General features: G+C 47.1%; 3 protein-coding genes across 6 annotated transcripts; all 3 read right to left on the bottom strand.

The window, feature by feature from the left end:
* Nucleotides 1-63238: 63238 nt before the first annotated feature.
* VGLL1 (vestigial like family member 1) lies at nt 63239-84647 on the bottom strand. Of its 2 annotated transcripts, none has more exons than XM_047844705.1 (4): nt 84414-84647; nt 79736-79958; nt 71612-72031; nt 63239-64447 (listed from the first exon to the last, which is right to left on the bottom strand). In XM_047844705.1, coding segments are annotated over exons 2-4 (624 nt in total). In that variant the 5' UTR covers nt 79938-79958; nt 84414-84647; the 3' UTR covers nt 63239-64445. The 2 variants fall into 2 exon arrangements, with proteins under 2 accessions (XP_047700661.1, XP_047700662.1); XM_047844706.1 differs by lacking the exon at nt 84414-84647 and adding an exon at nt 80977-81289.
* A 17282-nt stretch (nt 84648-101929) lies between these two features.
* On the bottom strand, nt 101930-117242 carry HTATSF1 (HIV-1 Tat specific factor 1). Of its 3 annotated transcripts, XM_047844346.1 has the most exons (10): nt 117039-117241; nt 116614-116859; nt 114676-114856; nt 113984-114031; nt 113106-113260; nt 110770-110933; nt 109075-109174; nt 105569-105658; nt 104660-104797; nt 101930-104159 (listed from the first exon to the last, which is right to left on the bottom strand). In XM_047844346.1, exons 2-10 carry the CDS (start codon nt 116797-116799, stop codon nt 102921-102923), a joined length of 2301 nt encoding a protein of 766 aa, XP_047700302.1. In that variant the 5' UTR covers nt 116800-116859; nt 117039-117241; the 3' UTR covers nt 101930-102920. The 3 variants fall into 3 exon arrangements, with proteins under 3 accessions (XP_047700302.1, XP_047700304.1, XP_047700303.1); XM_047844348.1 differs by lacking the exon at nt 113984-114031 and having other exon boundaries at nt 117039-117242; XM_047844347.1 differs by lacking the exon at nt 117039-117241 and having other exon boundaries at nt 116614-116931.
* A 4815-nt stretch (nt 117243-122057) lies between these two features.
* BRS3 (bombesin receptor subtype 3) lies at nt 122058-126184 on the bottom strand. Its single transcript, XM_047844728.1, has 3 exons — nt 125751-126184; nt 123864-124215; nt 122058-122471 (listed from the first exon to the last, which is right to left on the bottom strand). The coding sequence occupies exons 1-3, from the start codon at nt 126182-126184 to the stop codon at nt 122058-122060; spliced, it is 1200 nt and encodes a 399-aa protein (XP_047700684.1).
* Between the last annotated feature and the right edge of the window lie 17097 nt (nt 126185-143281).

Below are 143281 nucleotides of genomic sequence, written 5' to 3'. Positions count from 1 at the left end.
ACTGTCCAGAAATTTTTTTTAATGTTTATTTATTTTTCAGACAGAGAGAGACAGAGCATGAATGGAATGGGGGGAGCAGAGAGAGAGGGAGCCACAGCATCCGAAGCAGGCTCCAGGCTCCGAGCTGTCGGCCCAGAGCCCGACGCGGGGCTCGAACTCACGGACCGTGAGATCATGACCCGAGCCGAAGCCGGACGCTCAACCGACTGAGCCACCCAGGCGCCTCCAACTGAGGACTGTCTAAACAGATACCCCTCCATGAGCAATGGAGCACGAATGGGAGCAATCGGATGAGTCATTTTCAGCGGCTCAAGTTTACCACCCTCAAACTCAGATTCTGTATTGGCACCTGTCTCACCTACTGCTAGCTAATGTCATGTTTCAGTGGCCTTGATGTGGAGGCTGCACATGTGGAGGCCTCTCCCACACCCTTTTAATCTGGTTGGTTGGTTTGATGGAGAGTGTACCCTGATGGGTTTACACCTTACCTCCGTGGTAACCAAGTGAGAAGATTCTAGCATCTTGGAAGGCATCAGATGAAATCCTAAGGTAATAAGCAGAATCTTTCTGGTTCTAAGTGGCTCAGCTGACGGAGGTGTTACCCAGACTCTAGAGTCCGGATGGGGGTTCCTTGCATCTTGTCACACTGCTGAAAAGTTCTAACCCTGAGCTTTACGTAGGGCCCCGTGAATGTTTGGAAATGTTTACAATCCATAATTTGTCTTTGTTGATTTGCACAAGCATTATCAATCCAAATCGTTTGCACTGTGAGCTTCTTTTATAAGTATAGACTCTCTTTATTATCCCGGATTCCATTAGAAGAAAGCATGATCTTGATACAAGAAAATCTTCATCATTGACTGCCAATGCTCAGGAAATAAAGCTACCAGGGCCAGTGTATTCTCAAGTGAAAAGAGCCATTTGAACATTTGGTGGCTTTACCTATCCTGACTTCTATATAGGGTACCGCTCCTTTAGGCAATACTCAGCTTTTCTAAAAATGACTTTTCCAACCATTTCCACGGTACGTGTTTATGCTCAACCCAAGATCATGTGTGTCTGTGAACTTCCCATTGACTTTGATTAAAAGTACCTGGGACTAGTTGAAACAAGGCTTTCCTTGAGACACCAACCCAGATCATCTGGAAATAAAGGTGGAAGCCCTGAGTTACAGGAAGATTGTGAAAACAGATGTCAGAGAAAATCCCAGGAAGTCATCCTTCAATGCCATTCCCTACAGCCTGTGGGAGAGAGTCTCAAATATTCATATTGTCTCCTCTCTTTTCAAAAGTTTATTTATTTATTGAGAAAGAGAGAGAGCAGGGGAGGGGCAGAGAGAGAGAGAGAGAGAGAGAGAATCCTAAGCAGGCTCTGCACTGTCAGCACAGAGCCCCCACAGGGCTCATCCCACGAACTCTGAGATCATGACCTGAGCTGAAATCAAGAGTCGGACGCCTAACCAATGGAGCCACCCAGGCGCCCCTCTCCTCTTCTTGAAGAATATCTTCTGGGCATTTCTCTGCTAAGAGGTGGCAGGTTGTACCTCACCATTGTAAAAAGACATTTTCTCAATGTAATTACCTAGTTGGCTTCCCCAATAAAAGATTTCAGTAGTTTTGTCCACAGACATTAATCTTCCTCTAATGGCTCTGACTCAAATGCAGACCAACTTTGTGGTTGGAAATGTTGTGACATTACCAAGAAAGCTCAGCCAGTACCAGGACTCTTGTCAAACTCCTGTTTGCAAACCCAAGGAAAGACCTTTAGCAGGAAAGGCCAAAACAGTGATATGCAAAACCATTATGCTTTGTTTGGTAGAACTCAAGTGATTAGTGAACCCTTCTCTCCGCCGTTGTTTTTTTGTTGCTTGGTTGGTTGGTCAAAGGAACCAGTTCAAGGAAATTTTCAGCGAGGTTGCCCACTGAGTATTTGTGTCCATGAGAGACAAACAAGTTCTGGAGGATCAAAAGCAACTCAGCATCAAAAGTTTATATTAAACTAGTAGTTTCAAACTTAATTCCCACCAAACTGTTAGTTTTCCTTTTCTCCCCACTTAAAAGTACAAATAGGGCTTCTATAGCTGATAGCACTTGAGGACATCACCAGCTGCACTAAGGATCAAACCAGCAGCTAAGAGTAGCAAGGGGTCCAAGCAAGAAAGTGATCCTAGTTCTAAACAGATGCCAGGGAGAGGCAGAGTGGATAAAAGGTCATAGGCTCATGAGATGTTGAGTTGGAAGAGAGCTTGGAGCAACAAAGTTTCTTGAAATGCAGATTCCGAGGCCCCGAGGTAGGAGATTCTGATTTAGTGGGTCTGGGGTAGGGCCCAGGATTTCATGGGCGACAAGTATCCCAGATGATTGTGCTATAGGTGGTTCATGTTGATCCCACCTTGAGAACCTCTGTCTCAGCGGGAAGGGGGTGCAACTCATTCATTTTACAGGTGTAAAAAAGACCTTGAGAGGCTAAGTAACTTAGAATCCTTGAGACTCAGATCAAGAAGCCAGGTTTTGCAACCCAGGGCCTTTCCCCTTCTGCTATGGTTCAAGAGTGAGCTCTTTTTCCTTCTTCTGTGCTCACCACCTGAGCCTGTGCCAATGACCAAGGCAGTCAGCCCTATTGTTTCAAGTTGGGGCTGGTAGCTCTTTTCACGACAGGCCTCAGACTGCGTGGGCTGTGATCTTAGCGGAGGGGCATCCACAAAGTGGATCCGGCCCCCTTAGCTTGGTTGTTCCCCCATAAACAGAGCGAACTGTGACACAGGCTCTCCTGCTGCCAGAGTGCCAGACTGTAAGGACAAAGTGCTGAGGTCTATAGTCACTGTTGGTTAAGCCAGCCAGCTATTTCACATCGGTGACCCTGAGCTCTGGAATAGACCTGTCCTGTTGAAGACTTGCCCCAGGATACACGGCCCTTTGGCATATACAGGTTATTAAAGATTTGCATGCTTGATCACCTTAAGTGTACAGGAAGAGTAGTATTAATTGCCTGTGCAATACAGTGTATTCGTTTGCTAACACTGATGTAACAAAATACCACGTACTGGGTGGCTTAAACAATAGAAATTTAAGGTCTAACAGTTCTGAAGGTTAGAGGTCCAAGGGGTGGTTTCATCTGAGGCCTTTCTCCTTGGCTTATAGATGCCCGCTTTCTCCCTGTGTCTTCACTCCATCTTCCCTCTGTTTGTCTCTGTGTTCTGATCTCTTCTTGTAAGGACACCAGTCGTATTGGATTAAGACCCACCTCTATGACCTCTTCTAGCTTAATCACCTCTTTGAAGACTCAATCTCCAAATACAGTCATATTCTGAGGCACTGGGGGTTGGGGTTTCAACATTTGAATTTTTACTTTTTTATCATTATTTGTTTTAATCTTATCAATTCCTTAAACTGTGTAAACTCTACACCACACATGGGACTCGAACTCAGGACCCTGCGATCAAGAGTCGCATGCTCCAATGACCGAGCCAGCCAGGTGCCCCTCAACAGTTGGATTTTGAAGGACACAACTCAACCCGTAACATGTTGTCTTTGTTCATTTCTGTAATAAATAGAGATGGGGTGGGATGGGTAGGGAGGAAGGGGTGGAGAGGAGCAGAAAAGTGGAAAGAAACCTAAGCGCAGGCCTGCCGAATGAAGGGAAAAGTGTTTGTTCAGTAAGAGAAGTCAGATATCAGGGAGGCATTGCCATCAACTCATTACCAAAGTCATGTACCATATACTTCCATTTGCATAAAATCCAACATTTCATAAGGACGGATGAATGTTTCATGAAAACTCTCTGCATGCATGAATTGATCTTATATTTTACCGATAAAATGTGCTCTTCTGAATAAAAAAAAAAAGGGGCAATCATGCCTTTAATCTTTTGGAGATTTCTCTAAGTATAAAGTTTCCCAAATCGCTTAACTCTCAGAGGAAAATAGTTAATAGATGACCTCAGAAATTTTAAAAGAGATACAAAGTCATCCAACATTTCCCTACCGAGGACATAAGTAGAGATGCTATAGACCTATACTGATGCTCCCAAGATGTGGTTTGCTATGGCCGACTTTGAAAAAAGGAGAGGTCCTAGCTATCAAGGGTGGCCTGGCAAGGGGAGGGAGGACATCCTGAGGTGGATGGAAACACCAAGCCACCTTGGATCAGTCCTGCAGATCACTAATAAAGATTAGGGAGCTATTACGGATGGAGTGTATCTGTTTTGCGAATGCGGGCTTAGGCCATTCGAATCCAGCTAGCTACTCGGGTGTAGGTTGTACTCAATCGGAATCCCGTATGGGGAAGGACTGGAGCCCCAGGCCAATAACCTGTGGGATGTCTCTGCGAGGAGTCCTGCCCGGCCAGGGCTCCTACTAAAGGCCCAGAGTGCCTGGGAGATCGGAGGAGGGAGACTCCGAAGGAAGGAGCGAGAGGGGCCGCCCAATGTATACTGACAATATCATTGGCTGTTGTGGTTCGGGCTCGCCTCGGGCTTCAGTGCTAAGGGGGAATTAGAAAGTGAGCGCCGAGTCACCTACGCAGAATTGCTAGAAGACAGAGGTGGGCAATTCTGAGCGTCGGTGGTCACAGAGTGTGGCTTCTGGCGGGCCACGGTCTAACTACCCTGGAGCCCAACAACAAACAGCGGGAAGAGGACAGAAGTCCTTGGTGCACGGAAGTTTTACCTTCCAGGCTTCGCCTTCAACTGGCTGCTTGTACTTTGTCTATTTGGTGGCCTGTCCACGAGCCAGTTTGTCATCACGGGGTCATTTCTTACTTGAAGCAGCACGGCAGCTCATGCAGTGTTTACGCCGGGTTCCGTTTTAAGTGCCTTACAAATAATAACGCATTTAATGAGTGACAGGTGAGGAAATGGGGGCACAAAGACGAAGTGACTTGCCTGAGATCATAGTGCTAACAAGTGACGGAGCCAAGATTAGAACCCCAGCGGTCTGACTTCAGAGCCTGTGCTCCCAATCGCCGCAGCTGACTGCCGCGTCGTGGCTGCGTGGGAAGGGAGGACAGTGGGGGCAGGCAAGCCCAGCTACCCAGAACCGACGGGGGCAAGACTCTTCCAGAGAAGCCCATTTCCCATGTAACTGAGGGCCGGCCCTTGACGGGTGGGCGCTTACACCTTACAGTGTTGTCTTTCTAAAAGAAAGACTCTACACACGCGGTGCCCCTTCCTGAAAGACGCAATGGCTTCGTTACCAACATGACCGGTGCATTCGCTGCACCCTCGCTGAGAGCCTGTGCCGTTATGTCGCTCTAGATGCCAGTGGTGATTGCGTGGGGCTCTGGCTGCATGAGCTTTCTACTGTGTGTGGGATGACAGATCCCCAGTGCTCTGTTCCGGTGCTGGTGGGTACGTCTTCCGCTGGAAGGACAAATGCCTTGCGGTTGACCCCACGGCGAGGTGGACCCAGGTGACTCGTGTTCAAGTGGCTCTGCCGCTTCTTAGCTGCGTGACCTTGGGCAGGTCAGGGAGCTTCAGTTTCCTCATCTATAAAAGGGGGATAAAGAGACTTCCTACCTGGAGGGTTATGAGAACACAGTGAGATAACACAAAGGAAGCACAGTGCCTGGCCCCAGACTGAGCCTTGCGATCGCGAGCCAATCGGAAGGCCCCTTTCGTTCTCTACAGGAAACCCAGCACTCTTAAGCACTGTCACCACAGAGGCTCTGGTCCTCCCAGCCCAGTTCATTTGTGACTGTGTGCTCAGGGCCGGCCTCCAGGCCATCGGAGAAGACTCCCAGTCCCGAGCTAAGCAAAGCCGGGCCTACGTGAGTGACAAAACTAACGTGGGCTCTTGGTTGACACGGCTTGAAAACGAGGCCGATCGAGACCAGGCACTCGGTGAGTGGCGCCTTGAACGGAATACACAATAGGTCACGTCGTCGGTTCACCTCACCCACCTTTGCCGTGTCTCACTTTCTCCACCTGCACGGAGGCCTAATAATACTTGCCACCCACACACCTTCCTGCTGTTGTCGGGGAGCAAAGACTCCTATCCCCTTCAAGGGTCCTTCTAGCCGGACTAAGAAGCCATTGGCAGGAGACAGATGAACAGGAGAAAGCCGAATTTAATACCATACGTACAGGGACTCCAGGCGGACGTGGAAATTCCAAAGACAGGCAAAGGGAGACGTATGTGTCATCCCGAACTAAGGACAAGGGGGTAGGGGTCTGGGACTTCAGAGGGAAGAAGAGCAGATGTTGGTAGTTAGATGTGTGCCTGCCGTACAGATGGGTCACTCGGATAAAATGTATCTCTGCTAATACCCCTTGTTCTGAAAAGACCCTCCAATTTAGATTCTTCTACGCGGTTAAGGGAGGCGCAAGAGTTTCTCTTGAGCCCACAGGGTCTCGATTTGCCTTCAGCTCAAAAGAATCCGCACGCCAGAGTGGCACATCCTGGGGGCGCCGGGTGGGAGGGCCTGTCCCAGACCCCTTCGCTGTCGTGAGGGTTATCGTAGGCAAATGCCATGGAGAGCGAGGAGTCATTGGAAGATGTACATCTAACGAAGTAGAAACCTTTGAACTTTCGGGGCTGTGGGGTTATCGCCTGGAGACCTGTTCTCTTCGCCTTTCGATCTCCTCTTCGGCGCTTCGATTAAGATGAAGTGTTCCCATCTTGCCCCAGGCTGGTGTAAACATCCCGAGGAAAGCGTTCTGGCCTCTGGCAGCCTGAATTCCACCTTACCCCTTGCCCAACATCCTTTGAGGGACAACATGACCGATGCCTCCTAATACTGCCACAGCCCCGTGCTATCTCGTGCAAAAAAAAAAAAAAAAAAAAATCACTTCAGTTCATTACTCCTTCATTCACTTCACAAGTATTTATTGAGCACCTATTTATTATGTGACAGACACTGTGTTTGGCCCTAAAAGATACAGGAGTGAATGAACCAGACACAGCCCCGGTCCTAATGTACACTACATTCTCAGGAGGGTGGGCCGACAATCATCAGATAAATAGAGAAACTGACAAGACCATTCCAGATCGTGATAAGGCTTATAAAGAAAACCAAAGGGGGTCATTGGTGAGAGACTGACCAGTGGGGGAGAAGTGGTTTAGTTGGGATACTTGAGAAAAGTCTCATCCGGGCCAGTTCATCTTATTCTGGGGCTTGGGGCCTAGAAGTCACAGGGCTGGGATGTCCGCCACTTAGAGATCTGTTACCCTACCTGGGACTCCCTTCACAGTTGCACCTACTACCTAGAAATACTACCTAGAGGGGTCACACTCACGACTGCTAACACCTTGATGTGAATTCGGTGTCAAACCCTTTCCTCCCCATCCTGAGCGATGAAACACCTGTGGGCCGCGGGACGGAGTGGAGCATAGGATGAGGTGGGGTGGAGAGGGAGACCTTTGCACTTTCCGTGTCATCGTTTCCGCCTTCACATCAAGGTGCTTTACCCCTCAGGAAAAATCTTTAGATGACGAGTGACTAGAAATTGGTTTGCGAGGTTTCCAAAGCTGTAGCTTTTGTGATCGCTGTTGCCATATCTGCGTTCTGCCCTTCCTATCAACAAACACTGGAAAAGCTCTGATTCATGGCGTCGGGCTTGCCGTGCGGGCCTCTTGTTCTGAGTCAGAGTGGAAGGGCTCGGAGGCCTTCGGTTGGTAGGGCTTAGTAATGAGGAAGGAAACGGTTACTAGGAAATGAAGAGTTGCACTCATCAAAGTGCTGGGTAACCAAAGAACGGTGACTTGGTTCTTTGTTACATGGTGGAATAGAAAAGAGTAGGTGTGTGACAGAACCAGGCCCAGATGACCCCGCACGGCTCAAAGGGCCAATGCCAGCTTCCTATGAAGTCGCCTAGGAAGTAGGTGGGGACGGCCCCCATTGTATCTCCATAGTGTTTGCTTTTGCTTTTCCCGAAATAAGCAATTTCAATCTTTCGTGTCCATGTGGAAACGCTCCCACTTTCCCCTGCCCCCCCCCCCCCAAAGGTGGGTGTGTAAAAGGACTAGACTTTGCGGGAGGTAATCGATGACCTGAACTTGGAAGTTTTCCTCATAGCAGCTGTCCTCTCACCCACCTTTGAATTGCCCCGTCCTTAACGGCTGCTCGCCAAACTGGCATGGCAGCTGAGGTTGGTAGAACATTCTAGAAACATTTAGAACTCAGAAACGATAATATAGAGCACTTGGCATGTGCTCAGGCGTGCTGTTATAATTGTCTATTTAACAACACATATACTGTCGCACGAACCCCCTGAGGTAGCTATCCTGCTATTATCTCCTTTTTAGAGATTAGGAGACTGAGGCCCAAGGAGGTTAATTAACTCACCCAGCTATGGAATGGCATGGCAGGTTTAAGTCTAGGCAGCCCACTTCCTCTGTCTGTCTCTTGATCCTTATGCTATTCCTAGGGCACCTGGGTGGCTCAGTCGGTTAAGCGTCCGACTTCGGCTCGGGTCATGATCTCGAGGTTTGCGAGTTCGAGCCCCACGTCTCTTTGCTGACAGCTTGGGGACGGCTTCAGATTCTGGGTCTCCCTCTCTCTCTGCCCCTCCTCTGCTCATGCTCTTTCTCTCTCTGTCTCTCAAAAATAAAGAAACGTTAAAAAAAAAATCATTATGCTATTCCTGTTCTGTCCACTGTCTGTGACAAGTGGTACCCAGCTCTCAGCGTTTTCGGCTGCTCTGTGTGTTTCCTTAATCTCTGCCCCTGCTGTTCATTCCATGGATTATCTCCTCTCCACTGCTTCCAGAAAAGATGGGAGGTAGTGACGTAGCCCCTGAGGGTTCAACCCATAAGTGGGTTCTAAGGAACACTGGTTCACCGGGAGACTGGGTGGCTCAGTCGGATGAACTGATTTTGGACTCTTGATTTCGGCTCAGATCATGATCCCAGGGTCATGGGATCAAACCCTGTGTTGGGCTCCGTGTCGAGCGTGGATCCTCCTTGGGATTCTTTCTTTCTCTCTCTCTTTGCCTCTCCCCCCTGCTCACTCTGTCTCTAAAACAAATAAAAGAAAGAAAAAAAATCTTTAAAAGAAGGACAGTAGGTCACCAAACGTTCACCAGCTGGCTTATAACTAGTTACCCACACACATTTCCCCCAAGTGTTTTTCGTACCTGTGCCTTCCTCAGAGAATCAGGGCTGTGAACTTCTAAAGCCCAAATGAGCACCATGGTATTATCTGGAAACTATGAGTTGGGGGGCCCCATGCCCAGAGATGGCCCTGGCGGATATTCGACTTCAGAGATGACTGATTTCATTTTCAGACCCAGAGCCAGGCTGAATATCGGGATGGGGGACCAGAGTTTGGTTATTATATATGGCGAGAAATCCTGTCTGGGGCCCTTGTGGAGAGCGGTTGTGTTGATTGCTTACTTGGCTTAGTTGTGCCTAGTTGGCTGGTTGAAGCAGTGTGCTTATAGCAAGAGGAGTTTGCTGTGGTGGTTGGCTATGGTTTGCGTCTTGCCCCTCGGGACACATGCTGAGGGGGACAACCTGAAATCTTCAAACCGAAGATCCATGCACGTTCCCAGAGGAATGAGACAAAATGGCGTCAGGAAGCTAGGTGTCAGATTTGTACTTATGTCCCGTAATTCATGGCTCAGTTTCAAGATGGCTCCCATAAAAGACAACCGTGCAGCCTCGGATTCTTTTCCCCCTTCCTCCACAGAGATCTCTCACCACTCAGGTCATCCGACGGTTTTGTCTCCCCTCTCGACTACACTTTTCTTCTCAAACCCCTTCGTTTCTTACTTAAAAAAAAATTGTTTTAATGTTTATTTATTTTGAGAGAGAGAGCATGAGCAAGTGGGGGCAGGGGCAGAGAGAGGGGGAGAGAGAGAATCCCAACAGCACAGAGCCCGACCCCACGAACCGGGAGATCATGACCCGAGCTGAAACCAAGAGTCAGACGCTTAACCAACTGAGCCACCCAGGCGCCCCTTCTCAAGCCCCTTTTTAAAATTCACTGATCCCATGCTAATAACCCATTAAAAGGGTTGCTTTTGCCTAGGGGGGGGGATTAAAAGCTTGCTTTCTTTTCCACAGAGAGAACAAGAGGACATAAGCTGACAGTTAAGAAAAGGGGATTTGTTTGATTACCACAGATTCACTCCCAACATCCTCTCCGCTCGTTAATTAGGTCTCACTTTAGCACTGGAATCGTTAATTTCCAGCGTGCTCCTTGGCACATGGCCATTCACTGCTTCAAGATGGCAGTGCCTGACTTTTTAAAGTTTTTTTTTTTTAATTTATTTTGAGAGAGAGAGCATGTTCCTCCACCAGGAGGAGGGGCGGAGACAGAGGGAGAGAGAAAATCCCAAGCAGTCTACACGCTGGCAGCGTGCATTCCATTCGGAGGCAGGGCTCGATCTCACTAATCCATCCACTGTGAGATCATGACCTGAGGCAGAATCCAGAGTCAGCCTTCTAACCGACTGAGCCACCCAGGCGCCCGGCAGCATCTGATTTTTGTTTGCTTGAGTGTTTGCTTTTCCTAACGAAGTCTTTCCGGGCTTCCCGCAAACCCGGGTCAGGTTTGAGATATTCAAAAAAGTTGAGCGACGTGAAACAAAAACCTAGATGTGGTTTTCCAGTCTCAGTTAGCAAATGTTACCCATTCCCAGCTGCCACAAAGTTGTGCCCGGTTTGCGGTGGCCAGGGTTCTCCGGGCAAATGGCGGCCTTGCAGTGGGCCTTTAGGCCGCTGTGTGCTCTAAAGCACTGAGAAGAGTCTAGAAAGCTTGAGCCAGCTGAGGGCTGGCACCGTCCAAAGGTGCTAGTCTTCACTGCATAAGCGCCACCCCCTTCACTAACCGCCGAGGGGAAGGCCCTTCATCGGAGCACTCCCGGAAGTCAAACGAGAGATGAAAATGGTCTGGGGAGACTGAGATTGGACTGTGGGTACTGTTTCACCACCCGTTGGATTTCCTCGATTCTAAAATAGCACTGGGGATCTAAGGCACACCGTTGGCTTAGAGATAGCTTTGGGAGAGAACACTAACCCCAGGGTTCTGGCAAACTGGGTGCCAGGGTCATGGTTAGGGTCACGACTCGGCACGCCTCTGCCTCTTAATAGGTGCGCATATGTGACACCTTGCAAGACGTACTTCACCTTTTTTGTGCTTCGGTTTCCTCAGCTCTCAAAGAGGGGATCATCCCTGTACCTAATTCATAGGGTTATGAATAAGTTGTTACAGATAAGGGACTTAGAGGGACACCTGGCTAGCTCTATTATATTATATTGTTATTATTCTCCTCATCGCCTCCACCATAATTATACACCTTGATTTCAGCAATAATCAAGTGTGAAGAATGTTTTTTTTTAAGAAGTCTATTTATTTTGCGAGGGAGAGAGTGTGCACGCATGTGTGTGGGTGGGGAAGGAGCAGAAAGGAAAGGAGAGAATCACAAGCAGACTCCGTGCTGTCAGCACAGAGCCCGACGCGGGGCTCGATCTCACGAACCGTGAGACCATGACCTGAGCCGAGATCTAGAGTCACATGCCTAACTGACTGAGCCAACCGGGCGCCCCCCAACACGTGCCTTTTTTAAAGTGAAGAAACACAGTAAAGATAGCGATCCAATTCCATGACTGCTGGTATGGATTCTGTGGGTTGTTTTATAATTTCGTCATCCATGTGACCTAAGCATTAACATTGTTGATGTGACCTAAACGTTAGCCACTTCTGACACCCCAAGGGTCTTTCTAGGGTCTTTCTTTCTCTAAAATCCTGGGGAAAGGCGGTTTTGCCCCCTCGTATTTTACCTCTCGGTCAGGTGTTCCGGGGCAGCCACTTCTCTGGGTTGGATTCCCTCCAGGCCATTCTCTGAGATTCTTCCATACAGGCCCCCGCTCACGGCCGACCTTGTCACCACATGGAGCTCCTGCACAATGGTCCTTCCCAGGGTGCTGCTGCATCTCTGCGTGGGCATCAGCTCCAAGCTGGGCAGTCCTCTCAAACTCCAGCACGCAGAGTCTTATAGGAGTTTCAGACTTTATTGGAGGGGTGGGGTAAGGGTAACTGGAGAGAATTTCAATGAAGGACAGAGGATGCAAACCATACATTAAATGTGGCCCCGGGTGGCTCAGTCGGTGAAGCGTCCGACTTCAGCTCAGGTCATGATCTCCCGGTTCGTGGGTTCGAGCCCCGCGCCGGGCTCTGTGCTGGCAGCTCGGAGCCTGGAGCCTGCTTCGGATTCAGTGTCTCCCTCTCTCTCTCTGCCCTTCCCCCGCTCACACTCTGTCTCTCCCTCTCTCTCTCAAAAGTAAACATTAAAAAAAATTTTTTTTAAAAATAAATGTGGCTTTGCCTTTATGTTGTGCAACAAAAAAGCATGAAAGAATTAACTCCTACACAAGGGTCTTCTGTGGACACATCGGGTTCCTGGCCTTACTCTCTCCTATTGAAGGCTGTGGACTTCTGTTCTCAGTAAGGTCTCCATTTTCAAGGTGGGGACGACTACCTTCCTTTGGGGAAAGCCTACCTCAAAATAGCAAACTTTAAGCATTCACTATATGTCGTGCATTGCTCTAAGTGCCGTATCAATATTAACTACTGCATTTCATTGATTAGGAAATGTGCACATTTAGTATTTTAACATTTCTGAAGCCAGGATGTGTCAACATCAAGATGTATAGAGCTCAAGGGGTAACTTGTCTTTTCTTTTTGAGAGGTACATAAAATAATGGTCTCTCCTACAGTCGATGATGTCTTAGATCATCTTAGATTCAATGAGATATGGCAATTTAATCCTCACAACTCCGTCATCGAGAGACTTTTTTTTTTTTTTTTTTTTTTTTAGGATGTGATTTTGAAGTAATCTCTACACCCGATATGGGGCTCAAACTTACAATCCCAAGACCAAGAGTCACATGCTGGGTGCCTGGGTGGCTCAGTTGGTTAAGCGTCCAACTTTGTCTCGGGTCATGATCTTACGGTTCATGGGTTCGAGCCTGGCATCGGGCTCTGGGCTGACAGCTCAGAGCCTGGAGCCTGCTTCACATTCTGTGTCTCCCTCTCTCTCTGCCCCTCCCCGGCTTGTGCTTTGTCTCGCTCTGTCTCTCAGAAATAAATAAATTAAAAAAAAATTTTTTTTTCAACGTTTATTTATTTTTGGGACAGAGAGAGACAGAGCATGAACGGGGGAGGGGCAGAGAGAGAGGGAGACACAGAATCGGAAACAGGCTCCAGGCTCCGAGCCATCAGCCCAGAGCCCGACGCGGGGCTCGAACTCACGGACCGCGAGATCGTGACCTGGCTGAAGTCGGGCACTTAACCGACTGCGCCACCCAGGTGCCCCCAAAATTTTTTTTTAAAAAGAGTCACATGCTCCACCAACTGAGCCAGCCAGGTGCCCTTGGAGGGACTATTTTTATCAGTAGTTTTACAGATGATGTATTTGAGGTTCAGAGGGGTTACCCAGCTAGTGATGTTAAGGTTGCTCAAAGTCCCACAGATAGAAAATGGTAAATGTGAACCTAAGCAGGCTGACTCAGGGACCTATACCTTTAGGACATGATCTGATCCTCGGGGATCAACACGTCTCCCATGGGGACCCATTAATTATTAAGGACTGTCCGGTCCAATCCAACGCAAGGAATAGAAAGACTTCCCAAAGGGTCACAACACCTGCCAGGCTGGCCCTGCCAAGTTGTACTGTTATGGCAAAAACGAGTGACAGTGTTTTGTTTCTCCTGTTTTCCCACTGTGCTCCAGAGGCATACGAAGTAAACTGATCATAGAGCCTCCTGCCCCAGGAGCTCGCGGAAGCTTTGAAGTAGAAAATTTCTTGCTTTATTTTGGAGGGTAGGTCAACTTCTAGTGCAGGGCCACCCCCTGCAATCTCAGAAAAGGGAGACTGGGTAAGGATTTACTAATTCTGTGCTTAGCACCGTCTCTGGGGTGAAAAGGCGAGGAAATGGGCAACGGTTGTCTTTCTGGTTCCACAAAACTTGGGATTATTATTTATCGTATCTTGTCTATTTCTTGTGTATATTTCGTCCGCTCATTTCCTATGAGCTTGTGACAGAAAGGAAGAAGTTTGGCACCAGAAACACAGATTTAGGTCTTCAAACTGGGTCTGCGTCAAGCAAGCAAGAAGCCAGACTACTTCAAAGTGAAGATGGCCTAGCCCAACCCCATTTCTAGAAATCGGGGGAAGACAGCTGTAGAATATCAAATAATTCATGAGTTTTAGAGTCTCCAAACACTGCCGACCGTGCACTGTGTCTTTTTCCTTTTGTAACACAGACCCTTGTAAAACAGGATTTTCGTATCCCCAGGTAAGAAAAAGCAAGTTAAGAAATAAACTCTCCCTCTCTCCGCCCCCCCGACCCCCCACCTGTCCTGTGCACACACTCTTTCTCTCAAAATAAATAAATAAACTTTAAAAAAAAAGAAATTTTTAAAAAAGGAGATAAACTTAATACTACCTCTGGCATAGAGATCAGGAAACTTCATTCCTAATATAAAGTGAGTGTCATAGGGGAGCTATTTATTTCTTTATTTATTTTAATTTAAAAAAAGTTTTTACGTGTATTTATTTATTTTGATAGAGAGAGAGAGAGAACCAGCGGGGGAGGGGAAGAGAGAGGGGGACAGAAGATCTGAAGCGGGCTCTGTGCTGACAGCAGAGAGCCCGATGCAGGGCTCGAACTCACGAACCTTGAGATCATGACCTGAGCCAAAGTCGGACTCAACTATTTTATTTTTTATTTTTAGAGAGAGAGAGTGTAAGTGAGGGAGAGGGGCAGAGGGAGAGAGAGAGAGAGAGAGAGAGAGAGAGAGAGAATCTTAAGCAGGCTCCACACTCAGCAAGGAGCCCGATGCAGGGCTCAATCCCATGTCCCTGGGATCATGACCTGAGCCGAAATCAGGAGTCAGATGCTCAACTGACTGAGCCACCCAGGTGCCCCTAAGGGGAAGTTTTGTTTTGTTTTTTTTGTTTGTTTGTTTTTTAGAAAGAACACCTCACTGTTCTCATTCTTAAATGTTTTGTGATACATATCATATTTTATACAAAAATGTAAATATGAATTGCTTTACCTTGCTCTGTGTTGTACTTTTTAGTGTCAATTAAAGTGACTTAATTCCCTATTTTAAAATTCTGTAATGAAGGCTAAATAAGCAAATGAATCATAGCTTGGCCGTTTTTTGTTTTTTGTTTTTAGCACCACCTAATTGTGAAAACCACGTTTTGCTTTTTGCTATTTGAATGAGCTCTCGGTGAGCCCATGTCGGTGTGCTAGCAATCGGCTATAATTTCTTAAATACTTCGTGGTTAAACACATTTAAAAACGTCTAACAGGGACGCTGAACTTCTAAACTGAGAGCTAAGTAACATAAGTTAGCTTCTCTGAAGGTCAGACTTGAAAAAGTTTACTCCACGGTTGGTTCTTTCCTCCGTGACACACCCTGTCTGCCCTGGTCTATTCGCCTATATTTCTTTCCTGTTATTAGTTTTGGAAACACCAACTGCTCTGCTTACCTTTAAAACTACTTTGAGGGGCGCCTGGGTGGCGCAGTCGGTTAAGCGTCCGACTTCAGCCAGGTCAGGATCTCGCGGTCCGTGAGTTCGAACCCCGCGTCGGGCTCCGGGCCGATGGCTCGGAGCCTGGAGCCTGTTTCCGATTCTGTGTCTCCCTCTCTCTCTGCCCCTCCCCCGTTCATGCTCTCTCTCTCTCTGTCCCAAAAATAAATAAACGTTGAAAAAAAAAATTTTTTTAAACTACTTTGAGATGGGGACGCCTGGGTGGCTCAGTCCGGTACGTGTCCGACTTCAGCTCAGCTCACGATCTCGCACTCTGTGAGTTCGAGCCCCGCGTGGGGCTCGGTGCTGACCGCTCGGAGCCCGGAGCCTGCTTCGGATTCTGTGTCTCCCTCTCTCTCTGCCCCTTCCCTGCTCACGCTCTGTCTCTCTCTGTCTCTCAAAAATAAATAAAAACATAAAAAATTTTTTAAAAAATAAATGCAACACTTCCCACAAGTGGAAGCAATTGCTCTGTTAGCTGTTAACGACTCCTTGCAAAAGTCTAATACCATCACCCACACATGCAGCCCCTCATGCTGTTATCCTTAAAACGAGTGTGGGAGAATCGTGCGCCCTGGGTTGGAATTTCACTGCCACGCTTGACCACCTTTGTTGGGGTTTGTATCTCTGCGTGTGCCATGACTCATCTCACGATGAGGCAAAATTAATTGGAAGTTAGAGTGTCTCGTATTTTTCCTCCACTTGAACGGTTTTTCACTAGTCTGAGACAAGGATTTTTGCATTTCTGCCATTTTGAGTTTCTGAGAGACGTGAATTTTAGGATATTCGCAGATATATGCAACGATTGCCACAGGTTTCTTCATTCTTTTCTTCTTTTCTTTTCTTCTCTTTTCTTTTTTTTTTTTTTACCAGAGTTAGTTTTCGAAATTGAGAATTCTCATAACCTGAAAAAGAAACTCTGTACCCTTTAGTCATCACTTCCCTACCCCGTCCCCACCTCCAGTCTTAAGCAGCCACTGATCTTCTTTCTGTCTCTATAGATGTCTCTATTCTGGACATCCATATGAACGGAATCATATAGTGTGTGGTCTTTCATGACTGGCTTCTTCCCCTTAACATGTTTCCAAGGTTCCTCTGTGTTTAGCATGTTCGAGTACGTCATTCCTTTGCACGGCTGAGTGACATTCCATATTATGAATACACCACATTTCGTTTCAGTGAAGGGACTTAAATACAGGCAGTGGGGACCCGGGAGCAGGGACCAAGATGGGTGTTAGTAGGCTGAATGAACCTGAAGACCTGAAAATTCTGGGAGTCTCTGCGAATAGACGAGACACATGAATATCATGTAGGATTTGTAAGTCCTTATAGGTAGACAGAGCCCTTTGGTCTGGGTTTTTAATCAGACCACAGTTTCCGGGCCTGCCGTACCAGAGATGCTTATAATTTGCCTGTGCTTCCACAGGGATCTGCACGTGGCTTCCGTGATCCGAAACGTCCCTGAGACCCCAACCCTTCCCAGTGGTGTCTGATGGCAGCATTTGGCGTTTGACCAATGGTGGCTGTTTCATAGGGAGGTTCGCGCTCTTTGGAGAACTCCTGTGGCCTGGCTTCAGAAGGTAAACTTGAGCAGATTCCTCTCTTGGGAATATGGTATAAGGAAGCCGAGGGTCTGAGCCACAATTTAAGATGAGGGTGAAAGGCTATAAGACAGATTGGGGTTGGGTCAAGTATGAGGGACCGTCTATGAGCAAAAGTTAAGAGGAAACCAGCCAACAGAGAGAGGAGGATGGGGCAGATATGCAGAGCCGATCAGAGATACGGAGCGAGATCCCGGGCCTTTGGGGGGAGTGCCAGAAATTGTAGCTGCCACACTGCCCGTTCCGGGTCCCGCTGCTGTGGCTCTCCTGGGAACGCCATAAGACCTCCATCTCCTTACAACGGCCAGTGCCCCACTCTCCTGTCCCCTTACACACTTTGTTGTTGAACCAGCTTGAGCGGGTCTCTGTTCCTTGCATAATGGAGCTTTGACTGACATACACGCAGGGTCGGTAGAGAGTTGGGAGCCGGGAGTGAAAACGTAGGAGTGTTGGGGAAGCAGATGCCCAGCAGGATGGCGGACGTGGGCCAGGCCGCACCCGTCAATGGGTGGGGAGCAGCACGGGTGGGGTGAAGGAAGAGGCACCTGGTGACAGGGTGAAATACAGAGGGCCCAGAGGGGTCTCGTGAGCTTCCTGTCCGGAGCTGGATGTGTGTGCGTGTGCATGCATGCACGTGTACACACGCGTACGTTTGCGTGTGGCAGGTGCGGGCAGGGGCACTAACAGCAAAATCATAACCCAAAGGTGAGATACGCACATAGATCCTAGAGGCCAAGTGGCACAAGGGATGGTCACGCTCAGCTGGCTGCCCCTTCCGTCAGTCACTGGTTTATGTGGGCAAGGACAAAAGAATCCTGCTTCAAAATGCCCCTGGTGAGAGCAGCTGCTATAAAGCAGAAAAAAGCTTGGGGAGCTGGGGAAGGGAAAAGTGTCGGGTGAAAATTCTTTTTCTAGAATTTTCTTTGACTCTGTACCTATAGAGATGTCGTTTTATAGAGACGGCAGTTGTGAACCTTTTAAAGCCTCGACACAGGAACGCCAAACTCCTCCGCTGGGAAACTCTCGGTCACCTGAGGCAGAGGTGATTCCACAATCTACGGACGCTGGTAAGTTTGTCCAGTTTATTGTCCCACAGTTAGCGGGCGGCATTTCCTTGGGGCTCTCGCGGGCAGAGAAATGCTATAGAAGCCTTCTACAATCTAGAGCCGGGGCAGCCTCCTGCTTGGGGACGCAAGACTTGACACCTTTAAACATTTTCGTTTTAAAAGATGAAATGCTCCTCTTTCCCCCTATTCCACGAGTACTACGTGTTCATCATGGAAAAAAAAAATCAAACTATACACAAAAGTGCAAGGGAGATTAAAAAAAATATCTGCCGTAACCTCACTGCCAGATATAGTCACTGGTCACATCACGCTGTGTGTTAATTGCAGCCTTTTTTTTTTTTTTCCGTATTCACACCACTCTCCCTGGCGTTGTGCCAGCACCAGGCCACATGCCTGTGGGTTCTGATGTTCACCAGCCTGGCAGAGAGAAGTTGAAACAACCCTGCCACCTGCTGCCCAACCTGATCTCCTAAGCGGTTTTTTTTTTGGCTCTGTACAGCTCGTTTTCTTTTTAAAACCGCTATTGTTTCTATTTTTCTAATTACACGCGTAATGCGTGCTTGATTGCTATAAATATTCAAACAACAGGGAAGCTGATGTACAAAATGTAAGTCCCCTTTCCATAACCCCACTCCCCAGAGGTACCACTATGCCAGTTTAGTGTGTATCTATCCTCATTCATGCGTTTACATGCCTATATATGGTTCACTCATTCATTCATTTGTTCAAAAAAATGTTCCCTTAGAGCCTCCTGTGGGCCAGGCTAGACACCAGGGCTGGGGCTGTGAAGAAACAACAAAATCTCTTCCTTGTTGGAGCTTACATCTTAGTGCAGGGAGACAGGCAGGAAACAAACTAACAATGGATCTACAATATGCTAGGTGACAATAGGGAGAAAATAAGACAGGGTTAGAGAGCTGGGGAGTGCCTCGAAGGGTGTAGAGGGAGTCACTATTTTACACAGAAAGGACTCTTAGGGAAGGTGACATTTGGGTAGGGCCCTTAAAAAAGTGAGCAAGTAACCGATATGGTTATCTGGGTCAAAAATGAAGGGCGGAGGCAGAAACAGACCTGAGAAGCATCAAGGAGGCTTGCTGGCTGCAATAGAGCGATCCAAGGGGGGAGGGCGATAAGAGACAAGGTCACAGAGATCACAGAGATGAGGTAGTGGCAGGTGATTCCTAGGCCTGAAGCTACAGGGAAAGAAAGCAACATTACAGGAGCCCCACGCAAACTGGAGCTATGGAGGAGGGACCCTGTGACTCCAGCCATGAGAGAGTTTTGAGGAGAGGAGAAGAAGGCATGATCTAACTTAAAAGTGTTAAGGGATCGCTCTGGCTGCTGTGTTGAGAATAGAATAGTAGCAGGGAAATAAGTAAAGGTAGAAAGCAGAGGTTGAGGCTCGGGCACTCCAATGCAAAAAAAAAGACAAAGGGAATCAAAGGGGCCCAGAAGTCTGTAATTTTTAAAGAAATATCACGGGTAATTCTGATGCAGGTGCCATTCCTGCCACTTTTATTCAACATAGTACTGGAAGTCCTAGCCAGAGCAATAAGGCAAGAAAAAGAAATTGAAGGCATCCAAAGAAGTAGTAAGAAGTAAAATGAAAAGTAAAGAAGTAAAATTGTCTCTATTTGTAGAAGACGTGATATTATACATGGAAAACCCTAAAGATTACAGTCAAAAAAAAAACTGTTGGAACTAATAAAGACACTTAGTAAAGTAGCAGGATACAAAATCAATACACAAATACGTCAGTCAGAGATCGACAAGTATCATCTGATTTCACTCATATGTGGAATTTAAGAAACACAACAGATGAGCACAGGGAAAGGGAAGGAAAATTAAGATAAAAACAGAGAGGGAGGCAAACCATAAGAGACTCTTAAATACAGAGAACAAACTGAGGGGTGGTTGGTGGAGGGATGGGTTAAATGGGTGATGGGCATTAAGGAGGGCACCTTTCAAGGTGAGCACTGGGTGTTATAGGTAAGTGATGAATCACTAGATTCTACCCCTAAAACCAATACTACACTGTATGTTAACCAACTTGAATTTTAAAAAATAAATTTTTAAAAATCAATATTAAAAAATCAGTTGTGTTTCTATACACCAACAACAAACTGTCAGAAAATGAAATTAAGAAAACAATATCATTTATAATACCTTCAAAAAGATTAAAATACCTAGGAATAAATTTAGCCCAGGAGGTGAAAGATCTGTACACTGAAAACTATAAGACACCAATGAAAGAAATTGAGGAGGACACAAATAAATGGAAAGACATTTCATGCTCATGGACTGGGAGAATTAATATTGCAATAATGTCCGTCCTATCCAAAGCAATCTATAGAGTCAATGCAATTCCTGTCAAAATTCCAATGGTATTTTTCATAGAGCTAGAACAAATAATCCTCAAATTTGTATGAAACCACAAAAGACTCTGATTAGCTAACTCGACTTTTAGAAAAAAGAAGAAAGCTGGAGGCATTAGACATCCCGATTTCAAACTGTATTACAAAGCTGTCATAATCAAAGCCATACGATACTGGCATAAAAATAGACACATAGATCAATGGAACAGGAGACGAAGCCCAGAAATAGACCCACGCATCTTTGGTCAATTCATTTTTGACAAAGGAGTTAAGACGATACAATGGGGAAAAGACAGATTCCTCAGTAAATGGTGTTGGGAAAACTGGACAGCTACATGCAAAATGGATTAAAGACTTGAACCTAAGACCTGAAACATAGAACCCCTAGAAGAAAACATAGAATAAGCTCCTTGACATTGGTCTAGGGAATGATTTTTTTTTTATTTGACAGCAAAAACAAAAATAAACAAGTGAGACAACATCAAACTAAAAAGCTTTTGCACAGCAAAGGTAACAGTCAACAGAAAAGGCAACCTAGAGAATTGGAGATAATATTTGCACACCCCATGCCCGATCAAGGGTTAATATCCAAAATATACAGGGAACTCTGACCACCTAACGGCAAAAAAACCCAAATAACCCAATTTAAAAGTGGGCAAAGGACCCTTCCAAAGAAGACGTACAAATGGCCAACAAGGACACGCAAAGATACTCAACATCACTGCTCATCAGGAAAATGCAAGTCAAACCCACGATGAGATATAACCTCATACTTGTTAAGATGACTATTATCAAAGAGACAAAAAATAAATAAATACATAAATACATAAATAAATACATAAACAAACAAACAAACAACAAATGCCGGTGAGGCTCCTGGTGAGTACCCTTGCGCACTGTTGGTGAGAATGCAAATTGGTGTAACCACTATGGGAAACAGTATGGAGACCTTTCAAAAAATTAAAAATAGAATTACCAGGTGATCCAGCAACCCTACTTTTCAAGTATATGTCCCAAGGAAATGAATCCATTATCTAGAAGAATTATCTGCACACCCGTGTTCATTGTAGCATTATTTACAATAGCCAAGGTACGGAAACAACTTAAGTACCTGAATGGTACTTAATGGATGAACAGATAAAGAAAACATGGCATATATACAGATATAAGGGAATATTATTCACTCTTTAAAAAGAAGGAAATCCTGGGGCGCCTGGGTGGCTCAGCCAGCTAAGCATCCGACTCTTGATTTCAGTTCAGGTCATGATCTCACGGTCGTGAGATTGAGCCCCGCAATCTCTTGGTATTCTCTCTCTCTCTCTCTCTCTCTCTCTCTCCTTTTCTGCCCTTCCCCCTTGCATGCTCACACATGCTCTCGCGCTCTCTCTCTCTTTCTCTCTCTCTGAAAAATAAATAAACTTAAAAAAATAATAAAATAAAAAGAAGGAAACCCTGTAAATACTACTTGGTATCACTCATACGTGGAATCTAAACAGAAGAAAAAAAGAAAAAAAGCCAGACTCCTAGAAACAGAGATTAGAGTTGGTGGTTGCCAGGAGCTGGGAAGTGGGGGAAATTGGGAAGGGCTGGCAAGAGGGTACAAACTTTCAGTTATAAGATGAATAAGTTCTGAGGATGGTGACTATAGCTGATAACACTGCATTGAAATTTGCTAAGGGTAATACTTAAGTGTTCTTGCAAAAAAAAATCACTATGTGAGGTGATGAATGCGTTGATTGATTTGATGGTGAAACTCCTTTCACAATGTGTATCGAATCACCATGTCGTACACTTTAATCTTTTTTAATGTTTACTTATTTTTGAGAGAGGGAGAAAGAGAGCACGAGCAGGGGAGAGGCAGAGGGAGGGGAGGACAAAGGATTTGAAGCACACTCCACGTTGATAGCAGGGAGCCTGGTGCGGGGCTTGAACCCACGAACTTCGAGATCATGGCCTGAGCTGAAGCCGGATGCCTAACCGGCCGAGCCACCCAGGCGACCCTGTACACTTTAAATATGCTACAATGTAATTGTCCATTATGAAAAAAAAGCACGCAAGCAAACACACACACACACACACACACACACACACACATTAGACATTTGTGCTGTTTTGCAAGCTTACATTTTGTAGCCAAAAGGGCTGCATGAAGTTATATTCCGCACCCCCCCCACCCCCGACAGCAAATGACAGGGGAAAAAAATTGTCCCAAATGGAAGGGTAGTAAAAACATAAATGTTTATTTAAAGACCAACGAAAAGGGATGGAATGAGCCATATTCCCTCCCTTGACTTCATCAGCATGTTTATTATGTATATCTGAATTTGGGGGACATGGTAGGTCACTCTGAGTGGTGCTCGGGGCTTATTTTTGAGTTCTACTAGTTGTTTGAGGGGACACAGGCAAGGTAGGGTGATTCAGAGTGGGGATACTCAGATTAGTGTCACAGCAAAAAAATAAATCTTTTCAGTCAGTGAAATAAACAATCTCAAACCACCAAAAACAAATGATTTTCTGTTTTCTCGCCTGGTGTATTTTTGTACGAACCCTAATCTGTCTGGTGACAGGGAAGAAATAGGTTTGAAATAATTGTCGGTACAAAACTTTGCCCAGGAATTACTCGTAAGCTCGTTCCTTATTCAGTGAAGTGATTTATCTGATTGGTAAATTTGGGCAGAACAAACTGGATGTGCTTAGGTTTTGTTTTGTTTTTTAATTCCTGATAATAGAATTTTCCCTCCACACCAGAACTTGAGCAGACAGAAGCGTTTCAACACTTGCCTGAATGTCTCCCAGCCTTCTCCTTGGGATATGGTGACAGATTTTTTTTTGTTATCACGAGGCAAACGAAACAGATAATCCTGAACAGAAAGAAGTTCTCCAGATGAGCTAAGGGGCCCACGTTTTCATCATCAGAATATGATTTTAAACTCCCATCACCCCTACTTTACCCAAGATGGGGGCCTTTGGTATATTTCCCACCACAAACAGCTGTCTCTTTCTCGAGGTTTCCATGTCAGAGATGAAAGCAATGGTAAGAAGGCTTTGCTCGTTCGGTAGCAGAGCTGTGCAATCTTCACCTGGCCTCATGGACTTTCAAGGAGCCACAGGATGGGGCAGGCTTGGAATCGGTAGCCTATTCAGAGAACCCCACATCAGCTGGTCTCAGCCTGCAGGATTCATAACAGTGCTAACCAATGACCATGCAAATAAGATGGGCACTGGAATTGTGTCAATAATTGGTAATTACTATGATTGTTCGATTCATTGATTGAGTTGTGCCATGGTATTTGCTTCCCAGAGTCTTCTCCCCAGTTGATGAGATCAGCTACGTTTCCCTTGAAATGACGATGATTCCCAGGCTGACGTTGCCGGAAGCCGGCTGGTATGTTACTATGTGGTTTGGTAGAAAGGCAAAAGGTGGGGAGGGGGCAACCCCGAAATGTCTCGAGAATCGACTAGCTGACTCCAGGAAGAATCACTAACAAGATCTCCTAATGGGAAGCTGTCAACACATTCCCCACTTTGGTCAGGGTACGTGCAGAAGTAATTCGTTAAAATAAGATGAGGTCATTCTGGATTAGGGTGGGGCCCTGGATCTCAGGAGTGGCGTCCCCTGAGAAGAAGCTCATGTGAGGACACAGACGCACACAGGGAAGATGATGCGTGATGCAGGCACAAGCCAAGGAAGGCCAAGAGTTGCCAGCCAGCACCGGAAGCTGAGAGACAGGCACGGGCCTGATTTCTCCCTCAGCACCTCCAAAACAAGCCCCCCTGCTGGGACGCCTGGGTGGCTCATTCGGTTAAGCCCCCGACTCTTGATTTCAGCTCAGGTCATGATCCCAGGGTTCGGGAGGTTGTGCCCCACGTCAGGCTCTGTGCTGACAGTATGGAGCCTGCTTGGGATCCTCTCTCTCTCCCTCTCGCTGTCCCTCCCCCACTCACCCGGCCTCTAAAGAAACAAACAAACAAATAAAAACTTAACAACAACAACAACAACAACAAAAGAAGGCTCCCTGCTAACTGTGATAGCAGACTTTTGGCCTCTGGAACTGTAAGAGAATCCATTTCTGTTGTTTCGAGCCACCCATTTCCTGGTAATTTATTGTGAAAACCCTAGGAAACTAATGCATATGGTTGGGGGAGGTGTTGGGGGGGGAATACTAATGCCTGATGAACAAGCCACTTCAACCTTATCCTGATCTCATTTCTGCACTCATCTGATGTTCTGCTGGGTTTTTTTTAAGTGAGTACATCTTTATTCAATTTACAAATGAGGGCAAAGACCCAGGCAGCGTGCTTTGCATTGGGACTTATTTTTATATATATATATATATATATATATACAACTTATTGTCAAGTTAGCTAACATACAGTGTATACATTGTGCTCTTGGTTTGAGGGGTAGATTCCTGTGATTGATCGCTTACATATGACACCCAGTGCTCATCCCAACAAGTCCCTTCCTTGGGGCCCCTGGGTGGCTCAGTCTGTTAAGAGTCCGACTTCGGCTCAGGTCATGATCTCGTGGTCCGTGGGTTTGAGCCCCGCGTCAGGCTCTGTGCTGACAGCTCAGAGCCTGAAGCCTGCTTCGGATTCTGTGTCTCCCTCTCTCTCTGCCCTTCCTCTGCTCGCGCTCTGTCTCGCTCTGTCTCTCAAAAATAAATAAATGTTAAAAAAATTTTTTAATAAAAAATAAACAAGTCCCCTCCTCAGTGCCCATCCCCCGTTTCCCCCCTCCCCATCAACCTTCAGTTTGTTCTCTGTATTTAAGAGTCTCTTATGGTTTGCCTTCCTCCCTCTCTGTTTGAAACTATCTTTCCCTTTCCCCTCCCCAATGGTCTTCTGTTCAGTTTCTCAGGATCCACATAAGAGTGAAAACATATGGTTTCTGTCTTTCTCTGACTGACTTATTTCACTCAGCATCACACTCTCCAGTTCCATCCACGTTGCTGCAAATGGCAGGATTTCATTCTTTCTCATTGCCAAGTAGTATTCCATTGTGTATATAACCCACATCTTCTTTATCCAATCATCAGTGGATGCACATTTGGGCTCTTTCCATAATATGGCTATTGTTGAAAGCGCCGCTATCAACATTGGGGTACAAGTGCCCCTATGCATCAGCACTCCAAGATCCCTTGGGTCAACTCCTAGCAGTGCTATTGCTGGGTCATAGGGTGCCTCCCATTTAGGCAACTCGATTTTTGAATTTCTATTGAGCTTAGAGTTGTTCAGGGTTTCACGGGGATTCTGCTGTCAAGGATTCCGAGGGGAGGGCCACACTCCCTTGATGTTTGTGATCATCCCACAGACACAGGACAAACACGTGGAATAATGTCAGGAAGCCCCCCGCATTCCTGTGGTGCATGAATCTGGGTGAACAAACACATGTGTGCCACGGGACCTTCAGTGTCACCTTCCACTCTGTGTTCACCCTGCCGGGATTGGAGCCACCCCTCACACAATTCACCATGTGCCTCCGCCAAAAATAAAGCAAAACTACAGGCTTTCTGCAGGAGGAGGGCTACTCAATCGCTGTTGTGTTTTTCTTCCACTCGATTACATTTTGAAAAAGACATGAGGAAAACTTGCACTCAAGCAAAAAAAAAAAAAAAAAAAATGACGGGGGCTAAACTTAAGAAGTAGCAATGGGGTGGCACCTGGGTGGCTCAGTTAAGTGTCCAACTTCAGCTCAGGTCATGATCTCATGGTTCGTGGGTTCGAGTCCCGCGTCCGGCTCCATGCTGACGGCTCGGAGCCTGGTGCCGGCTTCGGATTCTGTGTCTCCCTCTCTTTCTGTCTCTAAATAAATAAATAAATAAATTTAAAAATTAAAAAATAAGGAAGTAACCATAGGGGGTGTGATGTTGGATGTCAGAGATGCACTTGTAGCACTATGAGGCTTTGTTGATTAATCGCTTCGTGGATATTATCAAAAGGAGAAGGGGGAAGAGTTTAAAAAAGAAAAGACTTTGAGGTTCCTTAGCCAGGGGGACCTGAGAATATCGTGATATATCATCAGACATAAGCTGTATAAGAGGGACATCAAGTTGTAGGGAGGGAGCAGGGATGTGATTAGAATATCCTGCTGTTTTAAATTTTTAAAAAAAATGTTGAAATGTTTAAATCTCTAAACCATTTTGGGGAGGTGCTTTAAGTCACTAAGCCGTTACAAGATTAAACCTGACAGGTGCTTTTAAAGAAAATATGACAACAACTGTTGACTTTTTTAAAGCACAATATAAAATGTGGTGGAAAGTTTTCCGATTGAGAAATAGATTTCACTAAGAAATCGAACAGAAAACTGATCTGTTCTGGATCTAGTATGCGACCCAATGGACTATTCCACTGTATTTTTTCTTTTTCTCTTTCTTTCTTTCTTTCTTTCTTTCTTTCTTTCTTTTTCTTTCTCTCTTGGGACAGGACAAGTTCCTAAACCCACATTGATGGTGATCAGATGTTAGGATGATAGGGTGGAGGGAGGAGGGAGGCCAAGGAAGGACAAGGCCCTATCCATCCCCTCCCACCCCTAGGACAACCATCTGTACAAACTGGTTTAAAAAGAATGTCAAGGGGCACCTGGGTGGCTCAGTCAGTGAAGCGTCCAACTCCGGATTTGGGCTCAGGTCATGACCTCACGGTTTGTGAAATCAGGCTCTGTGCTGACAGCGTGGAGCCTGCTTGGAATTCTGTCTCTGCCTTTCTCTCTGCCCCTTCCCTGCTCGTGCTCTCTTCCTCTCTCTCAAAAATACATTTAAAAAAAACATTTAAAAAGAAAGAAAGAAAAAGAATGTCAAGGTCAGTTTCGATGGGGAGAAGACCTCACAAAAGACCAGCATAGTCTGAGGGATGGAGAAAGGGCGGTGTCCAAGGCCTTGAGTGCACAGTGCATATGTTGATTTGGTGTATTTACATGTCTCAGGTTTTTGTCTTATTTTGTTGTTTAACTGTAGCTAGAGCCTTCTTCTCCATCCCACTGAGAAGTGGCTCGGGATAACTTGCCCATTGGTTGAGCCAAGAGCTCTTGATCTCAGGGAACGTGTCCCTAACCACCGTCATTACGGAGCCAAGCGCGGCAACCCCCTTTCTTTTGCGACATTTACAGGTGACAACGTGGCCTAGTTTGGTGAATGCGACAAAGGAGAAGTCCGATGGTGGGGGGACCTTCGGGGGAGGGTTTTCCTCTCTGATCGAAGAGAGAGGCTTATGTTGAGAGAAAGTCTCCTCCCTGCACCCACTTCCTGCTTCTGGAAGTTGTCGGGTGATGACGTGATGCCAGGAGCTGGTGAGAACGCTGCTGAGCGGGAGACTTTGCTTACCCACTTGCCCACTGAAGGTGGCGGGGTGGAAAGAGAGAGCGAACTGGGGGCTTGAGCTGCCGTCCCTTTTCTCCAACTATCTATCTCCAAAGTTTTTATTATGTGGGAAAATGAAATTTGTTGTTTAAACTGACGTTAGTTACGCTACTGCATGAAGCCAAAAGCAGCTTAAGCAACAAGACGCAGATAAACCAAAATGACACGGGTCACAGGGGGCAACGCAAAGGGTCCGATCTGGAACAAACATGGGGTTGGGAAGTAAACAGACCCAGGTTTGGGTCACTGATTCGTTGTGTGCTCTAGAACAAGGCACTTCGTGTTGCGGGGCCTGTCTTCTCCTCTCTAAAATGGGGGTAAATAACATAAGCGTCCACCTCATGGGGCTGTTGTAGGATTAAGTGAGATCATGTGATGTGGCCGATAGTCCATGAATGTTTTCTCTCTTCGGCTTCCTGCCTGACGCTGCAGCCCGTGCAATCTTCGTTTTTTGACTTAATTAATTAATTGACTTTTTACATTTACCTCCAAATGAGTTAGCCTATAGTGCCACAATGATTTCAGGAGTAGATTCCTTCGTGGCCCTGACCCATTTAGCCCATCCCCCCTCCCACCACCCCTCCAGCGACCCTCTGTTTGTTCTCCATATTTCAGAGTCTCTTCTGTTTTGTCCAGTGCAATCTTTTTGCTTTGTTTTAAAAAATGCGTTTCCTTTAGAAAATCAACTCTAAGAGTTTTAATGCAGTAAAAACGTTTAACTTGGTTTTTTTGTTTTTACAAAATGCATTTGAAACGGCACAACCTGTTGACTGTCTTATCTTTCCTGTAGAACTATTTTAGCGGCTGGATTTGCATGATATTCGTTATACGCAATGGCAGAGTACCTAAAAGATTAATTTTACTTCATTGTAAACATTTTTGTACACTTACAGTGTGCCTCTTCTCTGCAAGCACCCCGAACAGGAGATGACTTAATTACATTAGTATCTAGAAAAGTTTCTGCTGAAGATCTGTTATCTCTCACTCTGAAAAATAATAGACTTCTGGAACTCTGATGTGTCATCTTGAAATCTTTAAGTGCTTTTTAAAAGTAATCCTTAAGTCTCTAGGGGCACCTGGGTGGCGCAGTCGGTTAAGCGTCCGACTTCAGCCAGGTCACGATCTCGCGGTCCGTGAGTTCCAGCCCCGCGTCGGGCTCTGGGCCAATGGCTCGGAGCCTGGAGCCTGTTTCCGATTCTGTGTCTCCCTCTCTCTCTGCCCCTCCCCCGTTCATGCTCTGTCTCTCTCTGTCCCAAAAATAAATAAACGTTGAAAAAAAAAATTAAAAAAAAATTTTTTTAAGTAATCCTTAAGTCTCTGTATGTCGATGTTATTTTCAGCCCTTATGACAAAAGCAGAGGAAAATGAAGAGTGGGGTCAGTTGTTCCTGTGAAAGAAAATGTCATCTAAATAACAGTGATTTAAAAAGCGGTCACAGTGTCTCTACAGCACAGATGTGGACAACCTCACCGATGAGCGAACGCACTGTGCTAAATTCGTCCCAGCTGGTATCACCTTAAATTGTCCCCCAAACCCTACCTGGTAGATATAATGGCTATAATAATAATAATAATATTTCTTTGTTATAACAAATATCAATATCAATTAGTGCTACTTATTGTTAGTATTAATTATTAACAATATTGATTAGTAATATTCACATTAATTAATGATGCTGATGTTGAGTACTAACTGACAGTGTGAATTTTAACTCTCACTTAAAATGCTGGTGTTATTTATTAATTAATAGTGTTATTAATACAGGTATGGCTGATTAAAAATTTTTTTTACATCTATTCATTTTTGAGAGACAGAGACAGAGTGTGAGCAGGGGAGGGCAGAGAGAGAGGGAGATACAGAATCCAAAGCAGGCTCCGGGCTCCGAGCCGTCAGCACAGAGCCCGACACTGGGCTCGAACCGCGAGATCATGACCTGAGCCGAAGTCGGACGTTTAACCGACTGAGCCACCAAGGTGCCCCTTCCATGTATGGTTTATTATAACTTTACAGATGAATAGAGTGAGGGGCAGCGGTCGGCTGTAACGTCTCCAGGTTTGCACAAGTAGTAAAGCTCATTTAATTCCACTACTGCCTGATTCCGGAGGCCAGGCTCTTTCCAGCCTTCATGTGGCTTCCTAGTGTCAGGAGAGCAAACCGCCATGGGAAAGCTGCTGAGCATTTCAGATGGAAAATGCATCTGGAGCAATATATTTTAAGTGTCTCAAGGGCCTTACTTGTTTTGTTCCCCAACTAGAGCGGTGCTAGGTACCTCCTAGACACCAAATGATTGATTGGTCAATCAACCAAGTGATCTATAGCCAGCAATATCTTACTTGTGCACATTTCCCTCCGAAGGAATATTTAAGGGCCTGACAATGATGTGAATCTCATCATCATTTCCAAAATAGCTATTATGTTTTCTCCGTGGCTGCGGGATCATTTCACGGCAATGACAGTGCCATCAGTTTGTGAAAGTCTTGAGGACACAATTACCAAAACGAGAGCTGGTTCCATCATTTTTTTAAAAGGCCAAATATAGCAAGTAGTTTTATACGAGGAAAAATAAAAAGACCAAGGACCTGATCCCTTCATTAGGCTTTCACGCCCAAGTTGAGAATTGGACATTAACCAACATAGTTTGTAGAACTAACATTGCGAGCGTCGTGGCCGTAACTTTCGAGCAGATACAGAGCTTGAAATTCTTGACATTTTACGTAGTCGTTAACTTGAAGGAATGACGTTGGGAGCATCATCTGTCTTCCCCTCTCCGGAGCCCCATTTCCCCAACTGTATGAGGAAGGTTTGACCACGTGATCTGCAAAGCCCCTTTCGTGTGCCAGTCAGCTCCTTCTCTTTCCTCTTATCCCCCAGGTTATTGCCATAGGAGGAGGAGTGGATGTTCTTGAGAAAAGTCTCTGTGATAGTAAATACAGCGTCTCATGAACCTGGAGGACATTATGTAAAGTGAAATAAGCCAGACACACAGAAGGACAAATGATCCCACTTGAGTGACGAATGTAAAATAGTCAAACTCATAGAAGCAGAGAGTAGCATGTTGGTTGCCGGGGGGCGGAGGGGGGGGTGGTGAAACAGGGAGATATTAGTCAAAGGCACTAAGTTTCAGTTGCAAGATGAATAAGTCCTAGAGATCTATGGTTCAGCACAGCGCCTGTAGCTAACAATACCATATTGTAGACTGGAATTTTTGCTAAGAGGGTGATCTTATGTTTAAGTGTCCTTACCACAAAATATAATGATAATGACAATAATCATAAAGAAGGTAGGAGGAAACTTTGAAGGTGATGGATATGTTTATGGCAAAGATTGGGGGGGGGGGGCGCCCGGCTGGCTCAGTTGGAGAAGCATGTGACTCTTGATCTTGGAGTCACGAACTGGAGCCCCACAGTGGGTGTAGGGATTACTTAAATAAATAAGCTTTTAAAAAGCAAGATTATGATGATCGTTTCACGGGGGTGTACTTATGTCCAAACTCATCAAGTTTTATATGGTGATATTTAATGGACAGCTCTTCATATGTGAATCATATCTCAATAAAGTGGTTTGAAAAAGAAAAAAAAAAGTACCTCATCTTGGGCTGAAAGTCCTTGGCGACTGTGAGGTTCCTCACTCATTTCCAGAGCCGCTAGCCCATCCATGTGGATATGACTCAGGATTCTTATGGTGATCGGTGACTCAACCCCAGCTGCCATTTTGCTTCTGGGAAAAAGAGAGACTTACTGGCTCGTGTCACCGAGCCATGGGAAGGGCAGGGACAACTGGAACAAAGGACTCGCAAAACTGACAGGATTCTCTGTTTCCCTTCTCCTCTCCCTTTCTTCTTCCGACTCCCATCTCTGCCTCTCCGGCAGCTTCGTTCTCTCAGACATTTCTTCCGCACGGCTGGATGCATGGCGGCTGGTCAGTTCTGTGCTCACACCTCCCAGAGTTCCTGCCACAGAGGAATTTCTACTTACTCTTTCTAATGCCGAGTATTAAGAGATCCCAGGAAGGCTTGGCCCCCCCTTAGATCCCATGCCCAGGTAACAGAGTTCTCTAAGAACATAGCTGTGGTCCTTCAAATGGGTGGTTGGAGTGGAGAAGGGAGCATTTCCCAGAAGGGGGAGTGCTGCTCTGAGTAGACAGAACACTGGACAACCACGGCAGTGAGGCTCCATGGCCTTTGGTGGAGGTCTGCTGAGCACGACCCACCATGACACCAAAAGGTTCTATGGCATTTTTATAATCAGGAGATGCTATGGACTGAATGTTTGTGTCCCCCTCAAAATTCTTATCTTGAAATCCCACGCTTGATGTGATGGTATTGGAAGGTGGGGCCTTTGGGAGGGGTTTAGGTCATAAGCATGTAGCCCTCATGAATGGGATCAGTGCTCTCATCAGAGACCCCAGAGAGATCTCCCACCCTTTAGCCATGGGAGGACACAGCAAGAAGACGGCCATTTACGAACCAGGAAGTGGGCTCTCACCAGATTCCAAATCTTCCAGGGCCTTAATTTTGGACTTCCCAGTCCCTGGAACTGTGGGAAATAAGTTTCTATTGGTTATAAGTCACCCAGTCTATGGTAATTTGTTAGAGCACATGGAATGGACTAAGACAGGAGACTCTTAGAAAAGAAAATACATTGCTACATTGAATTCAAAGGGCTGAAGGATTGAATATGCTTTACCAGCCTCTTTTCTCCAATGCAGATAATGACCTGTAATTTTGAAAGAGACATCCATTTTTTTTTTTATAGTGCCACTCAGGGAGTAAGCAATAGAAACTTCATCCATTTTTTATTATTCATAACACGACTTGATACTTACATAGTATGGCATTTTCATCAAAGGATTTCAGAACATACAATTAGCAAGTATTAGTCAGTTTTCAGATGGGAAGTCAGAGGTGCTGAGAAGGCAAAGCCCGGCACTGTGGGTCTGCCTGGGATGGTGAACTTCTGGAAAGTACCTTTTCTAACCCTAGCCTAGTAAGTCAGTTCAAAGGTGCATGCCATCCAGTTCAGCAGCCCCATTCCAGCCAAGAAGGAAACTAAAGATGAAAGTCAAGCTTTCATAGAATCAGAAACTCTTCAGATTTGGAAGAGGACTCTGTGGCCAGATGCAGGCCAGCCTCCCACCTGTGCATATCCTCTTTCTAGAATATCACTCATAATGAGTGGCCGTGCAGCATCTAGAGACTAAACACTATTTAGTTCACTAGGCAACCCATTTTATTGTTGGACTGAGCAACTCATCCTTTAAGTTGGAACCTGTCTTCCTCAGGTCAGCCATTTTTTTTTTTTAGCTCACCCTTGAGGGCCTGGTCTGTGAATGCCAGTCATCTAGCATAGGGGGATTCAGAGGTAAGACACGGTCCTCATTCTCCAGGACATCAGCGTCCAATGGAAGGCACAGACATATCTGTCTATGGTGTGTTCTGTAGTGAAGGTGTGAACAAGGGAGCCCCAAAGTAGAAATGCTTACCTCTCTCCAGAGAGGTCAAACAAGTTGTCCTAGAGGAGCTAACCCTAGAACTGATTTTTTTTTTAATTTTTTTTTCAACGTTTATTTATTTTTGGGACAGAGAGAGACAGAGCATGAACGGAGGAGGGGCAGAGAGAGAGGGAGACACAGAATGGGAAACAGGCTCCAGGCTCTGAGCCATCAGCCCAGAGCCTGACTCGGGGCTCGAACTCACGGACCGCGAGATCGTGACCTGGCTGAAGTCGGACGCTTAACCGACTGCGCCATCCAGGCGCCCCTAGAACTGATTTTTAAAAAGATGATTAAGAATCTGCCAGATGAACTATGCATATACAAAGGCTCAGCAAGAGAATGGCTCCTGAAGGGAAGCACAGATCGTTTAGCGCGACCGGAGACTGCGTGTTGGAGGTTTAAAAGCTCAGGCTGCAGAGCTAGGTAGCGTCATAGGATGAAGGGCTGCTGTATCGTAGCAAAGGAACAGCGTTTACGCTATAAACTAGTGAGTCTTAGCACTTGTAGGGCCACAAACTACTGAGAATCTGATGGAAGGCTAGGAGCCCACTCTCCAGAGAAACGTAGGGACGCAGATGCACATGTGCACATGCACGCGTGCGCGCGCACACACACACACACACACACACACCATATTTCTTACCATTGTGCAGATGCTTTAAAATCCATCCACGGATTCATTCATTTGTTCATTCAGTATTCATAGGGGGAGTTGGAGACCCAGAGCCAAGGACTGTGCAGGGTGTTAGAGACAGAGCTGTGTTGTGCGTTGAACCGTGTCCCCCTTACGGAGGATACACTGAGCAATGCTCCTGCTACCCCTACTATTTCAGAATGTGGCCTTAATTGGAAGTAGGGTCTTCAAAGAGATGACTGTTAAGATTAAGTCATTAGGATGGGTCCTAATCTAACATGACAAGTGCTCTTATAAAAAGGGGAATTGGGACACAGAGATACGCTCACAAGGAGAACACCATGTGAGCATGGAGGCAGAGATCTGTACGATGCATGGACAAGCCAAGGAATGCCAAAGATTGCCCGCAAGCTTCCAGAAGCTGGGGAGAGACCTGGAGCAGATTCTTCCTCCCAGCCCTCAGAAGGATCAACACTGCCCACACCTTGATCTGAGACTTCTAGTCGCCAGAACTGTGAGACAATGACCTTCGGCTGTTTCAGTCACCCAGCGTGTGGTACCTAGTAACAGTAGCCTTAGCAAAGTAATACAAGTAATGAACAAAGAAAATCTAGATTCTGCCTCATGGAGCTTATACTTTAGTGAGGGAGAGAGATAATCGGACAGATACAAAAATGTACGCCATACATTGTGAGAGCAAGAGCCCAGGGGTTTATGGCAATACATAGGGAGGGGCCTAATTTAATATAGGTGGGCAGAGAAGGCCACCTAGAAAAAATGTCCTAAGGAATGAGCGGAAGTGAGGCATGTCACTAGGGGGATGAGGTGAGAAGTGAATTGGGAGAAGAGAGAATATCCATGTGCAAAGGTGCAGAGGTGAGAAAGAGCGTGACGATGAATTCCAGGAACAGAAAGAAAGTCACTATGACTGCAATCTACTGTGTAAGGGTCAGGGATGAGGATATAAACTTAGGACCAGATCTTGGAGAGTCTTATAGGCCAAGTTAAGGAGTGCAGACTACATTGTAAGAGCAATGGGGAATCACTGAATGGCTTTCAGGAGGGGCATGAAGATCAGATTAACCGTTTAGGAAGATCACTCTGGCTTCAGGCTAAGGAATGGATTTGAGAACACCGAGAGTGGCCGCAGAGAGACCAGATTACGAGGTTTTTACAAGAGTCTAGGGAGCGATGCTGATGCCTTGGGCCAAGGTGGTAGCGTGGAGGTGGAGAGAACTGAATGCTTGTGGGATAAAATTTTGAGTTACAGCCAGTAGGACCTCCAGGTGGAGCTATCCTGCAGGTAGTTGGAAATATCTATGGAGATTCCTTCTTCAATGCATCACCAGTCTCTCCCTTTCTACTGCATCAAGGCCTTGAACATACAAACATACTCTAATAGTTCCTGTCTTTAAACAATTCTCTTTTGATCCTATAGGTCCCACTTGCGGTTCCCCCTCAAAGCAAAACTTTTGCAAAGAATGTTTGCAAACAATTGTCTATACTCTCTTTCATTTTCCATTCACTCTTTTTTTTTTTTAATATTTTATTATTTTTGAGAGAGTGTGTGAGCATGGGAGGGGCCGAGAGAGAGAGAGAGAGAGAGAGGATCCAAAGTGGGCTCTGCGCTGACATCAGTGAACCCATTGTGGGGCTTGAACTCACAAACCATGAGATCATGACCTGAGCCAAAATCAGACATTCACCAACTGAGCCACCCAGGCGCCCCTCAGTCTTTAAAAAAAAAAAAAAAACAGCTTTATTAAAGGTATAATTCACATATCGTACAACTTACCCATTTTAAATGTACAGTACAATGGTTTTTAGTATAGTCTTGGAGTTGGAACATTTCAGCTTCAGGAAGAATTCTATACCCTTTCCTATCACACTCTAAACCCCTCTCATCTTACCAAGCCCTAAGTAACCTCTCATCTGCTTTCTGTCTCTGTAGAATTGCCTATTCGGGACACTTCACATAAATGGAATCATATAATATGGGGTCTCTTGTGCCTGGTTACTTTCATTTAGCATCATGTTTCGAGATTCATCCATGTTGTAGCATGGATTAGTATTTCATGGCTGAATAACTCTCCATTTTACAGATATTCCACATTTTGCTTATCCATTCATCAACTGACCCATCTATTCTTCAATATTGTCTACCTGGGCTTTCATTTCCGCCACTTCTCTGAAAATACATTTGTCAAAGTCATTAACGACTTCTACGTTACTTAATTCAACAGTCACTTTGCTATTCTCGTATTATTCAAACTCTTAAGCATTCAACATGATTGAACACTCCTTCTTTTTTGAAATAACTGCTTCTCCTGATTTCAGTGACACCATATTTTCCAACCTAAAATGCTTGTTTCCTTCAATTTTGTTGCCGGGCTTTCCCTTTAATCCCATCTATGAGTGTTGGAGTGTTCTAGAGTTTGACCTTGAACTCTTTCATCTACCTATGATTTCTAAATGATTTCATCCAGTCCCATGGCTTTATATATTATCTACGTATGTTGATGACTCCAGAGTTTTTATCTTCAGTCCAGACCTCCTCTCTGAGCTCCACATTCATATACACTACCTCCTGCTTAACCAGTTCTTTTAGATGTATAACAGACATCTCAAATTTAACATGGTCAAAAGACACCTGATTCGCTATCTTCCCCCCCCCCCCATCCTCACAAACATGATCCTCTCACATCCTTCCCTATCTCAGTTAATGGCACAATAGTCCAATAGTCATTCAAGCAAAAACCCAAGAGTCATTCTTGATTCTTCAGTTTCTCTTCATCCCTTACATTCAAACCCTCAAAAATTCCAATAGACTGTATCTAATAAAAAGTATATCAAAATTTGACCACTCTTCATCATCTCCACCATTACCCACCCCCCTAGTTCAAGTGTGGTCCAGAGAAACTAGTCATCCTCGTTTGGGCCACTGTAATAGCATCCTCATTGCTCTCCCTGACTCAGTTCTTGGCTACATTCCAATTCATTCTGTACATCACATCCAGAATGGTCATTCTAAAATGTAAATCAGATCATGTCTTTCAAAATCTCTTTGAAGTTCTCCAATGCCTTGCTACCTAGCTGCGTGGACTCCCTTATAATGAAACCCAAAGTCCCAATTATGGCCTGTAGGGACTCTAGTACCATCTCCTTGTATTCTCTTGGATCTCATCTCTTATTACTTGTCTCCTTGTTCATGCGGCTGCAGACACTGATTTCTTTGTTGTTCCTCAAACACCCTTATCTTGTTCCCATCTCAGAGCCTTGGCACTTCTGTTTTCTTTGCCTTAGAGGCTATTCTCCCAGGTGTTTACATAGCTCTCTTCTCATCGTATGGTCTCAGTTCAAAATGTTACCTTCTTTAGAGGTGGCCTTCCTTGACTGTCCTGTGTAAAATTGCACCCACCATTTTGCTTATGATGGAGAACAAAGTAATTTTTAAAAATGAGAGTATGGAAAAGTTATATAGTATTGCTCCTCTTACTCCATCAGAAAGATGATCCTTGAAAATTTTTGAGGTTAAGATGTATTTGTTTACAATAAATATTCAAGATGAACTACCATCATTTCATGAAGTCGACAGAGGGATAACTGTTTTGGAGCAAATTCTGCAAGAAAATCTCTTAGTAGGGAAAAAGTATACACATGACATGTAGGAAGGTATACTTTTCAGCATAGACCAACTTTAAGTAGAATGGGCAAAAATATCACAATTAATGTGAGAAAATCCTCTTTTGTTAACATTATTTACTGAAATATTGGCAGCTATAGCATCAGAAAAGTGGGTTTTGAGCTATATCTCTATGGTCTTAGAAAATTCTAGTTGAATAGAAACCCCTTGGACTTCATAGAAGCTTGGAAGACTAATCAGTTTTCTTCAGGAGTTTCTATTTTTTTTTTTAATTTTTTTAACGTTTATTTATTTTTGAGACAGAGAGAGACAGACCATGAATGGGGGAGGGTCAGAGAGAGGGAGACACAGAATCTGAAACAGGCTCCAGGCTCTGAGCTGTCAGCACAGAGCCCGACGTGGGGCTCAAACCCACAGACCGCGAGATCATGACCTGAGCCGAAGTCGGCCGCTTAACCAACTGAGCCACCCAGGTGCCCCACTTCAGGAGTTTCTAAAATCTTGAGAGATGGCCTAAACCCAGAACAGATGCCTACAGGATGATGGCTTCCAAAGGTTTAGGAAACTTACTTTTTATTGGCACTGGAGCCCACATATGTAAGCCAGAACCTACACGTAAACTAAGCAGGGTAATACATGATAAAATAGAAGACTTAAATAAAATTAAGAGTGTCCTAGCATAATAGTCAAAATGTACAGGATGCAATAAAAAAATCACCTGTCATACCAAATCCAAGAAAACTAAAATCTGAGTGAAAAAAAAAAAACTCTACAGTCAACCGATACCAATACTGAGATGGATTGTACGTTGGAATTATCTGATAAGAATTTTAAAGCAGATGTCATAAAAATGCTTCAACAATCTATTAAAAATTCTCTTGAATGTACAAATTATCTTGAAACACATAAAAAACATTCATATTGTATGAGTCCCAGAAAGAGAAGACAGAGAGAGTGGGACTGAAAAACCATTCAAAGTAATAATAGATGAAAACTCCTCCAAACTGACAAAAGACATAAACCTACAGATTCAGGAAGTAGAGAAAACTTTAGTTAGGATACCAACCCCGTCCCCCCCCGCCCCCCCCTACCCCCCACAAATTCACACCAGGACACGGCATCAGGAAAACTTCTGAAAAGTGAAGACAAAGAAAAAGTCTTGAAAGCAGCCAAAGAGAACCACAAAATTGTAGGTAATTCTATAGGGAACATTCTATAGGGAACATCCTATTTGAATTATGGTGGGTTTCTCAGATGACATCATGGAGGCCAAAAGGAAGTGTCATAACAGCTTTCAAGTACTGAAAGAAAAGACCTGGGAGCCACAAATCCTCTATCCATTGAAACTATCCTTGAGGAATGAAGGGGAAATCAAGACAGTCTCAGATAATGGAGAACTAAGAGAACTTGACACTTGTACACTTACCCTGATAGTATAGCTGAAGAAAGTTCTCTAAAGAGAAAAAAATGATAACAGAAGAAGGCTGGAAACTTCAGAAAGGAAAGCAGAACATGGAATGGGTAAAAATAGAAGTAAACATTATAGACTATCCTTCACTTCATGAGTTTCTTTAATAATATTTTATTGCTGAAAAAGGATACAACACCATCTGATATGGAGCTCGATGCATGTAGAGAAAGTATTTAAGACAATGATATTTGAGGGGCGCCTGGGTGGCGCAGTCGGTTAAGCGTCCGACTTCAGCCAGGTCACGATCTCGCGGACCGCGAGTTCGAGCCCCGCGTCGGGCTCTGGGCTGATGGCTCGGAGCCTGGAGCCTGTTTCCGATTCTGTGTCTCCCTCTCTCTCTGCCCCTCCCCCGTTCATGCTCTGTCTCTCTCTGTCCCGAAAATAAATAAACGTTGAAAAAAAAAAAAAAAATTTAAAAAAAAAAAAAAAAAAAAAAAAGACAATGATATTTGAAAATCAGGGAGGGTAAGAGGATCCAAATGGAATTAAGGTTTCCATACTTCACTCAAAGTAGTAAAATATCAACATTAGTAATCTGTGATAATGTGTATATGTGTGTGGTAATGCTCAGAGCAACTACTAAGAAAACTATACAAAGCAAATTACTCAAAAGCATTGTAAATAAATAATATGAAACTCTAAAAATGCTAAGCAACTCACATGAAAGAAAGAAGAAAAGAAAAAGGGGAGCAAGAAATAGGGAAAAACATAAAACAAATATTAAAACGACGGACTTAAACCCTAACAATTTAATAATTACTTTAAATGTAAATTGTCTAAATTCACCAATTAAAAGAGATTGGGTGGGGGGTGCCTGGGTGGCTCAGTCGGTAGAGCATGCACCTCTTGATTTTGGGGTTGTGAGTCAGAGCACCTTGTGGGGTGTAGAGATTATTTAAAAGCAAACAAATAAACAAAAATTAAAAAATAAATTAGGGGTGTCCGGCTGTCGCACTCGGTAGAGTGTACAACTCTTGACCTCAGGGTCATGAGTTCAAACCCCACACTGGGCGTGGAGCCTACTTTAAAAAAAAAAAAAAAGCAGAACAGCGATAACATCAGATAAAGTAAACTTCAGACAAAGTAAATTGCTAGAGACAAAGAGGGATATTATATAATGATAAAAGGGTCAACCCATTGAGAAGACCACCAAACAACACAGCTGCAAAATATGTGAGTAAAACCCATAGATATGAAGAAGAAAGAGACAAATCCACAATAAAAGTTGGAGACATCAATACCCCACTCTTAACAACTGATAGAACTGTGAGATAATCAGCAAGGATATTGAAGGTTTTATTTATTTATTTATTTATTTATTTATTTATTGAGAGAGCAAGCAGGGCGGGGGGGGGGGAGAGAGAGAGAGAGAGAGAGAGAGAGAGAATCTTAAGCAGGCTCCATGCTGAGCATGGCACTAGACACAGGGCTCAATCTCATGACCATGACATCATGACATGAACTGAAATCAAGAGTCAGACGCTCAACTGACTGACCCACCAAGGTGCCCCAGGTATCAAAGATTTTAACACAATCAACAAGATCTAAATGACATATATAAAACATCACAACTATCTACAACAGAATACACATTCTTTTTCAAGCACTCGTGGGCCATACACCAAGATAACTATATCTGGCATCATTAAAAAAACCTTAACAAATTTAAAAGAATTTAAATCATGTAGAGTTTGTTCTTTGACCAAAGTCAAACTAGAAAGCAAATAACAGAAAGATAAAAAGGAAATCTCCAAACACTTGGAAACTAAGCAACATACTTAACAATCCATGAGTCAAAGAGGCGGTCTCAAAAGAAATTTAAAAGTACACAGAACTGAATAAACATATCAACATGTATGAGGTGCATCTAAAGCAGTGCTGAAAGGGAAATTCATAGCATTAAATGTTTATAATTTAAAAAGGACAAAAGTCTCAGGGGCTCCTGGGTCGCTCAGTCAGTTAAGCGCCCAACTTGGGCTTTGGTCATAATCTCGCGATCTGTGAGTTCTAGCCCCATGTTGGGCTCTGTGCTGACAGGTCAGAGCCTGGAGTCTGCTTTGGATTCTGTGTCTCCCTCTCTGTCTCTCCCTCCCCCACTCATGGTCTGTTTCTCTCTGTCTCTGTCTCTGTCTCTCTCTCTCGAAAATAAATAAACATTAAAAAATTTTTAAAGAAAAGGACAAAACTCTCAAATCAATAATCTAATCTTCTCAAGAACCTAGAAAAAGAAGAGCAAGATAAACCCAAAGAGAGCAGAAGGAAGGAAATAATGGTGACAGGAACAGAAATCTATGACATTGAAAATAGGGAATCAGTAGAGAAAATTAATGAAACAAAGAGCTGATTCTTCAAAAAAAAAAACTCAATAAAATTGATAAACCACTAGCAAGTTTGAAAAGGTAAAAAGAGAAGGGATACAAATCATCAACATCAGTGGGACACCAGGGTGGCTCAGTTGGTTAAGCCTCCAGCTCTTGGTTTCAGCTCCGTTATATGATCTCAAGGTTCGTGAGTTTGAGCCCCACATTGGGCTCCATGCAGACAGTACAGAGCCTGCTTGCAATTCTCTCTCTCCCTCTCTCTCTCTGCCCCTCCTCCACTCATGCTCTCTCTCAAAGTAAAGAAAAAGAAAAACAATAAAACACACAAATCACCAATATCAGGAATGATAAGGATATCACAGCAGATGCTGCAAAGGATAATAAAGAAATACTACAGACAACTTTATGGTTCTAAATCCTTATGTAAGACTTGTACACAAATGTTGGTAACGTCTTTATTCATAATAGCCCAAACTGAAAACCACCCAAACGTCCTTCAGTAGGTGACTGGTTATGCAGACTGTGATACATCCGCCCTATGGAAGAGTACTCAACAATACAAAGGTAATGCACCAAGTTGTAAATGCGACAACTTGGGTGAGTCTCTAGGGAATTATGCTGAGGGAGAAAAAGCCAATGTCAAAAGAGTACCTAGGAGCACCTGGGTGGCTCAGTTGGTTAAACATCCGACTCTCGGTTTTGGCTCAGGTCATGATCTCATGGTTTCGTGATCTTGATCCCTGCATCAGGCTCTGCACTAAGTGTGCAGAGCCTGCTTGGGATTCTCTCTCCATCCCTCTCTCTCTGTTCCTTCCCTGCTTGCACTGTCTCTGTCTCTCTCGAAATAGATAAACTTGAAAAAATTCAAAAGAGTAGCTACTGTGTGAGTCCATTTACATAACATTCCCAGCATGGCAAAATTGTAATGAGGGAGAACAGACTAGTGCTTGCCAGGGACGAGGGAGGGGAAAGGCTGTGGCTACGGTGTAAAACAGGAGAGCTTTGTGAGGCTAGTATAGTTGAGTGTCTTGTCGTGGTGGTTGTATAAATCTTGACGTGTGATAAAATTGCATAGAGCTACACACACACACACACACACACACACACTCGAATGCGTGTGTACAACCAGCAGAATTGGAATAAGCTCTGTGGACTTTACAAATGCCAATTTCTTGACTCTGATGTTTTTCTAGAGTTGTATCAGACACCAACATTAAGGGAAGCTAGGAGAAGGCTGCTCAAGATTTTCTTGGGCATTTCTTTGCAACCTTCCGGGAATTTATAATTATTTCAAGATAAGATGTTACAAAAAACATTTGGAGACCAAATGAGAGACTCCGTATATGAAGTCCATCAACTGAGAAGGTGGGTAACATATGATCTTTACTAGTGCTATTGTTACCTACCTTCCTGACCCAGACTTGTCCCCATGTATAACAGCCCCAAGTAATATTGCCAAAGTGAGCGGCTTTGCCCGTTGTGGTCAACCCAAGGAAAATCAAAATTATTTTTTCAACCTAGCTAAATCATGGGGTCCTCTATCAGGCTGCCTCCCCCTCGTCCTTCCTTGCTACCAAGAAGGGCAAGAAAACACATTTTTATGAACACAGTAAGAAGCACTTGCCTAAGGGTGGACTTCATGTCTAGTCGGAACTAGAGTTAACAAGAGTGCCGGCATCCTAAACGTTAGAGAGTATATATGTATATATAATTTGTATATATAAGAGGTATGATACTTGGCATTAATTTACAGGAATCCAGACATGATGACCCCTCTGCTCCTTTGCTTTGGAAATGAGCTTATCACGAGTTCAAATATTTCCCACTCTAGGGGCGCCTGGGTGGCTCAGTCGGTTAGGCGTCCGACTTCGGCTCAGGTCACGATCTCGCGGTCCGCGAGCTCGAGCCCCGCGTCGGGCTCTGGGCTGATGGCTCGGAGCCTGGAGCCTGCTTCCGATTCTGTGTCTCCCTCTCTCTCTGCCCCTCCCCCGTTCATGCTGTGTCTCTCTCTGTCTCAAAAATAAATAAATGTTAAAAAAAAAAAAAAAAGAATCAAATATTTCCCACTCTAGCTGACCCCGGTCGAGAGCACAGGCATTGCCAAGGTAAATGTGCGTCCAAATCCCAGCTCTGACACTCACGGGCTGTGAGAATGTGAGCCATTTGTGCTGACTTCTCTAAGCCTCGTCTCCTCACCTGTAAAGTGGGGTCCTGATCACAACTACCCCAGACGGTTGCTTGCACGAGCCAACGAGATAATAAAAATGCTTAGCATGACATCTCCTGGGCGAATAGTAAAAGCCCAATTCGCAGTGGTGCTGCCAGGAGTCCATTAATAATGGAGCACCGTTATCACTCTTTCAACACCCACCCCTAGTGGTAGCCAAGGCCTGAGAACCTATGGTTTTAGATTTCACTCCTTATTGTAAATCTGAGTAAGGCTGGTCCTTTCTAACTGCGCCCCCTCAAAAACTTTTGAGAAAACCTTCAGGTTTCAAGTAAACCTTTTCTTCTTTGGGGTCTACACTGTGGTTTTGGCTGAGTTTCACTCTGCTATTTGGGTTCAGCCAAAGGCGGAATTCAAAGTGAAATGTAAAGAGGAAAAGGCCCTCTTTATGCAAATGTAACTGAACAACAGTTTCTGCAAAATGGAAAGTGCTGAGTTTTGCACAAAGCGGAGGTCAGTTGGCTTTCTTAGGTTAGACCACTCTGTTGTCTCTGGGAGAGAACTAGCTGAGGGGAGAGAAGGGGCCTCCTCCTCTACCCAGGTGTGGTCCCGGGGGGGTGACAGAGAGATGGCTGTAAGAAAGGGAAAACTGGGATCCTGCTCAGCGGCTCGGCGTCTGCTGAGGTATCGAATCACCCTCAGGAGGTTGCTCTTAGTCGCTCTTAGAGGCAAGGTGGATGGTGTGGGTGGGGCTCAACGCAAATAAATGCCTTCCCTCCAATTTCTGAGATGGCAAGTAACTCCAGAAACATGGTAGCACTCTCAAAAGCACACGATCCCTGCCACGTGAAGTATGAAACCCAAGACAATGGCGATATCAGTTTTACAGCCCTGGGAAAATAAACGGTTGTTGCAAATGGACTGCATGTGTGGTCCCCACTCCCCAAATGTACATGTTGAACCCTGAGCCCCAAATAGGATGATAGTGGGAAATGGAGCCTTCGCGAGGTCACGAAGTCCTGAGGTGGGGCCCTCACGAACGGGGTTAGTGCCTTTATGAAAGGGACCCCTCACCCCTCCCACCGCGTGAGGACACGGCAACACGCGCTCTCACCGGGAAAGGGGCTCTCACCAGACACCGCATCGGCTACTAACTTGATTTTGGACTTCGCAGTCTCCAGAGCAGCCTGAGTGGACCAAGACCGTTGTTTGTGAAGACAGAGGATTGAGTTTTAAATCCCATAACGTCCTGTGTAAATAATTAGCACTCCCGGGGCCCCCGGGTGGCTCGGTCGGTTCAGCGTCTGACTCCCGCTCAGGTCATGGTCTCCCGGTTTGCAGGTTCGAGCCCCGCGCTGTCGAGCTCTGCGCTGACAGCTCAGGGCCTGAGGCTTGTTTCAGATTCCGTCTCCTTCTCCCTCGGCCCCTCCCCCACTTGCGCTCTTTCTGTCTCTCTCTCAAAAATAAACATCACCCCAAAATAAAAATGAAAAAAAAATAATAATTAGCCCTCCCACAACCGTTGGGTCCTATCATTCCCATGACTAAGGCCATCCATTCACCAACGACAATTCCTTTCTGGGTTGCGGGCTGGGCACAGTGCTGTTCCTGCACACATTTGAGATGCCCTGCTAAACAGCGTTCTGTCAGGAGTATCCAAGGAATAACCCCCTGGGGAAATGGAAGATCCGGGAACATAACTGAGCATTCTTGTTGAAGGATCCGGCAAGTGCAAAATAGATTTGGAGGATTATTTTTCGACACCGTTTCTGAGTTTGAATTTTTCAATTTTCATGCTGAGTTTGGACCAGACGTGCCTCCTTCATCGCAATTGAAAGCAAACTCCTAAGTGTTTCCAAATATCACTTTTTTTTTTATTGAAGTGTAGTTGACATGCGCTATTATGTTGGCTTCAGGTGTACGATAGCGTGATTCAACATTGACATGCGTTATGAAGTGATAAATATCACTTCCTTAGGGGAGTTTTCTTTGACCCCTTCCTCCAGTCCCACTAGGTTGGGCCCTATGGGATCTCACAGTCTCTCCGGTCCTTTCCTTCAGAGGGCAGTTCACACTTAACGGTTCCATAACAAGGTGTGTGATTGTGAGTTTAGTGCTTGCTTTTTCTGCTAGACGATATCGTCTCTGAGGACGGGGGCCGTGTCCCATCCTAGTCACTGCTTATCAGGGACTCCTCGCTCAGAACCTGGCATACAGCCGATGCCAGGATGAATTCAATTTCCCCACCCGTCCTTTATCCGAGCCAGCCTGATGGGTTTCTGTTCCCTGCAAACAAGAAACCGGAGTAGAATGCAAAGGAGTAAATGACAACTCAAAGCCTCGGCAAGAGCTGAGCCCAGGTTTCCCTCCAAGAGTTCATTTGCAGAGGGATTAATCCTGTTTGTAACACGGAAGGGCGGACATTTTTCGGGTGCTAATCTGACCTTTAGTTTTTTTTTAAGGCACCAAATGCAAAGAGACAGTAGGTATTTTCCCCAAGTGACATTTATTACCAAAGTGACACCACATCATTTCTTAGAGTCTCTGTAGTTGGGACCCGTTCACAATTCAAGGTGCCTGACCCTCGCACATATGCCGGAATATTCTCCATCCTTATCCCTGGGCCAATTTTGCTTGTTAAAGTTAGGTTGCGGTGTTTATAAGAATGTATATTATTGAGAAGAGAATGGCGTGGCTTATGCTTTGTCCGTGAAATCCAAGGGCTTAGCAAACACCAGAGCTTTGAATATGGGATTTAGTATATACTCCCCTAAACAAGGGAATCGGTCCCATTTAGGTCAGAATTCCACAGACACACCCAATTCCCCCAGCTCCGCCCTCTGCCCACATTCAGGCAGAAGCTGGAAGCCTTCGGTCAGACCTGACATAAAGCAAAGCCCTACCTCCGTTTCCAAGAGAGATGGCTACTCCTAATTATCTTTTGATCTCAGATATCACGTCATGGAGGCACGTGACTGGCTCACTCGGAGGAGCTTGTGACATTTTTTTTTTTTTTTTTTTTTTTTTTTTTTTACCCTGTGACCCCGCAATAGCACTGCTAGGAATTTGCCCAAGGGATACCAGAGTGCTGATGCATAGGGGCACTTGTATCCCAACGTTTATAGCGGGGTTTTCAACAATAGCCATATTATGGAAAGAGCCTAAACGTCCATCAACTGATGAATGGATAAAGAAGATGTGGTTTATATAGACAGTGGAATGCTACTTGGCAATGAGGAAGAATGAAATCTGGCAACATCTGCAGCAACGTGGATGGAACTGGAGAGTGTGATGCTGAGTGAAATAAGTCAGGCAGAGAAAGACAGATACCATATGTTTTCACTCATTTGTGGATCTTGAGAAACTTAACAGAGGACCATGGGGGAGGGGAAGGGGAAGAGAGAGTTACAAACAGAGAGGGAGGGAGGCAAACCATAAGAGACTCTCCAATACAGAGAACAAACTGAGGGTTGTTGGGGGTGGGGGAGAGGCGAAAGTGGGTGATGGGTGTTGAGGAGGGCACTCGTCGGGATGAGCACCGGGTGTTGTATGGAAACCAATGTGACCGTAAATTATATTAAAACGAGATTTTATTTATTTTTAAGCTTATCTATTTATTTATTTACAGAGAGAAATAGAGAGAGCATGAGTGGGGGAGGAGCAGAGAGAGATTGGGAGAGAGAACCCCAAGAAGGCTCCGTGATGTCAGCTCACAGCCCGACGCGGGGCTCTATCTCACAAACCATGAGATCATGATCAGAGCTGCAATCAAGAGTTGGATGCTAAATCAACTGAGTCACCCAGACGCCCCTTATTTTATTTTATGTTTGGAGAGAGAGAGAGAGAGAGAGAGAGAGAAAGCACGGGAGAAGAGCAGAAGGAGAGAGAGAGAATCTTAAGCAGGCTCCATGCTCAGCATGGATGGAGCCTGATGTGGGGCTCGATCCCAGGACACTGGGATCATGACCCGAGCTGAAGTCAAGAGTCAACTCAACCAACAGAGCCACGCAGGTACCTCTAAAATTTTATTTTTATTTGATCTCTACACCCAACGTGGGGTTCACATTGCAACTCTGAGATCAAGAGTCGCATGCTCCACCAACTGAGCCAGCCAGGTGCCTTGGCATGTGAGCTTTGATCTCAGGGTCGTGAGTTGGGGACCCATGTTAGATGTACAGATTACTAAGAAAATAAATAAACTTAAAAAAAGTAGTTCAGCAGGGCGCCTGCGTGGCTCAGTCAGTTAAGCATCTGACTCTCGGTTTCGGCTCAGGTCATGATCTCACGGTTCATGAGTTCAAGCCTCGCATTGGCCTCTGCGGACAGTGGGGAGCCTGCTTCGGATTCTGTGTCTCCCTCTCTCTGCCCCTCCTCTGCTCGCACTCTGTCTCTCTCTCTAAAAAATAAATCAACAGTAAAACAAAATTAAAAAAAAAAAACAAAGGAAAAAGTTCAGCAAAATTAAAGAAATTATTTTTTGAAAAAGAAATCATATCACCTCCTCCAGGAAGCCTTCCTTTACCCCCAATAACAGGGCGCCCTCCTCTGTGCTTCAAGAGCACCCCAGCAGGTCCCAACAGGGCACTTGACCCTGCATTTCCTCCCATCTGTTTCTTCCTTTGTCTCTCCCACTGGACTGAGAGCTCCCCGAGGGCTAGGAACACATCTTATCCATTCGATCACTTCTGCTCTATCTTGCTTCTGGGCCTTCATCCTAATTATCCTTCAGGGTCTTGCTTAAGCAGTACTTCCTCTGTGAAGCCTTCTGTGATAACTTCGTCACACTCCCCCATCCTACACTGAAATCCCATGGGTCCACTGGATTTACTGTCATCACCTATTTGCTAGTCTCTCTCTGGTGCTGTGCTGGTAAATGTTTAATAACTTGTTTCCTGGGGAAAAAAAAATCCTAGTTTATAATGACTGCCAATTTCCAGGATATAAATACACCTACCGTGGCCAATCTCAGGCTACCGGGGTGAGGCCACGCAGCACTAAAGCTGGGAAGATATGCCAGCGGCACTGCATTATATATTATTATATTATATATATTATTTCCACCATACAGATACAGTAGCAGTGGATTGCCTCAAGAGCAGGGAGAATAATAAAAGGCAAAAAAATGGTTAGGAAGTGATAAGCTTTGAGGACTTATTACCTTTGGTTTTTGGTTGTTTAATTTTTTTTTACGTTTATTTTTGAGAGACAGAGAGAGACAGAGCACAGGCAGGGGAGGGGCGGGGAGAGAGGGAGACACAGAATCGGAAGCAGGCTGCAGGCTCCGAGCTGTCGGCACAGAGCCCCACGCGGGGCTCGAACTCACCAACCGCGAGATCATGACCTGAGCCGAAGTCGGACGTCTATCCAACTGAGCCATCCAGGCGCCCCTACGACCTTTGTTTTAATTATGTTTTATTTAACAGTCAGTCTGCATAATTTTACTTGTCATAATGATGTGTTTCACAGTCTGTTTGCAATCTTCCTGAACAGTTATCAAATCTCAGGCCCCAGCAGGAGTTGGCTACAGCCCGTAACCATCTGTGTCCCCAACTCGAGTGTGAATTTGGTGAGGACTTAGGCTGGGACTGTCCAGCGACCGAGCACAGAGGACACTCCCTAACGTTCACTGCAGCCAGCCAGGCAAAAATCGATCCTTTTGTCCTCCCTACAAAGAAGTTCAGAGAGAGCTCGGTGTGCTCTTCAACCACAAAGGCCACTTGGCAAAGGCTCTGGAGGAAGCCGATGTGACCTCAGCTAAGAACAAGGTCAGAGCCCTGTTATATATAGCACCGCATGACCAACTTCCTTCACACTGAGCTAAAGTGCTGCTCCCTGTTGACAACAGGGCAAGGCGGTATAGGTCTGGTCTTACTGCGAAATCCGCACCAAATTTCCCGTAGAGCAAAAGAGAATTCTCGCCTTTCCAGGCCTCAGACACGAATCCAGTTATTTCGGGAGCCAGCAGAGCTCACTGGATTCCAGCGCTCTCTGGAGAATGTAGGCCTTTCCCTGAGGTTTCCGGCGGTGCTTTTGACCACACCGGAGCGCCAGGCCAGCCGCCGGCAGGAGACAACCGCGGGAACACTCACAGGGTGTTTGGGGCCAAGTCGGCCATCAGTGGCACCCTGGGGACGTGAACTTGCATTAATCAGAGCAAATGCCAACATGCAATGGGTGCTTCCTACCTCGGTGCCAGGCACCGTGAGAGGCCATCTCTGCAGACCGATTCATGAGGCCTCACCTAAAGTCCTCAACCGCTGGCACCGTCGTTGAGATCGCCTCTGTGTTTGCCCATCCAGTGAGATCAGACTGGTTGGGATGGACAGGTTCTGCTTCGTGGTCTCCGTGACCGTTTTCCTTGTCTCCAGGATGGCGCCATTCACACTGGCCGGAGTCACTCCACTGAGAAGCCTGGGAGGAAGAGGTCCCGCGGGCTCAGCTTTGACCCTCTCTGACATCCGCTCAGAGAGCTGAAATCCGTTGGCTTTTCAGGGCACTGGTGACACTACCCACGGTCCCCTGCAGATCTCAATAGGTTGACATTTCGCATCATTTGAATAAATCAAAGTGACAGAGGGCCATTAAGTTGCTGAGCTGGGGAGATGATCACAAAGAAGTGAAACAGACATTTTCTTTTTTTTTTTTTTTTTTTTTTTTTTTGCTGATAAGCAAAATTAGTAAATTTTGCAAAGGAAGTGGGGTGCTTTGCGAGAGGAACCTTCTCGAGGAGAAAGCGGCAGTGCCACGCATCAAGGGCACCCTAAAGACCCGCCGTGTGGAATCCCCACCCTCCCCGAAAGCAAGAGAGCCCTGATTTGGCAAGTCCTGACCTTGGAATACAAACTCGGTCTCATGTGCAAAACTGAATCCCGTTTCCCACAGAAGGAAACACAAAGTTAGGTGCTCTTCTGTTCGCGTGCAGAAACAGCCTAACTCTGCCTTGAAGCTGCTTTGTTCAAAATGTGTTTCAGGGATTTGGCAAGTGGAAAAAAAAAAAAAAAAAAAAAAAAAAAAAAGCAAGCAGGCACACAAACAACAACCCTAAAGTGTCCGGCAATTTGGGTCAGAAGTTGAAAAACCCAATTGTGAGGCCGCCTTCAGGAAGGGAGATCTTTTTCATGCTAATCGACTACTAATTATACAATAGGTGATAGCAGGCAAGTGAGGAACTAAAAAGGAGGGGGTGGGGACGGTGCTAGTTCACAATTTAGTCACCCTTGATTGGAAAGTGGGCGTTGTAAGGTTCTTTGGCACCCCCACCCCCACCCCGTGAGTCACTCTGCGGCAAGGGTTTCTCTCCCTGTGGGCTTTCAGTTTGGACACAGAAACAACGAGCCAAAAATTAAAGCCTGAAGGGCTGATTTTAAAAGGCCAAGCTGCAAAGAAGAGTGGAATCATGGAGAATAGGCTCTTTTTTTTTAAGTTTATTTACTTATTTTGAGACAGTGCACGAGTGGAGCAGGGGCAGAGAGAGAAGGAGAGAGAATCCCAAGCAGGCTCTGCACCGCCAGCAGGGCTCGAACCCATAAACCATGAGATCGTGAGCTGAGCTGAAGTCGGACGCTTAACCGACAGAGCCACTGGCGGGGTGGGGGGGGGGGGGGGGGGCGGGGGTCCAGGACGGAACTCTTAAAGGCCTGAGGGGAACGAAACCCAGTGGAGGTGCTCTGGAATGTGTCCAGCCGAGTAACCTCTGTGGTCCTGGGCATAAGAGGAAGTCCAGGTTCGGGGACATTCTAAGACTGAGTCAGAATCATAACATTGGCCATGTCAACATTGGCTGGGGTTTTCCATGTGAGGCCGGGAGGGGTAAGAGATTCAGATGAAGAGGTGCTGGGGGGTGGGTCAGATGGTGAAGAATCTGAGGATGATGTTAACGACCTGGAACTCCAGCCTATGAGCAACAGGGAGCCACGAAAGCAGCGTTTCTCCAATTTGGCTATGTATTAGAATCACCTGGAGGGCTTGATGCCTGGATTCCCAACCCCCAAGATCCCCATTTAATTGGCCTTGGGTGCAACGTGGGCATCAGGATATTAGAAATCTGTCCAGGTGGGGGCGCCGGGGTGGCTCGGTCCGTTGAGTGTCTGATTTCCGCTCAGGTCATGATCTCGCAGTTCGTGGGTTCCAGCCCTGCTTTGGGCTCTGTGCTGACAGCTCAGAGCCTGGAGCCTGCTTCGGATTCTGTGTCTCCACACCCCTCCCCCGCCCCTCCCATGCTCTCTCTCTCTCTCAAAAATAAATAAACATTAAAAAAAAAGAAATCTCTCCAGGTGATTCTGCTGTGCAGCTAGGGTTGAGAGCCACTGCATTAAAGGGTTTCAAGCAGGACCACGATGGTGTCAGGCACCTGTTTACTAGAGCCCATGGTGACAGCAAGTGGAGGACAGAAGGCAGAGGCAAGAAACAGTTTGGAGGCAATTGCAATGGTCCAGGCCAGAGATGATGTAGGATGGACCAAAGCGATAGCGATAGGACAGGAGACGAAGATACAGTTGGGAGAGATGTTTAGCTTGTTAAATTGCCAAGACTTCGGTGACTGATTGGCTATGTGAGCTCAGGGACAGGGAGGAATCAAGACTGAGTCCCAAAGAAATTCGACCCTCCCGGAAATATGTGACTGGTGGGGTATAACACAGCATATTCATTCACTTTGGAAAATGCTTCGGCAGTTCCTTAAAAACCTAAAGATAGATTGTCGTACGACTCGGAAATTCCACTTCTAAATACGCACTCAAGAAAACCGGAAATACGTGGCCACACAAGTGTCCATCAACTGACGAATGGAGACATCAAATGTGGTATGTCCATACAATGGAATACCGTTCAGCCATAAAACAGAATGAAACTCGGATTCATGCTACAACATGGTTGAAGCTTGCAAACATTACGCTCCATGAGAGAGGTGAGACACAAAAGACCACGTATTTTATGATCCCATTCATATGAAAAACCCAGAAGGGGCACAATCCAAAGAGACAGAAAGCAGATTAGTTGTTTTCAAGGGTGGGAGGAGCTGGGAATGGGGAATGACTGCTGACGGGTAAGAGGGATCTTTTGGGGGGTGATGAAGTGTCCTGAAACTCGATTGTGGGGCCAGTTGCACAACTGTGAATTTACTAAAAAGTACTGAACTGAACACTTTAAAAGGGTGGATATGCAAATTATATCTCAATTTTATTTTAAGTCTATTTACTTATTTTGAGAAAGAGAGAGAGAGAGGGAGAGCCCAAGCGAGGGAGGGGCAGAGAGAGAGGGAGGGAGAGAATCCCAAGCAGGCTCCTCATTGACAACCCAGAGCCCGACGTGGGGCTTGATCTCACAAAGTGTGAGATCATGACCTGAGCCGAAATCCAGGGTCAGACGCCTAATCGACTTAGGAGCAATCAACTCAGTCATCAGTGGTCACTGATGTTATGGAAAAGGATGCATGTAGGAAGAGGGTATAGTGTGTGAGAGCCTTGGCCAAGGAGAAATCCCTGGGGAGCGCAAACACTTAGGGGATGGTAGAGAAAGAGAGGTTCATGAAGGCGCCAAAGAGGAGCCTCGGAGAGATTTGAGGAGAGGAGAAAACTGGGAGGATGGGTTGTCATGGGATCCAGAGAATTAAGTCCTCGCCCCGCACTCCCAGGACCAGCTTCTAACGACCTCGTTTTGCAGGTATGGATCAGATGAATTTTGTCCGATGACAAATTGTCTATGATTTAAAAACCTCGCGTGAGAATTTCTCAGGGGGTTTTCATTCTTTTTTTCCCCCTTTTGCTCCAAAATGCATTTATTCCCAGCCAGATAAAATTCTCCAGCTGCCTATGTGTGTGCGTATCACACGGACCTTCTTGGACACATATCCTGTTAACCAGAGCCAACCCTTCGTATTAAAATGTATCTGAAGTTGGGGCGCCTGGGTGGCTCAGTTGGTTGAGAGACCGACTTCGGCTCAGGTCATGATCTCATGGTTTGTGAGTTCGAGCCCCGCGTCGGGCTCTGGGCTGACAGCTCGGAGCCTGGCGCCTGTTTCAGATTCTGTGTCTCCCTCTCTCTCTGCCCCTCCCCCGTTCATGCTCTGTCTCTCTCTGTCCCAAAAAAAAAAAAAAAAAAAAAAAAAAAAAAAAGTTGAAAAAAAATAAAATGTATCTGAAGCATCTTTGTCTCTTAAAATATAATTGAAACAAACTAATATCATTACACAAACTAATGTGTAAGTCCAGTCCTTGACGTGAATGTCATGCGATTCCTCACTGGTGAGTCCAGAGCAGTATTGACACATCACCCACTCGCTGAAGACACTATTTTTATTTCTTTTTAATTTGTTTAACGTGTATTTATTTTTGAGGCAGAGAGAGACAGAGCATGAACGGGGGAGGGGCAGAGAGAGAGGGAGACGCAGAATCCGAAGCAGGCTCCAGGCTCCGAGCTGTCAGCCCAGAGCCCGACGCAGGGCTCGAACTCACGGACTTCGAGATCACGACCTGAGCTGAACTCGGATGCTTAACTGACTGAGCCACCCGGGCGCCCCAACATTGTTTTTAACAAGAATATTTTACACGTCCCATTCCCCCTGGCGGTTCCCCCCCCTGCCTACGGAGCCTGGAGGAACGAATTCTGCCCCGGAGAGGTGACCTCTGCTATTTTCTTCCCATTTAAAAGATGGGGGAAATGAGGCGAAGAGAAGTAATTTGCCTGAGGCCACACAGCTAGGCAGTGGGAGGACGCCGGAGCCCTTGGCCTTCAGGGGTACTCCTCTGAGCTCTCGGTAAGCAGCATGAAGCTGTGTGCCACAGCAAAGGGAGTGGGTGGGAAGTCACAGTTAAGTGCGAGCTCTGTGCCCTGCCAGCCGGCTCCGTTCCATCTGGCGACACGTGCAACCCATCTGCGCCTCGGTTTCCTAATCCATGTAATGGGGATACTCCCCTTGGCTCTGCATCCCTTCGCCAGTTTGTTGTGCCGCCCAAATGAGATGGGCGCTAAGAGGACCGCGACAACAAGGAAGCTCTGTGCCCAGAACGTCACTTGGCAGTTGACGCAGAGTGGGAGCTCAGTGCCGCCGGTTAAAAGAACACAGAGATCCTGTTCGTCGCTCTCCTGTGACACTACGCACTTCATTGTAATTCCCTGGGAATCTGCCTTCCCCGCGACACCGAGTTTTCCAAGGACAAGGACGAGAACTTGTCCTCTCTGTCTCCGTGGCACCCCGCTCGGGACCTCTCGCAAAATGGCAGAGTTGGTGGAAGTCACAGCGCTCCGGGCGCCGCCCAGCCTCGGGGCAGCACCGCCAAGTCACTTCCTCGGCGCCTACGGCACCGGCCTGCGGCCAGCAGAGGGCAGCAGAGACCCCCGAGTCCAGCCCCCTCCGCATCCGGGCCGGGCCTCCTTCCATCTCTAACCTTGCACCGCATTTGGCTTCTCTCCAAAGGGGTGGAAATCGCGCCCGGTTTGACTAAAATGTTTTCCCCCAACCTAAGCAGTTTGCAAATTTCGGCCTGAAAACTAGGGCAACCGGAAGTCACCAAGGCCATTCCCAGTGTTAACTTTAGGCGCAGCATCCATGAGGTCCGAAACTCTCCCGGGGGGCGCGGGGGCGGAGGGGTGGGGGGAGGGGAGGGGAGGACAGCTTACCCCTTGAATGCGTTTGACAAAAGGTCCCACAGAATTTGGAAAGAATTCCTGGCTTTGGAAGATTTGAGAATTAGGGAGGGAGGCAAGCCGTAAGAGACTCTTAAATACTGAGAACAAACTGAGGGTTGATGGGGGGGGTGGGAGGGAGGGGGGGTGATGGGCATCGAGGAGGGCACCTGTTGGCATGAGCGCTGGGTGTTGTATGGAAACCAGTTGGACGATGAATTATATTTAATAATAAAAAGAAGAAGATGGAGAACTGGAGACTTCTGCTTCTTTTTCTTTTCTTTTTTCTTTTTTTTTTAATCGTGCTTTCAAAGGTCCCTTAGGGAGGGCCGCCTATCTACATATAATTTGATGTTCCAGAGCGAAGTAGAGAGCCAAATGAAAGCCGCACAAGCCCAGGTAGGGAGTCATTAAAGTGGTTGAATAGACGGTAATTATTTTAGCTAGCAGTAGGAGGAAGGGCCCAGCATCCTGGTAAAGTGGGCTGCCTGCTTCTGCTAACTGATGGGCCCAGCTTATTATTTTTTCCATTTGACACCAAGAGCTTGCTGGAACTAATGGCCTTTCAAGAGAAGGCAAAAGCTTTCTATTTATTTACCTTATTCTCTGGCTTTTACAGGGTTCCACCTTAATGCCCCTTAATTACTCTACAGCAGCTGAGTGGAGGGGTTCAGAGTATGGGCTTTGGAGTCAGACAAAACAAGGCTTGAATCCCAGCGTTGCAACTTACCACCTGCGTGGGCTGGGTCATTCACTTCGGCACTCCGAGTTTTATTTTCCTTGCCTGCAAAAGAGTGACTCTGATTCCCCACAGGAAGGGTTATTGTGATGATCAAATGAGATGATGCATCTAAAGCACTTAGCCCGGAGCCTGGGACACAATGAGCACTCAGTAAATCGCAGTGTTTATTCCTCAAACATTTTAGGAATTCTAAACACACACACACACACACACACACATCCACAATTATGAATTCGCCTTGAGGGTAGTCAATGGCAGGGGTGAGATGCTCACAACAAACCCCGGTAAAGAAACAAGGCCTTACTCCTACTTGCTAGAAGCGAGCCTCCTCTGTCAACTTTGTTCTAGAGGGACAATCTCTTCTTTCCTCCAGCCTTAGATCTCTCCGAGCCCTGGGGTAAGACAATGCCCTGAGCCCCCTTGACGAGCTGTCCCCACACCAAGCACTCTGACCGAGGCTGGCTCCCAGAAGCCAAGTTGCTTGTCTAATGTCACACAGCTGGCTGAGCAAGGAAACCTGACGAAGGAGTGCTAAATCCATCATTCCTTAGCCTTGACCTCGTACTTCTGTACCATAGAGTACAATTAATATTGCATGCATGCTGTCATCCGGAGACATGGCGCTGGGGGGGGTGGTGATGGTCAGGTCACCCGCAGCTCGCTGTCCGGCGAGGAACACAGACAAGGAAACAAGCCATCTCGGATAAACACGGAGTCGCCTTTGCCGTGATAAGGGAAGTCCAGGGAGCTGTGGGATCCTGGGGCGGGGGTGGGGACCGGGGGTCCAAGAAGGATCCGTAAAGTTCATTTGCTGTCCTCGTCAGCCAGCCGACGGTAATGGCGATTGGTCAGTGGCACAGTGCTATTCTCATTCATTTGTTTATTGAACAAAAACTTACGGGACGAGGCACTGTGCGAGGCATGATCAAACGAAGATGACTCAGACATGAGTATCGCCCTTCCCAAAGCTGGCTCTTTTCTTTCAGAAGGGGTGGCAGGGATGCCTTCCAGTTTATCCAGAATCACCAACCGGACGAGCACCAGGTAATGTAATGTAATGGCAACTACGTCTGAAGGTTTCCTCGGCCGGATTTCTGCCTGACTGAAACATCCACCGATTAGTTGTTCTGCTGGCAACACAAAATGCGTTGGTTCGCACGTAGGAAAGTGCACCCGAATTTCCAGAACCTCCTGGCGTGGCTGTAGGTTATGGCATTCGCCAGTGGAGTCTTGAAGACTGACCTTCGGCTTTTGAGGGTGAAATCAAGCTCAGTGTCAGCGGTACGAGCCGACGGAGGTCTGTCTTTTCTGCTTTTGGAACCTTGACATTTTACACCATAGATTTGTTCCGCCTGGCTGTCGTGTTTTTTGTTTTTTGTTTTTAACTGAATAGAAATGGAATCCTGCTACTTCCCCTTTTGGAACTCCAAAGTATTTCTTCTCAGTGCAAATGACCATATACTTTCAAGGTACCGAGGTCTGCCGACCTCGGAATGGAAGGAAATGCTTCTTTCATAATTTCACTAATTTTAGAAGCTGCTGAGGTTAAGCCAGTTGGAGTGGACATATCACCAACGCAGTTAGGTTTTGAGACACAGAATCCCAGCCAAGGGGTTGGAAAATTTTGAAAACGGATCCCAACTGTTTTCCCAAAGTGCTTTTTTTTTTTTTTTTTTTTTTTTTTTTGGTCATTAGCTGGCGGAAAGCAAACTAACAGAAAATGAGAATGTGATGCTGTTTTTTCCAGATGTTACTTCACTTTCCAGCTTCATAAAGGACGCACTCCGAGGGCTTCAAATTAAATACTGTGCTGTTGCCTTCACACCATGAGCAAATCACTACCAGAAATCTAGGGTTTTGTACCATCTAGTGGTACGTCCAAATACAGCCGACGCGTACATGTTTTTTTAAGTTAACGGTTCTTTAAGAGAATCTCTGAGGGCTCAGATCGGTGGGTTGTTTCATACATAGGTTATGTGTGTGAGAACATGGTTTTAAAGTTCCCAGAACTCTCTAAGAGGTTTTTATTTTTATTTTTTTATTATTCTTTTGTCATTTTTTTTTAATGTTTATTCTTGAGAGAGAGGTAAAGAGAGACACAGAGAGAGAGAGAACGCGGGAGAGGGGCTGAGAGAGAAGGAGACACAGAATCCGAAGCGGGCTCCAGGCTCCGAGCTGTCAGCCAGAGCCCGACGTGGGGCTCGAACCCACAAACTGTAAGATCATGACCTGAGCCAAAGTCGGACGCTTCACCGACTGAGCCTCCTGGGCGCCCCTGTTTTTATTTTCGGGGGGAGGCTCCACGCCCCACGTGGGGCTGGAACTCATGACCCTGAGATCAAGAGTCCGACACCCTACCGATGGACCCAGCCAGGCGCCCCTCTCAGAGGTTTTTCAACCAATTTTTTTTTCCTGTGGTACAAAGCACATAACATAAAATTGGCTGTCTGAACCATTTCCAAGTGTGCAGTTCAGTGGTGTTAAGCGAATATATATATATATTATATATTATAATATATATTATATATATAATATGTATATATTATATACATATGTATGTATGTATATATGTATATATAATATATATTATATATAATATATATAATATATATAATATGTAATTATATATAATACACATTATATATATTATATATAATGAGGTAAACGATAAGTAATTGTCACGAACAAGCAGTCATTCCCACAAAGACAAATGGCCTTCTCCTTTTCCCAGCCTACTACTTGGGTAACAAAAGAAGAATTCTGAAATAGTGTCGCCTTATCTTTTGCTAACCAAATCTCTGAGCTGAGGTCCTGTCGGCCAACCACCCTTGCTCCCCGAGGGCTGGGAGAATGAGTTTGGAGACCTTTAAACGCAGGATTCTGTGAAAATAAGGGGTTAAAATATTTAGTGATGGCATTTGGAGGTGAGGCCTTTGGGAGGTGATTAGGTCCCAAGGGTGGAGCCCTCAAGAATGGGAAGGGCTCCAGTGGAAGGCACTCCAGGGAACAACGTCCCCGCCCCTTCCCCCTGTGAGGACCCGGCAAAGAGGCGGCCGCCTGCGAACCAGGAAAGCGGGCTCTCATGAGCCACCAAATCTGCCTGTGCCTTGAACCTGCACTTGCAGCCTCCCGAACTGTGGGAAATCACTGTCTGTTGTTTATAAGCCGCCGGGTCTGTGGTAATTCGCCATGGCACCCCGAATGGAGTAAGACCGTGGCCTTGAGGGAAATAACCAAAACTCGGACAGCCTCAGTTTCCCCATCTGCGAGATGGGGATAACAACACCTTCATAAGCACCTACTGTGACCGGCACATAAACGCTCATTCCCTCCCCTCTCCCATTTTGGCAATGTGTTTACACCTCCCTGAGCCTCAGTTTCCTTGTCTGTCGATTGCACAAGTCGCTGTGAGGTTCAACATGCGGCAGGGCACGGGACGGTAACTTCGGAACAGACGATAGATGTTGTTAAAAATTCATTTTTCTGTCCACAGAGTTGTAAGTAATCAAGAGAGAAAATACTCATTGAACACAGGTCATTAGTATTTCTCGAAGAAGGTTATTAATAGTTTCCTGATAGGCAATGATTTATCTTGAATCCCTTAAATAATGTATGCATCTGAAGGCTGTGTCTGCCCCAAGGGGTGTTACTACTTTCTTCCAGGCTCACAAAAGGAACAAGGAACGGGACTCAGAAAGAGGATTGGTCTCTGTTATCAGACAAGCTTTGAAAGAACAGAACCTATTTTGCGGTTTCACAATTATCACTCCACTCGGAGATAACCCCTGTTCATTTTCTAAAAATTTCCTGCATGAGACACATAGGAAAACTATTTTCTCATGAAAATAATCCATGCTTGTAAAAAGGTCAAACGGCCCCAAAGGGTGTAACGTGAAAAGTAAAATTTCCTTCACATCACCAAATACACACGACACCCCACATCAGCTCCCCAAACCCACCCCTCAAAGGAAATCACTGTTGCTGGATTGCCTGAGATTCTCCCAGTATCTCTGCATTTCCTAGGCATGTACAAATACGCATATGCTGGATACACACACACACACACACACACACGCATATACATATACATACATACACCTGGGTTTTGGAGAGAGCCTTAGTCACATAGAATATGGTGATAGGGGCGCCCGGGTGACTCAGTCGTTTGAGTGTCTGACTTCAGCTCAGATCACGATCACGATCTCACAGTTTGTGAGTTCGAGCTCCACGTCGGAATCTGTGCAGAACCTGGAGCTTGTTTCAGATTCTGTGTCTCCCCCCTCTCTCTGCCCCTCCACTTCCCTCTCTCTCAAAAATAAACGTTAAAAAATTTTAAAACAAAAAAGAATATCGTGATAGAATGTGACTGGTACCCCTGGAATTTTGTGGCATTGTGCAAAGCAACAACCTCCCCCCCGCCCCGACCCCAACACACACTAACACGTTACTCCCTTTCCAAAAAGCACGAGAGGATAATACCAAAGTGGCTATTTTGTAACTGCCTTTCTCAATTAATGATACAGCTTTCCATATCAGTGCGTATAAATGTATCTGATATGCAGATTTGCTAAACAGAGGTCCTCACATATGATGGCCTCAGGGGGAAACCTTTACATCTGATAGGTAGGTTGTTTTCAGACCTGATGTGGCCTGCAGGATAACAGCCCCAGGGAGGCCCGCGGGCTAATCCCCCCCCCCCCCCCCCAACCTGGGAATGTGTTCTGTAACACCGCAAAGGGGAACTAAGGGTGTAGATGGAATTAAGGTTGCTAATCAGCTTAACTTAAACCAGGGGGATTATCCTGATTATCTGGTGCCCAACGTAATCGCAAGGATCTTTGACCCTGGAAGAGGAAGCAGGCACTGAGAAAGGGCTAGTGGTGTGAACTTAGGGGTTGGGGGGGGGCCTCCAACCTGTGAAAGATACAAGGGGGGAGGAAGCAGAGGTGAACAGGGAGAGACGCAGACCGTGATGGGGATCTGACAAAGTCTCAGCCCCTTCAACGGGAACCTGGAACAAATATTGCCCCTTAGAGGAGCCCCACGGTGGGCAGAAATGGCCAGGCCCTCGTACCCCTATAACGCTCAGTCACTGGCTGGGGACTGCCCACAAACAGCAGAGGCTAAGGCTCCGTCCTGGGGAGGCACTCACTCGGGGATCCGCACTCCCTGCTGCCGAAGGGCAGACCTGCAGCCTCCAACGAAGGCCATCAGAGCCGGAAATGACTTCAGGATCATCTCATTTTCCAAAGAGAAACTGAGACCTGGCCGGCTAGGGGCCGGGACTGGAACACAGAGGTCCTCAGTCTATGTTCCCAGTAGCATCAAGAAAAGGCTGCTCTGGGTGCCTGGGTGGCTCAGTCGGTTGAAGGCCTGACTTCGGCTCAGGTCATGCTCGGTTCACGTGTTTCGTGAGTTCGAGCCCCACATCAGGCTCTGTGCTGTCAGCACAAAGGTTACTACAGATCCTCTCTCTGTCCTCCTCTCTCTCTGCTCTTACTCTCTCATGAATAAACAAACAAACAAATAAATAAATAGGCGCCTCGGTGGATCAGTTGGTTGAGCATCCGGCTTCGGCTCGGGTCATGATCTCACAGTTTGTGAGTTCGAGCCCCATGTTGGGCTCTCTGCTGACAGCTTAGCGTCTGGAGCCTGCTTCGGATTCTGTGTCTCCTTCCCTCTCTGCCCCTACTGCACTCACGTTCTGTCTCTCTCTCTCAAAGATGAATAAACATTAAAAAAATACAAATAAATAAATAAATAAATAAGGCTACTCATTTGGAAAGATTGGTGGAGGGTCACAGTTTTTACCAAAAAAGTAACCGTAACTGCTGTAAATTAATAGACTCGACTTGCTTCAAAGCATACAGAATAATTAAAAGGACAAAAATAAATAACCAGGCTTCACTTTGAGAAGATCTTTGAGGCTTCATTTAATCTTAATTAAATTTATTTTAAAAATTGCGATAAAACCACCATCCCACAAAAATTCACAGGGACGTACGGTTTTAAACGCTTACACAGTGAAGGAATTGAAATGGGCCATCGCATTATTACTGCGCATTTGGAAATACAAAATGGCTTACTAGATTATTTTCAATTAATTATATCAAGAGGGAGACCATTATTGAAAGGGCAGAGATTGTTTATATGGGAGAGAGAGAACTGTTATATTCCAGTTAGCATTTGTTTGTGGAGGGATAACTAATTTCAGTGTCAGCACGGAGCCCCACTGGGGGCTCGAACCCACCAACTGTGAGATCACGCCCTGAGCTGAAGTCGGACGCCTCACCGACTGAGCCACCCAGGCGCCCCTCCAGTTTCGGACCTTGATCAATCTGCTAATTCTACACCCCTCACCCCCAAACTCGCATCTCAGAAGATTATCAACTTCTGACGGGGCCAGCCACCCCACCTTTGTGTGTGAAGGGTGGCCCCCCATCTGGTGTGCCTTTTTAATTCCAAGAGTCAAATGCCAAAACTAAGTTGAAGAGGTGCTTTTCAAGTTCGCCTTTTGGAAGTGAGGCGGGAAAAGAAACAAAGAATGGGTAGAGAAAACCGGAAATCGAAGTCTGGGATTATGTAGGAGTTGACCTGGGTGGGGATTTACCGGTCTGTCCGAGGAGCTGGGGTCTCTGAGGAAGGAGGCCCTGGTCTTCCCTCTTTATTAAAGTGGGAAAATCGATTACTGCTTTCAGCTTTATGCAAGATAGAGCTTCCGGGCTGAGGAATTTGTTCAGGAAACGTTATCTGATTTTACCAGGCTACAGAAGATGCCAGGCTTCTGGGAATCATTTCTTTTTCCTTAAACAGTACATTAGGAGTTCAATCCTAGTGGTACATACTATCTTTGAACACTGATGAATCTTCCTGGCGTGAGCCAAGGAACGCACACTTGCATAATCATGCATCACCCCTAAAAAAGAGCATGGCTTTTGAAGGTAAATAACTTGGACGAATTGTACTGGCCAAGTTTCCTTTCTCTCCCCAGATGTAGGAAACACATGTAACACACTGGAAAAAAAAAAAAAACAACTGTTCTTGAGACAGGAGAATGAGTGTAATTCACTCATGCGAGAGCTGTGGTCTTTCTTCACATAGCAGATGGGAGGGAAAGTATGGAAGAGCCACCCCGATGTAGTGCGGTGGAGACACCGTGGGCAGGTCATTTGGCAGCCCTAAGCCTCAGTACCCAGGGTTGCCGGGAAGTCGGCCTGAGACCACGGATGTGAAAGAACGTGGAACGGAGAACAGCGTGATCCGAAAAAGTAGTTTTATTATTCACCCCCTGAGCTGTTACACAGGAGCAAGTGGGGGCTGTGTGGACGGGGAACATGGACAGCGTCTGGTAGATTAGAGAGATGAGATGAATGAGTTTGGAGAAATTTGTCACTTTATCTGGAACAATCTGCAGGGAGGTCCTGCTGCCATGGCTTGGCCCAAGCCTTGTCTTTCCCCCCCAATGTGTCTAAGACGCCGTGGGTATCCCCATGGGTGGCCCCAGCGGCTCTGTACTGAAAAGACAGATCATACTTCCCAGATGTCCCTAACAGTGGAAGAGCCGAAGGGAAGGTTTCATTGTTTGGGGAAGCCAGGTGGGCCCCGTGGCAGGCTGTAAGGTGTCACCAAGGTCCAGGGGGACACCTGTGGGGCGTCAGATGCCAGAATCCTCATCCTCGGAGTGAGGGCAGGAAGAAACTCCTGGAACTGCAACTGACAAACGCTCTTGGCACAGAACTTCGGGTTCCGCTTGGGATGGGGCTCAGTCAGTTGATTGACTTCGGCTCGGGTCGCGATGTCACAGTTTGTGCGTTCGAGACTCGCATTGGGCCTACGGCTCTCACTGCAGGGCTCGCTTCGGATCCTGCCCCCTTCTGTCGCTCACACGCTCTCTCAAAAATAAAGAAAACATTAAAAAGAAAGTACTGCATTCAGGAGAGCGCGTTCATTTTGCTTTTGGCAGAGGCCGGAGTGCAGTGGCCCACAGTCTGGGGGAGGCTAGAAAGCTTCAGGCTGTTCCTCGGATCTCCTCCATTCGGTTGGCAAAAGGGGCGACCCCATAAGATACCAAAGACCCTGCTGGTAGAGGGTGAGGGCGCTATGATTTCTAAGGAGGAGAGCTGTTGGGGGCAGGGAGGGTGGGATGAGCCTCTATGGTCCCCGTCCCTGAACTGCTCTTTTAAACATTTCATATGCTGGGGAGTCCCTGAAGTTTGAGAACTCCTGCCACAGGACATAGGTGCCAACGAAGGGAAGTGTAGAATTTTAGGGAGAACAGAAACTTGCTCCTGGCGCAATGCTCTCTCGTGACGGAAAGGGAAAAAGGACGGTGCAGTCTCTAGACCCTCAGGATTCACAGTAGAAAATCACGGGCAGGTTTGGAAAAAGGAATTCTCTTCTTCCGACTGAAATTCAATAAAAAAAAAAAAAACAACAACCACATTTCTTCTCTCTGGAGACTGGCTTTCTGAAAAACAAGATAAGCACGATGAGGAAGAAGCTGGCTCTGGGGTCAGAGGAGCCCAGGTTTGAATCCTGCCTCCATCACTGCCTAGTTGCGTGACCTTGGGCGAGTTACCTAGCCTATCTGAGCCCCACTGTCTCATCTGTTGACTGGGGCTACAGGCGAAACCTACCTCTTAAGATCCTGGAAAGGATTAAGTGAGTTAAACCCACATAAAGCTCCTTCTCACAGTGCCTGGCACATATCTATCTGCTCCGTAAATATTAACTACTATCTTGTTAAAGAGGCAGGGTCATTATACGTCGCAGAGTAGAATTAGCCTCGTAGGGAAGCACAGGACTTTGGAGTCAGAGCGAGCAGACTCTGGCACTCACTCACCTTGACTTTGGGCAAATGATTGAACCTCCCTAAACTGCAATTTTCCCATCCTGTGAGTGAGGATAAAAATAGCGCCTACCCTGTAGGTCGCTACTAGTTCTTATTCTGCTTCACCTCCGTGAACCTTATCGTTCTTCTCATCTCTAATGACCTTTCACTTCCTTCTGCCTCAGCCAGCCATTCCCGTGGTCATGCGCTAGACTCCGTCGTCACCTACACAGGTAGCACCCTTGCCATTTCAACTTCAAACACCGACTCTCCACCCACCACCTCCCGTGTCGTTGGCGTAAGTACTCTTATCACCACATGTTTCCATAACCTAATCCTCCGGTCCGTCAACCTCCACCTCTACCCCGTCCCCCTCCATCGGCCTCCATTTCCTGCTTTGTGCAGGTCAGAGACCAGGCCCCGCTGTTACAGCCACTCCATTTGCAGATACCTTGGCCCCTTTTCCTCGCTCCCCATCCTTCTCGCTCGCCCGCCAAAGCCTCCCTCCAGATGAACGTTTACCATTCGCCCTCTGTGCATCGCACTAGCCAAACGGCACTCAGGAAAATCACACAACCCGGCTGGTTCAACCTGCGACTCCTGACCTCGGACTTCCGCTGGGCGTTCAGGAGGCTGACTGACGACTTTCACACCTTCCCACTTTTCGACACCGGCCTTCGCGCTCTCGCCCCAGAGTCGACGGAGGAAACAGAGATCCTTTGATCCATACTCTTCTGACTCCCCAACAAACAACCCAGCCGATCGGTTCGCATCTGTGTCCCCTCTTCTCCTTCTGTGCACTTTCCATGTTACGACGTCCCTCCTCCTAGCACGTGTCCTTGTGTCCACGTGTCCCTTCTATGGGCTCAATGAGCTCCCCCGTGAAACTTTCAAGAATCATGAGATCACGACCTGAGCCGAAGTTGGACGCTCAACTGACTGAGCCACCCAGGTGTCTCAGGGAAAACCGCTCTTAACAAGGTCACCAAAATTTGATGCCGCATCCGATAGAAATTTCCCGCTTTTCTTGGATCTCCCGGAAGCCTCTGACCCAGCGGATCACTCCCCGTTTTGACACATTCGCTCCTACTAGTTTCTTTCGGTTCTCCTCCCACCACACTGACCGCCCCCCTCCTCTGCTGCTTCCCCTTGGCCCCAACCTCTGAACATCGGCACGCTCCTGGACACTGTCCTCCACCCTTCTATCTACACCCTCTGCCTCGAGCATCTAAATACTGTCATTTACACACTGATCCACCTCAAAGTTTTCCTCGGGGCTCCCTTCTGACCTCCTCGCTTACATACACAACTGTTTCCGACATCTATCCACTTGGGAACTAGAGCGTAGTATCCTAAGTGAAATAAGTCAGTCAGAGAAAGAGAAGTATCATCTGATTTCACTCATATGTGGAATTGAAGAAACTAAACAGATGAACTGAGGGAAGGGACGGAAAAATGATATAAACACAGAGAGGGAAGCAAACCATAAGAGACTCTTGAATACAGAGAACAAACTGAGGGCTGCTGGGGGGGGGGGGGATGGGGTAAATGGTTGAGGTGCCTTAAGGAGGGCACTTGTTGGGATGAGCCCTGGGTGTCATCTGTAAGTGACGAATCGCTGAGTTCTACTCCTGAAACCAACATCACACAAGGTATGTTAACTACCTTGAATTTAAATAAATAAATTTTAGAAAACGAAAAAAAAAAGAGAGAGCGAGAGCGATCCTGAACTCATGATCCTGAGGTCAAACCGTGAGCTGAGATCAAGAGTCAGACGCTTAACTGACTGAGCCACCCAGGCACTTCTATCCGTCTCCACTGCATCCACTTCTATCCGTCTCCACTGCAACCACCTAAAGCAAGCCGCCATCTTTTCACGCTTCCTGTCTCCTTACTGATCTGTTTTCCTTCTTGCCTTCCTCCAGGGTATCCTGTCCATGACGGCTGAGGTGACCTTAGTTAAGTACAAAGTGGATCACCTTTAAAATCCTGCCATGGCCTACCAAGTCACTCACAACATAAAATCCAAACTCCCAACACGACCCATAAGACCCCATGTCACGTGGCTCCTGTCTACCTCTCCAGCGTGGTCTCGTGCCACACGCTCCGTTGCCCCCTGCGCTCTGGCCACACCGATATTTCTCCATTCCTCACAGGCCTCCCCCACCCCCTCCATTTCCATGCCAACTCTTCCTAAAGCTGGCTCACCCCCCTTTATTCAGGCCCCTGCTCACATATCACTGCTTCAGAGAAGCCCCCCTCTGACTGCCTTGTCCAAAGTTGGTCCCCACTTTACCCCTATTTCAACACCCTATATATTTCCTCCATGGCACTTATAAGTTGCAAATGTTTTTTCCCTTTTTCGGGACGTGAGGTCCTGCCTTCCCCGCTAGATTAACTCTATGGGGGCAGGGACAGAGATAGTTGCATTCACTATTATATCATACATGTGTATCATAGCACCGTGTCTGACAAATTGCAATATCAATGAACGAGATCAATGTATCGTTATCCGGTAGACATTGAAGGAACGCACAGTGTCTATTTCTACAACGCCCCTCCCCCCATCAAATTCCCTGAAAATTTTGGCACCAAAGTGCTTTGGGACTCACCCCCACAGGTGTGTGACGGGCAGCCCAAGGGGACTGGGCCCGTATTGGAGGGCCAGGAAGAGACCCCGCCTTCCTTCCTTTGATAAATATTTATGTGGGCCTTCACACAGGAAATCTTTCAGAACTACTGAAATTCCTACTGAAAGATTCATCCAGTTCACTTTGAAACCAGGTTAATATAAAATATACAAAGAATCAAATGTATACAGGCGACTGGGTTCCGTGCCAAATCTTACAAAACAGGAAGCGAGGGCGTAGAATCTGCGCATTTCACCAGCTCTCCTGTGCTACTCAGCATCAGCCAAGACTGGGAGCCGGGCGGCGTGCTTGAGAGCAGGGGCTTTGCTGGGGTTCCTGGGAGTTACCTCCTTCCCAGTCCCCATGCCTTGCTGCCCCCCCCTCTGCCCAGAGCTAATAGCACAGAGCCCGATGCGGGGTTAGAACTCACGAACTGAGAGATCATGCCCTGAGCCAAAGTCGGACGCTTAACCGACGGAGCCACCCGGTGCCCCTTCCGCTGTGTGATCTTAAGGCAAGCCCTTTCACCTGTTTGAGACTCACTCTCCTCATCCATAAAATAAGACTGTTTACTCATTCAGTCAATCCCTGTTTACCGAATACTTGTTGCGTAAGGCACATACACAATTCACAAGGTCACTGTGGGGCCGGAGCAGGATGATGTGTTTAAGATCTGGCTCGTAGTCCCCAACTGTATATGCTGCTGTTAGTTTTGGCCTATGAGCAATTTAAAGCATCAAGTTTTCAGTAATTCTAAGGCTTGACATTAAATATATATATATATATACACACTATTTTTAATATGAAATTTATTGTCAAATTGGTTTCCATACAACACCCAGTGCTCACCCCAACAGGTGCCCTCAATACAGATATACACTATTAACAAGTACTTCGGAGACTTTATAATCCTGACGTTCATTAATTAATGTTCTGTGGTTTCTAGCATTCAGTCACTCATTCAACAAATACCTATTGACCTCTGGACCAGCTCTGTTGCAGGTGCTAGGATGTGGGGGGACACATTTCAAAGTCTTGGCCCTCAAGGAGCGAACATTCTAGCACGGTTTACTACTGCCCTCACCCCACTCCTCGCTAGATTGTAAAGAACTTGACAACTGGGACTGTGGGAGCCTTTACACACACACACACACACACACACACACACACACACACACAGCCCGGAGCACAGCCTGAGGCACTCTTCCCAGAAGTCACTCTTTGATGGCCTGCTGTGGGTTTGGTGGCTTGCTTTCCCCCCACCGCCCCCTTCACTGTGGCTAATTTACATTGGAATGTAAATCCTAAGCATTTACATATATTATTTCCTTTAATCCTCACAGAAACTCAATGGGGCTCACGCTATTTTAATCCTCACTTTGCAAATGAGCCGAAGAATGGAGGGGTTAAGAAATGTGACCAAGTTTCTGAAGCTAGTAAGTAACGGGAACCCAGGCCATAAAGAGCCTCATGCTTTTCCACCCAGACTGTGCCCATTTGGATGTTCCTACTGACAGCATTTTTTTTTTTTTAAGATTTTTTATTTCCACATCATCCCTACACCCAACATGGGGCTCAAACTTACAACCCTGCAATCAAGAGTCACATGTTCTATGGACTGAGCCAGCCAGATGCCCCTGGCACCACTTTCAACTTGAGCATGGAAGGCAGCCTGGGTGGCTCCGTCGGCTAAACATCTGACTTGGGCTCGGGTCATGATCTCGCGGCTCGTGGGTTCGGAGCCCTGCTTCGGAGCCCTGCATCGGGCTCTGAGCTGATAGGGCAGAGAGCCTCCTTGGGATCCCGCCCCCCTCTGCCCCTCCCCTGCTTGTGCTTTCTCTGTGTCTCTCAAAATAAATAAATAAACTTAAATGGCGCTTAAAAAACACTGAGTGTGGAGCCCAGAGTCTTGGCCTTTGGCTCCAGGTGGCATTTTCTTGGTCTGCAGAGTCCTGGGGTGGCCCGATGTTCTAGCCTGAACATAGAACATCTGGTACAAAGCAAACTAATCCTCATGAATTTCTTCATTTTGCTGAGTCACTTGGGTTGAATCTAGCTCAGGTAAAAGAACTCAACCGAGCTGGGAGGATAACGGCATAAGAAAATGGTCAAGACAGCTCAGAGCCCGGAGCCTCCTTCAGATTCTGTGTCTCCCTTTCTCTCTCAAAAAGAAAAAAAAAGAAAATGGTCAAGACAGTTCACGAGGCAACCAGAGCATGGGTTCCTTGAGACAAAGATGAAACAAATTCCGGCTCTGAAAATACTCAATAATAGAAATGAAGATCTTTTCAGCTGAAGAGCCTGGTTTGCACACTCCAGCCCTCTCAAGTTTGTTCTCAAGATACAAAGAACAAACTTGGGTTTGATAGTGTGTTTCAAACAAAGGCAGAACCAGAGACATACTTTCACTTGCAACGAGCGCATTGATTAGACAACAAAGCTCCAGGGACCCCAGATGGTCTGCCCCTCAGTGTACAGACACGGGGCATAGTTTCCCTTTTATCAGAAGTTACGAAAAAACAAACAGAGAAGCTTCTGTTTTGAAGGGACCTTGGGCCTTGCTCCCATCTTACAGGGAGCATTCCTGACTTCCCCAGCAGATCCTAGACCATCAGGCCAAGTAATACCACTGACGTCAACGTTCGGAGGAGAGTGTGGAGTTTGCAGTTATCGTCAGACCTGACAACAGCTAGTCGTTATGTTTGGGAGGCGAGGATTTGCGAGAGCCGCGCTCTCACTAACTGCTGAAACAGGGCTCTGCTGTGTGTACGCACAGGCATAGGTACAAACGCAGTCGGCCTAATTCTTCCTCTGAATCCGGTACCTTCCTACTCAAACTCTAGAAGCGACAGAGTGGTTATTTTAACGGGAAATGTGTTTTCGACGTTAGGCTGGAACCCAGGGCCTGACTTAGGTTGGCTACGCTGAACAGGCCCTTTGTGCCCTGTATGTGTAGTTCAGGGTAAAGGCGGCTTCTAGCAATTCCTCTCGGGCGTGGGACACTGGAACTACAGATAGGTATGGACTAGGGGGCTGTAAAAGAAAATTCGTCCAGAGTACAGAAGGCCAGAGGATGCAGACTTGGCCCCATGAAACTATCAAATATATGTTGTTACCAGTATTTACCCTGAAAGGCAAATTTTGTAGCAGGTTGGGTTGTCTTGTGGCTGAAAGTATACTTCGGGCCAATTCTCCCTCAGCCTTTTACAAAGAAGGGAGTCTTGGGGCGCCTGGGTGGCTCAGTCGGTCGAGCATCCGACTTCAGCTCAGGTCACGATCTCGCGGTTCGTGAGTTCGAGCCCCGCGTCAAGCTCTGGGCTGATGGCTCAGAGCCTGGAGCCTGCTTCAGATTCTGTGTCTCCCTCTCTGTCTGCCCCTCCCCCATTCATGCTTTGTCTCTCTGTCTCAAAAATAAATAAACATTAAAAAAAAATTAAAAAAAAAAAAAAGAAGGGAGTCTTGGTTCTGGGGTAGGTACTTTACGTCTCGTAGGCACTAATGAAATATTTGTCGGGAGAAAGAGTGACCGAAGAAGCGAAGGAGCCTTAAGGGGGTTTTAGTTCAGGGGGAGGGGTGGTGGCCAGGGAGCGGGAACCCAAGGGAAACCGATCAGGTTGGGGCCCAGCGTGCAAAGCACAAGCCACGGACCGCCGGGCTCTACAGTGGCTTTGAATTTTAATGTTTGGAGCAGATGGTTGGTATAGATGGCCCTTGGTTTTGCCCGGGAACCGGGCGTCACTGCGAGTCGCCAGCCTGTTTGGAGGATGGAGTTGGAGCCCGTAGGTATGCCACAGAGCTCCGTTTTACAGCCGGATTCTTTGGCGGCTTACAGCGAGGTGAATGCAGGACCCTGTGATTTTTTTAGGGCGCCGCCGAAATCATTTTTCTAGGATAAGTCCCGAGTCAACAGACTGGGGTCAAGATTCGGGGCCAAGCCCATCTGGCTGGCTCCCTGGGTAACCCTGAATCATTAAGCTGTGCCCCTCAGTGAAGCTTAGCAAGTTCACTTAGACTTAGGTCTACGGAACGTTCGAGCACAACGTCCCATCCCTCAGAAGCCCCACGTCTGGAGTGGGAGCAATGAGTCTTAGCCCCCCATCTCATGCCCACTCCCTCTCAACTGCGACCAATCGGAAGCCATCCCCCCGAGCGTCCGGAGGCGCTTCCTTACAGTGGGCTGAGCCGGCAGGCAAGTGGAAGGTCAATCCCGTGCTTCCGGCTGTCGGAGCAGAGCTGCAATCCTCCCACACCGCAGCTTCCTGAGGAGGGGCTAGGTATCGGTCCTGCTGGAGGAGGCTCAGGAAAGGCTCATACTTCCCGTCAGGCTGGGGCTCGGACGGCACGTGCCCGCCGGAGTAGGCGTGAGAGTAGCCAGGCTCCGAGGAGCTGGGGCTGGCCGGGGAGGGGTAAGGCCACGGCTCGCCAGACGGAACGGAGGGGCTCCCCGCCAGGGGCACCGGGTAGTGATCCATAGTCATGAGACCGGGCCCGTGGAAGCTGCAGTCGGTGGCGCCGTATGCAAAAGATGCTCCGGGCTCTGGCTTCGTCCACTGAGAAGAGAAACGCCACCGATTCGGAGGCATGTCACCATCTGGGAAGGAAAGATTCGTAAGACGTGTTAGGCGTTCATTGTTCTGTTTGGTTGTTGCCGGCTGGCTTTATTTTACAGCTGGTGGTTTGAATACACCAAACAGAAGGACCCCACAGAACTTTATGAAGGGTTTAACATTTGCCTGTGTAAGTCACTCAAAGAAGTCGAGGTGTTGAAACCCCATTTTCTAGAGGGATCTGGGGCATGGGGATGTTAAGACTGGACCAAGTGAGCGGAGCAGATTAGCCAAGCAGGGATCCGAGCTGGAGCCGTAAGTGATGGGTACAGAAATGGTTGTTTGCACCTCTTCCCGCAGAAGCAAAATGCTCAAGGTCAAGGGGTGAGTCGGTGTCTTCTTGCAAAGTTCTTGCGGGCCAGCTAACGAGGCCGGAGCCTCCTTCGGTCTCATAGACACTGTTCTAACTGTTCCTATGGTAGCAGCTGAATCTGAGTGTTCAAAAAGTCTAGGACGGCTCATGACACGGATGGATGTTCTCTCTATTCGCAACACCCACTCAGGCAAGAGGGGAGGAGGGAGAGAGGTCTGGCACTCATCTAGCCAAGATAATGAAGGGGGGCGTGGGCGTGAGACAAAGGAAGATCGGAGGGCTGGGGAGACTGTCTGGTCCCCTTCTCTCCTCCTCCCCGCCCCCCTGCACATGTGCCTCTCCCAGCTCTCCTGAATGTTCCACTTGCCTGGATTGTGTACAAGACAAAAACAGCTGAGTGGTCTGTGCAGTGACACTGGAGCCTCCCCCCTCCTCCCGTCCTAGCTTTTCATGTAATATAGATAAGAGCCAAATAAGCCCTAACTTAACGCGGCACAGACATTCTACCCAACGTTTCGCACCACTCACCGTGAGCAACGGCCCGATGGTTGGCCTTTCAGCGAAACCAAGGGCAAGGGAACGTATTAAGATTTGTTCTTGGGGATGAACGCCACTTTTGAAAATTGATATCTGCAGACCAGCAGCGATTCAGGATCCCGCGTGGCACAAACAGAGAAAGATTAAGCTGACTTAGTATAATCGCTGTGTGTGCTTGGTGTGGAATAAGGTATCGCGTGTCCTGAGTACAAGTTAGAAACAATGTGTAGCATCTGACCTAGGCACTGAATGCTTGAAATGTGCAAGGCAGGGCCCCAGGGTCTTTGGAATATTTTGAGAGAGAGAGAGAGAGAGAGAGAGAGAGAAAGGGAGAGAATCTCAAGCAGTCCCCACGCCCAGCATGGAGCCCAATGAGGGGCTCGATCCCACGACTGAGATCATGACCCGAGCTGAAAGTAAAGAGTTGGACGCTCAACCAAGGGAGCTACCCAGGAGCACGTCTGCTTGGTCACTGTGCTCAGTTTGGATGGCAGCGGGTGGGGAGGCACAGTGTCCCAAATCCCACATTCACAGCAGCCCCACAGTGGGCCTTGGGAGCCCGGGGAAAGCCGCGTTTCTAGAGCAGGCATGGGTGCTGGTGTCCCACGGAGTTGAGACCCTGAATTTTAATGAGCCACTCTTTCCAGCAGCCACAGCCCCCTACCCTGTGAACCGGGAAGGCATCCTGAGCCACAGTCCTGACTGACTCAAGGTTGCTGCTGCTGCTGCTAGAAGTGACCCTGGTGACAGTTTCTTCCCCAAGGTCCCCCCACCAGTTACCTCTAGAGATGAGAGAGGAAGTGCCAAGGAAGACTGCAGTTTTATGTAACCCCAAACTACATTCACAAGCAGAGACCAGTCAAGGGACATGTTGGTTCTGGAACACTTTTTAGCAGTAACCCTCATCTGCAATGTCTCTCCACTCACTCACTCACTCACTCACACTTGGTCTTCCCCACTAGCCAGGAAGCTTGGAGAACACAGAGATCAGGGCGCCCGGGGGGCTCAGTCGGTTAAACATCTGACTCTTGATTTTGGCGTAGGTCATGATCTCACAGTTCCCGGGATCGAGCCCCAAGCCTGCTTGAGAGTCTCTCTCCCTCTCTCTCTGCCCCCACCCCACTCATTGTCTCTGTCCCTCAAAATAAATAAATAAACATAAAAAAAAAAAAGAACACGGGAGCGCTTGGGTGGCTCAGTTGGTTAACCCTTGAACTCCAGCTCAGGTCATGATCTCACAGTTCATGAGTTTGAGCCCCGCGTCGGACTCTGTGCTGACAGCTTGGAGCCTGGGGCCTGCTTTGGATTCTGTGTCTCTCCTTGTCTCTCTGCCTCTCCCCCACTCATGCTCTGTCTCTCTCTCTCTCTCTCAAGAATAAATAAACATCTAAAAAAAAAAAGGAACACGGAAACCATTTCTCTTTTGTTCACCATCACACCCTCAAGGACTTGCATAGCACCTGGCTGTGGCTGTTGTTGATTATTACCAACTGTTATTGGGGGCTCACATTCACACGCTTCTTTCCTGGTTTGGAACCCTCCACGTAGATCCACCCAGGGGAAAGCACACCGGTAACGGCCTGAGGCCGGAGGGTCCCCCCCGCCCCCTGCCGTTGGCCACCTGGTGCCAGGGAAGCAGAAGCAGGTGCATGTTCAATGTGGAGGATGGCGTAGACATCAGGGGTGGGCAGGAGCAACTGTGAATCCAGAACGGTTTTAAAGCAATTTTTTCTTAGTAGGGTGAGAGAAGGAGGGGAGGGGCAGAGGGAGAGAGACAGTCGTAAGTAGGCTCCGTGCTCAGCGCAGAGCCCGGCCCGGGGCTCGATCCCACGACCCCGGGGTCATGACCTGAGCTAAGATCAACAGTCGGACGCTCGACTGACAGAGCCGCCCGGGCAGCCCTGGAACAGTTTTGTTTATTGAGCACTTATTATGGGCCAGGCACCTTGCTTAGCACTCTGTGTGCGTGATCTCATGTGACCCGCACAGCAAGCCAGATGCCACGATGGCGCTAAGCGGTCCGATTGCCAAACTCGTGCCCTAAGCAGCTATGTCTCCACAATCTGCCAAAGAACAGAGGGAGCTGGGCGTTTTCACGAACTACTGGCGTTGGAAGGGTGGCAGGCGGGCATAATATCTCTGTGGGATTTGTATGCACCCTTTGATCCAGTCATTGCCCTTAGGGCGATTTGGGGATGAAATCAATGATGGGTGCAAAAATTTAGCTACAAAGATATGCAAAGTGATATTTAGAATACGGTGGAAAATTGACAACAATCCAGTGTCCAAAAATTATAAGATTCCATAGATCTTTACGAAGCACACTCCTTTGTTTTTGAGAGAAAGAGAGAGGACGCAAGTGAGAGAGGGGCAGAAAGAGAGAAAGGGGCGGGGAGAGAGAGAGAGAGAGAGAGAGAAGTGGGGCTCACCCGGGGCTTGTGTTCACCCGGAGCAGGGCTCGAACTCACCAACTGTGAGATCATGACCTGAGCCAAAGTCAGATGATTAATGACTGAGTCACCCAGGCGCCCTAAAATGCATACGCTTGAGCCATTAAAATGTAACGGCATGGGAGACAGAGATAGGCGATTTATGTCCAAAATGATGAGATGCTATAAAACGTAGCAGGGTGCATAGATGCTCATTTTGAAAAGATAGCAGTCCTTTTGTGATTAGAAAAAGTTCTTTTAAGTAAAAACTGGGGAAACCACGTGACTCAAAGACAGCAGGAGCAGGGGAGGGGCAGAGAGAGAGGGAGACACAGAATCCGAAGCCGGCTCCGGGCTCCGAGCCGTCAGGACAGAGCCCGACGCGGGGCTCGAACTCACGGACCGCGAGATCGTGACCCGAGCCGAAGTCGGACGCTTAACCGACCGAGCCCCCCAGGCGCCCCTCTGTCTCCACCTTTAATACAAATCCTGCTTTCTGAAGAAGTTAAAACGAAGCACCCTCCCAGCACACACGTCTTGCACCACGAAAAGCCCAATCTCTGGCCCTGTCCGATCTGTACGCATGGACGCTCCCTTCTCTGCCTTCTTGGCTAGCGGCGCTGGTCTCTTATTCATCCTCCCCAGAAACAAAGAGGATATTGTTTGTATTAGCCGAGGTTGAAACAACACCAGGGACAGCTTACAGGACACGATTCTGCTCCAGGCCTCTGAGGCGACCTGCTCAGTCCCACTCTCCGCCTTACGGTCGCCTCCCTGGGGTACCTAGTCTTTGGCGGGTTATCCAGAACCTTTTCCCTGGTGAAAATGAAAATGAAACACAGAACGTGGGCAGTATTTGCAAGTGGCTAAGAGCTCAGGATCTGTGTCAGATCAGCCTGGTTTCAAATAGACACTAAGTGATCACGTGGCTCTCTGAGCCTCAGTTTCCTTCCCAGTGGATTATGGTTGAGGGGAGAGAGAAGGTGGGATCTTTTGGGTCTGGCTCCCAAGGCCTTTGGGTGCTCAGGTATACATCCACTCACCTCTCAGCAGCCCCTGAGCAACATCGCCTGGCCTGGGGCTGGGACTGGGACGGGAAGAATACGGAGCGGGACGTGCCCCGGGACCATGTCTCCCGCCCCGGAAGTGGTTAACTACTGAAGCTTCTCCGGTTACCGACTCTGAAGCCCAGGAGTCCTTTTAAAAGGGAGATCATTCAAAAACAACTTCACCCTGCGTTTTCTTTTCTGAAGTACGGCCAGTATAAAAATATACATAGGTAAATTAAAACAAGTTTGATTTGGGAAAAGCAGCCAGGAAATTCGATGGCATTTCCTAGCCACGTGGGTCTCCGTGTTTGGGCTTTGCATACTTGGCTTGACAGAGCACCCTTAGAAAGCGGCCGGGTTGGTAGCGAGAGCCTGTGAATGGGCGCCTGTTCTGTCGGCCATGGTTCAGCCAGGGCCGGGCAGCCTGGGCCTGGCCCGCAGGGGCTGAGACACTGCTAACGGTCAGTCATGAAAGGCCACTTTATGGATTTGCCACCACTTCCGAAGCTGCCTGTCTCTCACACAACACCTCTTGTGAGAAGCACTGGGGGGCCGCCCTTTTTCCACGGGGCCTCCCCTGAGGCAGCAAAGCTGGTGAAACACTTGACTCCTCACAGCAAGGAGAGGCCTTGAGGAGGACGGGCCCTCCTTTGCTCAGTCAGCTGGGCCAACATTTGCCTAGCCCACCCCACGGTCTGTGTGGAAGACATCTTGACAGGCGAGGGCTCTGGGAGATTCTCACAGGGAAAATGCAACCGGGAAGGTAGTGGGGAAGATGGCTGCCTCTCTGGCTGACCGGGGAAGGTTGGTTTGGACAAGGAACAGGGCCACGTCTAAGTTCCCTTCACACACAGGGGTGTCACAGAATAGAATGAAGTCAGAAGGCATAGGAAACCGTACAGCCGCCACAGAGGGCCCAGAAGTCCCTAGAAAACGTGCAGGCTTCCGGGTGGGGCCTGCTGCTCTGTGGTCTTAATGCTTTGGACACAGGCCCTCGTACCCACACAAAATAACACCTACATGGCACTATGTGCCAGTGGATATGCATTATGTCACTGACTCCTTCTATGGTTCAATAATACTCAATTGTAGAGATGAGGAAACCGAGGCACAGATAGAGGAAGTGATGTGACCGGAGATCACGTTAATCAATGGTGGAGCTGGCCTGGGCCCCAGGCTATCCGGTTCTAAAGCCACATATCACATGGTGTTCACTCTCTTGAGTGGCGCCTTCTATGGTGGACATCAGTAGCCTATGATCCAAATCACAATTTCATTCATTCAAGAGATATTGTGTCAGGCATTGGGCCAGCTACTTGGGAAGCAGCAATTAACACAGAGTCCTTGCTGCCACGGAATTCAGAGTCTAGAGGATGGGAGGAGACAAGAAAGAAAACATATAATAAAAATAAAACATAAAAAATAAAATAAGATAGTGTAAGATGACAGAGGTTGCCGGTTTTGGGGGGGGGGGGCTTCTATTTTTTAAAGAGATTGTGCAGAGAAGGCCTGGACGAAGAGGTGACGTTCCAGGGGAGACCTGAATGAAGAAAAGGGGAAGTCAGGCAGTTATCTGGGGAAAGAGCATTTCAGGGAGAGGGGAAAGGAAGTGCAAAGGGCCCGAGGCAGGATTGTACTTGGCACATCCTACAAATAGCGAGGAGGCTAGATTGGGTTGAGTGAAGTAGGAGGTGGGAGGAGATGAAATCAGAAAGAGAGTGGGGCCCCATTCAAGACTTTGGGTTTGATTCCGAGACACAGGAAGCTACTAGAAGCTTCTGAAGAGAAGAGAGATTGTCGTTTTAGTGATACCATTCTGATGGCTACTTTGAGAACAGACTGAAGGGGAGCAATGGTGGAAGCAGGGAGAGCAATCGGGAAGCCAAAATCCAGGGTGAGATGATGGCATCATAGCAGCAGAGGTGGGGAGAAGTGGTCAGAACTTGGATATATACTGTTTTTCATGTTTATCTATTTTGGGAGAAAGAGCACGTACATATGTGCACGTGAGCGGGAGACGGGCAGAGAGAGAGAGAGAGAGAGAGAGAGGGAGAGAGGATCCCAAGGAGGCTCTGCACCCCCAGTTCAGAGCCCAACATGGGGCTCGATCCCACGGAACTGTGAGATCGTGACCTGAGCCGAAATCAAGAGTCTGACACTCAACTGACTGAGCCACCCAGGCGCCCCAGAACTTGGATATATTTTGAAGGTAAAACTGACAGAATTTGGGGGCACCTGGTGGCTCAGTAAAATAAGCATGTGACTTTAGCTCAGGTCATGATCTCGCCGTTTGTGGGTTCGAGCCCCGCGTCGGGCTCTGTGCTGACAGCTCGGAGCCTGGAGCCTGCTTCCGATTCTGTGTCTCTCCCTCTCTCTCTGCCCCTCCCCTACTGGTACACACTCTCTCTCTTTCTCAAAAATAAATAAACCTCTTTTTTTTTTTTAAAGGAGTAGTAACCAGAGAGGAAGGAGGAACACCAAGAGAGTGTGATGTTAAGGAATCCAAATGAAGGAGGTTTTTTCTAATTATTTTTTATTTTAGAGAGCTCGAGTGGGGGAAGGGGCAGAGGGAGGGAATCTTTTTTTTTTTTTTTTTAGAAGTTTATTTATTTTGAGAGAGAGCTCGAGCGGGGGAAGCACTAAATGCTGCAAAGGTGAACACATCAGATATACACCACGTCAGCGTCCAGGCCCAAAGAGCAAAGCCAGAGTGATGAAAGGGGACATCTTCCCCCGCAGGCAGAGGCCCCACTTGGCAGCTTTGCACAAAACAAGCAACCAAGGCCCAAGGGGGGGCCGGGCATTCGATGTGGGTGCTGGGCAAGTACAGTAGAGAGTTCCTCCCCCTCCCCCAATAGAGAGTTTTTAAAATCAACCAGGCCCTGGTCCACTGCACATTTCAGAATGGTGTTTGGAGGGGGGCGCCTGGGTGCCTCGGTCGGTTAAGCGTCTGACTTCGGCTCAGGTCACGATCTCGCAGTTCATGGGTTCAATCGAGCCCCACATCGGGCTCCGTGCTCCCCCTTTCTCTGCCCACCTCCCCTCCCCCACTCACACTGGGTCTGTCTCTCTCTCTCTCAAAAAGAAACAGACAGCAGGGGCGCCTGCTGTGGCTCAGTCGGCTCGAACTCACGAACCGCGAGATCACGACCCGAGCCGAGGTCGGACGCTCAACCGACTGAGCCACCCAGGTGTCCCGATTTTGACAAGAAACTTCTAAGAAACGGGTGCGGCTTCTCATTTACAGTGTGACTCGCCTGCAGCAAATACACGCGTGTGAGCACAAAGGCATCGCAGACCCGGTCTTTCCGTGACAGCCTCGATAGAAACTTCCAGCTTCCTCCCACCCAGCTTGCTCACCGTTCCTCAGGATCACATCTGCACTCTGGCTCGAGGGGCTCAGTCGCTGGGGCCTCTTGACACTGCTCAGAGCCCTGGAGAAGTGTTCGTCCACTACGCTGCCGATGTCCCCTTGGAAATAGGTGAAAAGGACGCACTGAGAATTCCACTCAGTCTTTATGGGTCTCTGCAGCTGGATAGCGGTCTTCCCCGTTTCTTCCATCGTGAGGGACACAGATGACAGCTGCAGATCGAACACAAAACGTTACTGGCACCATTTTTCCGAGCGGCTTGGCTATCGTTTGGATGAGGGGCCCCTGGGGGCAAGCACCCCAAAAGCTCTCACGATGCTTCCAGGGAATCCTGAGCCCCTGAGCGGCGCCCGGGAGCTAGTCCACCCCGCTGCGCTGGTCTGAGCACCAGGCGAGGAGCCCTGTGTGATCAACATTCAGGGACCAAGACAGGGTCTACAAAGCCCCGAAGGGGTCCTCAAGAGCCTCAGATGAGAAGGATCTGGCAACTCCACTACAAGAACAGCAGGGAGTTAAAAAAAAAAAAGGCCACTGAGGCCCAAACCGTAACTTGCCTCCTGGGTTAGTGCCTTCCTCCTGCAAAACAAAGGAGCCAACACTGACCCGGAACTGCATGTGGATCCCCCTCCCCGGACAGCTTGACTAAGCAATCCAGTGGGTATTCGAAGATTCCACTTTTCGTAACAAGCATTGCTTTCCGCCTTGACCGCTTTCGTGCAAGGGAATGAGACACATCAAATTCTCCCCACCCCCTGATGCTGTTGATCCTTGCACCCACCCCCCACCCCGTGCTAGACACGAGCACCTAAAAACAGCACCGGTCCTAAGGCCTCCGGACACATAAATTCTGAACCAAATACACATCTTAAGAACGAACATGCTTTACACTAATATATATGGCAACGCTGGTGAAAAGCTTTTGAAAGATTGCCAGGATGTCAACCCCGTTGGCCGCCAGATGCTCCACACCTAGAACAATGCCCGGGATGCCGTAGAAGCTCAATAGCCCTTTGCTGAATTGCCTTAAACTTGGCTTCCATCATTGTATCCTAACCGTGAGCTGCTTTGGAGCAGAGACTGTCCTCTCGCACCAAAGCCAGGACTGGGCACACAGTGGGCACTCAAGACCTCCTGCGTGGCCTTGCTTTACTAGAGAAGTAGCCTGTGCTTCTTAACCTTTGGCCCCCCCAACCCCACTTGCAGAGAAAGCACAACGCAAGGCAATCATACCAATTAGGAGTCAGAAGACCTGGGGTTTTCCTCAGCTGTGTGATTTGGGGGCAGGCACATAGCCTCTCTGGGATGCAGATTCCTCTTGGGTAAAATTAAGAGGCTGGAGACGATGAATTTTGCAGCCCATTCTTTTAGGTTCCTAGTGTCAATCGACTGTGATGAGCAGGGGACCCTTCCAAAAAGTTCTCCTTTCCGACTCATTCTGGCCCCAGTCATAACCGGGCTCTGCCGTCATGAAGCCTTCATAACAACACAGCTTTCAATTGAGCACACCGTTCTGTTTCGCCCTGGTGGACAGCCACGCTAAGTAAGCATCACCAGGCCCGACCTGAAAAAGGAATCCTTTGTATCCTTATTCCCAAAAAAAAAAAAAACACGCCAACAACCACTCTGAAACAGTGTTCGGCAGTTTCTTATAAAGTTGAACATATGCTTGCTATATATATGACCCAGCAATCTTACTTCTAGATACATAGAGCCAGGAGAAATGAAAACATATGTCTGTACAAAGACTTGTATAGGATATTCATAGCGGCTTTATTTATAATAGCCAAAAAGTGGAAATGAGCCAAATGCCCATCACCAGGATTATAAATAAACTAGCTGTGACACTATCGTATAACGGAATGTCATTCAACAATGAAAAAGGAAAAAACTACCCATCCACACAACAGCATGGAGAATCACAAAAATACTATGTTGGGTGAAAAAAAAAACAAAAACCCCAGACACAAAAGACCACATATTGTATGATTCCACTTACACGAGACTGGCAGAAATAACCTGTGGGGGTAGAAATCAGAATAGTGGCTGGCTGTAGGGTGGAAGTCGGGAAGGGGCATGAGGAACTCTCACGGGTGTTCGAAAGGTCCTACATCTTGAGGGTGAATGTCCTATGTGGGTGTACACGTTTGTCAAAATCCATCAGATGGTACGCTTAAGATCTGCGCATTTCACTAAAGGTAAATTATTCCTCGATAAAAAAAAAAGCACATGCGGGGGGCCTGGGTGGCTCATTCGGTTAAGCGTCCTGACTTTTCAGCTCAGGTCACGATCTCACGGTCCATGAGTTCGAGCCCCGCGTCGGGCTCTGTGCCGACAGCTCAGAGCCCGGAGCCTGCTTCGGGTTCTGTGTCTCCCTCTCTCTCTGCCCCTCCCCCGCTCATGCTCTGTCTCTCTCTGTCTGAAAAATAAATAAACATTAAAAAAAAAACTTTTTTTAAAGCACGTGCTATATCCAGATACTCAGCATTGCAGAAATAAAACAAAGGCGTTATCCTTGAGCACATTATGAGTTTGGGATGCTGACTACGAATAGCCCACTGTTGACCGGAAGTCTTACTGGTAACGTAAACAGTCACTTAACGCATATTTTGTATATGTATTATGAGCTGCATTCTTACAGTAAAGTCAGAGAAAAGAAACGTAAAGAAAATCGTAAGGAAGAGAAAATACATTTAAAGTGCTGCACTGTAAAAAAAAAAAAAAAAAAGACTGCATAAGTGGACCCGCGCAGTTCAAACCCTTGTAGTTCAAAAGTCAAGTGTACTGTATAATATCACTACTGTGCATAATTTTAAAAAGCCAAACTCATAGAAACAGAGATTAAAGTGATGATTACAAGCGGCTGGGGGGCGGGAGGGAACCGGCCAAGTCTTGTTTAGGATACAAAGTTATAAGGAGTAAATAAACCCCAAAGACCTAAGACCGTACAGAGAACCCACACACAACCCTATCGCAGTATAATCCTCCGATTTGCAGAGACTAGAACTAAACTATCCCAGCTGCCAAATAGAAAGTAACTATGTGAGGTTACGCATGATCACTAGAGGGGCCATCCTATGACAACGTATACATTTATCAAATTAACACGGAACACCCTAAATGGACACAGTTGTATGAAAAGACAGCAAAAGCAAAGAAAAAAGGAAAGCAAAGCTGTTACGAAGGATAAGGTCATGATAAATGTTGGGAGGCAGCACTTTTTCTAAAGCCGCGGATTACGAAATGCCTCCTCGGTGCCTGAAGCTATATGGATATTCTCTCCAGTCTTTACAGCCCTCGGCGCAGGTACTATTACCCCATTTTGCAGATGAGCAATATGGGGGCCCAGAAGGGGAAATGAACTACCCGGGCGGCCCAGCTAGGCGTGTGGCAGGCAGAGCTGGGATTTGAACTCTCTCTAGCTTCAGTGTCTGTCCTTTCCCCACCGTCCCTTACCTGGTGGGACTAACAGTCCCCTTCTATGAGCCTCCGTCCGCCCCAGTCTACCAAACGTAAAGGCTTGGCTTCTGATATCTAGGGAACCTGGAGCCAGGCCCTAAAGCAGCCACCTGGTTTCCTTTGGGGGATACAGGCAGAACATCTCAGCTCAGGCTTGACACAGCTTGCAAATCTGTCTTTGCGGAGCCTCCCTGAAGCACAGCCGGCTGGACCCTTGGGGACATCAGGGCCCTGGAGCACGGCCCTCGTCTCCTCGGGTAAAGAGCACAGAGACCACAGGCCGCTGGCCACAGCCAGGAAAGGTTAGAGAGAGAGCCAGAGGCAACGCCTCATCCCCATCACCTTGGAAGGATCAGACCTTACGCAAGTGGGATCTTGAACAAGCCACAACTGCTACCTCTGCCCTATCTCGTCCTCCCCAAACACACGGACGCACGTCCCCAAGGGAAACCATGGGTTACGTCTCTGCATCTAGCTCAAGGGCCAGCGTCCGGCCGGCACCCATACCTCGGTGGGAAGGTTCGTAGCCCCCTCGGAGGGCTATGAAATTCAGAGAAATGTTACCATCTACAGCCTGTGCAAAGCTGCATCTCACGGCACCTCGGGAGGAACACGGGCAGTTCCATCCCCAAATGACTCCAGGAGTGAACTGGGGTCTGGCTGAAGAGAAGGGGATACTGCAAAGCTGGAACCCAGGGAAGAGCAGCGAGGCGGAGAGAGGGTGGGACCTTCCGGGAGACGGCCCGGTCCCAGTCCCCGGCTTGTAGCAAAAGCCTCTTGCAGACAAAACCCTAAGGTCAAGCTTTGCCAGCTGTGCGGCTAGAATAGCATAATCACAAAAGTACCCTGGTCGCTTGCGATGTCCCCAGCACGGAAACGACCAAGGCGTCAAGCGCTCCAACTCGACCTCAAAATAACGGCCAAACTTCTGCACAAATACTCCAACACGGACTCCAATGCCAGCAGTCTGCCTGCAGGGACGCGGTTCCCACCCGTCTGCAGAATGGTACCAGGCACCTCGGGTGGGGGGGTGGGGTGTCGTGTCAGAGAGGTCGCCACTTCGCACGAAAGCCCCAAAGGGACCAGATCGTCTATCAGTGAGCAAAGCGTGGGATGCTCACCGCTTCCCCGCCCCGATTCCTTCACGGTTGAGTTTCCATCACTCCTTGCCACCCCCCCCCCACCCCCCCAAAGTCACCAGCTTCTCTTACCTTAACTCCTGACCATCAAACTGAGACAGCAAGATCCCAGGGCTGGGCAAAAAGGTGCGTAGGGGTGGTCAGAGTCGCCTGGCCCACTTTGGAGCAGCTCAGGGTTGCGGAAGCAGGGGCCGGGGATTTTGTACCCTCTCCTCGCTACTTTCTACCCCTCCAGCCCGGGCTATAAGAGGCATTTCCTGCTGGCTATCTATTAAGAATGCAGAAAATGCACTCCGACAAGTCCTTCGGGTTGGGCACCTGCAGGAATGAGGAACAGAGGGAGCTCTTTCTTATTTCTTTCTTTTTGCATTAAAAAAAAAGCGCTTAGTGATATTGTCTCTTAAAGGAGGCGGCCAGTTGTTTGCCGGAAACCACACACAGAGTCACCGGCGTCTAGAACATCAGTCACCTTCACTCTCAGGGACAGGGAAAGTGTGTTCGGCCCATCCCAGCGTTCTCCCTCTCTCTCCCCGAGGGAAGAAGAGGGGAGCCCACACCCCGAGAATTCCGGACGTGTCACGGGCTTCCGTGGGCCCCAGAGGGAGACCACATCTCCGCCGTCACGGAAGGAATACACACCCAGCCTACGTGCCGGGGTGTTCACAGACACGTGTGCGGCGTGTGTATGTCAGACGGCAGCCAGTGCCGCAAAGAGCAGTGAGCCGGGAAAAGGAAGCAGGGAAGGGGGACATACGGGACCACGGAGACAGGATTCTCCGACAAAGTGACATTGGAGCAGAACCCTGAGGGGGCACACCGTGTGCATCTCCGCTTTCCCTGATATCCGAGGGAAACCAAAGGCGGAAGGGGGGACTCGTGCTTGGTCTGTTCGCAGAAGGGCGAGGAGGCCAGCGGGGCTGGAGAGGAGGGAGGCGAGGGAGACGGGGCCAGATCAGAGGGCCCCACGGGCCACGCTTAGGCTTTGACTTTTGCGCCAGGTGAAAAGGAAACCCACCGGAGGGTTTGGAGAAAAACACATCGACTCCCGCAGGTCTACCTTCAAAATGCATCGCTTTCCCACCACCTCCCCCAGGCTCGCCCAGGTCTGAGCGCCCACCCTTTCTCCTCAGCACCGCCCCAGAGCCTAACGGGGCTCCTTCCTTCCACCCGTGGCCCTTCTTGGTCCAAACACCTCAAGACAGCACCAGGGATCATTTTAGAACATGCGTAGAATCGAGTCACTCCTTGTTTGGAAGCTTCTACTGGCTTCTCTTCCCACGTCCCGGTGACAAGGGCCCAAGGGAAGGAACTGCCCCCACCCCCTGTTCTCGGCCGCTCTCCCCACCCTCCCCTCCCTTAAGCTCCAGCCCTGCAGGGTTCCCGGCCTTTCCTTGAATGGGGTCAACATCCTCTCCCTGGGAAGCCCATCCCCCACACGCCCTCGGGACTTGCGTCTTGTTACCTCTCCGCTCAGTCACTTTGTTACTTTTTATTTTTACTTTTATTTTTTTACGTTGAGAGAGACAGAGAGAGCACAAGTATGGGAGGGGCGGAGAGAAAGGGAGAGAGAATCTTAAGCAGGCTCGGCACTGTCACACACCGTGAGATCAGGACCCCAGCCAAAATCAAGAGTCTGGGGTTTGACCAACTGAGCCACCCAGGCGCCCCCACTCGGTCACTTTGAGAAGGCTTCTGGAAGTGCCCTATCCCACATCAGCAACGTCCCATATTCTCTGTCCCGTTAGCCCATTTCTCAGTTCTTCATAGCACTTTTTGCTGCTGGACGTCATGTTGCATATTTATTTGTTTACAGTTTGCCTCCCCTTCTAAAATAATGCCCGGTATACAGTAGGGGCTCGGTGAATATCTGCCGGATGAAGGAATGAGTGGCAGGGGAGAGACAAAATGATTCAAGTATGCACCAAATGAACGCACATCTGCAATGGTAATAAGCCAATGTCGGGGCACAGAAGCGCCACTGATAAGCAGCTCTGACTTCATCAGGGAACACTGTCTTCCCTGGGGAACTAACACCGGACCTGAGATCTGATAGGCTGAGAGACGGCAAACCACCCAAAGCGGGGCTGAGGGGAGTTGGGGGGTGGTCATAGCTAGTGCAAAGGCCCTGTGGTGGGAGCGGCCTGGCAAATAGAGGGAAAGGGGAAAGGGCAGCAGCGTTCGCAATGGAGACAGTAGGGGGAGCACCAGGTGCCAGATGTAGTGGAAAGCTGAGCAGGGGTCCGGGCCAAGCTGCGCTTTGCAGGCCGCGTTGAGATAGTTTGCATTTTTTCCTAGGAATAAAAAGAAGCTATTAAAGGATTTGGCGGAGGTCTGTGTGGAGGGGGGTGGGGGGGGGGGGGAGTGACCCAATCAGATGTGTGCTGAAGCCATCCGTCTGGCTGTGATGTAGAGAAAGCCTTGCAGCATCAAGGCGACACGGACGGACCGACCGGTCAGAGCGCTGCTCAAGTAGTCTGGGGGAGGTATGGTGATAGCTGCATCTGGGGGCTGGGGGGAAGGAGGTGGATGTAGAGAGAAGTGAACGTATTGAGCAAATAAAATAGATTTGGTGCTGAATTGGATCCAGAGGGGGAAGGGGACCAAAGATAACTGCTGGGTCTGGCTAGTGCATCACTTGATCGATTGGTGTGCCTCTCACTGAGCTATGAAACATTGCAAGAGTGTCTTCTTTGGGAGAGAAAGGAAAGATTGCTGTTTGAACGTGTTGATTTGGAGGAGTCTTTGAGCCGTCCGAGAAGACACGACACTGGTCAGTGAGGAGAGAGGTCCGAGGCGGGGTAGTCGCCATGAGCCAGCAAACATTACCCCCAGAAGGAGCGGGCAAGGAAGCGGGATAAAACACAGGAGGGTGTTAGCGTCCTAAAGCCCAAAGGACATGTTTCAAGATGACAGAGCTGGTCACCTGGGGCCAATGCTGCTGAGAACTGCAAGAGTCTGGGGCCCGAGAATTTTCTGCTGGATTTTGTGGCATGGAGATCATATGTGATCTTAAGGAGGGATGTGGCCAGAGGCAGATGCGAGTGGGGTGGGACAAGAGGAAAAGACTGGCAACAAGGACGGTATTTGGCAGGAATTTGGAAGTGAAAAGATGTCATTTTATTTTATTTTTTAATGTTTGTTTATTTTTGAGAGAGAGAGAGAACCAGCAGGGGAGGGGCAGAGAGAGAGGGGGACGGAGGATCCAAAGCAGGTTCTGTGCCGACAGCACAGAGCCCGATGAGATCGTGAGACACTCAACCGAGCCACCCAGGCGCCCCAGTCTTTGCTCATTTTTAAAGACTGAGTACTCTCTTAGAGGGTCTCTAGGATTTCCTATGGCTGTGCTATTCTAAGTAAACTAAGATATTGTGAAATTCAAAATGGTAGAAAAGTAGCCACCTAGAACGTCCATTTTTATTGTTTTCAAATGCAAGTGCTCCCTTCCAGTTCAAGGTGATGGACAGAGTTCACATATTTAATCTCGTCGTCCTTCCAAAGTCCTGAGAAAATGCCAGAAGAAATATAAAAAGAAGGACAAAAAACCAGAAAAGTTACAATTATTATCTAAATTGAAAGATGAGTAAACAGAGGGGGGATGGGTGAAAAGGGCAAGGGCTTTAAAAGGTACACACTTCCAGTTACAAAATAAGTAAGTCGCGGGGCTGTAAAGTACGGCATAGGGAATATAGTTAATAATATTGTAACAACACCGGATGGTGACAGATGGCAGCTAGATTTATCCCAGCGATCACTTCATAATGTATATAAATGAATCACTATGTTGTCCACCTGAAACGAATACATTCTTATGTCAACTACATTTCAATAAAAAAGAAAAAGAAGGGGCGTCTGGGTGGCTCAGTCGGTTGAGCGTCTCACTTCGGCTCAGGTCATGATCTCATGGCTTGTGAGTTCGAGCCCCGCCTGGGGCTCTGTGCTGACAGCTCGGAGCCTGGAGCCGGCTTCGGATTCTGTGTCTCCTTCTCTCTCTGCCCCTCCCCTGCTCATGCTCTGCCTCTCTCTGTCTCAAAAATAAAAACATTAAGGGGCGCCTGGGTGGCGCAGTCGGTTAAGCGTCCGACTTCAGCTGTCACGATCTCGCGGTCCGGGAGTTCGAGCCCCGCGTCGGGCTCTGGGCTGATGGCTCGGAGCCTGGAGCCTGTTTCCGATTCTGTGTCTCCCTCTCTCTCTGCCCCTCCCCCGTTCATGCTCTGTCTCTCTCTGTCCCAAAAATAAATAAAAAACGTTGAAAAAAAATTTTTTTAATAAAAACATTAAAAAAATTAAAAAAAAAAGATGGGTTTCTTTTGCGGGTGCCTGGGTGGCTCAATCAGTTGAACATCCAACTTTGGCTCAGGTCATGATCTCACGGTTCATGAGTTCGAGCCCTGCATCGGTCTCTGTGCTGACAGCTCGGAGCCTGGAGTCGGCTTCGGATTCTGTGTCTCCCTCTCTCTCTCTGCCCCTCCCCTGCTCTCTCTCTCTCTCTCTCTCAAAAATAAATAAACATCAAAAACAATTTAAAAAGAAAAAGAAAAACTGTTTGCTGATTCTTGGGCTAGCCCAATAAGGCAATATCAATAAACTAGACTTTAACACTGGAAAAACAATTAGCAAACAGAGCCACAGAGGGGTTAAGAGCTTGTCCCAGCCAAGCCGTCTGACTCTAGAGCCGGTGCGCTAAACCACGGTTGTGTGACCTTTCAGGAACAATAAAGCAACTTCTGGAAGTTATAATGTGGAACCCACACCCTGCTAACACAGGGATGAGAGAAGGAATATGGGAGAAACGATGGAGAATCTTTCAAACAGAGCCCCAGGAAAAGCTCTGAATTAGTAGAGGCTAGAGTGAGTCATGGAGCAGAAAGCAGAGAAGTTAGTTATAAGTCTGCCAAGGCAGATGGGCTGTTCTCCAACTCTGTGCACAGTGTCTTCCTGTAGTGTTCACCCCTGGCTACAGCCAGTGAGAACAGCTTTATAAATAAAGCACTTCTTGTGCCCAGAGACGGAGCCCCGCTTGGACTTTTGTGGTCGGAGACAGTAGGGAGTGCCCAGGTAATTGGGGGGTCAGCCATGAGAATGTAGAGACAAAAGGCATCTTGGCAGAACATCCCCTGAAACTCGATACGTCCGGTCCGACACCGATGGCAACCTCTTTCCTATGCACGCTTCACAAATGGGAACCCTGCTGCGGGCACACCCGTTCCCCCCCCCCTCAAATGTTCACTTGCGCCGCTCTGTCGCTTTCAGAGAGAAAACCCATCAGGTGAACAGTGCCTTTCACAACTGCAGAGGACCCCAAACCCGGCGCCAACCTGTAGTCATCTAGTCCTTCAGATGAATGGCCCATCACCAGACGTTGAAGCAAAACCAACAGCGTGACAGAGAAACACTAACATGAACAAGCAAACGAACTGACTTTGGAGGGGAAAGTTAATGTGGAAAACGTTTCAAAACTTCGAATCAGCATTGTGAGACATGTCCAAGAGAATCTTGCATCCATAGAACAAAATCAGTCTGCTATGAAAAAAAAGGTGATCGGAGAAGAAGAGTTTTCTCAAAATGATAACGTAATTGCTGAAATAAGACAGGTAAATAACAGGGGTGCTTGGCTGGCTCAGTGAAGCGTCTGACTCTCGATCTCGGCTCGGGTCATGACCTCACGTGGATTCGAGCCCCGCGTTGGGCTCTGTGCTGACACCGCAGAGCCTGCTTGGGATTCTCTCTTTCCCTCCCTCTCTCTCTCTCTGTCTCTCAAAATAAATAAATAAACTTAAAAAAAAAAAAGACAGGTAAATAGCAATGACTATAACTTGCAAACTGGGAACAATCTGTAAAGCACATGGGGGAAAATGTCCTCTTTTTAAGATTTCAAATCAATAGGGAACAGCAGGATTCATCAATTGATGGTATTGAGACAATTGCCTATTCATTTGGCAATGAGTCAAGTGAGGGGCTCATCTTAAGCGGTTACCCCTTTCCCTCCACTTCAATTTCTCCATATCTACCGGCTCGTTTGGCAACATCAATCAAAATGTCAAATACATATGATTTATGATGCAGGAAACCTACTTTATGACATCTATTTTTTTTAATGTTTATTTTTGAGAAACAGAGAGAGAGTGCACGTGTGTGTGTGCGTGCAAGGGGGAGAAACGAAGTGGGTTCTGAGTTGTCAGCATAAAGCCCGATGCGGGGTTAGAACTCACGAACTGCGAGATCATGACCTGAGCCAAAGTTGGACGCTTAACCAACTGAGCCACCCAGGTGCCCCTTTATGAAGTCTATCTTTTCAAAAAAATTTTTTTAACATTTATTCATTTTTTGAGAGACAGAGAGAGACAGAGCGTGAGTGGGGAGGGGCAGAGAGAGAGGGAGACACAGAATCCGAAGCAGGCTCCAGGCTCCGAGCTGTCAGCACAGAGCCCCATGTGGGGCTCAAACTCAAGGACCTCGAGATCATGACCTGAGCCGAAGTTGGATGCCTAACTGACTGAGCCACCCAGGCGCCCCTATAAAGTCTATCTTAAAGAAATACTAAAAGATATGTAAAAATAAACCTGCATTTAACAAAACAGATTTTTTATTTTATTGTTTCATATATATATATATATATATATATATATATATATTTTGTTGTTGTTGTTGTTGTTGTTGTTGTTAAGTAGCCACCATAGCTAACGTGGGGCTTGAACTGACGATCTTGAGATCAAGAGTCACATGCTCTACTGACGGAGTCAGCCAGGTGCTCCAAAAGCAGATTTCTGATTTTTAACAAGATCATTACAAGGCAACTGCGAGGCTTCAACATGAAGACTGTTCATCTGCACAAGCCTCCAGAGGGACTGGTAATGCTCTTGGGTTTTGCTTAGTTCAAAAACAGAACAACAACAACAACAACAACAACAAAAGAAAAACAGAACTAAAGCATGTCAGTCTATAAGGAAGTACAGTAAAATTCTCTCTTCATCACATGGGTAGAGGCTGCAGCTATTAAATAAGCAAAGGATGTCTGGAGGAGGTAAGGTGGATATTTATCTCAAGTATTTATTAAAACTTTATTATATTTTATGGCAGGAAACGAAACACTCATGTCCCTTCCTCTCCTCTTTTATAAGTGAATTAGGGGTGCCTGGCTGGCTCAGTCGGAAGAACATGTGGTTTTGATCTCAGGGTCATTAAGTTCGAGCCCCACATTGGGTGTAAAGATTACTAAAAAAATAAATAACTAAACTTTTTTTTTTAAAGTGTTATAAAGGAATTAGGATTCCCATAATCTAAATTTGCAGTACAGAAATAGCCAAGGGTCATTCAAATCTTTCCCCATCATATTTATTTACTGAAATTAACACATCCATTAGGATTGCATTACCTGAGGTCGGTATTTCCTTGGAATGGTCCTCAGCACAGCAGATGTGTTCGTTACAGTTGTGTTAACAATGTCAATTGCCACATGATCAAGTTAGCTGGAGCTGTCACCACCATGAAAAACAAGTGCCCTTCGACGACTCCTGTTGTTGGCAGGCCCAACACATCTTTACATCCATGCATCTTTGCAGCTCACATACCCTTCCTATGAAGCCTTTCCTGACCTCCTCCACTGAGAAGGAATCAGCCTCTCTGTGCCCCACTTCTCCGAGGCCAGACTCCTATGGAGACCAGCAGCGACAGTAGCCACCTGGGAGCTTGTTAGCAATGGCAGAATCTCAGACTCTACCCCAGACCTACTGAATCTGAGGCCCAGACCTGCTAATGTTTAAGAAGCACCACCCTAGGAGCACGTCACCAGAGCCTCTTGGGTCCCTGCGTACGAATGAGATCACATTGACATTTAGTGCTCAAATGATCCGAGCTCCGTTGATCACCTACATTCGCAGGACTCCTAAGTCCTTTTCGGGTCCGCTTCCTGCCCTGCCCCCGCCCCCGAGTATTTCTGGGAGTCCCGAGGGCGTGTTCACACGTGCTCCAGAACCGATCAGGGCTGCCGCTCGCCTCTGCAGTGTGCCTGATTTCCGCTGCTACTGAATAGGCGACTTTTAAGCAGACAGTTCTGCGCAATGCACTTAAAAGCTAGCCCATTTCCCAAAGCGAGCACGAGTGCGGAATGTGTTTGGTCCCGGTAAGATGAGGTTGTGGAAACTGCCGGACACAATATTGTGCCAGACAACTCGCAGCGATCCATCAAATTACGCAGCCAAAGGCCACCTGATTGCATCCGTCCGGGTGAACTGGCCCCAGAGTCTTGAATATTTTGAGACAGAGAGAGAGAGAAGCAGGGCTGGGCCACAACACCGGACGTGTAATTGACGCATTGCTGGAGGCTCAGCGTGGACACGTCTGAGACACCGAAGGCTCCAGGGGGACCCGATCACTGGTGGCTCCCCACAGCTTTGTGAGTTTTAGCTCTAGGAGCTTGGCCAGATTCTCACACTGAATATCCGAGAAATGAGCTAGCCCGGTTTTTATCAGAGCCTAACTGACCTGGAGGAAGGAAACTTCACTCTTGAACACGGGTTTGAACAGCACGGGGCCACTAATACATAGATTCTTTGCAATAAATACAGTACATTCCTGGAATGTAATGCATTTTCTCTTCCTTGTGAGTTTCTTAATAACATTTTCTTCTCTCTAGCTTTACTTTATTGTAAGAATACAGTTTATAAAATATATGCCATACAAAATGTGCATTAATTGACTATTTTATCGGCAAGGTTTCCAGTCAACAGGAGGCAATTAGTAAGTAGTTAAGTTTTGGGGACACCAGGGGATCCTGGCTGGCTCAGTTGATGGAGCATCAGACCCTTGATCTCGGGGTTGTGGGGTTGAGCCCCACATTGGGTGTGGAGATCACTTAAAAATAAAATCTTTAAAAGAAGAAAAAGCTTGGAGTCTGCCTCAGATCCTCTGTCCCCCCCCCTCTGCCCCTCCCTGACTCTTGCACACTTTCTCTCTCTCACTCCCTCTCTCTTTCAAAAATAAACAAACATTGTTTAAAAAGACAACAGAAAAGAAAAAAATGATGAGACATTCAATGGCAAAAACCAGTTTGAAGAGACACAGCAAACAGAACCAGAGTCAGACGTGGCAGGAATGTTGGAAGTCGCTTCATCCAGTCTCCCGGCTTTAAATATCGTCTCTATTCTGATGTCACCAAATCGAAACCTCCAGCTCTGACTCCAATCCTGAGCTTTAAAGACATATCAAATTGCCCGTTTGACATCTCGTGCACATGTCAGATAGACATCTCAAACCAGGTGGCTGAGACAGAAGCCTTCGGTTGTTCCCCCACCTTCAAAATATGTCCTGAACCCGATCATTTGTCACCACTCCTGCAGCTACGACCTTAGTCCAAGCCACCATCTTTGCTTGCTTGGACGACCAAGATAGCCTCCTTTCTGCTCTTTCTTCTAGTTCATTCTCTACGCAGCAGTTAGAAATATCCCTTTGAGGGGCGCCTGGGTGGCTCAGTCGGTTAAGCGTCCGACTTCGGCTCAGGTCATGATCTCACAGTGTGTGGGTTTGAGCCCCGCATCGGGCTCTGTGCTGACAGCTCAGAGCCTGGAGCCTGCTTCGGATTCTGTGTCTCTCCCTCTCTCTCTGCCCCTCCCCAACTTTCACTCTGTCTCTCTCTCTCAAAAATAAAAAAATAAAATTGAAAATAAAAAAAAAGAAATATCCCTTTGAAAAAGAAATCAGATTGCATCACCACTCTGTTCACAACTCAACTTTCAGGGCACCTGGGTGGCTCAGTCGGTTGAGCATCCAACTCTTGGTTTCAGGTCAGGTCATGATCCCAGGGTCGTGGGACTGAGCCCTGAGTCGGGCTCCATGCTGACAGCGTGGAGCCTGCTTGAGATTCTCTCTCCACCCCACCCCACCCCGCCCCTCCTTCACTCGTGTGCACTGGTGCTCTCTCCCTCTCAAAATAAGTAAATAAGTACACCTAAAAAAGTAAATAAAATTAAATTTAAAAATATTGTCAGGGCGCCTGGGTGGCTCAGTCGGTTAGCATCCGACTTCGGCTCAGGTCATGATCTCAAGGTTTGTGAGTTCGAGCCCCACGTCGGGCTCTGTGCTGATGGCTCGGAGCCTGGAGCCTGCTTCAGATGTCGTGTCTCCCTGTCTCTCTGCCCCTCCCCTGCTCGCACACTCTCTCTCTCTCTCAAAAATAAAAACATTAAAAAAAATTTTAATTGTCTTTAGGAAATCACCCTGATTTTATTTATTTCCAGCACTATCTGAATTTATCTTTTAAAAATATATGAGAGACATTGGGGTGGCTCAGTCAGTTAAGCATCTGATTTCACCTCAAGTCACGATCTCATGGTTCATGGGTTTGAGCCCCGCATCAGGCTCTCTGCTGTCAGCACAGAGCCTGCTTTGGATCCTCTGTCCCCCTCTTTCTGTCCCTCTCTCTCTCTGCCCCTCCGTCTGCTCGCACATGAATGTGCTCTTTCTCAAAAATAAACATTAAAAAATAAAATAAAAATATATGAGTATTGTCTCTTTCTCCCTCAATTTCTTCTTGTTAATCCCTGTATTTCCAGACCTAAAAACCTGTCTGACCCATAGTTTGGATTCACTGAATGAATGAGCAGATGAACTATTGCTTCAGAAAGTTTTTCTTTTTTTTTTTAGATTTGTTTCACAGGAGAAAAATAAAATTTAATAGGGATACATACAGGGAATCCACACAAACATGAAATTACCATTAAGATTTAAAAAAAATTTTTTTAATGTTTATTTATTCTTGAGAGAGAGACAGAGCATGAGTGGGGGAAAGGCAGAGAGAGAGGGAGACACAGAATCTGAAGCAGGCTCCAGGCTCCAAGCCATCAGTGCAGAACCCGACGCGGGGCTCGAACTCACGAACCGTGAGGTCATGACCTGAGTGGAAGTTGGAGGCTCAACCCACTAAGCCACCCAGGTGACCCCCATTAAGATTTTCTTTTCGGGGCACCTGGGTGGCTCAGTCGGTTAAGCAACGGACTTCAGCTCAGGTCATGATTTTGCGGTCCATGAGTTCGAGCCCCACGTCGGGCTCTGTGCTGACAGCTCGGAGCCTGGAGCCTGTTTCGGATTCTGTGTCTCCCTCTCTCTGACCCTCCCCCGTTCATGCTGTCTCTCTCACTGTCTCAAAAATAAATAAACGTTAAAAAAATTAAAAAAAAAAGATTTTCTTTTCAAGTAATCTCTATACCTAATGTGGGGGCTCGAACTCACAACCCCGAGGTCAAGAGTCACATGCTGCACCGACTGAGCCAGCCAGGGGCCCCGCTTCAGAAAGTTTGATAAACAAACTCCCAATGGCATGGGACGCAGATAGAAAAAGTCTAAGACTTGCAGACCTGTTCTCGTATTCCATGGATATACTCACACGCTCCCGCTGATTTATTTGAAGAGGTGTACTGACTTCATCATTATCCCCGCTACCATCATTCTGAGTGATTTCCACGCCCAACTAGAACTGGCCTTGGTGTTAAGACTGAATTTGTAACAGAAATATCGGTAAATACATACATACAGTCTTCATGCCAACTGGTCCAAATCCCTACAGGGGTGCTGGCATCTGCATTTGAATCCGGCTCTCATTTCTTCCTTGTCATCAAAGACGGAGATCATTCGAATGGTTAATGGGACCGTGTCTCGTCAGATTGGAAGGGACCCAAACACGTTTGTAAAGACACACAATTTTGGTAAACTTTTCCAGTTGTTTGCAGAGCAGGTAGAGAGAATAAATGACAGGGAAGAAGAGTGTAGGGAAGTCAGAGAACAAGTCATATTAGAAATCAAATCAAGGTGGGGGTGCCTGGGTGGCTGAGACAGTTGAGCGTCCGACTTCGACTCAGGTCATGATCTCAAGGTTCGTGAGTTCGAGCCCCGCGTCGGGCTCTGTGCTGACGGCTCAGAACCTGGAGCCTGGAGCCTTCTTCAGATTCTGTATCTCCCTCACTCTCTGCTCCTCCCCTGCTCACCCTCTGTTTCTTTCTCTCAAAAATAAATAAACATTAAGAAAAATTAAGAAAAAGAAGAAATCAAATCAAGGTGTTTTCCCAAGGAAATTTGACATAATTCATTTAAGAAAGACATTTTACATCCAGTAAGATTTCCAGAAACGTGGATTCCATAGGCTCCCCTCTGAGATGTCCTGGTGATTAACTGTTAGAAAGTTTAACATATCTTACCAAGGCCTTTTTACTATAATTCAAATCCAGTTCCCCATGACGATAATGAGCAAGGATGTGATAAAACTGCAATAATATAATTTTTATGTCCCCAAACAGAGATTAACTCTACCTGTGAGCCTTGTAGTTGCAAAATATTATCTCCTTGGTTTTATATTACAGATAACTGTCATTACTCCCCCTTCCCTTGCCCTACTTGAAGTTCCGCACGTTTCGCTAAAAATAGGGAGTTCTTTACAGAATACGACACCTTTGGATGATTCTTCCCAGTCCCGAAAAAGTATTTGTTTATCACGTGCCAGTCACTGCTCTAGGCATTGGAGAGACAGCAGAGACCAGGAGAAAGCCTGGCTGTTACGGAGCTTGTACACTGCTGGGTGGGGGGAGGCGGGGACAAGACAAGCAAACACACAAATGCAAGATAGTGTTAGAGTGCATCATTGCTCTGAAGAAGGCTCCGGGGTGAAGGCATGGAAGGACAGCTGGGTAGGGAGGAGGGGCATTGTACCATGGTTAAGATGGTCAGGAATTCTCAGTAGGCGATACTGAAGCATTCTGAAGGATTACAAAGGTGCAGCTTGGCTGGGGAAGGAGCATCCCAGGCCAAGGCACGTGCAAAGGTCCTGAGGTCAGGATGAGAAACAACTAATGCCCGTGTGACTGAAGAGTGGTGCACTGGGAGGAGGCAGTCTGCTATGAGTCTGGAGAGGCAAGCAAGGCCATTCAGAGCTCCGTGGGCGGGTCACAGCAAGGAGTTTGGATTCTATTCTAAGTGCTATTGGACGACAGTCATAGAACACTGTCAGGGCATTTCAGGCAGTGAAATTTTTTTTTAATGTTTACTTTTGAGAGAGAGACAGAGCGTGAGTGGGGGAGGGGCAGAGAGAGAGAGAGAGAGAGAGAGGGAAACACAGAATCCAAAGCAGGTTCCAGGCTCTTAATTTTGGCTCATGTCATTATCTTATGATCTGTGAGGTCAAGCCCTGCATCGGGCTCCATGCTGAGTGTGGAGCCTAAGATTCTCTCTCTCCCTCTCTCTCTGCCTCTCTCTATCTCTCTCTCAAAATAATAAACTTAAAAAAAAAGAATCAGGGGCACCTGGGTGGCTCCGTCGGTTAAGTGTCCAACTTCAGCTCAGGTCATGATCTCACAGTTTATGAGCTCCAGCCCCACATGGGGCTCTTTACTGTTATCACAGAGCCGGCTTTGTATCCTCTGTCTCCCTCTCTCTGACCTTCCCCCACACTCTCTCCCTCTCAAAAATAAACATTAATAATAATAATAATAATAACAATAAAAAGAATCAATCACCAAAAACCAAGCTCATGGGGCACCTGGCTGGCTCAGCCAGCAGAGTGTGTGACTCTTGATCTTGGGGTCCTGAGTTCGAGCCCCACGTTGGGTGCAGATTACTTAATAAAAAAACAAGGGCGGTAAAAAATACTTCAAGAAAAAGAGAGGTCAAGTTATCACATTTTCAAACTTTAGACATACAGTTGAGTCTAGAAATTTGACACTGATGATGCAGATTTATCATCACTTTTATTTAAATCTAAATTCTATGAATAAGTTGGAAATGGCAAATGAAAACATGCTTTCTCTTTAAATTTATTTCTTCTTTTATTTTTTAACGACCTTTATTTTTTCTCTAAGTGTATTTATGTTTTTGAGTGATCGCTACACCCAGCATGGTACTTGAACTCGGGACCCCGAGATCAAGACTTGCGTGCCCCTGCGACTTGTGCCAGCCAGGTGTCCCCAGATTTTATTACTTTTCTTTTAAGCTTTTAATTCCAGTGTAGTCAGCATACTGTGTTGTATTAGTTTCAGGCGTACAATATGGTGATTCAACACTTGCATCCAGTACCCAGGGCTCATCACAAGTACCCTCCTTAGTCCCCATCACCTGTTTCAGCCACACATACACCCCCACCTCCCCTCTGGTAACCATCAGTGTGTTCTCTGTAGTTAAGAGTCTGTTTCTTGCTGTGTCTCTCTTTTTTTCCTTTGCTCATTTTTTTTTTTTTTTTTTGGTCTGTTAAATTCCACGTATTGGGCACCTGGGTGGCGCAGTCGGTTAAGCGTCCGACTTCAGCCAGGTCACGATCTCGCGGTCCGTGAGTTCGAGCCCCGCGTCAGGCTCTGGGCTGATGGCTCAGAGCCTGGAGCCTGTTTCCGATTCTGTGTCTCCCTCTCTCTCTGCCCCTCCCCCGTTCATGCTCTGTCTCTCTCTGTCCCACAAATAAATAAACGTTGAAAAAAAAATTCCACGTATGAGTGAAATCATGGGGTATTTGTCTTTCTCTGACCAATTTCGCTTAGCATTATGCTCTCTAGCTCCATCCATGTCATTGTAAATGGCAAGATTTCATTCCTTTTTATGGTTGAATAATATTCCACAGTATATATATGCCACCTCTTAAAAAATTTTTTTTAAATGTTTGTTTACTTTTGAGAGAGGGAGAGAAAGAGTGCGCGTGTGGGATGGGCAGAGACAGAGAGAGAGAGAGAGAGAGAGAGAGAACCCGAAGCAGGCTCCAGGCTCTGAGCTGTCAGCACAAAGCGGGATGCGGGGCTTGAACCCATGAATGCGAGATCGTGACTTGAGCCGAGGTCACACGCCCAACTGACTGAGCCACCCAAGCGCCCCTATGTGACCTCTTCTTTCTCCGTTCATGAATCGATGAACACTGGGGCTGCTTCCATATCTCGGCTCTTGTAGTTAGTGCTGCTATAAACATGGGCATGCGTGTATCCCTTTGAATTAGCGTTCTTGTGTTCTTCGGGTAAACACCCGGTAGTGGGATTGCTGGATCATAAGGTAAGTTCTATTTCGAATTTTTTTGAGGAACCTCTGTGTTGTTTGCTACGGTGGCTGCACCGGTTTGCATTGCCACCAACCGTGTGGGAGGGTTCCTTTGTCTCCACGTCCTCACCGACACCTGTTCCTTCTTGTGGGGTTGGTTTTAGCCACTCTGACAGGTGTGGAGCAATGCTTGCTGCTTAGAGCCTTAGTCTTCTCACGTCATCATGGCTATTTCAGCAGAGGCACTAGGAAGTGGTGTGGCGTCAAACCCTGGCAGCAGCAAAGCCACCTCCGTGCCACTGCTGGTCTAGTTTTCCTTACCCAGCCCGGGACCAGGACTGAATCTTAGTGTCCTAGTCTGGAAGTTCTACAGAAAACTAGTCACAAGCTGCCCTGCTTTTTGCTTTCTACGTGCGTGTAACGCGTGTGACCTCCCATAGCATCAAAACCCTCTCGGTTCCGAGTGAAGAGACAAATCCGTGCGACTCTGAACATCTGAAAGTAAACGTGAGACCATGAAGGTTTTTTTTTTTTTTTTTCTCCAGCAATTGATCCCTAGGACACCTGGTGTTTAAGAATTTAGCCTATTTATTTGCAGTGACCACTTGTGATTTTAGAAAAGACTAATTGTAACATGTTTTGGGTTTTTTTTTATGTCAGGTTAGTATTTTATTTGGGTATGAATTAGCCACACATGTAAATGAGGTGTGGGTAGAGGCAAAAATCATCGGTCGGATTTTAAATGATGTGACTGTCTTTTATTTATTTTTTTGAACGTTTTTATTTATTTTTGGGACAGAGAGAGACAGAGCATGAACAGGGGAGGGGCAGAGAGAGAGGGAGACACAGAATCGGAAACAGGCTCCAGGCTCCGAGCCATCAGCCCAGAGCCCGACGCGGGGCTCGAACTCACGGACCGTGAGATCGTGACCTGGCTGAAGTCGGACGCTCAACCGACTGCGCCACCCAGGCGCCCCGGTGTGACTGTCTTTTAAAAAGGCACGTGGTTTGTATCGGAGACTCAATAAGGAAAAAACCATCTCTAAGGATACTGACAAATCCTTACAAGGGGACATTTATAAGCCTTTTCCTGTTCTCCAAGCCATGGCTTTGCTCAAATCAATTAAGAGCACTTCTCAGCATTACACTGAAAAGTTTATAGTTTACTTTCCAAGAAAAAATATGATTCACATCGGGAAAGTCATATTCAGAAAATCAGCTAACTCCTACCTCTTCTCCAAGCCTCAGAATTCCCAAATAATTCATACCAGAAAAATAGATTCCCTTCTTAAAAGGAAGAGGCAGTGGCTTCTAAATCGACCAGATTTGGCCGCTCGGGGCTTCAGGAAGAGCCCACAGTTATCATGAATGGAGGAGGAAAACAAGAGACCTCTGGAACATATTACTCCGATTTTGCCCTTATCAGGTTTCTTTTGCAGAAAGCAGTTAAGAATTTCAAGTATCTTGTGAATATTGCCAAGACCCCTAGTACCTTTATCTTCTAACATGGAGTTTCAAGTTTATTATTAGAGACTTGAAGGCATCCCCGAAGCCACTTCTGGTTCACACATTCAGGGTTAAGTACACTACTTGAGATTCACGTAAGCTATGCAGTCCGAAGGAACATTAAGCTTAGACGTTGCCAGGTGATCGTGGAGCACTACTGTGCTTAAAACCCACCCCTATATTGTTCTTTTCTTTTGCTACCAGGACATGTTGTTGCCTCACAATCAACTCCATCGTCTTGGTCCGACTACTTAGTGAACTGGCGACTGTGCGTATATGCTTCATGCTTTTTCATGTTTGCCGACACCATCTCGCAAATGACTTACCATTTTACAGCTATTAGACTTTTGCTTTTGCATTTTACAGCTATTAGACTTTGTGACTTTTGCTTCCAGGGTGTTCAAATAAAATGAGCATATTTGTTATCGGCCAAATTAATGAGCAGGGGAAACAAGTCAGAAAGAAAATGGTCCCCTTCTAATGGCCTTGGAGCTGGTCTGTGTTGTGGTTCCGCGTTCCAACCATTGTGTATGGAAGATAAACGTGACCTGTCGTTCAGGAAACCGGTAAATATAGTGTTAAATGCTTCTGGCTTACCTTTAAAGGAAACACTATTATGGCTTGCAACTTTTCTAGACGTGTTTCTTTAGCTCTTGTTGTTAAGTTACTTTTATTTTTAAATGTTGCTAATTTGTATTTATTTATTTTGAGAGGGCCAGCGAGCACGAGTGGGGGGAGGGGCAGAGAGAGGGAGGGAGAGAATCCCAAGCAGGCTCCAGTGTCAGCACAGAGCCCGAGGAAGGACTTGATCCTGTGAGCCACAAGATCATGACCTGAGGCGAAATCAAGAGTCCAAAGCCCAACCGACTGGGCTCCCCAGGCGCCCCAGTAAATTTCTTGAGCTCTTTTACTGACTTATCCCTGGTGAAAATCCTGAGATTTAAGAAATCCCAGACATTAAAAAAAAAAAAAAAAAAAAGAAAAGAAAGCAATCCCAGACATCAACTACAAAATTCTCAGCTTTGGCTTGAAACAGAACTTTTTTTTTTTTTTTGGTCTCAAGAGGGTAATGATTACACTTACAGACGGTATAATGAAAAAGCACCAAGGCAGTTTATTTTAATGCTTCTAATTCACGAGAGTAACTTCTTAATACTACATCAGAAGTCAATTCACCAATACTGAATCTGGAAAGCACAATGAAGAAAGACTCCAATTTTTATTGGGGCTACACAACTGAACAAAAGCCGAAGTATGCATGACAAAAGTAGGTCTTCAACTCCAGGGGATCCATAAACCTCCGAAAAGTGTATACAAAAAAAAGCCGTGCAGTGTGTGCATACATTTTTCTGGGGAAAGGTCTCATAACTCTAATCAGCTTCTAAAGGGGCCCCAACAGCACACAGATTTCTAACCTCCTCCGTATTTCCAATGAATGGAAGCTGTGGGCCTCAGGAAGTTCATTTTTGCACATCTACGAGTCAATTTCCGGGGGAAGAGGGTGAAAAAGGAAAACAATTATCAAAGTAACTTGCCAGGACCGGGCAGGGAAAAACTCCAGAGTGTTATCTGCTTTATAAGTTTAGTAACATGTTCTGGTTTAGGGAGGGGAAGTGGGGACGTAAGTTCTAGCGTAAGCGGGGAAGCAAGACGACTCCTACGGGCTCTTTCAAATCCTCACAAAAACCACACTTTAGTAAGAATTAAGCAATAGCGAGAATTTCAAATGCAATGTAACGCCGAGTCCTCTTATCAGTTTCAGCATATTCACAACTTATTTTTATTTTTGAGTATCACAAACTTCAATCAGAATAGTTTAAAAAACATTATTGTGCATGCAATTAACAAATCAGACAAAGGACAAAGTACCCAGCTTACTTGCATCATATTATGAAGTTTTAACTCAACGGCCAATGAACACAGATTTAGAATCATTGAGTACAGGTACGATGAAAACGTCACTGCATTACTCTGATGGCATCCTACCACGAGGCACGTGTGCATGTAACACTACTAGCAACTGCCCTGGAGCACAGGCAGAATGGAGCCAGGGGAAGCTCCCTACAAAGCAAGTGTAAAGGATTAAATGTCGTCTTCGACGTCGTCGTCGCTACTGAGGACAAAGCTGCTGCCTGTGGACAGGGGCCCCTCCTCCTTTGCGTTCCCCGAGCCCCTCACTGTCCCTCTCTCGTCAGAATCGTCGAACAGCTTCTCGTTGGAATCTTCATCTTCAAAGAGTTTCCCGTTGGAATCATCCTCTTCGAACATCTTTTCATCCACGTCTTCGTCTTCCTTTACCTCTACGCCCTCCTCGTCTTCTTTGTCGTCTGAATCTTCAAACATCTTCTCGTCGGCGTCTTCGAGGCCCTTTTCGTCGGCATATTCCTCGTCCTCTTTTTCGTCGGACTCGTCGTCAAAGACCTTCTCATAGGTGTCTTCCCCTTCTTCCTTTTCATCGGACTCTTCGTCAAACTCTCTCTCAGAGACTTCCTCGTCGAACACTCTTTCAGAGCTGCTATCTCCAAATTCCGATTTGTCAGAGTCATTGTCTTCGAACTCCCTGTCGAGAATGTTTTCACCAAATTCCTTGTCAGAGCCATCCTCTTCGAAATCCTTCTCGAGGCCATTCTCTTCAAATTCTTTTTCGGAGCCATCTTCAAACTGCTTTTCAGAGCAGTCTTCTTCGGATTCCCTTTCGGAGTCGTCTTCTTCAGACTCCTTTTGGAGGCTCTCCTCCTCCTCACCCTCCTTGCTGGGGCCATCTTGATTGGACTCCTTTTCAAGGCCATTCTCTTCGTAATCATTTTTGAGCCTCTTCTTTTTGGATTCCGGTTCGGGGCCATTCTCTTTAGACTCTGTCTTGGGACTACCCTCTTCAAACTCCTTTTCAGGACTGCCTTCTCCAGACTCTCTTTCGGGGTAGTCTTCCTCACGCTCTCTCTTGGGACAGCCTTCCTCAGACCCTGTTTTGAGGCAGCTTCCTTCAGATTCTTTCTGGGGGCAGCCTTCGGCCTCTTTTTCGGGGCCACTTTCTTCGGCACCTTTCTCAGAAGCATCTCCTTCAAATTCTCCCCCATCTTCGGTTTTTTCAAACTTCTTTTCATCTAGAGGCTCTTCAAATGCCATTTCAGTGGTGGCCTCTTGCGCATTCATCTTAGACGTGCTAGGGTGCTCTGAAAAATGCCTTACTCTGGAAGGCCCTGCCCTTTCCGAAGCACAGATGGAATTTGAACGCCGAAGGCCTCGGTTGGCCTCGGGAGCATTGAGGAAAGCCTCCCATCCTCTCAGCCTTTCCTCCCTTTCTCTTGTGGTCTCTTCCACCTGCGGAGACATGGGAACTGCCGTCAAAATAAGTTTTAGGCAAAAAGAAGTGACGATCTCTCTGCATGCTTCTGATAGTGACCCAAGTACCTGATTTTATAAGGCGTCTCTTCTTAGGAAATGAGAGCATTCCTCTATCTCCGGTTTGCAAAACTTTAACATCTTGATTAGCTAGAGTGGATTTTAACATCGCTTGGATAAATGCCCAACACCACACACAGTACTCCAGAGATGAGTACTCCACACAGTACTCACCAACGAAACCGGTAATATTTGAACTCTGCCTGTACTTCACTTATCACTATTCTGAGCACGCCTCCAATCTTTAGGCTTCTAAACTGAAAGACTAAAACGTTTTTCTTTCGAGGCTCTGAATGCAAAGTATTATTTAGAAGAAGTACTGTTACATTAAACCGATTAAACGGAACCCAAAGGACCACCAGCCCAGTATTTGTTGGTAAGGAAACAACTGCTGTGCCCTTGACGGTTACGGACTTTACCTGATAATCTGTAGTCCCATCCCACGCTTGTGCAGTGATTTGACGGCCGCCAAACCACCTGCCATCGAGAGTCTGAATACAATAATCAGCTTCCTCTGGATCTCTGAAGGACACGGAGGCCACACCATCTGGGTGTCTCTAGAAAGACAAGAGAAGGAATGAGACGATTAAAAATAAAACGCACACGTTTGACAAGACAGGCGTGTAGTGGTGGTGTTCTGATAACCCGAGCTTAAGCGTTTTCTGTATGAAGCCTTTCTTCCTTTGGACCCCAGCCCAGTGACCTGAAGCTAGCGGCTGCTTTAGCTTAATCTTGTTAATTAGGATTCCAAGCAGGATGTCCTTGGAAATATTTCTACTGACAACCCTGTCTAAAGAGAGGCAAGATGGCAGAGCTGTTAACGAGTGTCGACTCTCAAGTCAAATAGCCCCAGTGGGGCTCTGCCACTTAGCAGCTGAGTGACCTTGAGCAAGGTGCTCGATCTAGCACCTATCACCCATCTACCTCAAAGGATCATGAGGGATTAGGCGAGGGAACATGTAACGTAACTCGTGTGCAATCGATAAATGGTGACTCTTTTCATTATTCTGTGTCGCTCTTGGACGTAAGAAACGGGTAACAAGGGGAACACACCGAAAAATATTTTGCTGGATTGCTCTTCAAATATGGAGGAGAATAATTCACAAAGAGGCGGAAATGCGGGCAAACAGGAAACCACCAGGTCTCACACATCTTTCCCGTGCTTTCTTTTCATCTGACAGTATCTGACCATCCAGTGAAGCCCTGCCTTGCAATCCAAGCTCATCTAATTATTGCTAACAGATGACCACCACTAGATGGCAGCCACGAGTCTAAGATTTGGGGCCCGCTGACCTCTGGGAATAACTTACTAAACCGAAAGGACTTACATCAAAGAGAAGGAGCTTCCTAATTTGTCCGAACTTTGCGCACTCCACTCGAAGGTCTTCTCTGATCTCGTTCAGCACCAGTGGATCGTCCTGCAAGAAACACACGCGATTAAAACGGGCTTGCCCCCTTCTGTAAGTACACATCCTGAGAATCGAATTTCTCGCTCTGACCAGCCAACAGACAGACAAACAAAAAGAGGTTTTGCGTAAAATTAGCTATTCTTGTCTAAGGTCTACAAAATTCTAACAAGTCAAATGCCACCTCAGGCCGGCCCAGTTTTAAGACGGCTGGACCAATGCCTCTACTTTACTGACCAAGGGAAATCAGGATTCTAGTAAAAACATACAAAAACTGGTTCAAAATATTTAATACATTTAGGCGGGATTCCACTGTTGGGGGTAGGGGCGGGGTGGGGGGGGGAGTAGCATCCTTTTCTTTATTTCCGTAGCAAAGTCTCGGGCCTTTCCTACGAGGATATCAAATTTGAGCCAAAATCTTCCTGTATCTCCCTTTTCATTTATACCAGCTTGAAAAATGAATATATCCTCACCGCTGTGTAGTATCCTGAAGCTTAAAGAGAACAGTTCCCTCCCGTAGGAAAACTCTTTAACAGAGCTGAAAATGGAAATTTTCAAAAGACACGCTTGGCAGGCAATGGGCTGGAGACTAAAAAATCAGACTGATGCACTGAAACCTTCTGCACGACTCTCCTAACTTTTTCCCAGGGTGGTGTTTTGTTTTCCCAGGAAGAAATAAACCATATTTCCAATCTAAACCTACACTGGCCAAGACGGTGGCCACTAATCACATGTGGCTACCGAGCACTTAAAATGTGGCTAGTTCAAACTGAGGTGTGTTCCAAGTCTGAAATGAACACCAGATTTTGAAGATTTGCCACTAAAGGGGGAAGAAAAAAACCGCACAATGTAACCCATTGATATTTTACATAACATGTTGAAATTAAAAATATTTTGGATATATTGGGTTAAATAAATTCATCATTAAAACTAATTTCCCCTATCTCATGTTATATCTTTTTTTTAACATTTATTTATTTTTGAGAGACAGAGAGACACAGAGCGTGAGCAGGGGAGGGGCAGAGAGAGGAGACACAGAATCTGAAGCAGGCTCCAAGCTGTCAGCACAGAGCCCGATGCGAGGCTCGAACTCACAAACTGCGAGTTCATGACCTGAGCTGAAGTCGGGACGCTCAACCGACTGAGCCACCCAAGCGCCCCTCATGTTATATCTTAACTGTGGCTACCAGAAAAATTTAAATCACACATGTGGCTCACATTCTATTTCTATTGGACAGCACTGGTATACATAATGAGAAACTTACATCTGCATCGAGATTTTTTTTTTTTAATTTTTTTTCAACGTTTATTTATTTTGGGGACAGAGAGAGACAGAGCATGAACAGGGGAGGGGCAGAGAGAGAGGGAGACACAGAATCGGAAACAGGCTCCAGGCTCTGAGCCATCAGCCCAGAGCCCGACGCGGGGCTCGAACTCACGGACCGCGAGATCGTGACCTGGCTGAAGTCGGACGCTTAACCGACTGCGCCACCCAGGCTCCCCGTGCATCGAGATTTTTACTCGTCATCTCCTAGTATTCAAATTTGCCAGGCATTTATTTATTTATTTATTTATTTATTTATTTATTTATTTTTTGAGAGACAGAGTGAGCGAGCGTGTGTGAGCAGGGGAGGGGCAGAGAGAGGAGAGAGACAGAGAATCCCAAGCAGGCTCCACACTGTCAGCACGGAGCCTGATATGGGGCTCGAACTCACGAACCATGAGGTTATGACCTAGGCTGAAATTAAGAGTCAGACACTTAACCAACGGAGCCGCCCAGGTGCCTCTAACTATCTATCTATCTATCTATCTATTTTTCCATAATGTCTACACCCAACGTGGGGCCTCAAACCCACCACACGGAGCTCAAGAGTCACACGCTCTTCTGACTGAGCCAGCCAGGTGCCTCCAGACATGCATTTTTAAATAAGGCTTTGGAAAAAACAAACCAATAAATAAATAAATAAGGCTTTGAATAACATACGGGAGACCCTCTGAAGTTACGTTAAATATCTTAGTCTTCACATTGTTCACCCTGATACCAAAGAGTATTTTTTAGGCAGAGTGTTTCGAAGAGCGTGCATGTGTACCTGTGTGGTTTTTAAGCATTCGCCATTATCACTGCAAGCCTGAAGCAGTTCTGCTCTATTTCAAGCTTCTCCAGAATTCTACTAAGAGACATCGAACGTTATGTATTGCCCACATGTGTCTCCCGAATGATCTCAAAAGATACGCAGATCCCACAGGTGCACAGTGAACCCCGTCACATCGCTATCGGCCGGGCTGGAGCTCAACAGACCATTCCGGGGTCCTCTCGGAGGGGGCTACAATGAAAGGGCCATTCTGTTTAAATGCACAGAAGGACCTTGGTTGCAAGTGGATCATTTGTAAACCTGGAATTTTACGTTATGAACGTTTTTTTTCTTCTTCTGTAGCTTGTTATCTTTCCGTTTGCTTACCTTTTTACCTGTCACCTTTCTCTACCTTATGTGTAACTGGTTATCATGAATTTCGGAACCCAGGCAGGGAATGAAGAAAAGTTCTTTCACAAATTAGCCCACGGGTCTACGCAAGGAGACGACGAGAACAGGAGGCGGGACGCAGCACGAGGCGGCCCGGTTGGCGAGGCTATGTTTATTTGCGATTCTTAGAATTGTACACGGGCGTTAGGTATTGCAAAGTCCTCCTGATAGCCACGGAACAATTCTGTCCGAGTTGCGTCTGGAAGAACAAACCTTCCCTACGTCAACACCAGGAGCTGCATTTCCTTAACCTGACGTCTCTTGAAGGATCAGACCTCCAGTACCAAAGCGAGGCAGGTGCTCATTTCCGGGTGTGAAATGACGCCCCACCCCGAGCAGCCCGCACTTGCCGGACGGCGCTCAGAATCTACGAGCAGCGCCCGGAAATCTTTCCGTGATTATTATTTTTTTTTTTTTAATTTTTTTTTTCAACGTTTATTTATTTTTGGGACAGAGAGAGACAGAGCATGAACGGGGGAGGGGCAGAGACAGAAGGAGACACAGAATCGGAAACAGGCTCCAGGCTCTGAGCCATCAGCCCAGAGCCCGACGCGGGGCTCGAACTCACGGACCGCGAGATCGTGACCTGGCTGAAGTCGGACGCTTAACCGACTGCGCCACCCAGGCGCCCCAACCGTGATTATATTTTTAATGATTTCCCGTAAGCAGGGAGCTGCCACCTGCAGCCGCAGTGTGGGCGTCCCCTGGGAGACAGCTAAGGGAGCCCTAGGCTAACCACGGGAAAATCCGAACACTGCGGGGGACTCTTGGCTCCGTCTTCCTACCTTGCCGACCGCGTGGACGCGGAGGGCGCGGCACGAGACAGACGGGCGAGGGGAGCTCTGGGTTCCCCTGGGGACAAACAGCACAACCAGCGTCTCCGTCAGTGAGAATACCGCCTCCTACCTCAAAATCCATGGGATGGAACATATTCTTGATGATGACAACTCGTTCGTGGCGCATTCGGGACGGGCCAGCTGTTCTCTCGGGTCTCCAGTCCAGCTGCCTGGTGCAACAAAGCAGTAACAAGAAACTCAATTTTGTTTCGTACGAGAAACTCAATTTTGTTTCATACTTGTGGGAGAGAAGACGAGGACTTGTTACAGTAATCCTCTACGGAGTATTTAAGGACGTTAAAGATGTGGTTCCACAACAACAGTCCTATTCAGAGAACTCTCTAAAGTAAAAATAACGGGTGGGTCAAAGACGGACCCAGGGTCTTGAAATCCCCAGGACGTATCTTTTTTTCAGAACTGCTGTCTGGTCACAAACATTCCATTGAGACTCCTGTAAAAGTGCTGGCTATTTAGCATTTATAACTATCCAGTATTTACGACTATGCTCTGAGGGCAAGAAACGTGTTCAAATCGTATTGGTTTTTAGCCGTTTTATGATTGCGAAGAACAAAATGCATTGAAATATGTGAACATAAAATCTGTTACAACCTTAAATTTTATTGGCAGTCTTTATAAAATTGGTAGGTAGTTAGTCCACCTGTTCCCGTAAAAACGATAGGACATCACAACTAAATGCTTTCTTGATCCTTTTACCGCTGGTTTGAGCGTAGTGTTAGAAGTGTTATCGGAACTCACTCTGAGAAAACAAAGCACTTATCGTTTTGGCTAACTTCTTAAAACTAGCAGATTTCAAAAAGCATACTACCCAGCCAATTGGAGTGGTAGAAATTTGATGGCATCACGTACACACCACGGACAACCACACAGTAAATATAGTGATAAAAGCTATTGTTTCCTGGGGCGCCTGGGTGGCTCAGTCAGTTGAGCGTCCGACTTTGGCTCAGGTCACGATCTCACGGTTCGTGAGTTCGAGCCCCGTGTCGGGCTCTGTGCTGACAGCTCGGAGCCTGGAGCCTGCTTCGGATTCTGTGTCTCCTTCTCTCTCTGCCCCTCCTCTGCTCTGTGTGTCTCTCTCAAAAATAAACATTAAAAAAAATTTTTTTTTTAAAAAGCCATCGTCGGGGCGCCTGGGTGGCGTAGTCGGTTAAGCGTCCGACTTCAGCCAGGTCACGATCTCGCGGTCCGGGAGTTCGAGCCCCGCGTCAGGCTCTGGGCTGATGGTTCGGAGCCTGGAGCCTGTTTCCGATTCTGTGTCTCCCTCTCTCTCTGCCCCTCCCCCGTTCATGCTCTGTCTCTCTCTGTCCCAAAAATAAATAAACATTGAAAAAAAATAAAATAAAAATAAAAATAAATAAATAAAAAGCCATCGTTTCTAATTTCCAACGCCTGTCGACGAGCCCATAGCCTACACATACCACGTTACCTCCTAGTGTAGCTGATGTCCATTCGCACCAAAAGTGAACTACTGGCTCTGATATAGCAACCTCAACTGCTTTATTTAATCCGATGTTCAACTTCTTCCAAAGAGTCTCACTCAAGCCCAGGTCGTATTACGGATAAACACACCAGAAGATAAAAACACGGCCAGATCATCCCACCGCACAGATCACTGAAGCCCTCTGACAATCTAATTAAGCAATAATTCAGAGGCGTATTTGATGGAAGAAAACTAGGCGGCTCTACCAAAAACGTGCTCTCGGATATTTACAAGAAATCTTTCAAAAAGGAAAACAAAACCACAAACTTTTGCTGCAGAGACAGCTTTTTCTTGTAGTCTTTGCACTTCTTCTTCTTCTTTGAGGCATCATATTCCCCCTTCAGCTGAAACGTTGCCACTTCGACATGTAGCTTGTAGCCTCGAATTTCATCTTCATCCAAAAGTTTTAATGCGAGATCCACGGACTCCCTCTTTATAAAGGTAAAATGAGACAGTCAGGAATTTGCACACTCACCCGAAACCTCCGGGAGCTTTTCTTGGGGAATGAGGACTACACACACAATCAAGGTTTCATCACTAACTACCTCCTTTGAGGTAAAGAAGCAGAGAGAGTGCCGTATGAGGAAACCTGCACTCTGGACGCGGCTGTCCCCCAACCAGCTATGTGAACTTGGGCAAGGTATTCAATTTCTTCATCTGTCAAATGGGAAGAGAAAGGCCTTCTTTGCAGGGTGCTTGATAAGATTAAGAGGAAGAATGCACACAAGAGACAGGGACCGGCATGGAGTGGGTGCTCGATGAATCACGTCGTTATTGGAACAATCAGTAGGGTTGTCCCATGGAGTCTCAATGTCTCAATGAGGCAAATGGACTCGCGTGACTTCTAAGGTACCTTCCAGTTTTAAAATGCTAAAACAGTCCTCCTTAAAAGGCTAGATGCCTCAAGAACTGGGAAGAGCACAGCCAGCCGTTACTTTTTTTGTTCCCCAGTTAAAATGGAGGTCTGTGAGACAGTGTGAAGGTGATTATCTGACAGCTTGGACATTGAATACGTTTGCAGGTTCTGGGCAAAGGGGGCGGCCGGCGGCCCTACACAGAGTTCAAGATCTGAGGACCCGAGGAGGACACGAAAAGTAACTGAACTCGGCCGCACAATCAAAGGCGGATCCCAGAACAGTGATTTTTTTTGGAGCTTAATTTACTGGTTGGCCGACCTTGTGCTGTTACGGATCCTAAAACTGTATATACAAAGTTACTCAAAACCTCGTTTTTCTCTTTAAAAAAAAAATGAAAAATCCAATCCAACTGGGGCGCCTGGGTGGTTCGGTCAGTTAAGCTTATGACTGTTGGTTTCGGCTCAGGTCGCGATCTTGTGGTTTCGTGGCTTTGAACCCCACGTCGGGCTCCGGGCTGCCAGCGCAGAGAGAGGGATTTTCTCTCCCCCCCCCCTCTCTGCCCCTCCCCCACTCGTGCTGTCTCTGTCTCTCTTGAAGTAAAGAAATAAACAAAAAAAAATTTTTTTTAAGAAAATCCAATCAAACTCTAAGAATCGGTTTACAGATTTTTAATAACCCTTGAAGAACTCGTAAAACCCTCAGCTCTCCTTGTATTTGAAAATTAATAACTGCCTATAAAGGTCATACTCACGTATGGCCCCGTCACGTTCAAGAACCAGACCCAAAACCTATCTTCCGGAGAGCTGTCGGCTTAACCCTCCCCTTCCCACCCCCCCCCCCCGCCCCCATCTGATTTCACTGAAATGTTGCACACTCGCAACACACGTGTGGCGTTGATACTGTTGTTGGGTCACTACGATTTTACTGCGTTAATTATTTTTCTCCTTCCCTGACATGGGTACCGGTCATCAATGTGCCCACTGCTTCTGTACCCTGCAGTCATGCAGGACGCGTGCCCCTAAGGTGAGAGGCGTTCCAGAAACAATGACTACCTTTGACGCGGGGCTTTCCCTGTGCAATTTATGCTACCACGCACACATCAAGTTCTGCAAGTTTCTATCAATACCGCCCTCTCTTCGCTCCCATCGAAAATGCATTTCAAAGCAGTAAGCGGACCCCACCGTCTCCTTTAGGGTCTAATTCAGGGCTCAGAAGACTTCTGCAAAGGGCCAGCTGGTCGATATTTTAGGCTTTGTGGGCCACGTGCTGTGTGCCTCAACCACTCAACTCTGCCGCTGGAGCCCGAAGGCAGCCACAGACAAATGAGGAACCGAATGAATGAATGTGGCCACGTCCCAGTAAGACTTTATTTACAGAAACAGGCAGTGGGGCTGGAGTCTGCCAAACCTTGGTCCAATTCATTCCAGGGGGCAAATAAAATGTTACTGGCTTTCTTTTCTTTGTGGATTTTTAAAATGTGTTCTGAGCAGACTTTATGCCTATACTCCTAGAGAGATCTCTGCAGTGAGAATCCTTTCAAGACAAAAGTAGCACTTCAGTCACAGGACTTACGTAACACCTTGACCTGGTAACGTACTTTCCTAAAAGAACAATAACCTCGCCGACGCGATACACACAGGCACAATCTGAAATTTCAGTTTTCTTTCGCATCCTGTTTTGAATAGTTCTCAGGCCTGGTTCCTGAGTTACACATGGAACGACGAGAAACTTGACCACATAACTAACCTTCAAATAACAGCAAAGACCATCTCCTTTAAGATTTCCTTGGTTATCTTTGTAAAGCTTGACCTTAAATTCTTCTGTTTGAGGATCTCTCATAATAATGCCAAACTTGGACATGAGCTGTATAAATTCATCCACTGTAATGTCTGGAGGCAAACCTGTAACACGAGGGGAAAGAAATTACAAAGGCATGTACAATGACAGTGAGGGCTATGTAAGCATTCCACCAGCTAGAAATCTACAACTCAAAAAAAAAAAAAAAAAGAAAAGAAATCTACAACTCAGATGAACATAATTTCCATTTTTTTTTTTTTTTTTTTAGAAAGAGAGAGCGAAAGCGAGAGTGGGCCAGGGAGAGGGGCACCGGGGGAAAGAGAGAGAGAATCTCAAGCAGGCTCCATAGTCAGCAGTGCCCGATGCGGGGCTCCCATCCCATGACCCTGGGGATCATGACCTGAGCTGAAACCAAGAGTCAGACGCTTCACCGACTGAGCCACCCGGACACCCCACAATTTTGATTTTCTAAATGCACGTAAAAAATCTCCCAGCTACAGAATTGAGGAAATTTCATGTTTTCATGTATTCAAATATACATTAAAATCACGGTTTGCTTAAGCCTTGTATCGCTGAAGGGGCAAACTGTCGTAAGTTACGTAAAGCAGACCCAAAGCATGCAAAGTTACACACAACTTAATTTTTCTCAGCTCTGTAACTAACAAAAGCCAAATTCCTCACAAACGCAAGCAGTCGAACAAAAAAGTGACACAATGATAAAAAACCAACAGATTTTAGAAAAGCAGAAAACTAAAGAGCACTTTGTGAAAAAAAAAATCTCAAAACCAGGTATTTTCTTTGCTAACTTTGTTTGAGGGTATACGTACCAGACACATATACATTTGTATTTCTGTCTTCTTCAACATGAAACCATCCTAAAAATGGAAAAAAAAAAAAAAAAAGAACACATGCAAGAAAAGGTAAGAGTCGCACTATGAAACCAGGCAGTTTCTGGAAACTTCCAGGACTCTTTTCTTATCCTTAGCACAAGAGAGACTGACTCAAATCACTGTCCAGCTTTCAAAGTACTGGATCTTTTGACACACAGTTTCAGAACCCTGTCTGAAAAAGTATGGCTCGTTATCTCGGTTCTTTATGCTTCTCATGCTGCCTTAAAAAGACACTCATCCTTGAGCTGACTTTAGGCTGGGGCATGTGTAAGTTGCTTCTGACTCCAATCTACTGTGTTAGACATGGCCAAGCTGAGACAAAATTGCCTTGAGTTCAATTTAACTCAAAACGTGTAACAAAATTACCTTACAAGCAAAACCTTTGATAATCCCCTAGCAATAGCTCTAGTTTGCAGAGGAGGAAACTGAGGCACAGAACTGCAACAGCCTACCCAATGCCCGCGAGTTAGTGTGAGAGCCAATATATGAACCCAAATAATCGTATCATTAAAAAGCCCTCATCTCATGCCTCCTTCAAGCGGGTATTGTTCTCCCAACAGTAACTATATATGCACATAACTAACATCAAAAATTTTCACATTCCTGTTTTGCAAGTTAAATCCACTTGCCTGATTCGGCCTTTCTCTTTTCTCCCCTCTTTTTGGGATCACTGGGTTCAGGGGTTTTTCTCTGAGGAGGTTCTTCTGCAGTCCTGGCAGTGGCTTCTTGTGCATTTGCTGTGGAGCTAGACGCCCCATCGTTAGAAAAGCCATAGTTGGCCTGATACGTAGCAATGAAATCTTCAGTGATCTAAACAAAAAATTCAGCACACACACATACAGAAATTCAAAAATGTTTTCTTCCCAGAAAAAGTTTAACATTGTGTTAAATGGCAACATGGTTATACAACTGGACCCAGAAGTGTTTCTGCAGATAACGGCTGTCGTGGTTACAGTGTAAATACAAGAAGAGTCACCTTACACAGAAAAGCTGCCTAAAATGATTTAAAAAACAAACAAAAAAAGACACGGGCACTTGAGTTATCAACACGAAACTCTGAGACGCTACTGGCATTTTAAGTGATGTTGGCCCGGTTTCTAGTTGTTTCATTTATAAATCACTACCTCTCTACGGTCTACTTGCCGAAGGCTAAAGTACATACAACAAAGGAAGGACCAGATAACAATAAAACAGAACAAAAACCAACCGTCAGCTAAGAATCTAACAACGGAACCCAGTTTTCTTTTGCTACAGAGATACACAGAAGTGTACGCACACCAAATATCTGAGTATCTGCGCGCAGAGAGGACGCAGAATGGGACTGATTCGCTACACAGAGAATAAAGCTAACAATTACAAAACCAAATGCTTATTTTAACTCTTTCACTAATGAAATCACACAACCATTTAGTGCCAGAACAAATTAAGAACAAATTCAGCTCACATCTACCCTCCTGGCTTTTAGGGAGGTGGGGGGGGGGGGGGGGAGCACAGGCGCACAACGAAAGAAATGAGAGTTCTATCTTCATTCTGATCAATGTTATGCACATTTAAAACTCCAAGTTTGAAGAGGTATGGGCTTCCATAACATAAAGAGACAGAGTCACAAATGAATCCATGATCAGACTATTGTGAAAAGTACTCAGAAACCAAATCTGCACTGGCGTTGGCACCGCAATACAAGCAAAATGAGAAATTCAACAAGGTTGAGGGAATGGAATATATATACACAAATACAAAATGGAAAATAAAAAAGTTGAAATAAGTAATTTTAAGAATAACAGTCAAATGACACAGTGGAGACACGGTTTGTATTACCAGCCTGCAAGCTGATTCGTGTGCTTCTGGTATCTTTTTCCACCCCTAGGAGACTTTGATTAACAGGATACTTCGACCGAAAAGTTTACAGAACAAAGTTAACACCAGTTACGTTACTTCCAAGCTGGGATAAGATACTTAATTTCCAAGCACTCTACACAAATCGACACAGATCTCGGTAACTATTCTTTGCCCCTCTAGTCCTACTCCTGTGGCTATTCAGTTCAAACACACACGCCTAGGGACACAATTCAATAGGAAGGAGAGTTACAAAGTTGACTCCAAAAACAGATACAAATGGCCACTTCCCCCCCCCCCCACCCAAAACCAAGAAGCTGCATTTTGCACACAGTACATCAGCTGAACAAACATCTGAATTTCCTAGGGTAAGTGAGGTTGCCTATGTTAGATTAACAACTACTAAATTTGCTCTTGGTGTGTTTCCTCTTTGCAATAAAAAGCAGTCACCGATGCAATAACCAACTGTGACCTTCACAGACAAAATTCATAAGGCATAGAAGAGCCTTAAGAATTAAATTGCATTTAAGGCATCTCGTACCGATTTACGTTTCTCTACACACCGGTTCTGCAACAGACACAACAAAAAGAAACGTCGCGACCCGTGGCGGGGGGGGGGGGGGGGCGGGGGCGCTAACTCGGGACCTCAGCAAAGAAAACGGAAAAGGGACGCCCCGCGAGCGCTGGCCAGGAGGGCCCGCTCTGCAGTGGCGCCCGCGCCACGCTCCTACCTTGGGGAACCAAGCCTTCTTGTCCAGGTCCCACTCGTACGGGGTGTCAGCCGGCTGCTGCCCGAAAGAATCGGGCTGTCCGTCGGGTTCCTTCTGGGTGTCAGCGTCCTTGGCATCGCCGTACAGTTCTTGCATTCGCAACTGCTCGTCAAACTCGTCGTTCCCATCCAAGTTGTTGCCGCTCATGTTGCCGACTTAGGAAAGGGACGATCCCGGCGAGCGTGGAGGCCCAGATGCTGCCGGAGGCTACAGAGAAAGGCAGGGTCGGCCGCGCTCGGCCCGCGCCCGCCGCCCCCCGGCACGCCTCCCCGCGGCGCCCCAGCAGCCCCCGGGAGATCGGGGCCGCCCGGCGCCCGCACCGCCCCCCTCGCCTCCCGCCCGCTGCGCGCGCCGCTTGCTGGCCGCCTGGCCGCGCCGCCGCCCACCTGGCTCGCTCCGCGGGGCCTCGGCGCCGCGGCTCGACCCCGGCTGTGGCAGGAGCGCGCACGCGCACGCGCGCCGCCGCCGCCTTCGCCGCCGACCCGGTCCGAGGCGCTCGCGGCCCCCGCGGCTCGCGCGGCACGGTCTGGAGCTGGCTGGCCGACTGGGGCCCGCTCAGGCTGACGCAGTCACCATTGTTGGCGCGTCGCGACGTCGCGGGTCGCGCCGACACGCCTCCGGTGGCGTCAGAAACCGCCGACGCGGACGGGAGGGCGGGCAGGCGGCTCAGGGGCCCCGGAGGCGGGGCGTCAGGCGCGCAGCCGTCCCGCCCCGCTGCCCACCCGGGCCTCCTGGGCTGGCGGCGCGGGGACTGCGGGGGGCCGCGGGGGGCCGCGGCGCCTCGGGACCTCGGGCTCCGCGGGGGCCGCGGCGGGCGGTAGCGGGAGGCGTGGGAACGTCCCCCCTCGGCGGGCGCCATCTTGGGAGAGTGGATGGGGCGGGCGGGGCGGCTCTGCGTTGCTGCCAAGAAGACGGGCCTCCTTCCCCTCTTCCGCGTGGGAAACGTGGCTTTGGCTCGTTTCTTTATGATTTCCCCGGGATCGACGCCGGCTCTGGTTCATCTTCGTAGCCTAAGCTATCCTAGCACGGGGTGTGGTGTCTAGTGCGTATTGAATGAGTGAGCGAATGAATGAATGAACGAACGAACGAACGAACGTACGAACGTACGATGGATGGGGACCAACCTTCTTTTCCCAGCCTCAGGCCCCTCCTTTAAGCTCTCCGGTACCTTCCCAGGCTGGAGGTCGACTCTATGGAAAGGGAAGGCGGGGAGTAGATCCCTGCCCCTTGTCCACCGGGATTCAGAGATGCTCAGCTCCAAACCTTAAACAGCCAAGTGTAAGCACCAGCTTTACTGGCCCACTAACTTCGTTGTTTTGTTTTGTTTTGTTTTGTTTTTTGCCTGTTAGAAAAGCACAGATTTGTTGCACGAAAAGCAACCGTTTAAAAGTTTTTATTAATCCCTTTAAGAACAACAGCAATAAACTCATTATGTGTACACATAAAATTTTATAAACCAGACCTGAGGGTGGGGAAAAGCTTACCAGAAGAAATTATTTCTGCTCTTCCAGTGACCTTTTGATTCTAAATATAGCAGTTGCGCATGGGCTCTAGAAAATCCTAACTCCCCAAATACCGGCTGTGAGGACATGGTTTCAACCATAAACGGTGATTTTTAAACAGTAGCTTGGGTTAGGGTGGGTTGTTTTTTGTTTTGTTTTGTTTTCCAGTTACATTTCTTTTTCATGAAGTTCTCGTGCTGTTGGGGACCATCGGAGAACTGGAGTCGCTTGTGTCTTTATGATATAGACAACATGAGTTTTATTAGGCTCACTTATTTAAGCGTTGCTAAGTATTTCTTCCTGGATCCCAAAATAGTGTACAGCTGTTTTCAGCAATGTGTTATTGGGGTCCGATTTCATTCCTGAGTTCACAGCATAGGTGATAATATGCTACACAGCCCTGCTACCGCACGTGACCCACTGGATGCCTGCTGTATCCATGGGCCCCTCTGAACAGGTGGCCAAAATGGTCCCTTAGGCCTGGGTCCGCTGTGACCCAGCCAGCATGGCCCCCAGGCTGCCCGGTGACCTGGCAGGGGAGCCCTGCATTCTAGACCGAATTTGGCCGTATGAGCCAATAACAACCTCTCCCAGGGACAGGAACGAGTCCGGAACGGGCAGGGACACGGTCAGAGTAACACGGAGGGCGGGAGGCCCACACAGGGAAGGTAATGGCACAGGGGCCTGCTGTGAAGTTCCCCAGGAGCGGGAGGAGAAGCTGAGGCAGTGACACAGGCTCACCCGGTGACCGCGATAGAGGAGCAGTGGTGTTGGGAGGCACGCACCCTTGTACCTACAGTGGCCTTCGGTTCGACCACGAGACCTGACCGTTGTCTTGTTTCGTTTTAACCACGCTGTTGTCTCTATGAGGCCTGGTTCCTGGTTCTTAGTTCCCTGTGTGCCCGTAGAATTGACTCCCTGGTAACTGAGGGAATCTGTAAGCATCTCTGTGTTCGTGACCCGTCTTTTTCAAGTTTTTTTGGCAAGTCATAGAAACACTCAAGGTAACAAGCAAAAAATACCGATCTATGAGGAGGAGGAGGATAGCTCCTGAAGTTCCAGGATGGGAATGTAGCGGGGTCTCACGAGGGAACCAGGAAGAAGCTGCTGGACCCAGGAAGCTGAGCCAGTTCTCAGGACCCAGACAGCCAGCTTCTCTCTGAACGTCTTCTTCATCTTTTTAGGGGCGATCTGTGCTGCGCTCTTGGCCTAATAGGTCATGGCCTTCTTGGTGGATAAGAGTACATTAATTTGTAAAAGCAGACTTCTCAGCCGGAGAAATCTCCTACCTGGCTCAGGAACTCTGGAAAATTACTGGCCTGTACCAAACTATATCCATATTTTTTAATGGCCTCTTCAAGCTCGCTCTCTTCAGGAGTTTTCCTGTCCCTGCTTCCTGTAATCTCAACATACAGTGGAAATAAAAGGAACTCCTTTTGACAAAAAGAGAGATGGATCCCTGACCTGCGATGGTTGACACTGCAGGAATCCTTCTAACCCAAATTTGCTACCTTCGGTGGGTATGCCAGTGTTAAATGTTTTCTGGCACTTTCCACGTCAAAGACAAAGACTTACGATTGCACATTTCGGTCATACCTACGTTTGTGACTTTGTTTTCCTGCTTTGTAGCGTATTATTATGGTTGTTTATTCGAAGTCTCGGGTCAGGGCACACCCTGAGCAAAATTGGGAAGTATACAGAATTTGTTTTTCATGTACCCCAAGCTTTTCCCCATTTGGGACCCTCTCCAGAGAAATGAAGTCTTCCATAGTAACATTCCTGGAACCACAATAGGCAGTGTGAAAGAAATTGTGGCTATTGGGACCTACTTAAAAGGTTCACTCTGATAAGGATCATCTGTTAGAAACAGAGAGAGAGAGAGGGAGAGAGAGAGGGAGAGAGAGAGGGAGAGAGAGAGGGAGAGAGAGAGGGAGGCCACCCCCTCCAAAAAAAAAAAATCAAAACAAAGCCATGGATTTTAATCTCAATTCCCCAACTCTGGATGGGGGGCGATGCCCTATAAAACCATTTAGGGAATGATTTTATATCAGATCCCTGAGTCACACCTGAGTTACTAAGAGTGAGGAAAATGAACGTTCTTTGAGTTCTAGTTTCACCAACTGCTAAACAGCTTTCTTGGCTTTTGTTATCTGGTACTTTTATCAGTCATTTCTAAAATGCCATGCTTGGAAGAGTAAAGACGTAGTTTTTACTCAAGAGTGAGGAAATCGTAAAACACCTGGGAGTTTTGTGACATGCAAATAACTTAAATTTTCTGATTAAAATGGGTTCTCAGTTATATTCCTCCAGAACTATTGTTTTTTCTTATTTGTATTTTGTTTTTTAAGTTTCTTTGAGAGGGAGAGAGAGAGAATCCCAAGTAGCGTCCACACTGCCAGCGCAGAGCCCGACATGGGGCTTGCACTCACAGACTGCGAGATCATGACCTGAGCCGAAATCAAGAGGCGGATGCTTAATCCACTGAGCCACCCACGTGCCCCTGTCAGAACTATTGTTTTTAAAATATAAACTTACACAGAGTCATTTAAAACTTTATTTGATATTTATTTCCCACCACTTATTACGATGTCCAACTTAACACTAACACAATATTGGCACCCCCCCCCCCCCCAAGTAAAACAATGTCACACACATGGAAAGTTTAGTGTTGATAACGCGTTCCCTTTTTGGAGCCACATCATCAGCAAAAGTTCACAACTACACGAGCCATTTACAGAAAGCTCAAAACTACCAAAAGCACACTCCACAATCAAGGCTTTGGAGATACGGATTTAACGAAAGCGCCAAACATATCCTTTAATTTGCCCCAAGAAAACATTTCCTAAAACCACAAATCTAAATCTGACACATCTATTGACAACAGTTTGTTTGACATAACAATTCTTAAGCTTCAAGCGTTAGCGAGTAGGAGCAGAGGACAGAAATTCAGAACCTTCTATCTGATTTCCAAGGGCAGAGGTTAATCAGGCCACGCTCTTACAGGACTCAGGCACCCATCGGGTTTAAAGAAGTCAAGCAGGAAGATGATCTGGGAACAACTGCACGCCCAGATGTGAAGGATTTCGCGTGGTACTTCTCCATTTTTTAGAAAGAGGGCACTGCTTACCAGAGAGAAATGAATTTCCTTAAAGGGAGAATTTCAGACACTGGCTGGTCCACGGGGTTTTCGACAGGGGTCCTTCTCTGGGGCCTTCCGATGACAATAAGCGTGGCCACTTCTCCTGCCCGTGAGTACGGCGAGTTCTTCACAATATTTGTGAAAGACATGTGCTCCATTATCGATCGATGCTGGTTGTAAGTGGAACTAATAAGTCAGTAAGTGTTGACCCAGTCAGACAAACACCCTGCCCCAGATCCTTACTCGGTACGTTATAGTCACTGACCCCAAAACATTTTCACTGGAATCGCAGAGTTTTAGTTACGATGGGACAGAGATTAATGGGAAAGAGCAGTCAAACACACCTGCGAAGCTTTATTTTTTAAGGACTTTGTTTTGCAAGAAAACTGCAGACGTTTTATTTCTATCTGATCCCCCTTTCATACACAAAGCAGAATCTCTAGATTTGCACCACATACTGAACACAGACACAGTGTTATGCAAATCACAGGAGTATACGAGAAATGAGAAGCGTAGATGTGACAGGAACACGTGTCTTTTGACACCTAGTGGGGCTTCATTTTATTTAGAAAGCCCGGTAACGTTAACGTTTGTGCATTGAAAAAAAAAAATATCATGGTTTGTCCTTTCCTTTATAAGGATCTCTCACTCCTAGGATTTCAGCACAATGCACAAACAACAAAAATCCTGACACCATCTACCTACTCACAGCTCAGAGTCGGATACTCATGCTGGGAGGAAAAATACCGTTTTTAATTGAAACGCTAGACTCTGTCATCTTCCTTCTTCGCACTACACCCAGTGAACAAGGTCACGCTAATTTCAGACACCTGCGTGCTTGTAGCGCCGGGGACCCTTCCCATCACTGCCAGGTTGTTAAGAGGGGTCTCGGCAGGAGGAGGGTCGGGCGGCCCTGCCTTGCAACAGAATAACTGAGCTTTGAAATGCCGCTGGAAGGTTTTGCTCAGCCAGTACAGAGCGAAGGGGTTTACACAGGAATTGCTGAAAGCCAGAACCCGAGAGAAAATGGTGACAATGAAATGAATGGCAGAGGGGTCCACGTAGGTTTGATAAGTGAATGAGTGGTAGAGATACAAGAGGTGATTCGGCAACCAGCAGAGAGCAAACAGGGCCACCAGCACCAAAACAGTTTTGGCAATTCTCTTCCGGGACTCAATCTGTAGGGGGGGAAGAAAAACGACCACAGGGGGGAAAAAAAAGATCATTTAGCTGGCAGAGATTTTAACGAGACACGCTCTGGATTTACATAGACATGAACAGTTAACAGGCTGGCATCCCTTTGAGCATGCGTTTGTGAAATAACGCGTTGGTTGGGATCTGTGGGAAGGCAGCCCGTGCCTATAGAATCCAGCCAGTTAATTGGCATGGTAACCCATGATCTTGGTCTCATTAGCTCTAATTCAGAGACTCCCAGCCCCAGTTTCGAGATACTCTAGGTCGTCTCCGATTATCTCAAGGAGCGTTGTGGAATTCTTGAAATTTTAATTTAATTAAAAACAGAGAGATGCTATACGAAACTGCTTTCGCTGCCTCAGCAGAGGCTGGCTAGGTTAGGGTGTTCTTCCGCGGTTTATGAAAGTTGCCAAAAATTATTTGTAATCTGTAGGAATTCTGACCCTACAGTCAAAGGAATGAAAACCAATGTGTCATCCTACCTATACCTGTGAAAAGTATGCTGCCTATACCTGTTAATGAAGGAAATGAACCAGGTTAAGTCCCTGTGGTCACAGAGTAAAGAGAACTGTTCACACGGGCACCAAATATGCAACTTCAGCCTCATGAGCACCCCTCTTGAACCAACTGAATGGACTGGTCAAGAATAGCCTCCCCCCCCCCCCCCCCCAGGAAAAATAGAAATCCTGTTGGTGTGTTTTTAATCAAATGGAACAATGTTTTGGCAACATTCTTTTTATTCTGTTCATCTTTAGGGAAGGAGGGCACACCGGCTCTTGCAATGGTCTTAATCAAACTTCTGTGAGTCACTGTGTTCTCTTGCCACTGGCACTTACCTCGTCCCTTGAGCCCTCGGCTTGCTCATCTGAATAAGCCGGTTGGTTTGCAAGTGGTTTGCATCGAATAATATCAGGGCTCCTTGCCAGTTCTATCATCCTGTGTTTTTGTCATTCTGTTACACTTTCTAAAGCAAAAGATGCTTCACTTCATAGTCTCACCTTGTGTGCTGTTCATCACTACTCGATGGTGTAAATAATTTTGACAGCTCCCAAACTTCAGCTGTCCCCTGTCTAACAATAGCAATCCCACCACTTATCGACTGCTTACGATGCACCGGGAACTGTGCTAAGTATTTCGTATACTTCACCCAGCCCCCATCTTCATTTTGCAGGCAAGGAAACCGAGGCTCAGAGAGGTTAAGTCACTTGCCCAAGACTGCACAGCTAGTACGTGACAGAGCCAGAATGACAGTCTGACAGACTCCAGAGTCCGTGACCATAGCAAAATTACTATCCCGCTATCGTAGTTATTGCTCGCAGGTGCAAAAGTAGGAATTTCATTTCTAAAGTCATGCATGAGTCCTGATTAATACATACCTGCTTGCGGGCATGGCTTTGTTCCTCAGTAGGTATGTTCAGGGTGCTTTTGTAAAGGGTCCTAGCAATCAGAGAATAATAGACAGAGATAATTGAGAGTGGGATAATGTAGAACACCAAGAAGCACAGCAGAGAATGTATCTCTTGCATGAGCTTCTCGGAAACAGGATAGGAGGTACACGCTTCAAGTGACATATTTTTGTTGGGATCTTGAAAAGTATACACATTTGAAAATATAGCCTCTGGTAGAGCAATGATCATGGACACGATCCAGACGCAGCCAGCTTTGGCACAGGTCTTCAGAATGGCATTGGAGGGCTGTCGCTCTAGGGGCTTCACAACTGCCTTGTATCTGGAAACAAATAACCATAGGCAGAGGTCAAAATACATATCAAAACTACAGAGTCTTAGGGCTAAAAGTGATCTCAGTGGCCATCCAGTTCTGCCTCCTATACACATGTATATAACCAGGTCAACATTAAGCAACTGAATGAGTTATGATTTCAATAACTAATACACAATACACCCCAGGATTTTATGTTTCTGCCGATCACCTTTTCTCTTATTCACTAAGAGGAACTATTTCAGATTTGCAATTTTATAATTTTGTGTGTAGATCCTCTATTTAGGACGAATACATTTTTTTCAGCATGATTTCTTTGTATGATTGAGAGTAACTCATTACCTGTGTATCACTTTATGGGTTCTAAAAGATTTCCTTTTTGTATAAGTGACTGAGGTTAAACCTAATTCTCCTTCCTTCGTGAGTGAGCAGTCATCAACCTTCCTAGGAAAGAATTCCATGAGTTTGTGCGGTAAAGAGAAGAGGGTTAATTTCTCCCCTGTTCATACGTGCTAATTTGTTGCCCGAGCCGATCTGTAGGTAAATTTAGAGCAAGGCAAGGGTGAAATTGGACACCCCGTGCCCATGCAAAGATGTCTTTATGCTGACAAATTCGCCTTAAAATCTACAGCCTTTAAGTAAATCTGCACTTGAATACGATATAAAAACAGTCAAAGCAAAAATCCATAAAAGACACAGGGAAAGCTTTTCCTCTTCTCTGATTCCAGAATCTGAACAGTTGGAGCCTCAAAAATTTTTTCATGCTTTCACAGTTATTCTACAATAGGAACACAGAAAAACACAGTACTTAGACTGAAAATATCCTAACGGAGCCGGAATACCCTGACTGCCGGAGGTTCTCACACGCTCTATCCACAGAGCTCTAAAAGTCAACCGGATTAATTTATTTCTCCGGAAACAAGAATGTCATTGAATGCCTATAGAGAAAACAAATACAATTAGGTGGTGACATTACATTAAGTTACCAGGCAGCCGAAAACCTCACCGTTTTTTCTGCCATTGGTTAATTTGATGAATTTCAAGTAAATTAGATGCATGTGTATGTGGTCAATTTCACACCTATGCTGATGTTTTAATGTTGACCATATTGTACCACTAGGCTGCACTAATGTATAAAGCATGAATTGTTTTTCTTTTCCACCTGGAACAATTTGCCTTACTTAATAAATAAACTGAATGGGGGGGGGGGGGTGGAAACACACACGGTTCAGTATTGTTTCAAGCAAACAATTACACTCCAAAGAGAATAAATTATTCCCAAAGCATACAATTCCAGCCTTTCCTCCGATGCTAACCCAGGAATTCTAACCTTCTCACACCAACTTTTATTTTAATTGCCCCCCCCCCACTCCCCGGTTTTCCAATCTTACATCTACGTTACAGACTGTAAGAAAAGCAGAACAGTAGCCGATGAATGCTGAGTACAAGCTTTCCTTTCTTTCTTCTTCTTCTTCTTCTTCTTTTTTTTTTTTTTTTTGGTTAATTTCACATCCTAGCAAATAAAACTGAGAAAAGCAACCCACCTGTCAGCGCTGAGAATTGTTAACGTGAACACTGATACACCGACAGAAGTGAGCCGGATGAAAGAAAGCACCTTACAGCCAATTCTTCCGAACAGCCATCCTTCCGCAAGGTAGTGTGTTGCATCCACCGGCACACAAGTTAGCAGAAGTAAAAGATCTCCAAAAGCCAGGCTGGTGATGAAAATATTTGGAACTGTTTGCATGGATTTAGTCTTGAAAAAGACTTTGATGAGAATAGCATTTCCAAGGATGCCCACTGAAATGATCACAGCATAAGTGATGTAGATAGCACACAAAGCTTCTATTCCTGGAGAGTTGTCTCCGGTCCGTCCTTTATTTGTGGTATCATTAGGAACGACAGAGCTTGACGAGTCTGTGTCATTTGTGATTGGAATTAAAGTCTGATTAGGTGACTGAAGCTGTCTTTGAGACATTTCTTCTGAGGGCTCTGCCTTTGATATTTCTTCTGCTCAGTTTAAATGTGGCTGATTGTCACGTCTAATGCCTACGTCTAGTAACGAGATGGTGGAACAGAGCAGAATGGCAAGCAAATTCAAGACACCCGGATACTCCTTTCCTTCAGTTGTTCTGTGTCTCCCAGCATGCTTGGCTAAATGCTTACCGATCTGGCATTGAAGGGTGGGAGGTGGAGGAGTTTTATTGGCGTTTCCGTGACAGAGGGAGGGGGGTTGGGGAAATGCTCTGCAGTTGCTTGTTCTTCCCTGTTGGGGAATCTTATGAATAATTAGATATTATAAAATAATACTTATTGTTTATTAGAATCACCTTGTTTCCATGTCTGGCCACGAAAATCTACATGGGCGTCGTCCATTTTCTCCCCGGACTCATTCATTTCTCTGCAATCAGAAGATGGTCTACTGCATGTTCCTTTACGTGAGAAATAGGTATGTGTGTCCTCTGAAGCACTAACTTGAATCCACCCCTCTAGATTTAATATCAGAGAGGCGCTGAAGCAACAAATCATTCCCACTTTGACAGGGCTGATGTCATTTGCAAGCAGGAATCATTCAGGCGACCCTAGTTATCGCCCAGCTCTGACACACAGTAATCCCCCACCATGCACATTACGGGGGCCGTGCCACAGAATATCCACGCAACCTTTCAGAGACGAAAAATCCAGGCAAACCACCAGTTGCTCTGTCTCTAAATGTCCTAATCAAGCAGCTCTAGCTGTTTGACTGTCTGTTTTAATGCCCCATACGTTTGTAAATGCTGCTGAGGGTTTCTCTCTTCAGAAATGGCCATAATGAGCCTGCCTTGTTGCAAAACGGAGTAATACAGGACGCTGCGCAGAGGTCCTGACACAAAAGGACTTGTAAGAATGAGAGTCATTCATTTCAAATGTAGGAATGCTGTGGGTTGCTCCAGAGATGACAGGCAGGTAGATGATGTTTCCATCAGCTGGAGGAAGAAGAAAATTAAGGCAATCACCTTAGTACCAGTCAGAAAAACCCCTTGTTGCAGACAATGTAAGTATGTGCTTTCCGTGTGTGTATGTGGGGTGGGGGGGGGGGGGTGTTTGGTAGTGGGAGGCCAACCATTTGAAGGCATTTAATATATCACCCGCTGAGAAATCGTCTCTGAAATGATCCAGTGCAAAGGATGATCTCTCGGCTACGAGAAAACTCCGTGTAGCGAGGTTTTTATAAATATGTCCATATCAGAGGTAGTCTGGGAAGTGAAATGAAAAACGGCAAAGTATTTGGCTAGCCAGTGATCAGGAGGGGCAAGTCAGGATTGCTCTTTATACCTGACAGAGTACGTGCAATAAATCCTACAGGGAAAGCGAACCGGATGAATCGAACCAATTACCTGGTTAATTCGGGCCCCCCAAACCACACCAATCCCCCCACCCTTTGTGAAATTACCTCCACAGCTTGACTTACTCAGCCAAATAACTGTTTCTGATGGCGGTGGGGGAGGGGAAGTGTTTGGATAAACCCAACCCCCTTAGCTTTTAAGAATACACACAAGTAATGTCATGCGCTGGGCTGGCTCTATACAGTTGGTCCATTATCTGGTTCTCACAAGCCAATGACAGAATCTCTCTGGGATTCCTGTGTGTCATGTGGCAAAGAGCAAACTATCTTCCAATTCACACCTTGGCTGATGGCCACACGGCACTGGGTAGTAAGAAACAAACTCTTGGCGTGTGATTTCCAAAATTATCTGAGTTCCACACATCTCAGGCGTGCTTTCAGGAGGCTTCAGCTACCAGCGTGCCTTTCTTCTTCCTGGTCGGGAGAGGTTAGGAGACAGCAGTGGTGTTGGGAGCACTGCTGGAGCAGTGGTGTTCTTGGATCTCTAGAGTTCCAGAATTCCAGGATGTCAGAGACGGGAGCAACCTTGGCGATGATGAAATCAAGTCCTCTAGTTTTCTCAGGAGCAGAATTGAGGTTCAGAGGGGAAAAGTATCTCACGCGAGGGGTCACACAAGTACTCAGTAGTTTACAGTTCACCCACCAACCATGGCAATTTCTAATTGTTCCTAGTTAAAGTTGCAGGGCACTTAGCCTCTACAAAAGGGCGAAATCCTTTGTTGTTTGTGTTTAGTGCATACTTGGTCAATATAATCATCCAAGTTTTTCAAATCCAACTACTTGTTGGAGATGAAGCCACTGCAATACGATCCTAATGTCGCCTTTTAACTCAAAGTAAATGTTGGGCATTGAACAAATTCGTTGCCAGTTTTCTGAAGCTGGGGTTTCCTGGTTCAGCCCAATTCAGTTAGTGTTGCTAAAATCTTTTTTTTTTTTTTTTTTTTTTTTTTTTTTAATCTCCACGGATCTGGGAATCCAAGGGTGCTGCAGAACTCTTCTCTGCCTCTAAGGTGGTGGGAGAGGGATTAAAAAACAGTTGCTGGAGATAGTCTGCAGTTTTGGCTCCGATGTTCTCAGGCATCGGTCGAGCAGGACAGTGGTTTTCAAATTTTGTCTTGTGTCCAAAATCACCAGGAAGGCTTATCGAAGCACATTGCTGGATCTCACCTCCAGATATTCTAATTTGGGTAAGTCTGGGGTGGGGCCTGAATATTTGCGTTTCTTTGTTTTATTTTTTTAAAAATTTTATTTTTAAGTAATCTCCACACCCAACGTGGGGCTCAAACTCACAACCTCGAGATCAAGAGTTGCATGCTGTACTGACTGAAACAGCCAGGCGCCCTGAATATTTGCATTTCTAACAAGTTCCCAGAGGATTACTGGTGCTGTTGGTCAGGGACTACACTCTCAGAACCACTGATGCAGGACAAGAATAAGCCAGCTGTTCAAGAGAAGTATGGCTTTTCCTGATACTGAGGTCAGAGACATGTTTCCGTGGGTCTTCATTAAAGGCAAGGGAATCTGCAAGGTGATGAATACTTCAAAAATCCTGCCTGGATAGGGGCGCCTGGGTGACTCAGTTGGTGGGGCGTCCGACTTCGGCTCAGGTCATGATCTCACGGTTCGTGGGTTTGAGCCCCGCGTCGGGCTCTGTGCTGACAGCTCAGAACCTGGAGCCTGCTTTGGAGTCTGTGTCTCGCCCTCTCTCTGTTCCTCCCGTGCTCTCTCTCTGCCTCCCAAAAATAAATAAACGTTAAAAAAATCAGTTTTTAGGGGCACCTGGGTGACTCAGTTGGTTAAGCATCCGACTTCGGCTCAGGTCATGATCTCACGGTCTGTGAGTTCCAGCCCCGTGTTGGACTCTGTGCTGACAGCTCAGAGCCTGAAGCCTGTTTCAGATTCTATGTCTCCCTATTTCTCTCTCCTCCTCTGCTCATGCTCTGTCTCTCTCTTCTCAACAAATAAAATAAAACGTTAAAAAAAAATTTAAAAAAATTTTTTTAAATAAATAATCCTGCCTCGATCTCTCAGTCCCTGGTAAGCCAGAGTTCCTGAGCTCTTGACTACCTATTTCCAAGTCACCCAAAGGACTTGGGGTGATTCTTCCCATTGGGAGAAAGATGAAGTGGGTAAACTCTTTGCTGATTACTCAGGCACAGTTTGTGTATTTAAGAACTGACACATGAATAACCAGAATTCTCAGCCCGTAAGTCTCTAATCACAGAGACTCCTTTTTAAAAACTAGTCTTATGCTCGGGCGCCTGGGTGGCTCAGCAGGTTAAGCCTCCGAGTCTTGACTTCAGTTCAGGTCATGAGATCAAGCCCCTCGTCTGGCTCCGTGCTAACAGCACAAAACCTACTTGGGATTCTCTCTCTCCCTCTCTCCCTGCCTCTCCCGTATGCACACTCTCTCTCTTTTTCTCAAAATAAATGGCTAAGCTTTTTTAAAAAGTTTAAAAACTAGTCTTATGCTGGATAACAGGATGGAATTCCTTGTTATTAATTAACTGGGCTAGATCCATTTTAAGAGGACACAATTTGACTTGTAGATGTATTTGGATCTCCGCAATAGTGATTCCTGTGGTCATAGTTCTCTGTTCTCCCTCAAAATTTCTTGCTTCAAAACTTTCTTGGTCCAGTTTCTTATTTGAAGGGGACACTGTTCTTCGGAAGGAACTTTGCAGAGACTAGGTAGAATAAACACAACTTATGCACTGCTAGGCTCTGCAAAAAATAGAAATTCCAATTGGCTCTTTTAAATGGAATTTCTTGTCAAAGCTAATTCTTGTCATGATGAAACTTAAAATTTTTTTAATGTTTATTTATTTTTGAGAGAGAGAGAAAGCATGAGCAGGGGAGGGGCAGAGAGAGAGAAGGAGACACAGAATCCGAAGCAGGCTCCAGGCTCCAAGCTGTCAGCACAGAGCCTGACGCTGGGCTTGAACTCACAGACTGTGAGATCATGACCTGAGCTGAAGCTAGATGCTTAACCGACCGAGCCACCCAGGCGCCCCAAGGTCTCTTTAAATCTTAAAAGTTCACATCACAAGAAAAAAATGTTTTGGGGCGCCTGGGCGGCTCGGTCGGTTAAGCTTCCGACTCTTGATTTTGGCTCCGGTTATGATCTCATGGTTTGTGAGTTCAAGCCCCACACCGGGTATAGAGAGAGATTACTCTAAAAATCTTTTAAATCTTTGAAAAAAAATGTTTCATAACTATCTGTGGCGACGAATGTTAACTAGACATTTTTTTCTTTTTTAAAATCCTTTTTCCCCTTTTATTTATTTATTTTTTAAAATGTACAACATCGTGACTTCACAAGTCTACATGTTACGCTGTGCTCACACAAATGTACCTGCCATCTGTCACCATACAACACTATCGTGATACCATTGACTATATTCCCTATGCTGTACCCCTACTCCCTGTGACTTATGGATCCCATTAGGCTTCTTTTAGTGATCATTTTTCAATATATACAAATATTGAATCATTATGTTGTACACCCGAAGCTGATATAACGTTCTATGTCAATGACACCTCAATTAAAAAAAAAACAACAACAACATCTCTTGTCTTTCAACATCCCTCTCTACACACTCAGTTTTGGTAGAAAGAATTTTCACAGTTCTCCTCCTTAAACAGACCCAAGTATCTCTACAGTCGGGTCCACGTAGGCACACATCAGTCCTTTATTTGTTCAATCCAGTCTGCTGGGCTATTGGCAGCTTAACCTTGCCTCTTGAGACGAACTTCACAACCGGCCACATCAAGGTGATGCCACTTACAGCTCTCAGTTGGCTGATTCAATTATCCCCACTACTTAGGAGCCAAGCTGTTGAAGCCAGGTCCCTGGTTCCAGAGTCAGTGTTCCTAACCACTACCCCCAGCTGGACTCTGATTACCAGTGTGGATCACCCAACCACATTCTCTTTCAATGGCAAGTCTCCCCTCAGAGGACCCTCCTTGGTCCTTCTCTGGAATTTGGCCTCATTTGAGACTATCCCAGGCCATTAGACATCGTTAACGCCTTTGGACCTAAGCAGGCTGTATTAGGAAGAGTCAGGATCTCATTCCCTTTGCCACCACGAGACTCCTTCCTGGATGCAAACAGGTGCCTGGCTAGGACACGGACATGCATCCAGGGAGGCTGGGCTGGGGACAGATTCAGATGAGAGCCGCCATAGTGTACCCCAACTCACTGCTTCCTCAGACTTGGCCTTTAAAAATAAACAGCAAAGACACTGGCGTAGGAGCGCATGGGGGCGGGTTTGGGGAGTAAACAGTCCAGTGTGGTTGAAATGTGGGTGTGAATGGGAAGGCAGGGTGGATAAACCCGGCAAGCAGGTTGAAGTTAACCGGTGGGAAACACCCGAATGCCGTGGGCTGAGGCTGCACTTCATTCAATAGGCAATAAGAAGGTTATTTCGGGCGCCCTCTCCACAATCTCAGACCAGATACCCAGGGGCATTCTCGTAGATTCTTGGTTAGCAAATGAGGGATACAGCAGCCACACTACACTTGTGGCTGGGCTGTGCAGTTGGGCAAATTCAAGGGGGTATCTGGACGATCTTGGCTTCTCTAAAAACACATAAGGTGGGGGCACCTGGATGGCTCAGTAGGTAGAGCATGGGACTCTTTTATTTAAAGATTTTTTTCTTGTTTATTTCTTCATTTATTTGAGAAAGAGGTGGGGGGGTGTAGAGAGAGAGAGGGAGAGAGAGAATCTTTAAAAATTTTTTTTTAAGCGTTTATTCACTTTTGAGAGACAGAGCGCAAGTTGGGAAGGGGAGAGAGAGGGAGACACAGAATCCGAGGCAGGTTCGAGGCTCTGAGCTGTCAGCACAGAGCCCGATGCGGGGCTCGAACCCACAAACCGCGAGATCATGACCTGCGCTGAAGTCGGACGCTCAACAGACTGAGCCACCCAGGTGCCCCGGGAGAGAGAGAATGTTAAGCAGGCTCTACACTCGGCACAGAGCCTGATGCGAGGCTCAATCTCACAAGCCTGAGATCATGAACCTGAGGCCAAAATCAAGAGTCGGTTGTGTAACCGGCTGAACCCCCCAGGTGCCCCAAGCATGTGACTCTTGATCTTGGGGTTGTGGGTTCGAGTCCACGTTGAATATAGAGACTACTTAAAAAAAAAAAACTTAAAAAAAAATACAAGGCATACCTTGTCCCTCAAGAAGTGCACTGAACTGGGGGCACCTAGGTGACTCAGTCAGTTAAGTGTCCGACTCTTGATTTCGTGTCAGGTCACGATCCCATGGTGCATGAGTGAGATGGCCCCCATGTGGGGCTGTGTGCTGGCCGTGTGGAGCCCGCTTGGGATTCTCTCTCTCCCTCTCTGTCTCTCTGCCTGTTCCCTGGTCATGCTCTCTCTCAAAATAAATAAACTTAATTTTTTTTTTAAGTGCACTGAACCGTACCTAAGGGGTATACTGTGGCAGACCGGTTGTGTCCGCGGAATTATTATTTTTTTTCTGAAGATTTAATTTTTTCCCGTAATCTCTACACCCAACGTGGGGCTTGAACTCATGACTTTGAGATCAAGAGTCTCATGCTCTGCCAACTGAGGCAGCCACTGCCCCCCTGGCATCACTTTTGAACATCACCTTGACCTGCCCGTGCATCAGCCACTAGGTAAAGATATAAAGAACAGAATATGCATTTCCTTTGTCCTCTTATTTGACGGCAGCGAGCCTTACATTAGGTGGTTTGATCTCGGGTGAAATGACGGCCGCCGTGCACTTAAGCACCTACTGTATGCTTGGCGCTATAATGTATTCTTCGCACATGTTATCTCTTTTGATCCAGAGATGGCTTTGAGAGGTAGATGATATGCTTCTGCTTCAGCGGTGCAGAAACTAAGGCTTCTAAGGTAGAGATAATTGCTTAAGGTCACACACATTTGTAAGTGGAAAAGCCAGAATTTCAATCCAGAGCCTGCTAGTATGAAAGTCTATTTTCTTTTTTTTTTTTTTTTTAATTTTTTAATGTTTATTTATTTGAGAGAGAGAGAGAGCAGGAGAGGGGCAAACAGAATCCCAAGCAGGCTCCACACCGTCCGCGCAGAGCCTGATGCAGGGCTCGAACCCATGAACTGTGAGATCATGACCTGAGCCAAAACCAAGAATTGGATGCTTAACCCACTGAGCCATCCAGGCGCCTGCAAAGGTCTATTTTCTTTTTACTCATGTACAAGGCCGAGCAGAAAAGGAGGAAGCATAAATATGAGCTGGAAGCAAGACAAAATCAGATACAAGGAATGCAGGCTGGTAACAGTTGGGTCTGTGCTAAGGCATCCTTTTTCTGGGCAGATATGTTTATTTGTGAGAGACAGAGAGACCGAGCCTGAGAAGGGAAGGGACGGAGGGAGAGAGAGAGGGAGACCCAGAATCGGAAGCAGGCTCCAGGCTCTGAGCTGTCAGCACAGACCCCGACGCGGGGCTCAAACCCACGCACTGTGAGATCATGACTTGAGCCGACGCAGGGCTTGAACTCACAAACCATGAGCTGATGACCTGAGCTGAAGTCAGATGCTTAAGTGACTGAGCCACCCAGGCACCCCCTCTAGGATCCTGCTTTGTGAGTAGTGACCCGAATGGTCTTTAACTGACATTCCTTTGGCACTGTCTTGGGACCCTCAGTCCCTTGTGGGAAGTTTTGAGAGCTGTATCTGACCTGGCTTCTCTGAGTTGGGCTCATAATTGGGGAAACAGGTAGGTAATAAAGCTACAAGCAACGAGCACTTCTTCATCGACTCTAGGAGGAAGGAGAGTTGTGTATGTCAGAGAAGATGGGGTACATAAAAGGGGGAGGATGAGGGTTGGTGATCCAGAGCTATTTCAGGGATTCTTCCAGAACCTCATAGTAACATTTCAAACCTATGATTCACCCACCTCCACCCCCCCCCCCACCAAGAAACAAGAGAACTCCCATGGAGGAAGGAAAATGAAAGGTACTTGATAAATTATCAAGAGCAGGATTGGGTCCCATGTTTAGAAACGTTGAGGTTATCTAAATTATATTTTTTAATGTTTATTCATTTTTGAGAGAGAGGCAGAACATGAGCGGGGGAAGGACAGAGAGAGAAGGAGACACAGAATCCAAAGCGGGCTCCAGGCTCTGAGCTGTCAGCGCAGGGCCCGGCGTGGGGCTCGAACTCACAGACCACGAGATCATGACCTGAGCCGACGTCGGACACTTAACTGACTGAGCCACCCAGGCACCCCTGGGGTCATCTAAATTAAACGCAAAGGCGGAGCCACAGCAGTGAGAAAAGAAGCTTGAGGCCGAGCCCAGAACGCTGGCCTGGAGCTTTGCCTCAAAGCCAGTACTGCTCTTGTGAACCGAGGGTTGGGACTGAATGCACGCGGGGGGGCCCACGGTCCCAGGAACAGTCTAAGAATGTGACAGGATCTGCTATTCCCTTCTCACGGGCCACAAGAACCACTTGGGAGTCAGGTGCAAGAAACAGACTTCCGTGGGCAGTGTGTACTCCCAGAACATCCCTGTCTCAGAAGAGGGACATCGAGGCGCGATGCCCACGGTGTCTTCTTTACCGCTGAGTAGAGGTACACAGGACCTGAATAATAAAACGTCATGTACCGTGAGAAGAAACAAATACCAATCCTGGGAAAGTAAACAGGTAGATGAGCTGAGATAATAGTCGCGAGCGCTAAAGCTGGCTTGAAGCTCGGGAGAAGGCGCATACCTAACCACCAGTGAACCACGGACTCCTGAGAAGCAAATCAAATTGCTTGGCTTTGCGAATTGGTAATTATGCTTCCATTTTCTTTCTTTTGTTAGTTGTAAGATGCCATTCCTTCGGATCGCACGCCATCCACTTTCTTTCCAGCAGAATGCTGTGGTAAATAGCTTCTCTGTACCACTCGGCTGTGTAAACGCAAAGGGACCCGGCCCCCTTCCCATCCCCAGGGGAGAGCGCACGTCCCCCCCCCCCCCCCCCCGGAACCAGCAGGTTAGGGAGGGCTCGGCCAGGCTGGCGGCTCACCGCTCTCCTGGCCTTTACCACCAAAGCCCACCTCACCGGGGACCTGGCTTCCCAGGGTGCTTTGTGAGGCAGACCCAAGTGTTCATTCTTCCTTCCTGGTTGGGATTCAAGTTGGCCGGGCCCGCTCCTTGAAGTGGCATGGGCCCGGTCTGCGTTCCGGCTGCCCCTCGGCATGGCTGCATTGTATTTCATCACCAACCTGAGCCTCACGGCCCTTAGCTAACTAACTAGGGGTCCACGGTGGACACGAGGTTGGGGAACCAACATCCCCAGATTTACCCGAGATTGGTTAACAGAGGCGGGGTCAGAAAAAGGCTGCCCGGGCAAGACGCAACTCCCCACCACCCCCCCCACTTCCAATTTCCCTGTCTTCTAGAGCTTGTGATAAGCCTGCCTTAGTAATTTTTGTACGAGGGTAACGAACTGTTTTATAAATCCCTCTCATACACACGTTGGCGTGCACATCAATATGCACGGTTGCTTACATCACCTCGAAGATGATCTCTCAGAAGACTGTGAAAAAGATTATGTGATTACAACAATCCCGAGTATATAAATAAAAGGAGTGGTGTTCGGGGCTTTGCTGAGCTAGAGTGAAGGATGTAGGTAACGATTTCCCCTTTCTGCCCAGTCGACCATGGACAAGTGGACCCTATCTCGCTTGATTTCTAACATGAATGAGCCAGGATGAATTTTTGCATCTTTGGCAGTGACTCCATGGAGTGTCAACGTGAAAGACGTGGTCACGAGTTTCAGGAGGATAGAAGCAGAAGCCAGGAATCAAGGATTGGATTCAGACTTCTCCTAACCTGACTGATCCTCTTTCCCCAAGGATCAACACACTGTCTACACACTCTCCTGCATTCTGTTTTCTCTCTGCCCTGTTCAGTCTAGGCTTCGGGCTCCCTTCTGGTCTCCCTTGGATAGACGGGGGTTCTTTAGCTGCCAGTTGTGTCTTCACAGAAGCTGGGGAGTAGAGACACCGAAATGTTTCCATTTCCCGAGACCCTGGCCTATTTTCCGTGGAGGGAGTCTGACATCAGGGCGCTGGATAAACAGTCATCCTCCCCAGGGGCGCCTGGGTGGCTCAGTCGGTTGAGCGGCCGACTTCGGCTCAGGTCATGATCTCTCAGTCTGTGAGTTCGAGCCCCTCGTCGGCCTCTGTGCTGACAGCTCGGAGCCTGGAGCCTGCTTCAGATTCTGTGTCTCCCTCTCTCTCTCTGCCCCTCTCCTGCTCACACTCTGTCTCTCTTTCTCTCTCAAAAATAAATAAACATTAAAAAAAAATTTTTTTTAAGTCATCTTCCCCTTGCTTCATGGGCAGAAGGCAGCCCCAAGGGAAAAGCAGAAGGAGAGCTCGTCCAGAGAGAGCAAGTAGCAAAGGAGGAAATGTTGCTGCCCTGTGAGGTCTAGAACCTTACTCACAGGCCTCTGCGGCCACGTGCCTGTGGTCTCTGCAGCCCTCTCCTCTCAGAGATACTGAGATTGAACAGTTGCCTTAGACTCTCTACGGAGGCTGCGAACTGGAAATACCATGAGCTTTCCTGTGTTCCCAGAGCCCGATCTATTTCCATCGGAAGCAGTTGTGCACTGATTAAGGGGGGGGACGGATCAAGATACCCCCTCCCCTTGCTAGGCGGCTAACAGGAAGCCCAGAGGGAGACGGCTGAACGACCCAGACGGGGAGATTCGGTCCAGAAAAAAAAAAAAAAAGTGGTGGAGGGGCAGAGACAAATTCGCTGCCCCGTGCACGCTAACTCCCCCTTCATAGGTGTTGCCCCCATAAGAGGGGGGCTCAGTGGGAAAGATCCATGCAGGGAGCTCTGATATTGGCCGTGCAGGGTATGGTAGGCATGACGGAGAACACATTTCAGCTTTGGACCAGCGGGCGCGGAGACCCCCTTTCTGGGAGGCAGCAGCTGCGTTCTTGTCTTTACAGAGGCAGGTGCCCGGAATTACTCACAGCGTTTCTATCATCTTTGAGCGGTAGCTGTGTGGACGGGATACGTGTGGGTGGTGATGTGTGCTAGAAGATTTGCATCAATAGTGATCCTTGCCTTGTGTGGTGGGCTGCAAGACAGCTCGGGGGTTGGTGTGCCGGGGGCTGGTCCTGTGCAGGGGCCTCTGGAAAAAGAGTTGTGGCCCTGTCCCCACTAACGCCTCCTCTCCGGAAGACTTCTAATGAGCCAGTAGACCCGCTCACTCGACACCTGCCTAGCTTGTTCATTTTACCAGCTCAACTGGGTTTTGGCCCTATAGACGCAGGGCCCTGGAGCACCTAATGCCCTTTTCTGTGTGTCGCTTTCGAAAGGGCCCAAGGGAGGCAGGAGCCCGGGGATACTTGAGGGTGCAGCTCAGGACTGAATCGCCAGGGGTGGAATCCAAGTGTGGACAGGCGGTGAAGGTGTGGTCGATCCGCGGCGCACAGAAGTCTTCTCAAAGCGCGCCTCCCCGGAACCCACAGAGGCCACAACTCTTTCTGACGCCGGCTGTGTGGCGGGGTGGCGGTGCTCCCCTACACTCTCACCCCGTCCCGGTTTATCAGAGAGTCTCTGAAACTAAAACCAATCAAGAGGGAGAGGGCCGCGCTGCTCAGAACCTAGTCTCTGGTTGCTGGGGAAAGCCCTGCGAGGACCCTCCCCTGCCCTCCCCTACACTACTCCCCCAGCCCCCCATCCCTTTCTGATGGGTGGCTCCCACTATGAAGCTATTCCTACTTGGAAGGAGGTGTGGCCTAGGGGCCAGGGGCGAGGTCTCCCTTCCCTAACCTCACCCCACACCCATTCTTGCCTCCCTCCACGTTAAAGCTTTGGGGAGCAGGAAGAGGAGCATTCACGCGGGGCACCATGGGATCTGGCTCAGGGACTAGCCTCTGGGGACCCTCCTGCCTTCAGGTTTGCTCCGTGCCCCGCCCCCTTCCATGAGAGGTACTCGGCCTCTTCTTCTCAGGGGAGAACCCCAGCCTCCACGGACTATATCCGATAGAAGGGTTGGTACCTCTTGGTCCCTCACATTCCGTGGCTGACCTCTCCCTCTCCTTGCTCCCCTCTCCCTTCCTCCCACTCTCCTTCCCTCTCTGCCTTCCTTCCTCCCTCTTCAGGTCTGTGAGGCTGACCCTCCTAGAACAACAGGCCGTGGCTCAGGATTAGGCTTTGGTGCCTTGCCAGGGGCCCAGGGGCCCAGAGGACCGCCTCAGGAGAGCGGCTCACTTTCCCTGGTAAGGGTAGCTGTGCCGTCTGCCTTAGCTCCTGTTGGCTGCGTGGCTGGTGGTCTGGTCACCGAGCCGAGAGGGACCTCCTGTGGGTGGGTGGGGCCTTTCTGCTTTAAAGGGGGCCTTCCCTGTCTGGCTTTTTCGGGAACATTTCCTGTTCCCAGACTTGGTGCCGACGTCGCAAGGAGCAGGGGAGGGGGTGGAGAGTCTCGTAAGGCTTGGCGTGTGCCGACTCTCTGGGTGTGCTTCAGCTGTCCTGAGCTGTGAGGGTCCGAGGAGCACCATGAGGGGGACACAGTGGGAGCAGGTAAGGCCAGAGACTGTCCGGAGCAGGAGACACTTGGAAACGTTTGATGCAAGCATCTGTGTTTTCTTTACGTGTCGGGCTTGACGAAAAGGCCGGACGAGTGAAGAAGATGAGTCCAAGATTACTTTGAAATTAAAAGAGAGAGAGAGAAAAGAAAAAAGGGGCGGGGGAGGGGCCTCATCCAGAACCCGATGTTCCCTAAAGGGGGACCTTCTCGATCCTTCTCCTGCGTGGGGTTTTCATGGCCTGAGAGCCCACCCCACCCCACCGTGGTGGTACTCAGTACCAAGTACCCTTACTAACCAGACCTCATTAGAAGAAGGCAGACAGCTGTTGAGCAGAATAATACGGGGTTCTTGCTTCTCCTAATTAGGTAAGCAGCAGCTGGAAAAGGGACCCTCAAGGGATTAGAGGTGCAGGTGGCCACGAGGCTGTCCCTATACCTCAATCTATCTAATGCAAGTGCAAAGGAAGCCCTCTGAAGTAAGGCACCAATAAGGGCTTCTGGGACCAAAATTGTAGGACTTCCGGCAGACGCACTGGTTCCAGAAACTTAGAAATGTAGGCTCCCCCGACCACTAAATCTCAGTAACGACCACCTCAGAATTGGCCAAACACGTTGCCTGACAGACGCACCGCCCACCCCAGTTGACGATACAACTACAATTTCACGCGAGGTGCCTTGAGCTCACACGGACCTTTTCTCCTGGGTGACGCCTGCACCCTGGGGTGGCTGGCCGTGCATCTTGTTCCGGGGTCCCTCCCGCTGACAGGTGGGCTTACATGTTGAGCCAGGCCTGGCAAACCAGCGCCATGCACGTGTAAGCACACTTCCAAGGGTGAACGGTGGGTTGAACGCGGTAAGTCACTCCTAGGAGATGCCATCTCATCAAACCATTTGCGCCTGTCAGGTCAGAAACTCAGAACGCTCAGCTGTACCCACTGTGCCCAAGAAGAGCCTTATAAGATAACCTGATTCTTTTGATTTGCCCCCCATCCCTGCCCCACACCAGAATGACTGCCCCAGCATTATTCAGTAGGTAGGCTCCTGTCCCGTGTGTGTGTGTGTGTGTGTGTGTGTGTGTCCTCAGGGCCAGACACTCTTTCTTCCTCTGCCTGAACATCACACGGTCTTCTAACCAGTGGGTCTTCTCACCCAGCAACAGGCAAGAGCAAGGGGAATCCCTAGGTGGAGCTGGGGGCGAGGTGGGGGGGGCGGGGAGAGAGAGAGAGAACATGAGCACTGGTTCTGGGGACTTACATATAACAATAAACCTTTGAATTACTTGAGATCACTGGCTCTGGTGCAGTGTATTTTGACATCCAATACCTTTAAGCAGGAGGGAACAGCACACCCAGCGATGAGCTGGATTAGACCTTGATGCCCAGAGTCACTGGCAGAACACCAGCCTCAGGCTTAGGTCCAGTGTCTAGGACAAGGGACAAGAAAAGCCTGGACCTCGGGACAGAGAGGCAGAGGATGATTTTGCAGCCTTTCCATGCTTCCAGGGCATCTGTCATGTGCCGGGTACAGGTGCTGAGCTAGGTGTTGGGCATACAGTGACAGTTAAGACAGGACGGTCCCAACACTTGTGCCGCTGGTGGACAGAAATAGCTTCAGCTCTACTAGCTGTGTGATCTTGGACAAGTCAAAATAACAATGTGTGTAAAGTACTTACTACAGTGCCTGGCGGGTAGAAGGTAGAACCTTAACAAAATCCAATTATACAGTTTGGTCCACAAAGAGTAGACTTACACCACCACGATAAGCAGATTGGGCTAGATTTACAGTGGTTCTTAGTTCTCACTATGCCCCCAGAATCACCTGGGGAGCTTTTAAGACATACCTATGCCTAGGCCCCAGCCTCGGAAGCCCTGAATCAAGTGGTCTGGTCTAGATCCCTAGCAGGTGTATTTTTTAAAACCTCACAGTGATTCCTAACATGCAGCAAGGGTCAAGATCAACGTTAGGGCCTGCAGATGTTGCTAAGTCTATAGCTGGTGGTCAAATTATCATAGCCTAGGAAGAAGGCAGTCCTGCAGCCCTGGGAGTGAGTCAGAACCTTCAAAAGTAGGGGTCGGGGGGATGGTAAGTGACCACGTTAATCAAACCGTTGGGTGTTCCCTTTCCTTTCTTTTCCTTGTGAGATAGAACATTGTGTCAAGAGAACTCTAGCCACGGTGGTTTTTCTCATGCTTTTCCCAGTGGAAATGCCATAGCAGAAGATACTTTGGGAATCCACTGGTTAATGGAATGCATAATTCAATCTTCAGGAAATTAGAAGCCGCACAAACATACTTTTTTTAAATTTCTACTTTGAGCTCAAGATGTTGCTTGGCAAATGCATTTGAGAATATATCTATCTTGTTTATTTCTGGGTCCGCAGCATCAATTCCACTGACTTACACAGAGTAGGTTCTCAGTAATTATTTGTTGAATGAATGAATGAATGAATGAAATGAACATGGCTCCCCACACTGGTCAATGGAACGGAGCTTAGCTGCTAAGACATATACTAGTTCAGCGATGCATACATGTCAGGCAGGTCTCTTGTCTTTCTGTCAGAGAGTTAATGTTAACTTAAAAGTAAGTTATTGTAACTAGGAATTCTCATGTGCGCTGCCACCTTCAGAAGACAGATTATTGGAAAAATACTTGGGTCATAGTCTAGAGAAAACACCGAGGAACTGATGAAAAAGGCTTGTAAAATTGTTGAGTTAGCAACGTTGCAGGACACAACACGCAAGATTCCATCACCCCTTTATATAGTAGCAACACGCATGTGGAACGAAAATTAACAATAAAATACCGTTTTAGTCACCCCAAAGAAAAGGTAATACTCAGGTATAAATGCGTGTAGGACCTCTGCTCTGAAAATTATGAAGTGCTGATATAAGAAATGAAAGATTTAAATAGACAGACATACCTTGTTCATGGATTGGGAGACCCAACATAGTAAAAATGTAAAACTTCCCCCAGTTGGTCTATAGGCTTAATGCGTTTCTTATCAAAGGCCCAGCAAGATGTTTTGTAGATAGAGACAAGATTATTTCAAAAATCTATATGGAGAAGCAAAGGAGCTAGACTAGCTGGACTCATTCTCAAAAAGAATCAAGTGGATGGAATCATTGCACGTCATGTTAGGACTTCGGCAAAGAAATAGACACATAGATAATTGGAACAGAATAAGGATCCTAGACTAGATGAACTCCAATACAACCAATTGATTTTTGTTTTTACAAAGATGCCAAAGCAATCCAACGGGGAAAGGATAGCATTTTCAATAAACGGTGCTAGAACAATTGGAAGTCCGTACACAAAAACGAAATGAATCTCAACATAAACCTCATGTCACACAAAATTTAATTCAAAATTAAAGATTTAGATAAAAACGTAAGGGGCGCCTGGGTGGCTCAGTCGGTTGAGCGTCCGGCTTCGGCTCAGGTCACGGTCTCCCTGTCTGTGAGTTCAAGCCCCGCGCCGGGCTCCGGGCTGACAGCTCGGAGCCTGGGGCCTGCGTCGGATTCTGTGTCCCCCTCTCTCTCTACCCCTCCCCCACTCATGCTCTGTCTCTCTCTGTCTCAGAAATAAATAAACATTAAAAATAATTTAAGGGGCGCCTGGGTGGCGCAGTCGGTTAAACGTCCGACTTCAGCCAGGTCACGATCTCGCGGTCCGGGAGTTCGAGCCCCGCGTCGGGCTCTGGGCTGATGGCTCAGAGCCTGGAGCCTGTTTCCGATTCTGTGTCTCCCTCTCTCTCTGCCCCTCCCCCGTTCAAGCTCTGTCTCTCTCTGTCCCCAAAATAAATAAACGTTGAAAAAAAAAAAATTTAAAAAAAAAAAAAAATAATTTAAAAAAACACCAAAAACATAAGCTTCAAACATTTTTAGAAGAGGAGCACCTGGGTGGCTCAGTCAGTTAGTTGACCACCCGACTCTTGATTGTAGCTCAGGTCATGATCCCAGGGTCGTGGGATCGAGTCCTGAGTCAGGCTCCATGCTGAGTGTTCAGCCTGCTTGAGATTCTCTCTCTCTCTCTCTCTCTCTCTCTCTCTCTGCCCTTTCCCCACTCTCTCTAGGAAAAAAAAATTAAAATAAATAAAAACATTTTTTAATGTTTATTTTTGAGAGAGAGAGAGAGAGAGAGAGCGA

This window comes from Prionailurus viverrinus, chromosome X, assembly GCF_022837055.1.
Source record: "Prionailurus viverrinus isolate Anna chromosome X, UM_Priviv_1.0, whole genome shotgun sequence".
NCBI classification, from domain to species: Eukaryota; Metazoa; Chordata; class Mammalia; order Carnivora; family Felidae; genus Prionailurus; species Prionailurus viverrinus.
Note: the sequence above shows the minus strand (reverse complement) of the source record. Positions and strands in the feature narration are given on the sequence as shown.

Excerpts from the sequence above, each read along its gene's own strand:
- VGLL1 (XM_047844705.1), bottom strand. The coding sequence starts at position 79,937 with ATGGAAGAAACGGGGAAGACCGCTATCCAGCTGCAGAGACCCATAAAG. Across the intron at positions 72,032-79,735 it reads AGATGTGATCCTGAGGAACG|ATGGTGACATGCCTCCGAAT; the intron begins GTGAGCAAGCTG and ends TTTCCTTCCCAG.
- HTATSF1 (XM_047844346.1), bottom strand. The coding sequence starts at position 116,799 with ATGAGCGGCAACAACTTGGATGGGAACGACGAGTTTGACGAGCAGTTG. Across the intron at positions 114,032-114,675 it reads AAAGAGAAAGGCCGAATCAG|GATGGTTTCATGTTGAAGAA; the intron begins GCAAGTGGATTT and ends TTCCATTTTTAG. Across the intron at positions 105,659-109,074 it reads TCCATCCCATGGATTTTGAG|GACGATCCACTGGTGCTGAA; the intron begins GTAGGAGGCGGT and ends TGTTTCTTGCAG.
- BRS3 (XM_047844728.1), bottom strand. The coding sequence starts at position 126,184 with ATGTCTCAAAGACAGCTTCAGTCACCTAATCAGACTTTAATTCCAATC. Across the intron at positions 124,216-125,750 it reads ACAATTCTCAGCGCTGACAG|ATACAAGGCAGTTGTGAAGC; the intron begins GTGGGTTGCTTT and ends ATTTGTTTCCAG. Across the intron at positions 122,472-123,863 it reads AAAGCCATGCCCGCAAGCAG|ATTGAGTCCCGGAAGAGAAT; the intron begins GTATGTATTAAT and ends CCCCCCCTACAG.